Raw genomic sequence first — 141,734 nt, 5'->3', positions numbered from 1 at the left:
AAAATGCTGTTTGCTTCTGAGCACATCCCCTGCAGCAGCACTCATCCTGGCTGGTTTGCAGGGGACAGTCTACAACAGCAGGTGCTGTTGCTCTTTCAAAAGCTGACATGCCTTTGCTTAGAAAGGTCCTGCTCTGCAAGTGTTGGAGCAGAAAGCTCTTCCTCTCAATGGCACTGTGTTCTGCCATTACTCCCCATTCCCCTGGAGAAAGGGAATCTTTTAAATTTTTTGTTTTCTTTCTTGTGTGATGAAATCACATCACTTCTTACTGTCCTCCTGTTTCTTTTTTTTCTCTCAGTGCCTGCAAGGACTGGATTTTCTCCACTCGAACCACGTGATCCACCGAGATGTGAAGAGTGACAACATCCTTCTCAGAACCGACGGCTCTGTCAAGCTGGGTCAGTATATTCTTGGTCAGGTGCAACATTCCAGGGATGTGGGCTTTGGGGCTTCTATGGGTGACTGCCAGCTCCCCAAAAATGGTGCTGGTGGCAGTGCAGGGACCTTTGCTATGAGCTGGTGACACAGGTACAACGTGTACAGATGTATGACAAGGAACAAGCAATCCAGAGTGGTGTTGCTCTGTGTGTGTCCCTTCCAGCAGGAGGGAGCTACAATCTAAAGTTTCCAAAGAACAAAAGCCACTGCTGGAGTCAGTGTAAAAACAAATGGAGAGATTTTTTAAGTCGCCAATGCCAGGAGATTCAACAGCACATTCTCAAACTTCTACTGGGGAATTCTTTTGCTTGGTTTCCTAGTTGCACAGAATTAAAATGAAAGCAGTATTTTGCTTTCTCCTCAGCGGATTTTGGCCTCTCTACTCAGCTCACCCCTGAGCAGAGCAGACGTCGCTTGGCAGTCGGGACTCCCTGGTGGATGGCGCCTGAAGTGGTGACGCGTCAACCATATGGCCCCAAAGTGGACATATGGTCTTTTGGAATTGTGGGCATTGAAATGGTAGAACAAGTACCTCCTTACTACAACCAAAGTCCTGGCACGGTAAGCAGCAAATACTCTCTGATCCCGCTGTCTTTCTCACCTGTGCCATGTTCTGTGTGCCATTGGACAAAATCCCATTGTCATCTGCTGGAACTACTTCCACCAAGGTCCACTCCTAAAATTTCCCTGCAACACATCAGCATCTGCTGTAGTTTTGGTTGCATCAGTGGGGAAACTCAAGTCTTTCCACATGCAAAAAAAACCATTCTCAGGCAACACTTTCCTTTGGGTTCTAAGTGATTCCAGTTTTTTTCTCAGTGGAGATGACCCCAGTACCAGGAAACAAGCATCTTAGAACTGCTGCTATCTTTCCACATATGAAGGAAGCAAACCCAAACCCAACAAAGTTTCTTAAACTGTGGTTTTTAGACAGAAACCTAACCCACTGTGCAGTTTCTTCTCACTGGGAACATGACTGAAACCTGGGCATGAGGGTGGGAAGGCCACAGAGTCTCTTCTGCTTCTTGTGCAGTGCTGCTGAAACATTTAGTGAGCATGTTTCTCTCCTAGCCCAAGCCAAGTTCTCCATGTCACCAAGCCAGAGCCTGGTGAGGGGGAGAGCCTGCCAAAACCTCCCAGTGTTTCCTGGCACTTTCTGGGACGGGCCTACCATTAATGTATTGACTCGAGTAGCCAAATGAGCAGAGGGTGACTATAGGGATGGCACCTCTCCTTCTTTTGACCATGACAATTTTTCTTTTGCTACATAATGGGAAGCAGAAATTTTCAGACTGCTGACAGACAGAGCTGCAGGTGGCTCCTGAGTGTCCAAGCCAGCATTTTCATCCCAATACATTTGTGCAGGCATCTTAACGTGCCTGTGTATGAGAATGTAAATGTTTGTTTCCTTACCCCTGGGGATTACCCGATGGATTTCCTTTCTTTTCTTCCAATTCTCGTTGTTTTCAAGAACAGGACAAAAAGTTTGAGGGGTTTTGTTCTATGGCATGTGTGCTTAAGGGACCAAAAAGCACTGCAGAGATGATTTTCATGTACTAATCCTTGGAATTTGTTAGTATAGCAAAGTCCCTCTTCCAAAAAGCCTCTCAAGCTGGTGTGAATCCTCAGAGAAGCCAAGAAGCTTTTGCTGATGTAGTTCCCACTAACTAGGTCAGTCAGTGAAATCAGCTGTCAAGGCAAGATCTGCAGGATGGTGGAAAAGCTGTGGCTACATGAGGGTTTGGGTTTTTGGTTGGTAAAGGAAAGTCATCTCTGGGTCTCTGCCAGGGCAGAAACTGCCACTGAAGAACAGAGGTTAAACAAAGGGATCTGGGAGAGCACCTAGAGATGTGAAAGCAGCAGGTGGAGCCTCGTGTTTCCTTTTTCTTCAGACTCAACACCTGATAGCCACAGGAGGGACCCCACAGCTGCAGCAGCCCGAGCTCCTCTCAACTTTGCTGCGTGACTTCCTGAGCTGCTGCCTGCAGAGAGACGAGGCGCAGCGCTGGTCTGCCAAGGAGCTCCTGCAGGTAAAATGTGAAGGGGCTGCAGGTGAAACAAGGTCTGAGGGATGGGCTCCTCCTCCACTGAAGTCCAAGGCATCAGAGGAGCCCCTTCCTCCTCACCTCCACTCTTGGTGCTGTTCAGATGAAAAGAGTGAGGAATCCTAGCCTGGGCTGGGCTGGCAGGGCCCTGTAAAGGTCCTCTGGTCTGAGTGTCCTGCAATGAGCAGGGACAGCTTTACAGAGATCAGGTTGTTCAGAGCCCTTTGCTACCTGACCTGGAATGGTTCCAAGCTGTTGGGGCAACCTGTGCCAAGGGTGGCACCATGCTCTGAGTAAACAAATTCTTCCTTAGACCAGCTCTGATTAGATCTCCTTTGTGCTTAAAAATATTCGCCTACATCCTATTCTAACTGGCCTTTTAAAAAACCGTGTCCCTCACTTTCTTCAAAGCCACTCTTAAGTCTTGGAAAGTGGAAAAAAAGTCCCTGGGGCCCATTCCTCACAAAACTGAATAACTCCACCTCTGTCTGCATTTCCTGAGACGAGAGGTGCTCTGTTTTCTGTTTCTGTTGTGCTCTTTTTAAATTTTGTGGGTGTTCAGTTTTTTCTAATGGCAAAAGAATTGAAGTAGAGCAATGCAGGGTACAGAGACATGAAATGGTGGTTCAGGAACCCAAGGAAGCCAGTCCCAGCTGAGGGGTCAGAGATTTGGCTGTGGGCAGGAGGGGCTGTGGGGGGCTCACTGTGAACTTCTGAGGGGCCCTGGTTTGTGCCCCCAGCCCACCCTTAGGGGTTTCTGGCACACAAACAGGGACAGCTGGGAGGGACTTGTCCCAGCCCCATCTGCTGCCTGGCACGCTCAAGCAGACGGGAACTGCCCCAGGGTCCCTGCCAGGTTGTGTGGCAGAGAGGGAACTGCAGGGCCCAGTGCCACTGGGCTGGCCCTGCTGGGAAGGAAGGTGCCACCCAGCACAGGAGGGGCAGGGCATGGAAAGGCAGACACTGCTTTCTGTCCCTGTGGAAATCAGCACAGTGCCTGTCTTTCAAAGACAGGCACTATGTGAGTCATTAGAGTTTCCTGAAAGGAAGAAATCCCAGGGACAGAAAGCACCATTTCTAGAGCACTGGCAGGGCAAAAATGCCAAGGAGATTAAGAAACCAGAAGAAATGGATGAATGGGATCCTTGGCCAGGTTTGCCTGTGATGGCAAGGTCCTGCACATGACATCTAGGGAGCAGATGGTCCCATCGCTCCTCTTTCTGGGTCTTTCTAGGACCCAGAAGAATCCTGATTGAGTGTGTGAAGCACTGAGCTTGGAAAGTCATGGTTCACTGTTCTCTGTTTTTTGTTTTTTCCTGTGGACAGCATCCATTTGTAACTTCAGCCAAGTCACCATCCATCCTTGAAGCACTCATCAACTCAGTCAAGAAGAAGGAGGAGACAAGAATGTAAAAGTCCAGAAGTTATCGAGTAGGATTGTAGAGTAGGACTCTAGAGTAGGATTGTTGAATACTTTTGTAGTATAGGTTTTTAGAGTAGGATTGGTATTAAATAAAGTTTCTTAAACATCAACTAATTTGGAAGATTCCCCTCCTTCTCACTCTCTCAGAAATCTCAGCATTTCCTTCTGAGTTGCCAGTTGTTTTTTATTGGTGCTAAGACACGCTTATGGCTTCTTTGGTATGGCTTATAAGTGGAGAAGGTTCTTCCTCATTCATCCTCTCCAGACCGCGCTGCCTTTGGAATATGGCCCGCTGGCCCGTTTAGACACAGCTGTGGTATTTCTAGTGGAGGCAGAAAAGGCAATGGCAGTTGCAAGAAAAACCAAAGGAGGAGTGGGGCAGCCAAGACTTCCTGTGTGGATTCAGGCCTGCAGCTGTGACTGGAGAGCATTTGGGTTCCTGCCACTTGCATTGGTATCCCTAAATGCAATGTCTTTGATGGAAGGAGAGCCTTGCTAAAGTGAGAGAGCAGAAAGATCAGAGAGGGTGCTCGGGAAGGTCTCCTGTGGCGCGGAGCTGTCAGCGCCTGTGAGGGGAGAGCGGGCCCGGCCTTGGCCGGGGCGGAGCCGCAGCAGAGCCCGGCAGAGGCCGGAGCAGCCCGAGCCCGGGCAGAGGCAGGCTGGAAGGAGGCCCTTGTAGCTGCGAGAGGCAGCAGCCGGGCCCTGGGTGCCTCTTGCTGGGAGCGGGCGAATCCTGCGCTCTCAGAGCCCGGGGGGCAGCTGGCTGCTGCCGAGGGGAAGCGCAGCCGTGCTGGGCACAGCCCGCACTGGAGGCATCGGCCGTCTGGAGCGTGCCCGGGAGCAGAGAAAGGCCAAGGGCAGCCGAGGGCCGTGGGCTGGCTGACGATTCCTCCTCTTCTGCCGGCTGCCCTGTAAGTCCTGGGCAAGGTCAGCAGTGTGTGCTCACTCTGGGCACCGGGGCAGGGAGCCGGGCTGCTCGGCAGGCTGGAGCACAGGGCGGCCTCCTTCAGGCACGGCACTTCTGCCCGGGGAAGCGAGGCCAGCGGGAGGCAGGGACAGCTTGGCCGGTCACATCTGCGGGAGCCAGTGCCTCACGCAGCTCTGGGAGGAAGCGCCTGCAATCCTGCAGTTGTGCACTGAGCCACAGCAAAGGGGGGAGATGCAGAGTGTTTTGCAGAAATATTCAGGGCCACCAGGCCTGCCTGCTTTGTGCTGTCTGTGCACAGCAAGCGCTGTGCAATGCAGCCCTGAGCTGCTGGCAGAGAGGGAATCGGGGATGTGCCTGAGGTGAGTCAAGGGGTTAGCTGAAAATGTAATTAGGATAATTAAAAAATGCAGATGAGTCGAGGGGCCAGCTGGGAATATAATTGGGATAGTAGAAGATTACATATTTTAGTTAAGATTTGTAAATGAGGTAAGAAGCTAATTTAGTAATATAGCTAGCAGAAATCACTTACCTTACTTAAAGAGAACCAAATATGTTAGGAATGTAAAGCTAGGAGTGATGGGGATAGATGAAGCAATTGTGAAGGAGCAGAGATTTTATAAATACCTTGCCTTAAGAATAATCAAACAGTTGGAAGAGGCTTGGACCATGACCAGCAGGTCAAAAGGTCCTGCCAATTGGCCATGAGTGAAGAGTTCCCCATGAGGAAGACAGCTTTCTTGCTCCCACACGACCACTCCCTCATTTCAAAATCCCACCGACCCAGTTCAGGGAGTAAGTACAATTGCTCAGCTATAATAGATATTCAGCTGATAAAAATACGAAGTAGGCAGGTAATAATTATGTGTTATGGGTCCTTAGAAACTTAATGTAAAACCTTTTCTGTAGAAATAGAGAGCAGGAGTCTGCAACTCTTTGCACGTGTCTTTGGAAACTAGTTCATGTGTCCAGTGCTCGAATAAATACTCTTCTTTTTGACTATAATTAGCTGAAGCATCATCTGTCTCTGCTTCAAGGGTTATGCTGGAGTAGTGAACTGATTTGGAAGGGAGCAGAAGAGTTTCACTAGGCAATTTTTGGAAGAGATGGAAGCTTCTTGTGACTGAAGGGAAAGCCATTTGGAATGGAGTCGTGATCCCAAAGTCCATACAATACTGCACCAAAGGATTAGACCCTTCTCTCTTTAGGACCTTCTAACTGATCCTGCCTAAGTTCTGCTTCTACTGAATATCAGCCAGGGCTCACACCTGTGTTGCAGGGCTGTTCTTCCTCTCAGTACTAATGGCTTAGCTGTCTCTCACTGCCATATTTCTTACCCAAGGCTGATCTCTTCCATATCCCTTATAAAAGGACTTTATCTTAGATCCCCAAATTTTGCATGCATGCCTGCATGCAAAAACATCCTACAATTCAAACCTTCAGGAGAATCATGGCATAAAGGCAGATTCCATTGATCAAACCCACGGCAACTGCATAGAAATGTGGGTCTGTGAGCCTTTCTTCAGAATTTTCTCAATCAGGGCTCCCGAGTCATTTCTGGGAGATAACTATGCTGCCCCTAACAAGTCCAGATTACTTAGCAAGCGGTAATTAGACTTGCATCCAGCTTTCCAGCAGTTGCGTGGCATTTTATCCAGATAAGTGGTCCCTGGACATTGCAACCAGCTTGTGATTTGTGTCTGCCCACTTCTTTTTCATGTTCTGCAAAACTAAGAGCAAGTTGAGCCAAGAGCAATAGTATCCTTGTGAGTGCATCTGAACACATTTGACAGTGTGCCATGGTTTGACGCTGGCGCAATCCAGTGCCCCCATGAAAATATATTTACCCTGGTGTCTACTGTGAGATGTGATCAGAAATAGAGCAAAGCAGGCTCCAGCTTAGGAATAAAGGGGAAAAAAAAGTTTATTAACTACAATATATAAAAGAAACACACAGAACTCAGTATGAAAACCTTCCAAAACATTCCTCCTCCCCCCACGAAATTTCCAACACAGCAGTGAGACAAAACCTTAGATTTTAAATCAAGTCACCACCCCTCAGATCACCACTCAGTCCAGCACCACCTTTCAGGTAATCAATTCTCAGTTCATCAAGAAGAGAGGAGTCCCTCTTGTACCATAGGCTTCCCCAGGAAATACAGTTGAAACTTCTTGTGTTTCCATGTCACACGTGGCACTGCCCGGAGAACATTTGCCATTGTGACATCTTCCTTCCAAGCCCAGTGCTCTCACCACTGCACATGGACCAGAGCTGATTCTAGGTTTCCCCTTTTAAGGATACTTTGCCCAGTTCCAAAAACAAAGCACAGTCTCTCACTTTTGGGACCCCTGTCCCCCCCCAAATTCACCCCCTGGGGGGGAGGGGTCTTGAGAACAGAGATCTTCTTCTTCACTGAAGATCGAGGGCACCACCACCCTCCTCACCTGTCGTCTCTGTTCACGCACTCCTTCACATAACATCACTGCACTCTCTTGGCTCCAAGCCATTGCCTCCCCCTAAATGCAGTCTCTGTGCCACAGGAAAAATGGTTCTGGCCATGGCTATTCAAGAAAAGTCCAGCCAAAGGCCACTCCATCATCTCCTCCCACCTAGATTTCGTCTCAACTCTTCTGACATCTTCACATCTTTCACAGTATGGACTTTCATCACGCTTGCCCATTTCCTGCTAGTCCATCTCTATCTCTCTTCTCATGCAGATCCAGGAGGATCAGTATTTGTAAGGTTTCCATCATCCAAGAAAAACTCAGCCTGCCCAGAACTCCCACGACTGCCCTGCTGGGCACAGGCACCTTCTCGACACATTTCCCCCCTTCTCATTCTCGGCCGGGCTGTGCTGCCAGCAAAAGTTACCAAATTTCAAGGCGGCACAAGCACAGGCTCTCTCTCTCTCCCCCTCTCTCTACTGGGGGTGTGGCGGGGGCTGCCCAAATCCTCTCAATGTTCCTCCACCCTTCCATCCTTCAGGGGCCTTCACCTCCATTCTCTGTCCAAGGCCCCGGCCTACCTCACCCGGCCACATGGCTTCCCCCACAGCTGGGCAGGGGAGATCTGACCTCTTTCACCCACCAGAATCAAAAGAGCTTCCCCTGGGAGTTCTCTGCTTTTCACCCGCTCTGTTCTCAGAGGCGTATCCATGTCCTCAGTGGCTACACCAGCTGACAATATTCAAGTATCAGCACTTATTGGCTTGACCACCAAACTCCCAAAAAACTCATTTCCTTTTCACAATAGGACACAGTGACGCCTCATCCTATTGCCTGAACACCTTCCATTTTGTGTAGGGAAACAGGAGCATGGGATCATGTAATTAAAGATATTATCCTGGCATGCATGCACAAGGGGCCTGAATTAAGGTGGTGGCTGCAGCCTTAATGCTGGCCTTTCCTCACTTCCAAGACCTTGACTGTGTAACCTCAATAATGTTGCCTTAATGTATTTCTGTGTGCAGTTTAAACCAGGACTTGAAAGGCACCTTCTGTTTATCAATGCTATTGGTTACAAATGGTTTTGTTCATATAGGCAATATCCTATTGCCTATATTCTCCCATGGAAGATTCCTTGCTCTTTTTTCTCTCCCACCAATGGGGATCTGCAGTCCCTGCCTGGCACTGCTCACTGCGGGTTGTCAAGGCACAGGCGATGCTCTGGTGCACCTGGCGCAGGTGATCCTCGGGCCCGGGCAGGGGCCGATGCTCCGAGCTGCCGCGGAGACGGCGGCGAACCCGAGCGGTGCCACGGCCTCGCTGGGAACCCGAGCGGCGCCCATGGCGCTGCCTCCCCGGGCAGGGCTGTGCTCTCAGCACCGCCGGGGCTGCCGAGCAGCGCTTTCCACGTGCCTCCGGCTCCGGAGCCAGCCCCGCAGCCGCGCTCTCCCGGAACGCACTGACCCGCACCCATTCTCGGCCCGGCTGCAGGACTCCCTGAGCCGGGGATCTCCCCTCTTTCCAAGGCTCACCCCATCCCCGGGTACTCCCCTCTCTCCAAGGGCTGTCTCCTCTCTCCCGGCATGCCCCCTAACCCAGGCTCTCCTCCCTGTGTCCTGGACTCTTGCCCTTCTCCCAGAGCTCTATTCCCGTTCCCGGCATCTCCCCTCTCTTGGTCTCTCCCTCCTCCCAGCCTGTCCCCCCTCTCCCTGGCTCACCCCTTCCCGGGGATCTCCCGGCTCCCGTGCTCTCTCTCTGCCCCCAGGCTCTCCCCGCTCCCAGTCTCTCCTCTCCCGAGCTCTGGCCCATCTCCCTGGGCCCTCCCCTCTCTCCCGAGAGCTGCCCCCTCTCTCTCGGACTCTCCCTCCTTCTTGGGATCTCCCCCTTCTCCCCAGTGGCTTCTCCCTCTTGTAGGATTCCTCTACTCTCCCAGAGTCCTGCCCTCCTGCCAGAATCTCTCCCCTCTCTCTCTCACTTCTCCTGTGGGATGCAGAGGTTCAGGGACATCACACCATAGTTAATATGATCCAGTGAACCCAAATTTATTATCCCTATAAAGATTATATTTATAATAAATCTCTACTGTCCACGCATCTCTAGCTAATACATGATTGGTTAAACCTAGCTGTTCACGTGTCTAAAATAGAATGCTGATTGGATCATCTAATTTTTTCATGCATCTCTGTAGTCATCTTGGCCCACCCATGACTTTTCTTCTTTCTTACTTTCCCAAGCTCACTGACAAACTTGCTGAGTTCTGATGAATCTTCTTCTTGTATCTTTTTCAAGGATATACTGACCCCGTTTCTGAATATGTCCACTATCCATTGTTTTTGAATGTGTCCATTGCCCATTATCAAAAGCAGGCTGGATTGTACATCAGCTGAATATGGCCATTGTCCTACAAAAACTCCTCTATCTGCAAAAAATCCTTGACATTTCCCTGGCTTTGTTTTTGCACAGGCCAGACTGGTTTAAAAGCACTGTCAATTAGTTTCTGCACACAACATAGTAAGCAAGGCACTATAAGCAGACTTGAAAAAAGACTACAAAGTATCATAATGCCAAAGTGTACAAAGTCCTTGAGCCAGCCTGTTATGCCCCAGGATTTTAGCCACTCGTCAAAGGAATTCTCAACAACTGTGAGCTTTCTCATATTCTCCTTAAGCAGTGACAGCTGCTTGTGAATAGATTCAGAGTGTCAGAGAGATTCATGCAACACATCCCTTCAAAATCCTCACACCCATGTCCTTGTGCTAGCAACAAAAATTCTATAGCAGCCCTGTCTTGTTGCACAGCGTGGTGCGCGCTACCTACATCAGTGGTAAGCTCATTCAGTATTGCAGATGTAATGTTAATTTGTTTTCCTGTCCAGCAAGCCAATCGTTTTAATTGTGTAAGGGCCTGTGAAGAAGCTACACCTGGTGTAAAAAGTGATGCCAGTTTAACCAAAGGCCTATTCCACAATTCTACATTACCCTTACAGCCTGAGCCTAATGAATGCACACTATGTTTTTGACATTGGTATTTGTGCCTGCTGTTAAGCATCTGTTGAATGCTTGGGACAAACAGTGATAGTTTCCCAAAATAGCATGGTTTTCCTAATGCTTTCTGAGGAATTGCAGGCCAAGCTTTATCTCCACAAATGTGAAATACTCCAGGAGGCAACATGCTTGCTGATTTTTGTTTTAGGGGCACAGACCATGTCCAGTTGGCACAGTGTGCCATGGTATTGTAATACCACGAAGAAACAGGAGATATCCAAGAGCTATCGTCTCCGGGCTTTCCTGATCTCTCCCTAATCAGCTCCTTGCCCTTGCAGCACTCAAAGAACAAACAATAATTTCCTGGCACTGATCCCAGAATATCCAATTCCTGTGGTTCCTGACTTGTAAGATTTAAATTTTGAGTGATTGTAAATGCCTGAGCTCCCAAAGGATTTCTATGGACTTTTTGTTTTTCACACCAATTTTCTGTAATTATTCCATTTTGATTAGTACACTAATTTGACCAGGCCTTGCTTAAGTTACCATAAATTTGATCTCTGGTCCATGTTCTGAAATCTTCCATTGAGTCTAAGGGAACTCCAATTAAACAGGTGTGAAATGGATCTGAAGGTGTGGCTAGTGATAAGCAAAAGGATTCTTGCCCTGTTCTGTTAGCCCATGTAACCCACATGTTAGCCCACTGCTCTATATTGTATATTCCCTGTTTTTCCTTAATCACTGCACTAAGCAACATTGTTCATATCTGCCAGACTAATGCCATTGTTGCTATTGTCTACGATCACGCCTGCGCTTTGCCCAATCTGCTTTGGCCTGTTCCCACTCCCTATCACTAACGTGATGTATTTGTGGTATTGCTATTCCTACTCCACATTCAGTAGCTATTATCTTGCTCCCTAGTACAATTTGGTTTACTAGAGCAATGAAAGCAAGTCTAAATTGCACCCACAGTAACAATCTCTGCTCGTATGTTTCTATTAAAGATACATCCTGGAGAAAACTCTGATATTCCCCTGAGTTTTACCCTAAAAGTTTAGTTAATGCTATTCTTGGGGTAAGAGTGTAAAGGCAGTTAGAGCATCTATTGCATATTTGGTTAATAGGCCTAAATTTTTGCTTTTTCTCTTGAACCAAGGCTAAATTATGTTCTTGACAAACTTGTCGCCAAGTTTTAAAGTTACGCTTTATACAATGAACATTAAGCCACGGCTTGCATGCATAACCATGTAGATAACAAGCCTTTTCTATCTGATTTTCAGCTTGTGATGGAAGTGAAGGTAAATGGAGTCTGTTGTGTCTATTGAGCCTATCTTGAATTGCCAGTAATCCCCCAGCATACTCCAGCAAACTTGGTAGATATTCTGATTGTTGTTCATCTGTCAGGGTTCAAGTAGTGGATTCAGGGCTGTCTGGAATCGGCGTTTTCACCGACTCTCCACCTCTGCACACAGCATGCGTTGATGACGGTGGTTTCAGATAGGGCTTTACCCACTTGGCTGGGATCCAACGAATGCCTTTATCTGTAAGTAATCACATATAACCTCTGCCTATTAGTTTTACTGTCGCTGGTTCTTCCCACACCCCTGTTTCTGGGCTTTTGAACATGACCTGAATACCATCAGGCAATTCCTCCCTTGGATTACGTGTGAGGGCATGATGCACAAGAATAGGCAGATCTTCCCTGTCTCCTGTTTTCTAAGGTAATTAAGCACAAAGATGGCTTAAGCTTTTTTTTTCCTCAGGGGATAACCCTGTAGTTCCCCCTTTTTGTTTTTGCAGCATGCCCTTGAACGTCTGATGAGCACACTCAGTAATTGCCTGACCAGTAGGATTGTGAGGAATACCAGTGTCATGTTGAATACCCCATAAATTACAGAAACGCTTGAATCTTAAGGAACAGTAAGCAGAACCATTGTCAGACTTAATTGCTAAGGGGACATCTAATATGGCAAAGCAATTGTACAAATGCTTCTCAACAGGACATGCTGCCTCACTTGTTAAGGGAGTAGCCCATATAACGCAAGAATAGGTATCAATGAAACCATGTGCAAATATTTTCTGATCAAATTCTGCTACATGAGTTACATCCATTTTCCATATTTGCAAGGGTTGAGTACCCCTAGGGTTAACACCAGTGCCTAAACCAATGCCATCTTGTTGACAATCAGGACAGGATCGCACAGTACCAGAAGCATCAGTAAAGGGAACACCAAATTGTTTAACTAATATTTTAGCAGATTGGTGAAGAAAGGCATGGGAAGTTTTAGCCTGCTGAAATTTATCAGGGTTTGGCATTGGCCAGACAGTGGCTACCAACTGATCAGCTCCAGCGTTACCTTCAGACAGACCAGGGAGAGCTTGATGAGTTCGAATATGAGTAATAAAGTATTCCCACCATCGTTGATTTAGGGTTTTAAGCAATCGGCTTAAAAGGGAATACAAATGCTTATTACTCACCTCCTTAAGTATTGCTCTTTCAAGGCATTGGACACAGGCAACTACATAAAGCGAATCAGAAACAATGTTAATGGCCTCATTATACCAATTTTCAAAAGCCCAAATCACAGCTTTCAGTTCCAAGATTTGGAATGTATCTTTCACCTCTCCAAAAATGACATGCTTTTTCCATACTTTATCTTGCTGCCAAGTGCAGGAAGCCTTTTTTGACCTTTTACCTGCATCTGTAAATACTGTCTGCCCAGATACCAGTCAGTCAGATCTCCAGGGTCCGTCCTCCAGACACTGTTGCTCCAATGAATTTAACACGAGCTGTTGTGGGTAAGTTTTGTGAACTTTACCATCATAACCAGCCAAAGCTATCTAAAAAGACACAGAATGTCTAATTCCCCTTTCAAGATACCAGTTAGCCAGTGGTACTACAATTGCGTACAGTTCATGTCCTCAGGTTTCCAAAATTCTCCCTCTACCCTTCATAATCAAATAGGCAAAAATTTCCAATTGAGTGGTAATAGTTCTAGGCTGTTTTACAGGTAAAAACACCCATTCTAAAATAACTAAAGGATTAGTCTGAGTTTTAACCCATTGACAAATTAAGGCAAAAGGATGCTGGGCAAAATTGTCATCCCCCTTGCTCTGATTGATGATCATCAATGGAACTGGAGCATCCTCGATCAGACCATGTGCATGTGATGCAGCAACCTTTGTGGCAATGTGATCCAAGGCCCGCTGTTGTCTCTTATCCAGGGTCCGGCGTTCATCTGCCCGAGATTAAGTACTTAGTAACTGTATTAATCGTTCAAGTTCTGCATTAGTTATCCCACAAATAGTTCTAATCCATTGAATATCTCCAGCTATTTTCTGGACATCATGTACAGTTTTTAATTTCAGTGGTAATGGCGAGTTTTGGTGGTTTCACTACCAACTGATCAATCTGCCACCCGAGATATTTCCAAGGAGCAGAATGCTGCACCTTATCAGGAGCAATTTTTAACGCCCTCTCCTCTAGCAAAACTGTCATGATTTTAGAACAGTTACAGAGTCTAATTGTTTTCAGCCACCAATATATCATCCATGTAGTGATAGATGATATACTCAGGAAATTGCTGCCAAACAGGTTCTAATGCCCAAGCGACATAAATTTGTCATATCACAGGGGAATTTCTCATGCCTTGGGGAAGACAGGGCCATTCATACCTTTTGTAGGCTTCTGCCTTATTGAACAGAAAAAGGAAAATGGCTTGTGTCATTGAGATGGAAGGGAATGCTGAAAAAACAATCTTTGAGATCAATGATCAATAGATTCCATGGGTCAGGTATCATAGTAGGAGATGGAAGACCAGGTTGCAAGGTACCTATAACATTACTGCATTAACAGCACGTTAAGCCATGTAGCAACCTCCATTTCCCACTCTTTTTCGGGATGACAAAAATTGGAGTGCTCCACGGGCTAGTGGATGGTTTTATGTGCCCTTCCTCTAGCTGTTCTTGCACTAATTGTTGAACTCTGGGCAGCTTTTCCTTTGACAGCGGCCACTGCTCAATCCACTCAGGCCGATCAGTAGCCCAGCTAATTTTGAGGATTGGCTACCCCCCAGTGGCCACTGCTAAAAAGGCTGTGTGACAATGGTAGCTTTTAACTGGCTTAACAGATGCCTACCAAACAAACCTAGTAAAGTACCAGGGGTGGCATGACATAAGGCCTTGTAGATGCATTTACTCCATCTAGGAAAGTAAAGGTAATTACATCTTTGCTCATTTGAGTTGCGTGTGTTCCCCCAATACCTGCAATGCCTAAGTAGGGTTGACCAATACCCAATCTTTTGGCCATATTGTGTTTGAAATGATGGTTACATCTGCTCCAGTGTCGCATGTGAGTTTTTCAGTAATAGAATTGCCATTAGGATGTGTCAGGGTTCCCTGTTTGTCTGGTTTACCTCTTGTGATGTCCATGGCCCAATACACTTCTGGGTTACCTGCGGAACCAAAGCTTTGTGTTCCCCACTCTTTGTTGCCTGTACAGGGGAGACAAGACTTAAAAGGAACAAGCTGAGCAATTTGTGAACCTTTGGGAATAGACACAGGAGGGAGAAATGTTCTAACCATAATTTTAACAACCCACATCAATACCCCCAGGGATTACATCCAATCCCTTTCTACTGGCAGATGATCTCCCTTACAGAAAAGCACTAAGCCCTCCCCACAAGGGTCCTTTTACATTGGTGTCTATCAGGTGCACAGCAGAGTCCGTGATGGCCACGTCTACTGTGGTTTCCATGTCCACTCTGTCACTTCTAGCTGTTGATGATCTGAGTGAGTAAAGTCCCCCTCCTCCTCCATGGTGGGAGGCTGAGCTATCCAGGCAGCTCTCCTTACTTGTTTTCACACGCGAGGAGAAAACGTGTTGGCAAGGCCATTTCCCTGGAAACGACATTCTTTAGTATTGTGGTTATCTTTTCTGCAGATAGAACAAAATATTTTCATAGCCGCAAAGCAACACTGACTCCTAACATGTCCGATTTTTCCACATACAAAAGTACTTAATGTACTTTCCTTCTGCTCTCTTTTCCAGTTTAGAAAGCAGTGGTTTTACTGCATCCTGTACTGTAGCAGCTACATAGGCTGCTCTTTGCCTTTCTGTAGTCCTAGCCATCAGTTCCAGCATTTCTGTAACATCAGCTCCCTTCTTTAATGTACCCCAAATCTGCCGAGTTTTATCATTAGCATTGTCAAAAGCCAGCATATTAAACATTTTCACCTTTGTGTCTGGATCCAAATCAGGATGATCATTAATGGCTTCATGCAATCTGTCCACAAATTTATCAAAGTCCTCATTCTCTCCTTGGTGAATTTGTGTAAAAGCCTTGGTGTGTAACCCATCTGGAAGTGCAAGGATAGCATTCTAGGCTAGTTGTTGGCTCTTCTGTAAAATTTCGTCAATGCTCCTAGCCTGCCCAGGGCCCTTTGCCAAGTAACTGTCAGCTGTTAAACCATACAGAGGATCACCCTGTGGCCGAGGTTTTGCTGCTTCCTGGACACACTTTTCCTCCCAGCTTTTATGGAACATCACCTGCTGGTCTTAATAAGTCTTATTAGGGTGTACACATCAGCTGGAATAAATGTGTTAGAGGTAAAAATATACTGCAGCAGCTGGTAAAAATATACTGTGCAAGCTGGGATTTTAAACCAAATTGTGAGATTGCATTTCTTACCCTCTCTAAAATCTTCCAATCAAAAGGTTCCCAAACTCTACCTGCAGCATTAGTTACTACAGGAAAAGCCTGTATATAATTTGTGAGAAAAGTCCCTTCTACAATAGCTTCTCTAATAACTCCCTGCCACTTGTGTTTCTGTGCTGCTTCTATTTCTGGGTCACATTCCAATTCTAAGTCCACATTCTTTACAGCATGAGAGGGAAGATTTCGTTTAACCGGCTCGGATGCTGGCTCAAAGACAAAATGAGAGGGTGGTAACCGCTTTCCTGATTGTCTGTCTGAACCCACAATCATCGGTAGATTTTTTCAAAAGAATAGTCTCTGTTGGGGACAAGTGGATCCTTTTGTTGAATTACCAATTTTTGCAAATTGTCCACTAGAGATCTTAAATCCTCTTCAACAGAAATCTTATTCATAACAACATCTACTTCCTTATCCTTTCCAGCATGTTCAGTCTCTAAGTTACTCTTATCAGCAATTTTTTCACTTTGAGTACAACTGTCCTTTGTTCTGCAGACTAACAAGCCCAAAGAGGTTTTTTTCACTGCAAGTACAAGTTTCCTTTGGTCTGCAGGCCAACACCTGTGAAGAGGCAGCACCTTCCTCTTTCTCACTAGGAGCTGGAGGAGCAGATGGTCTAATGCTCGATTCTGAGCTGAGAGGTTGTGGGCTGTGCGAGGGAATATCAAAGGTTGTAGAAAACAGTTGCTGAATTCAGGACACCAGGAATGCCTGAGGCTTATCTGGCTCAGAGGCAAGGGCAGAACAAGCTGCAGCAGCAGCTTTCTTCTCTGCCTTTAAGGCCTGTAAAACTTCCATGATGGTTTTCCACAAAGTAGCATACTTAGATGCCTCTTTTGCCTCATTCCCCCCGGATGCAATGCAGTCCCACAACCTTCGCCCCACAGCTTCCCATGTCGAAATCTCAAAAGCAGCCTGTGCTCCTGCTATGAGATGATGTTCCCAAGCCCAGTGTAACAGTCCCTTCAAATTGGAAGCATCATACTTATGTTCTCTCTTAGAGAGGATATGTTGGAGGAGTTTCTGAACACCTTCCCTTTCATGTTCAGACCCCATCTCCTCCCTGGCCGCTCACCTTGATCAGGGCGAGATTCAAATCATCTACGACTGGAGCTCCAGTAACCTTTTCCTCTCACTGGGGCAGTGAGGATACTTTTGACCGGCTTCTCCGCTCCTCCAACGCTGCCTCAGATCCTCTGCACAGAGGCGAAATTGCCATCCTGGAGTCCCTCTCAGGGTTGCCCGCGATCTCCACCAGAAATGTGTTGGAAAATAGTGGGATGCAGAGATTCAGGGACATCACCCCATAACCAATATGACCCAGTGAAGCCAAATTTATTATCCATAAAAAGACTATATTTATAATAATTCTTCATTTCTTCATCTCTTCATTTTAGAGCAGCTGCGTCTATGTCCTTCCTGTTGCTCCCAGATTTCCTCCTGCAGCAGTTCACTGGTCATTCCAACGCATCTCCCTTGAATTGCTTCATGCTTTGAGCTTTCAGAAATTTAAACAACTCCTTACTAAGCATCCTAGGTGTATTTTTATCTTTTCAATCACCTCTTCTTATGCCTTTGTCTAAAATCTTTCCTGAATGGTAATCCCATGTGGATGGTGGACATGTCAGATGCTGCTGGGATGTCAAAGGAGCTGAGGGAAGGGCTTGGATGACTATTAAATTTTATCATTTTCACATTTTGTATGTTGGCCAAGAATAAAAACCTTTCTGCGCCTCTGAGTCTTAGCAGTTCCTCAAAGGACACAAACCTGATGAGTTTTGGTTCTCACTCCAGTGGCTGCACTTAGACCTCTCACCAGAGCCAGAGCAGAGGTCCCTTGTCCCAGAAAGTCCCTGGCAAAGGAGGGATGAAGGAAACAGGACAGGCTGTGGGGATCAGGGGCAAGGCAGAGCCAGGGAGAAGAATGACTTTTGCATTTGATGGAGCTGTGCCTTCCCTTGGCTTTGTTGGCTGACAAGAAATGAACATCTCTCTGTGCTCAGGCAGCTCCTTCTGCAGGGAAAGCAGGTGGGAGTTGGAGCCAAGGAGCTGAAAGCTGCAGGTGCAGCCTGGGCTGGAGGCAGCTCAGATTTGCACAAAGACTGCTTGGAGTGCCAGGTCTTGGATGGGGGAAATGGTGGGGAGAGGGTTGGGGCAGGGTCTGAATTATTGTCAGCCATGAAGGGTCTTGATTTTCATATCCATTCAAACTGCATGAGGAGGTACTTGGATTCAGTGTCAATTGGAGATTGCACATATCCATGTAATAACAGGAAGAAAAACCTAAGCAGGGCCTAAAAATCTTTTCTCACTGTCTTTTTAAATATGATCTAATCAGTTTGAATGCACCTCAAGCCTCTGCAGCAGTAAAATTCAGCAGCAGCCTCCAAGTTGCTGAGCATGTCAGCAGCCCCCACTGAGGCCATCCCTGCCCAGAGCCCATAGGGGAATGGGCAGACAAGGAGAGCGTCCCTGGGGCTGGGCAAGCAGCACTCAGAGGCACCAGTGGCTCCAGCTGGGAAATGGAGTGTGGAATGTGGCTGGGAAAGCCCTGCCTGGGCTCTGCCAAGCAGGACAGACAAGCCCTGGCTCCCATCCCCCAAACAATTCTCTCAACAAGAGATTTTGAAGGAATTACAGTTGTTTGTGTCCTCTGAGTTGGATGTACTGGAGAAATACCTACAAAAGATTCTCAGGAGCTCAAGACAACCTAACAGCCTTTACTGGGAACTTTAGAAAATCAGAGAAATTTTGGCAGATGGTTTAATATGATAGTCAATCAACAAAAAACACTTTGAAAACCATTAACTTGGCCCATTCAACTTCAGAAACTCTAAGCCCATTCAATTTTAAGCCAGTCAAAATTTGAAAGGAGCCCCAAATAGAAGAAGTAGACACAGAAAGAGAGAAAGACAAATAAGATACAGAGAAGCACCCAGACCTTGATTCCAGTGTTGTTCAGGTGGAAATTCCAAGAAGAGGTAGGGTCAAGATGTGTTCTTGCCTTGTGGTCAGCCTTGTGGTCACCCTTGGTCTTCCTGGGGCCTTCTCCCTAGCTGGGACTTGGGGTCATTTGGTCACTCAGGAGATGGACTGGGGGCTTCAGAGTTGGGTGTGAGGCATTGCCTGGGGTGTGCCAGGGACTGGCAGACACTGCTGGGCTGGGATGGAGGCTCGGGGGGGTTGGGGTTCCAGGGCAGGGCAGTGCTGGGGTCACAGGAGAGGGCAAGGCTGGACTTGCCCCTTCCTCCCCAACACATGAAATGATTTGAGCCAAGATCTCCTCCAGTTTGTCGCAACAGGCAATGTTGGAGATGGAACTCAAATTTGGCCATGGGCACCTGGCCAAGAAGGACAGTTCTTTCCCATAGGAAGGAAAGCACAGAGCCCCAGTGTTTCAGCAGCAGAAGAGAAGAGACCCTCAACATGCCAAGGTCGGCTGGACCAGTCAGGTGGCCCATGGGAGGCCAAACCAGCCAGACCTGTCTGTGTTCCCTTGGTTTTATGGGGCCCTGAGGTGTCACAAGGGTGCCTTGCTTCCATGGGGTCCCACAGTGTCACAGTGGCCCCCAGGTTCCTTAAGGCCATGCAATGTCACAAGGGTCCCAACAATTCCATGAGGCCTTGCAGTGTCACAATGGTCTCTGTAGTTCCACAGGCCCCACAATGTCACGTGGCTCCTCTGTTCCATGAGCCCTGCAATGTCACAATGGACCTTTGGACCATGGGGATTTGAGGTGTCACAATGGTCTCCTTTGGCTCCACAGTGTCACAATGGACCATTGATGACAGGTGGCTTCTCTGTGTCACCCTGGAGCATTGGTTGCATTAAACCCTGCAGTGTCACAGGGGTCCCCCTTGATTTCTTAGTGTCACAATGGACCAGTGATGACAGAAGGTCCCGCAATGTCACAATGGCTCCTTGGTTCCATGCAGCCCTGCAGTGTCACAAAGGCATCTTGGTTTCATTAGGCCCCACAGTGTCACAATGGTCTCCTTGGTTCCATGGTGCTGCACAGTGTCACAATGCTTTACTTATCCCTTGGGGCCTCGTAGTGTCACAATGGTCTCCATGATTCCATGAGTCCCCTCAGTGTCACAATGACTCCCTGGTTCCATGAGGCTGTGAAGAGTCTTAATGGTCTTTCCCTAGTTCCAAGATTGCATGAGGCCTTGCAATGTCACAATGGACCTTTAGTTGCATGGAGTCTCACAGTGTCACAATGGCCCCTTGGTTCCATGACACCCCAAAGTGCCATAATGTTCTCCACAGTTCCATGAAGCCCCACAGTGTCACACTGGACCCTTGGTTTGATGGGGCCTCTCAGTGTCACAGTGATCCCTACATTCCATGGAGTCACACAGCATCAGTACAGTCCCCTTGGTTCCATGAGGCCCAGCAATGTCACAGTGCTCTCCATGATTCCATGGGGCCCCACAGTGTCACAAGGGTCCCTTGGTCTCACAGGGCCCCACAGTGTCACAAGGCTCCCTTGGTTCCATGGCCCTGTGCTGCTGCATTCCCCCCTCCCCTTCTCAGGCCACCCTGCCAGCTGAGAAATGCTCCTTGGGCCTCGGCCTTGGCCAACAGCCCCTGGGCTCAGCTCCTCTGCAGCTCATCACAAACACTGTCTGCCCCAGGCACTGCTGCTGCCCAAACAGCTCCTGGTTTCTATAGAAGCAGCCCTGGGAACTGGTTTTGTTCCCTCAGTGGCACAACATCCCTGTTCTCACACTGCCAAAGAAAGCTGCTGATGCCAAGTGTGGCCAGGATGAGCCATTGCTGGGACTGAAGCCCCTCTCGTGGGGCCCTGCAAACAGCGCTCCAAAAGGAGCCCTTGGAGCTCTCCTGGGCCAGCGACTCCCTCTGAGTGGGGCCTCTCCCAGCCGGGAACTCTCCCGTTTGCTGCACTCCGGGATCCCAAACAACAACAGAGCCTGGGCCGATCCCCCCACTCCTCCAGGCTCAGCCCTTCACCCGCTGGGGACATGCCAAAGCATCAGCAGTGAGCATTCCCTGCCCTCAGGGGAATTTCTCCCAGGTGCCTTGCACTGACTCTTTGTGTCTGTGTGCACACAGGAGTGCCTGTGCTGGGGAAATGTGGCAGAAATGCTGCTCTCAGAGGGGTTTGAGTGCCTTGGATAGCTGAGTCAGTCAGGCCTGTAGGTAAGGTTAAATCACAAGGTCTAAGTGAAGTTAAATGCTGCTAAGAGTTGTTCTTTTTCTAAGTTTTTTAATATATGTTATAAGCGGAGTTAAATACAGGTAAATTATATTCCTCTTTTAAATTGCAAAGTCATAGATTTTAAGTTAGGTTAAATACAGTTAATTGCTATTCTTTGCTAAATTGTGAAGTTGAAGGTATCATTAAAGGTTAAGGTATAAGTTAAGTCCTCTTATGTTTGAGGTCTGTTAAGCTTTTAGGCCATATTCCTTTTATCCTTGCCCTCACTGCCCTTGTGTCACACACACACAGGGACAGTTCTCAGCTCATTTCTGGTTTGATTGCCTGGATTCTGTTTGGTTTTGTTGTTGCTTTGTTTCCTTGGTGTGCCTGAAGTGTCCAGCCAGGAGCAGAGTGACTCTTGCCAAGGAACTTTGTGCTGCTGTCTCTTAATAATAAATCTGGTTTTTGCTGATCCCTTGCTGGGGATTTTTTCAGTGCTCTCAGGCCCTCATTCGTAACAGGGTGAAGGAGCTCTGACCCAGGCTCTGGCCCTGGGGGACACGGGGATGCTGCCGGCGGGTCCCTGTCCCCCTGTCCCACCCCCATGGCCCCGTCCCCCTGTCCCCGTGTCAGGCTCTGGGGTCGATCTCGTGGAACATCCTCTGGGGGAGGCTGCGGCGCCGGGGGCGGGGGGACCCGGGGGGACAGGGGACCCTGCTGTGCACGAGCAGGGTTGGACTGCTCTGGGGGGAACTGTGAGGGGGGACAGGGCAGAGTGACCTCCCCAGTGACCTCACACAGCCTTGAGATGTCACACAGCCCCTGTGATGTCACACAGCCACTGTGATGTCACACTGACCCTGTGATGTCACACTACCCCAATGATGTCACAAAGCCATCTCTGTGACCTCACACAGCCCCTGTGATATCACATTGCCCCTGTGATGTCACAGAGCCTCCTGTTATGTCACAGCCCACTGCGAGACCTCACACAGCACCCTTGTGATGTCACACAGCCAACTCTGGGATTTCACCCTGGAATGTCAGTCATGCAGTTGCAATGTGATGTCACAGAAGACTCTGTGATGTCACATAGTCACCATGTGATATCACTGTCTGTTCTGTGATGTCACAGCCTGCTCTATGATGTTACACAGCCACCCACTGATGTTACCACCCACCCTCTAATTTCACAGGGCCACCCTCTATGGTGGCAGGATCTGCTGTCTGGCCTCACACCCCCCTCAGTGATGTCAGAGACAGCTGTGTGATGTCACAACCCCCTCTGTTATGTCACAAAAACCCTCTCTGTGATGTCATTCTGCCACTCTGTAATGTCACAGCACACAGTTTGACTTAACAGCCTGTTCTGTGATGTCAGAGAATCTCCTTTGTGGTGCTGCAGCTGCTCAGTGTCCTCACACAACAAACTCTGTGAACTCATAACCAAACCAGTGACCTCACACAGCCCACTCTGGGCTGTGACACAGCCACTTGCTGACATCACAGCTGCTCTTTGCCTCCATGACACAACCACACAGGTGCTGCTGTGACACAGCCCCCCTCTGGGACATCCCACAGCCCCTGCCAGTGCTGAGCCCCTGTGAGCTCTGTCTGTGCCCTGCTGCTGTCCCTGAGGTGCCCTGGCAGTGCCCCAGCCCTGCTGGGCTGTGCACAGGAGCTGCTCCTGGCCAGAGCTGTCTCTCTGCAGCGCTGCCCTTGCCAGGAGCTGCCTCTGAGCCAGGAGCCTGGCCCAGCTCAGCAGCACAGACACAGCACAAGAACTGTAATCACCCTCGGGGGCTTTGGTGCTCTTTGCATCAGACTCAGTCCTTCAAAGTGTGCTCAAAGCACCTGGACAAGGCGGACAGTTCTTTTCTACAGGAAGGAAACCACAGAACCCCAGGGTTTAAAGGCAGATGAGAGGCAGTCACCAGAGGCCAAGGCAAGCCACATCTGTCTGACCTTGCAGCTTTTGTCTGAAAGCAACCTTTGGATATATGGGGCGTTTTGGGGGTGGAATTCCATTTCAGCAATGGGTTCCTGGATTGGAATGACAGTTCTCCATAGGAAGAAAAGGGCAGAGCCCCAGTGTTTCAAAGGCTGATTAGAGGCAGTCCCAAGGAGGTCAAGGCCAGCCAGACCTGTTGTCAGGGAAGAATTCTTGGATAGACAGAACTTAGGAGGCCAAACCCCACTTTTGTCTCTGGGCATCTGGACAGGAAGGACAGTTCTTTTCCATAGGAAGGAAAGTGCAGAACCCCAGTGTTTTGAAGGCAGATGAGAGCTGGCCCTGAAGAATCCAAGGGAACCTGGACAATCCTGGCAGCTTTTGTCTGATAGGTGTCCTTGGATATAAGGAATTTTGGAGGCTGATTCTCAATTTTGGCCATGGATGCCTGGACTTGAAACATGATTTTTTTCCATGGGAAGAAAAGCACAGCCCACACTGTTTTGAGGGCAGATGAGAGGTGGCCCCCAAGAGGCCAAGGCCAGCCAGAGCTGTCTGTCCTGGCAGGTTTCATATGGGAATAATCCTTGGATAAAATCAAATTTGGAGGAGGAATCCCAATTTCTGCCATGAACCCCTGGAGGAGGAAGACAGTTCTTTCCCACAGGAAGGAATGCACAGGACTCCAGGGTTTCAAGGGGTGATGAGAAGTGACCCTCAACATGCCAAGGTCAGCTGGACCAGTCAGGCAGCTCCCAGGAGGCCCAGCCCGCCAGACTTGTTCCATGTTCTTGGATCCTTGGGGTCCTGCAGCATCACAATATCCCCTTGGTTCCATGAGGCCCTGCAGGATCACAACAGATCTTTGTTTCCATGAGGCCCAGTGATGTAACAATGGTCTCCTTGGCTCCACAGTAGCACAATGCCCCCTTGCTTCCATGAGACCTTGCAGTATCAAAAGGGTTTCCTTGTTTCCATGGGACAGCACAATGCCACAATGGCCCATTTGTTCCATGAGGTCAGAGTTTCAAAATAGCCCCTTGGTTTGATTGGGTTCCCCTGGATCATAAGGGTCCCTTGGTTCCACCAGGCCTGAATGTTTTACACTAGTCCGTCCCTTGCTTCCATGGGAACTCACAGCGTCACAATGGCCCCTTGCTTCCATGAGACCTCTCAGTGACTGTTCCAGATTGCAAGGCAAGATGTATTCTATTGCCATCTGTATGGGAGTTGTCTGGTGTCAAGTGGGCAATTCTCCTTATCTCTCTTCCTGAGTGATCATAATCAGGGTCGCTCAGCAGGGGACATCTGCTGATAAGGGGCTATTGAATGTCACCACATGACTGATAAGAACTATAGCATCCCATTGTGAGATGCTCCGCCCAGAGGGAGGAGCCAAGCAGTGCCATGCAGATATAACCTGGAAGATTCTGACATGCCAGCCAGTGCTTTCTCCACTGGACTCCCCAGAGGAACAGCAGCTGCTTCTACTTCCACGGATCAGCAGAGGAAGAAGACACCCCTTTCCTACAGGACTCCCTGCTCCAACAGAACTACACCTGACACTCCAGGAGGACTGCAGCCCCTTTTCCAACTGGACTGCTACCAACACACTGACGAACAGGGTATCAGGTAGAGTTCTGATTCTGACAGTGTTGTTCTAGTGTATTGCATTGTTTTATTTTATCCTTTTATTTTTTTTCCTCCTCGATTAAAGAACTGTTTTTTCCTGCTCCCATATTTTTTGCCTGAGAGCCCCTTAATTTAAAATTCATAGCAATTTGGAGGGGTGGGCAGGGTTTGCATTCTCCATTTCAGGGGAGGCTCTTGTCTCCTTTAGCAGGCACCTGTCTTTCCAAACCAACACAAGCCCCTGCAGGCCAGGGCAGAGAATGAGGGGAAAAGGGACCCTGGGAGCCCAAACAGCCCCGGCATCCCAAAATGGGGAGAGCAAAGAGGGGGGAGCTTTTGGGATTGCTGGGACTGCCAGCAGCCTGGAGAGCACAGGCACTGAGGAGAAGAGGGATCCCCAATCCAATGGTGACCCCCAGCAGCTGGGACAGGGGGGAACCCCCCAAACAACAGAGGGGAGGGACCAGGGATGGGGAACTCCTGGGAGGTTTTTTCAGGGCAGAATCTTGGTGTTTGGGAGGTTTTGCCAGAGCCCAGATGGCCGGTGACTTGTAGAGATGGAGTCGGGCAGAGAGACCTTCAAAGTCAACGTGCTCATCCCTTGTTTTCTCCAAACCAGGTTTTCCCATTCCACACCCCTGGGAGGCTGTGAGGAAGATGTCCCGGGACACAGAGACAGGTGAGGAGGAAGTCAGTGCCCTGTTCCCCCCTGTGCTGCTCCATCTCCCAGCCCAGCACAGCCCCCGGCTGCAGGACAGCCCTGGGGGGATCTCCTTCCCCTTGCCTGTGGCACAGAGGCAAATCCCATCCTGTCCTTGTCCTTCCTCCCCCAGAGCAGGAGCTGAGCATGGAGAGCAGGGAGGACAAATCCCCGTGGCAGAACCTGGTGGAAGAGGCCATTTTGAGTGGCTCCACAGCGCAGGAACCCAACAGGGAGGAAAAGCCCCGGAGATCCCGCACGAGGAGGGGCTGCAAACACAGATCACGGGGATCTGAGGGGGAAAGACCCAGCCTGGGCCGGGAAGGCAGCCGGAGATCGAGCCAGAGCTCGGAGCTGGTGCTCCATGAGCAGCTCCATGATGGGAAGAAGCCTCACACGTGCGTGGAGTGTGGGAAGAGCTACAGGTGGAGCTCCCAGCTGATCGTGCACCAGAGGACCCACACTGGGGAACGGCCCTACGAGTGTGATCAGTGCAGGAAGAGGTTTCAGAGAAGCTCCTGTCTCCTGCGGCACCAGCGCACGCACACAGAGGAGAGGCCCTTCCGCTGCCTCGACTGCGGGCAGGGCTTCAGGCAGAACTCCTGTCTTGTCATGCACCGGCGCATCCACACTGGGGAGAGGCCCCACGAGTGTGGGGAGTGTGGGAAGAGCTTCAGCCACAGCTCCGCCCTGATCAGGCACCAAAGGACCCACACTGGGGAACGGCCCTATGAGTGTGGGGAGTGTGGGAAGAGCTTCAGCCAGAGCTCCACCCTGATCAAGCACCAAAGGACCCACACTGGGGAACGCCCCTATGAGTGTGGGGAGTGTGGGAAGAGCTTCAGGCAGCATTCCAACCTGGCCCAGCACCGAAAGATCCACACTGGGGAGAGGCCCTACGAGTGTGATAAATGCAGGAAGAGGTTTAAGACCAGCTCAGATCTCCTCAGGCACTATCAGAGTCACACAGAGGAGAGGCCCTTCCACTGCCCTGACTGCGGGAAGGGATTCAAGGACAACTCCACCCTCATCACCCACCGGCGCATCCACACTGGGGAGAGGCCCTACCAGTGTGACGAGTGTGGGAAGAGCTTCTCCTGCAGCTCTAACTTGACCCGACACCAGCGGAGGCACCAGTGAGGGAAGCCCTGCGAGTGCCCCGAGTGCAGGAAGAGCTTTGTGCCTTCTCCAGCTCCATCCCCCACTGGAGGCCCCACGTTGGCCACAGCCCTGGTGCCCCACATTCCCTGTGATCCATGTTGGGAACACACCTGCCTGGTTCTCCTTTTGGTTTGGCCTTAATTTTCTTGTGCCTCATCTTCATCCCTTAAAAACTGCCAAATCAGAAATGGATTCTGGAGCTTTCTGACACCAAGCACCGTCTCATTTGTCCCTGGCACCGGCAGCTGCCACCTCCCTGGACACCATGAACTCAGCTGCAGCAATTCTGGAAAATTTTTGGGTTCTGGGAGGATTTTGGGCCATCCACTCCATCTCTTTGCACTCCAAAAGCCAAGAGGGATGGATCTGTCACCTCAAAACCACTCAAATCCCACTGTAAACAACAGAATTTTAGCCCAGCAAGATGCCATAGCAGCTCAAATTGCTTGTTCCCTCCTCAAAAATACTCAATCCCAGGCCAAACTCACTCCATTCCACAGCTGCCAGGGTGAGATGGGGTTGGGAAGGGATTGGGAGAAGTGGGATCCTAGTTTGGAGCAGTGGGATGGGGATTGTGTGGGGCTGGCTGGGTGGGATGTATTTGATAGCACATAAAACTTTTAGATTTACTGATTTCTGTCCTTTTTATTTTCAGTCAGTTCTGTTTGCAGAGTGCTGCCTTCTCATCTGAATCAATTCCTTAAAACTCCCATTTTTTGAATAATCTCACCCAAACAATCCAAAAACCAGTATCCAAATAAGACCACTCACGCACAGTTAAATTAAAATAATTTAATAGTTTTAGAGTACTTAAGGATATTTTTAAAGTTCAATTGCTTGGATAAAATGTATGAGAAATTATAGTGGTGTTTGGCTTTGTGTTTAGTACATCCCCCTCCTTCCTGCTCTCCCGCCCCTTTCCCATTGTTCCCCCAATCCCCAATCCCCTCCCCCGTGCTTGGCTTTGGGGGTTCCCGGCCCCTCCTGCTCCCTTTCAGGGTCCCGACCCCCCTTTGGTTGAATTTAGGGCCCCCGCCCCCCTTCTCACCACGCCCCCCGCTCCCCCTGCAGCCGGGGGGGCTCCCAGCACCCCCAGGGCCACCAGTGCGGCCCCAGCTGCCCCCGCATGCCCCATCCCCATCCCCAGGGTAACCTCCCCCCTCCCCAAATTCCGCTCCTGCACACTGATGAGTCATCAGCGACAAACGCTCTGATTGGCTGGAAATGGCCCTGCACAGCCTCTGATTGGCTAGCGCTGTGGGAGGGACTGAGTTCTCCCCGCCAGCTGATGAGTCAGAACAGAGCTGGGCGCTGATTCTCTGAAAATTGCCCAGCGGGGCCAGCGCACTGAGTTTCCACCCGGCGATTGCATCGTCATCAGCGCCACGCGCTCTGATTGGCCAGGATCTGTTTTGGGGTGGGGACGGGAGGAACTGGGCACCCCCAGGAGCCTCTCGGGTTTGGGGCTTTCGATCCCCCCTCGGCCCTCGGGGCGGCCCTGGGGCCACCCCAACACCCCCAAAATGGGGAGGGTCTGCGGGGCCCTTTGGAACCCCCAGGAATGGGCGGGAAGGGGCAGGAGCCGCCTCAAAAAGGGATTGAAGGGTCCAGGACGGGAATGGGGGAGGCTCTGGGGATGGCTCCGGTCTGGATTGGGGTGGGCTGGGATTGAGGAGGGTCCAATCAGTGGCTGGGGAGGGGCTGGGACTGGGAAGGGGTCCGGGATTGTGTGGATGGGTCTGGGATTGTGGGGATGGGTCCATTGCAGGACAGGGGCGGGGTCTCCTCGCTGGGATTGGGTCTGGGACTGCATCAGGGTCTCTCCTCGATCCCATTCCCGATCCCGTTCCCATTCTTGTTTCCAATCCCGATCCCGCCACTCTTTCCAGGGAATGGCTCTGATCCCAAGCCTGACCCCAAATCCTGGGGTCAAACACCCCAAATCCTGGGGTCAGCTCCCTCCAATTCAAATCCTGGGGGTTGAAACACTGGCAGGGGGGAGGGGGGTGTGCAGAGAGGGGGGAGGTTGAAACACCCCGAAAGCCAAACTCTGGGATCTCCACCTCCCCTCCCACCTGCCCCAAACCCTCCAACTCCAAATTTTAGGATCAAACCCCTCCAAATCCAAGATCCTTGGGTGTCAAACACTCCCCAATTTCCAAATGTGTCCTAAAAATCCCCCTGACCCCAAATCCTGGAGTTTGAAACATTTGGGGTGTCCAACACCCCCAATTCCTGAAGTCTGGGGTCAAACACCCCCAAATCCCAAATCCTGAGGTGTCAAACACCCCCAGACCCCAAAGTTTAAGGTTCAAACCCCCAATTCCCAACTCCTGGGGTTTGAAATGTCTGGGGTGCCCAACCCTCCTCATCCCCAAAGTTTGTGGTCAAAGCCCCCCTGATCCCCCAACTTTTGGGTTAAACCCCTCAAAATCTTGGGGTCAATCCCCCCACATCCAAAACTTTGGGGTCAAAACCCCCTGACTGCAAATCCTGGGGTTTGAAACCTCTGGGGTCTCCAGCTGCCCTGATCCTAAAGTTTGGGGGTCAAAAACCCCCAAACCCCGAGGGATGAAACCACCCTAAACCCCAAATCTTAGGGTCAAACCCCACCAGTCCCCAAAGTTTGGGATCAAGACCCCCACCAATCCCCCACCCGCCCCAAACCCACTCCAGGCCTGGGGGGCCCAGTGGGGTTTGTTTGGGGTTATTTGGAGATATTTGGGGTTTATTTGAGGCAGCTCCAGGTGCAAGGTATGCAGAGAGACCCTGGGTACAATGCTGGGAAAAAAAGGGGGATTGGTGTGGGAATTGGGGGATTCAGGATGGGGAAAATTCGATTTTTTGGGACTTTGGGGTATTTCAGGCCCTTTTTGGGGGGGGGGATTGGGGTGTTTTGGAGGGGTTTGGGGTGTTCTGGGTCCCTTTTTGGCGAAGGAGATCTTCCTGGCGCTGCTCTGGGTGATCCTGGAGCCCTGCAGGGCCTCGCGGGCGGCGCCCGCCTGCACCTTGGTGTCCAACCGCACCCAGGCGATGTCACGGCGCCCGGCACCAGGGCAGCTCCTGAAACCCCGGGAACCTGGGATGGGAACGGGGCCAGGAGAGCCCCAGACACCCAGGAATGTTCCCCAAAACGCCCGGGAATTCTCCCCAGATCCTCGGGAATGTTCCCCTAGACACCCGTGAACATTCCCCACGGACCCACGGGAATGTTCCCCAGACACCTGGGAATGTTCCCCCCCAAATTCCGAAATGTTGCCTGTTGAGTAACAGTTCCCTAAAAAAAGTCCAGAAATGCTCTCCAAAAGAAATCCTGAAACATTCCTCCAAAAATCCAGAAATGTTCCCCCCAAAAATTCAGAAATATTTCCCAAAGAAATCCAGAAATGTTCCTGCAAAAATTTCTGGAACATTCCCAAAAAATGAGGAACTTTCCCCAAAAAATCTAGAAATATTCCTCCTCAAAAAATCTAAAACCAATCCTGTTCCCCATCCAGAAACATTCCCCATAACTATAGAAATGATCCCAAAATCAAGAAATTTACCCTCCCCACCAAAAAAAGCATGAAACATTGCTCCAAAAATCCCAACATTCCCCCTCAAAAAAAAAAAAAAAAAACAAACAGAATCCTGCCAAAAATCCAGAACTCTCCACCCCAATTCAGAAATTCCCCTTTAGAAAATCCTGAAATTCATCCTCCCAAAAAATCCAGAAATTTCCCAGCAAAAATCAAGAAATTCCCCCTAAAACCCTGGAAATTCACCCTCAAAAATCCAGACAATCCCCTCCAAAATCCTGATACTTTCCCCAAACCATCCAGCCCCAAGCCCCACAATCCCCCAATGTCCAAAGGCCTCCCGGAATCCCCGGAATCCCCGGGACGCCGGGATTGCCCCAGATCTCCCTGGGGGCAGAGCATGGAGAGCATCAGCTCCTGGGGCTCCTCAGGAGCTGGGGCAGGAACAGGATGTGCTTCGGGGCTTTGCCCACAGCTGGGCAAACTGGAGAAAAACCCCAACATCAGCAACAGATCTGCCCCAAATCTGCCCAAAGTCACTCTGGATACACACCAAACCATCTGTCCAAAATCCCACCAAAATCCTCCATGCTGTGACCCAGTGCTGTCTCATAATTTCTAAGGATTATTCACAGTTCCAAGAAATGATATCTCAGCTCTGGGGGAAGCCTCCTCTAAACTGATGGTGTTGTGCCATCTCCTCAAGGAATCAGCTGCAGTCCCAATTATTATTACAGAACCACTCCAACAGTTTGCTGGGTTTAAAGCATCTCTGTGCTGAGGGAATTTGGGAGGAGACAGCTGTTGGATGGTTCATTAGTCTGTCACCCCCAGACCTTCACTCCTAAGTGCCATTCTCAAGAGCCTTGTTTTAAATTCCATTTAGGGAATTCTCTCCCACTTAGAGCCTGGGTGGTGGCCAGGCCTCAGCTCTGCCTGGACGGGAATTTGCCAACAGACCCAGATGTTTTCTGCACCAAAACTAGATTTGATTTGCTCTGACTGGGCAATCTGACCCTCTAGACATGACAGTTGGACTGTTTTTAAAGGGAGCTTGGGAATTATTATCTGGAAATAATTATCCAAGTCCCCCCTGAATGGAGGTTTGTCAGCTGTTTGCAAATTCTGGGATGATGGCACATTATTTCAGAGATTGCTATTTACCTAATTCCACCTTTGTTGTTAGTTTTGTCTGCTATTTGAAATATTCCTGATTGTTGTATCCAAATTATTCCTAATTGCTTTAAGTTTCTTGTCCATTGCATGTACTATTTTACTATGATGTTGCTTCATACTCATAACAAAAGACATGCATCTCATTCTTAAAAAACAAAACAGAGGAGGAATGAACGCCTTAAGAACGTTCGAATAATGCAAAATGGACATGAGAAATTTGGATGACTAATCATTCTGAATGATGCAATATTTACATGAGAAATTTGGAAAAAAGATCATCACCTCTAAATCCCAACTGAGTGTACCACAGTGAAGCCCAATTGATTCATTTCCTTCAGGAGAAGATGTGCCTGTGTTTTATCATCAGCAGCTCAAAGCAGTCACCTCTTCATTCCATCAGACACTGATCAGCTCTGAAAAAATGAGGCCCAGTGGAAAGAGAAATAACCTCATCACCTTGCAGCGTCTGTGGCCAGAGCAGGAGCAGGAGGAGGACTGCCAAGACATGACTGTGTCTGGAAACTGACAGAGGAAATTTGCCAACAAAAGCCTCAGGGCATCCTCATGGTACAGTGCTCCTACTGCCCTTCCTCAGTTATTCCTTGTTCCAGCCCCCAGGAGGACATTCAGGGATGGCAAAGATCAACATTTCCAGCTAATGGACTTTCTCACACTTCTCAGCTAAATGGAAACAATGGTTATTTCTCTCCATTTCCCTAAGAGACCTTGGGCATTATTCCTTTGTTTTCTCATTCTGCAAAACCTTGTGTCAATGTCTTGATGGAATTTGGTAAGTTTTGTTGATTGTAATTGCTCTTTTATCTATCTTATCCCAAATCTAATAGATTAGCAGTGACAACCCTGATGAGATAATACCCTCTCAAGAGTGAGCAGTTTCAACATCAGAACATTGGAGCCTTTTTTAAATGAACAAAAAGGGGGAGATGCCATAGACAGGTAGAACAATGATAAAAGAAAGGCCTTATGAAATCAGGCCTTGCTCTGCTCTATTAATAGCTGGCCTGTCATCTCCTCTGAGTGCAGCTGAGCAGTTACAAGTTCCCATGTGAAGCTGTTTTGAGAGTGAGTCTTTGTGAACAATCTGTTCTGAGGGTGAGAAACAAATGCACCTGCAACAACAAGGGATTTGTCCCATGAGAATCAGTAAAGAGAACAGGTAAATGATACAATAGAGAGATTTGATGCACAAGTAAAATCTATTTTAGTAACCAATATTAGAAAAACTGGCAGGAAATCTATTAACTAACTAAAATTGCACTAAAAGTCTGTTAAACTGTGTAAAACGAGTTTTGTGAATAAAAATTAAGAGTTCTTCTTCATCCCAGGTGGGTCTTCTGGGATTTCAGTTCCCCCCCTTCTTTCGGACTTTGGTTTCCCCCTTCTGTGGGGCTTTGGCTTCCTTCTTCTCTGGCACTTTGGTTGTTTTCTTCTCTGAGGCTTTCTTGTCCTTCTTCTCAGGAGATCTGGTTTCATTTTTTGAGATTTTGGTTTCATTCTTCTCAGGTGGTTTGTTTTTGCCTTTGTCCGGTTTTGGATGTTGCTTCCACACAGAGACTCCCTTCTGTCCCTTCTTCCACCTCTCTTCCTGGCCAGAGAAGGTGGAGACCTGCTGGCTCTGTCCTGGCTGCAGCACACCTGAGAGTGGCAGGATACTGAAAGCCTGGATGGAAGACAGGAGAGATTGAGGTGTTGAGCATGGAAATGGATGCAGAAGAGCATCTTGGAGCAAAGTGCAGCTGTACCTGCAGGGGCCTATTTCCCAAACACTGCCAGAATCACCCTCACCTCATCCTGCATCCATGCCACTGACCAGTGCAGGAACCATGGCAAAAATCTTCTCCCATACCCACGGGTCAATGCCTTAATTAGCACATTACATGAAAGGGAACTGGGATGTCTCCTGGCAGCAGACATTCTCTCTGATGCACAACTTGCCTTTAAAAAGTTGAAAAACTTCCTGCTTTTAGAGAAGGAGGAGACTCAGAGTGAGAGCTCTTGGAGCTGAGGGAGGGACTCCAGCCCAGCTCATCTGACTCCTGGGGCTCTTCCCTTAAGACTCTGATTTAAATGCTGCTTTCTCAATTTGCTACAGCAAAAGCTCCTGCAAAAATTTCCTGTGGACCACCTGAGGAGTTCCAGGGGGAGCAGTGCCCTCACAGGTGCTGCACAGCGTCCTTGGGCAGCCCCACAACATGTCCTGCACGGCCTCTCCAACAAGCAGCTGCTTCAGCAGCACTTTGGGATGGCCTGGAGGGATGGGAGGCCCCTCTGTGGCCAATGCTGAGGGCCCCCAGTGGCACTGGGAGCTCCAGCCCTGCTGGCCACACTGACAATGGGCAAGTGAGACACATTCCCTCTGGCCTTCTCCGCTTCCAGGGGAGTGTGTGCTACGTCCAGGGAGCACCTGAACCCCTCCAAGCCTCGTGGGAGGTGAGGGTTTTCAGCAGTTTGTGCTGGCACCTGAAAAACAAGCCATTTTCTGTGCTGGCAGGAAGAGACAGCCACTCTGCAAAGCCTCTGTCTGTAAGAGAGCTTCAGGGCCAGCAGTGCAATGGCAGCTCTGGGCTGAAAGCAGAGCCCTGCACACAGGGAGTCTGGCTGGCTTGGCAAGAGACTCCATGGAGATCAGGACTCATCCCAGCTGGCTCTGGGAAGGAAGCTGCAGGTCTGACCATCATGATGCAGATAAAAGCCTCATCTTACATTGGGAAGGAAAGAAGGCAAAAAATCCCACACTCAGCACAGGCCTGTAGGATCTGAGTCAGCTTCTCCAAGGAAAACTCTCCTATTTCTCCCTCCCACTCACCCTATGTCCAGCCACTGGCCCTGCTGCCCAGCCCACTGCCCGGGCACAGGACAGCAGGGCAGCAAAAAGGGAGGTCAGCACGAGCATGACTTCGTGCTGGCAGGCTGGGGAAGCAACACAAGCACTGGATGTACAACAAAATCTACCTCTGCTCCTAAAGAGTGGCTAAAATCCTGTGCTTCTTCCAGGGCTCTGGCTGGCTCCTCCTCCTTTCTGATCTTGAAGCGCCTCCACCGAGTTGCCGAGGAGGAAGCCAAACTGCTCCTCTTCTCTTTTGGTGGATGGGGTATGAATTTAGGTGGACAAAGCTCATCTCTGGAAAATAAGATAACTATGAACAGGGACCTGCAGTGGGAGGGAGGGACACCTGCACCAGCAGCTCCTGGCCAGGATGCAGCCCCTGGCTGGGTGCTGGGCAGGTTGAACTGAGAAATGGTTTGATCCAGCCCTTCCCAATCCAGGCTGGAGCAGCTCTGTTCTAAAGGCAGCCTAGGGATGGCACTGAGGTGGTGCAGCAGCTGCAACTGCTTGCACTGAGCAACTACAGAGGACAGGCATGAACACCTTGTGGGGATGCCAAAAGCACAGTGGGAGAGGAAAAGACAGAGAAGGCAGCAAAAAGGTGAGATCTGAGGCACCCAGGGACAGACCCAGCCAGTGCCCAGCCAGCACAGTCCCCCCAGGGCCCAAGGCCAGAAACTCTGCAGCTCCACCAGGGATTTATCAGCAATGTTCCCCTGACACTGCTGGGGGGTTGGTTGACGTTTTCCAACACTCCCAGCTGACTCAGCTCACATTCCCCATCCATCCATCCATCCATACATACTCAGGCTGTGGTGCTGGGATCCTGCCAAGCTCTGTCATCCTTGGGCTTGGGGAGGTTTCTGCCGGCCGTCCTGAGCTCCGTAATTGTGCTCTCTGTGCCAGGAAGCAAGCAAGAAAGATTTGAAAAAACCCAAAACAAACCACAACAGGGAAACCTAAAATACCTTCAACAGCTCAACCCTGCTCAAGTTATTTCTTTAGGGACACCTACCACTCTCCAGCTGGAATGCTGGGCTTTTGGGGGAAAAGAAAATTACATATTCCCCTCCAAACTGAAAAGGATTAAGGTAAGAGAACCTTTCAATCTACAAATTACCGCCCAAAGGTAAAAGTTTTGCAAGAAATCTTTAGTTAACCAGGCTGACAGTTAAATTATTTGTCCTTCTGGTGGGGAGAAACCCTCCTCTTTAAGGGAAGCAGCCTCAGAGTTGAAAGCAAGTTTTGTCAGACTTCAGGCTCCCTGGCACAGCCTGCACTGCCTGTTTTTCCTGTTCACTGATTTACAACAGTGCCACAATGGCCCAGGTTCACATGTTTGGTGCCATCCAGGGAATTTGGCATCGTCATTTCCATATGTCTTAATATAAGTTTCAATCCTTGCAATCACTCTTCAAATGCCAGCTTTCCTTTCTTTTACAGAAAGCTCAAGGCTCCCAGAAGTCTTCCGACATCCTCTTTTGTGCTCAGAGAGATGACATTTTAAACTAGATGTTTCCAAAGTTAACAGCATTTTAAAGAATAATGAACTAAAATGACCCTGGATTCTAGCTGTGCCCAACTCCATTCTGTGTTAGACACTGAGATTCCCACCTCTAAGGCATGAGCTGTTTGTACCACCCATCCCTCCTGTCCTTCCCACAGCAGCCTGTGCCTGTTTTCCCCGGCAGAATCCCTGTGCCCTGTGCCCCCTGCCAGGAGCAGTTGCACACAGGCACACAGCTCCCCGTGCCCTCACCCGTGGGTTTCTCTCATCCCCGAACACGCCGATGAGAACATTGGTGCGATGCTCGCCCGGCGCCTGCACTTCCACCACAACGGGGATCTCTGCTGTGCTCTGGGGCTGGACAATGCCACAGGGCTTGGGGCTGGAGTAGAACACAGCAGAGTCCTCCTTGCGTTTCTGGAAGGGACAGAATGAAACAAAGCTTCAGAGGCACCTCTGAAGAAACTTTAGACTCCTTAACATCCACCGCAACAGCAACTTACACACACGTTTAAAACTGCCCAGGACAAAGGTAAAAGGCACAAACAAGATGCAAGAATTGGAGGCTCAGCATTCCCAGGGGATCCTGCAAGGAGGCTGCCAGCACAGGCATTGCTGTCTGTGGATGCAGCAGCTTTTCATAACCCTCTAAGATCTCCCACAAGAAAACACCCTGAAGACTAGAACATCAACTGTTTCCTCAGGAGCTTCAACTGCCTCCTCAGGTTTACATTTGGGTAGGATACTGTTCTCAGCAGATCTTTAAGACTTAATAGAAATTCACAAGGTCTTATCCAAAGCCTTTTTTCCCCTAATAATCTCCTCAATAGTATTTGACAGGAGGAGGTGGATGTGATGCCAAACCTGGGGAATAAGCCCGTAGCAGCCAGGAAGGTGGCTGGGATTCCTAATGAGGATCTTCCTCTCATACGGCACCTTCACCTGGCAGTCATCGTACTGGAGCACATGGGTGGACACTTGGAGCTCAGGAACGAGACATCTGGGCAAAGAGATGACCCCAGGGGAATCAGAGATACTGAGAGAATAGAGAACATTTACCCCCAAAGATTGGGAAATGGAGCAGAACACATTGGTCACTGTCAAATGGACATTTAACAGCCCTACAGAGATAAATTGCCTTCTACCTCTTCCAACTCCAACGGGTCTTGTCAAGGAGGGCCAAACCCTGAGAGGCAGCACCCAGAGGCTGCCAAGTGCCCCAAGCAGAGCACTTGGTGCCACAGCTGCCTCAGCCCCTCCTTCACCCAAGGAGCCTTGCAAGGACTCCTGTCACAGTCCCAGTGATCCACGAGCTCTGGGGGAGCCTTCCCAACAAGGATCAGAGCTCACTCAGGCTCAAGGAACACACAGCTCTAGTGGCTCAGTAAAAATGACTCCCTTCTCTCCCATGGTGCTGCTGCCCTGCCTGAGAACTCAGCTCTTTGCCCCAGCCCTGCAGGCCACGAGACACCAGCTGCCCTCCAGAGTGGCTGATCACCCCCTTCCCAGGCCCTGCAGCTCCCTTGCTCCTTCACTGCACAGCTCCAGGCACTGACTGGCCCCAGCTCCACCTGCTGTACACAATGGCAGCCCAGGCACTGACTGCATGGCTCTGCCTGGCACAGGGAACAGCACCAGGGAGCTGCAGCCCTCTGGCCATTCAGCTGGCACCCACAGCAGCACAGCAGGATGCAATTCTGCTGCAGCAACAACCACTTCTGGTCTCAACTCTGAGAACATTCAAGCTCCAAATGGGAAGCAGAGGGAAGGAGAAAAACTGCAGCTGACCTGCCACATCCAGGGCTGCTTTCCCCTCCTAAGAGCTTGCCCTAAGCACTTGCTGGGAGCCACTTGCCCCCTGCCATGTGCCCTCATCAACAGAAGCAGACCCCGACTCTCAGCACGCTGCTTGCTGTGGCCCAAACCAATGCACGCTGGTCACAACCAGCACAACTCCACTATTGCAGCAAGAAGGAGAGGAGGCCCTCGGGAAATTTGTCCCACCTCAAGCACCAAAACCCAGGCCCATAAATGAGATCATTCCTGCTCCCTTTAGAAGAGGGCCCAGGGCCGTGCTGGGCTGTGAGCAGGGCTGCTTTTCACCACAGGCTGCTGTCCAAGCCCTGCTGTTCTCATGTCCAGCTGGCACAACACGAGGCCATTGAGCAGCACTTCTGCTGGGCAGCTGCAGCCAGCAAAGCCTGTGCAAGGCAGTGCCTGGAGGGGCCAGCAAGGGCTGGTACCTGGCTGTGATGATTAGTGTTGCCACTCCCTTGCCAATACCCTCCAGATCCACCAGCATCCTCCTGTAGAACTTCATCACCGTGTTGGAACACAGGGTCACCTGGTGCAAGAGAAGAACAGGAAATTCTTCCTTACAAAAGCTCATTACCCACGTGTGATATCCTCCAGTTTTTGAGGGAGGATTTGGCCATAATTCTTCTGCTGCTCCATGTGTAGAGCACAGTCTCAGAGGAACAAAAGCCTTCTGGCAATACCAGACTTGTTAAATACACCTTGCTATCAGGGCTGAGGTCAGCTACATTAAAACATCAGACTAAAGCTCTCTGCACCACTGCATTCAAATTAAGGGGCCAATTTCTCATCTGAATACAATGACATCCATGCAGAGGAAATCTGACTTGAACACAATGAGTTCAGCTTCACAGCAGGAAGCTGAGGGCAAAGGGTGGCCCAGGAGGTGCTGGGCAGTTCATGGTGCAGAGTATTTTGTCCCCCCTGGAGATTCCTGCAGTGAACACAAATCATTCTGCTCCCCAGGAGGGGGGAAATGAGACCAAGAAGAAAAGATAATTGCTTTATACAATGACATCTCTCTAACAGCCACCTTCTGCCCTAATCCTTGCTCTGCCCACTTGCAATCATATCAATTGCTCTCAAAAACACAAGAATGGCTTCAGGCCTTGACCATAAGGAATGTGACCTCAGCAGATGATTTTGGAAACCAAACAGTGCTCCTGGAGGAACATCCCAAGTAAGGCAGCTAGCAGAGGCCTCCCAGCAGTGCAGATCTCTCACTCCCAGCATGCTCAAAGCTGGCACCAGAGCTGAAGCCCTCCCACACTCCAGTGCAGCTTCAGCCCTGCTGCTGCAGCGTCTGTGGCTGGACTCTTGCCGTACCTCGATGTCCTGGTGTCCCTGGGGGAGGATGGTCCCTTGGCTGGGATTGATGCTGAACTCCCTGGGCTCCACATAGAAATGGATTCCCTTCCTCCAGGCTGGGTCGCTGTCCCTGCGGATCTGATCCACGCTGTCCACAGCCGGCTGCGTGCCATCGTCCGACATGCGGAGCTGGAACCTCAGGGGCACCGGGGAGCTGTTGGTCAGGCGACAGCGCTGGGTGTAGGGAAAGCCTGGCAAAGGACACAAATATCCAGTCAGGAACCCACTATGGCATGATCCTGGGGTGAATATCCTGCCAGGATGAAAGTGGGATTGGAGTTCAGCTCTTTATTATCTGAACTACAGCTCCCCACGAAGCTGCGTGAGGAATTAATCGTCACTTAGTTCCCTCTGACACAGATTTCAGACTGCAGCCCTGAAAATGCCCACTCCTAGCCCTGCTCAACACTGCAAGCTTCTCTCTTTGGCATGGGGAGGAGCTCCCTCACCTGCCCCAAACCAGCACCACTTATCTCTCAGTGATGAGTGTGCACCCAGACCCAGCAGTTACTCTGAGAATTCAAGCTGGAAAATTCCCTGCCAAGCCTGCCAACACTCCCACTGTTTTCAGAGATATATAAACAGTAAGTCATCATTGAGAAGGAGCTACAGCAAAAGAAAGTGAGGATGGAATCAGGAACTAGAACGTGAGGCAAAGCACCCTAATGCAGCTTCTCTCTGCAGGATCCTTAAGGTATCTCTTGGTTTGGGCCAAACAGAGTGAGCACGTGACAGCTCAGAGGCCACTCAACTGGGGGCACACCCGAGCCTTGCTTTGAGATTAGCAATGAGGAACCAGGTCCCACCTCACCCAACAAACGGGGACATCACACCCATGCTGCTCACTGGGATTGCTGCCTGCAAGGGTTGACCCCACTTTAGCTCTGGGATTTGCTTTCCATCCTGCAAAGCCAGAGATACAGCCACTGATGGTGGGCATGTCCTGCAGAGCCCACAGAGCAGCCACAACCTGCTCTGCAGTGCACATCTGGCTGGGCTGGCCAGCTCTGTGGGGAGGAGACTTCTCCCCAGGCCTGCTCACCAAGACTCACTGGAACACACATGGGCAGAAAAAACAACTGCAGCTGCAGCCCAGAGCTGCTCTGTGCCCATCCAAGTGACCACTGCCAGCTCCAGCAGTGACTCCAGCAGGGAGGCAAGAGAGGCACAAAAGGACAAACCCAGATGTCAAAACCTCAAATGAGACTGAGCTCAGCACATGCACACAACAGTCAACAGTTACAAAGAAGCAAAGATACAACAGCTGCCTTCAGCTGGAGAGACCTTACGAATGAAATCAGATTCAGCAGGATCAATCTCCTGGTTCAGAACCATATTTCCATCTGTTGCCTTTCTTGTTTCATTTCCTCAAAAGGCAACTTGACAAGTGCCCCCGTGCTGATGCAGGCTGGGCAAGAAGCAGCTCAGCAAAGGCAATGAGTTTCCTTCAAAAGTTCATCAACTTCACTGTTCTGGGTTTGGGCTTGGCAGTGAATGTTGCCCTTGGTCTGGGAAGGGGCAGAGGGGTTTTGGGGGGTTGTGGCCCCGGGGCTGGGCTTTTCCCTTCGGGGTTTTTGGGAGTTGTGGCGTGATGCCGTGGGCAGCTGTGCAGTTGCCGCTGAGCTTGGGCAGGGAGCGGAGCTTCCCTTCCTCCCACTCGGGGACCGAAGCTCGGCCGCTGCTGCTGCGGGAGGTTGTGTGCTTGGCCCCGGGACTGCCCTGGCTGCAGCTCAGCACTGGCATCGACCCTGCCTGCCCTGCTCCTGCCTGCTGCTGCTCCGCACTGCCGACAGCCCCCTGCCCTTGGGGAGTGTGCAAAAGGAGCATTCCTTCCTTCCCTCCATGCGCTAGGAGGGGATCACTGCCCTGCCAGAGCCCACAGCTCCTCCTGCTGGGACCGGAACTCCACCAAAGGGAAAAACGGGACTTGGCGCTGGGAAATGTCTGTTCTTGCCTTCTTGTCTGTGCTCTCCTGAGACAGTCTAGGAAAGAACTCTTATTCCTTTTCCCATCGTTTTCCCTTTTCTTATACCATTTCAAAGGTATAAGAATTTGGAGGGAGGGGCTCATTGCAGGAAGATTCCCACCTTCCTTGGAAGACATCTGTCTTTTAAAGCAGCACAGAGACACCAGAAAATACTGACTTTCTATTCCTTCCTTCTATTGGATCTCACAATGGCAAAATGCCACCTGAGGTAGCAGCAGCAGCCCTGCAGTTCACAGCCTGGAGAGGCTGATGGGGCAGACCAGGAGTGAGGGATGCTTTTCTGTTGGAAGGCACAGATCCCTGACGCTGTGTCCCAGCCCAGGGAACACTCACCAAAGGAGATGTCCCCGAAGTCGAGCTCAGGGAGGTCGAAGTGCAAACTCGGAGCAATGACGCTGCCTCTGGAGGGCGAGGACAGAGGAGGAAATGGCTTGGTTAAAGAATTGCAAAGGCCTGGCTGTCGTGGCTCGGGGACACAAAACCTGGGCTCAGGGCACCCTGGGTTTCCAACCAACACAGCACCATGTGCTCAGCACAGGGCCCTGTGCACAGGAGGCAGCTAAAGCCAAGTGGCCAGCAGCCAACAGCCACGGATGGGCTTTGGGCACAGGGCAGGCAGGAGAAGGCCCCAGGATGCTGGTGCTCCCATGAAGGACCCTCAACACACACCCAGACATGGCTCTGTGCCTCACTTTCCCCATCTGCAATGGGAGGGACATAAAGGTGTCCCCACAAACTTCTGTCAGCAGCCCTTGCAGCCAAAGGTTCCCTGCTTTGCTTTTTCTTAGCTGGAACTGCTGTTCCCATGGAGGAGCTTTCTCAGGAGAGTTTGACCCACACCATCATTACAGAGTTCTGAGACATGAATCCAGGGCATTCCCAAACATCCTCTGGAAAGAGCAGCAACAGTTCTAGCCAGGGGACAGATGAATCCTAGAGGAAAGGACCGGCTTGTCAGCAGTGTACCAGCTGGCACAGCCAAGAGCAACAGCTTCAACAACCAAACCAGGGTGTCCTGAATCCAGCACAGCACCTCAGCTCTCCTTGAACTCAGCAGACAGACTCCAGAAGTCACCAACATCCACTGAAATCAGCACTTGAAGCTGCACAACACGCACAAGTTGATTTCATGCTTGATGCCAATCAATGCCCACTCTGCCTTTTGGTTCCAAGGAGCAGTGACCTGGGCCTTCTGTGGTGTTCACAGGACTGCCCCTGGCTCTGCTCTGCACATCTCAACAAGAGACACCTGCCCTTGCCCAAGGAGAAAGCTGCTTATGCAGAAACACCCCATGGCCACTTGGGGGCAGGGACACAAGGAGAATCAATGATTTGATGGTGAAAGGTTCCCTCTTGATTTCCAAAATACAAAAGCAGCACTTTTCCTCCAAAAACAAAGCCAGCATCATTGTTTCTCCACTATGGGCACACCTACTCACCACTTTTCTCTTGCTAAGTAATAACTTCCTTGTTCTTTTATATCCAACTCCCTTATCTCATTGGTATAATCCAGTGCAGATTCCTTTCATTTCTTTACTGCCTTGAGCCAGTGCCTGCCCACAGCAACAGCCCAGCTCCAAAGCTGCAGAGCAGCCAGCATCAGCTCTCCTGCTGCCACTACATTATCCTAGCAGCACATGGCTCAGGCTGGCAGGGACAAGGCCTCACGCTGCTCTGCTCCTGAGCACTGAGCTCTGCCTTCCCTGGGATCAGCCCTTCTCCCTTTGGCTGCGCCAGGATTATCTCTTGCCATGGCACCAGCCCACGCGAGGATGCCCAAGTCCTTGGGACACTTCCTGCTGCACACTTCCCTGACTCCCACATCAGCCCTTTCCTGCCTGTGCCAAGGAGGCACCAGAGCACTCTGTGCACAGCAGCTGGCAGCACAGCTTGTCCCCCACAGCAGGGCTGGCAGAGGTGAGCTGAGCCTGCTGCTGCCCATCTGCCATGGGTTGTTAACACAAGTTTTTACAAACACTGCTGCTGCTGCACAATCACCCAGGCTGGCCCATCTACAGAGCCCTGGGGACCTTGCTGGCTGCTCAGGTGGGACATCCCAGAGCAGCTGCTGCCCAAAGCTGATCCATCCCACTGCCTGCCATGGCCCAAGGCACAGGGAGATCCCTGCAGGGAGGAGTCATTCCAGCTCCCAGCTACCACCCAGGGCAGGAGCCATCCTCACACTAAAGCAATGCCAGCACCACAGCAGAGATTCAGACCCCAGGAAACACCTTTTTTCTCTGCTCCAGCCCAACATGAGGTAGGTGGGGGATGTCCCAGACACAGCCACATATGTGCCCACCCAGCTCCCAGGGTCCTTACTTGATGGTCAGGATGGCAGGCACAGGAGATCCAGCCACTTGGAACTGGAACTCTTCCTCAAGGCTCCCCAACACAGTAGCACTGAAGGAGATCTGCACACTCTGGCTCCCACCTGCTGCAATGATGCCCTCCAAGGGTGCAAACTTGAAGCAGGAGCCCATGGTGGTGGCTGAAGGGATAAAGCTGAAGGGAGCAGCCAGAGCTCCTTGGTTCATCAGTTTCACCTGCAGCAGCAAGAAAGCCATATGGAAATACATGTGGAACCTTCCCTTCTTGTGAGTCATTGTCTCATGATGCCATGAACACCCAGAAAAGGCAGAAGATGCTTTGTGCTGTTGAGTGGCAGAAGGCAAAAGATACAACAGGACAAGTTCTGCCTCTGGGTTTTCATGCAGAGCAGAGGTTACTCCACAGAACTGCAGTCACCCTGGGCTGAGCCCATGCACACAGAGCAGTGCACCTCTGCTCAGCATCACCAAGCTCACTGAGAGCTGGCCCTGAGAGCAACGTGGGCTGATTGCAGCTGTGTAGTCAATCACCCCAGAGCTGCTGCTGCCTCACTTAGAACAGCTCCAACAGCACCATCTGCTCATTCACCTTTTCCCATACCATGAAAACAATACACTGGGAATGAGGCATCAGCATCAAAATGTATAGACAGCACCATCTTTTGGTAAGAAAACTCAGGGTGTCTTTCTCTTCCCCAGCCAAGCTTTTGAAAGTGTCTGTCATGATGCAGGGCCTCATTTTCTACCTCTTCACTTGCTCTCTCATGATGTTTTTGTAAAGTTGACACTATTGTGGGGGGGCAAATAGGTAGGAAAATCCTTTGCTTTATTCCCAGGAACACTTTTCTCTTTCTAGAGCCAGAGATGCACCAAGGCTGAAGTGTGGGGAGGGACTGGTCAGCAAGGGAGAGAATCCCAAGGCTTTCCTGTCACTTGCAGCAATTGGCAGGAGACACTTGGCTGGAGGCTGTTTGCAGTGGGCTGAAGTTCAAAGGCAGCCAGTTTGTTGCAGCTGCTTCTGCAGAGCCCAGCCCAAAGGTGCCTTGTGTCTGGCACTGCCCCAAAAGCCTCTGAACATGCAGCTTTTGGAGCCAGTGCTGGTTTCATGTGCCAAGGGGCTGTTGTGCAGGAAGCCTCCCAGCTGATCCCTAAGGAAGGCTGCCCAAAAGCAGGGACTGGGGCTTCAGGAACAACAGACACACCTTTCTGAACCCCCAGATTTGAGCAGGACAGCAAATATTCCCTGCTCACAACTGCCCAGGCTGGCAGCAATTCCACAGCTCCACCAGGCTTGCTGCTGCCTCAGGAGCCATCAGGATCCCTCCCAAGCCCTGCTGCTCACCTCAGAGACATGGGGGGTGTTGACAAAAATGTTCCCAAGGTCCAGAGTCTGAGAGCTGAGTTCAACCAAGGGTCCTTGGCCTTCCCCTCTGAGCTGCAGGGGCAGCCTGCTCTCACGGCCTGGGGAGAGATGTCCATTGCAGTACAATCATTCCCTCTCTTACACTGGATTTTCCAGGCTGCCTCAGTGCCAGTCCCTGACTCTGAGCTGGATGCAAGCAGCTCCTGATGCTGCAGGAGAACATATGGACCCTTCTCGTCCCTCAGGAAATATCCCTTGGGGCTGACTTCTAATTTCTAACCCATTTCTCGGGCTCACTGAGAGGTGATCCAGGTTCTGATCTGAAAAAGCTAGCTGAAGCATTTCCAAACAAATTAAAAAGGGATACAGGAAAGATTAGTAAGTACAGCTTCTATATGAAGACTGAATGGGATTCCTCCTCAGTCTAGAAATGAAATTGGAGATAGATGTGAGAGGTCTGAAACACCATGAACGGCCTGGGAAATGGGGACAGGGAAATATTTGTTTGGATTTGTCACAAAAAAGGAACTTGAGGGTCTGAAAATTTTGTTAGGCAGAAACTACATCTCTGTGTAAGGGCCACATAGAAAAAGGCTCTGTGGCAAGCCAGTGGAGAAGCAGCAGGTAAGACAGAGGTGTGCAAGAAATCCATTGCATTGGAGAGAGGCTGATGGAGACCTCCCCTACAGCACTGCCCAGGAATCAAAGAAAACTTCAGCCAGGCACAGCCACATGGTAGTGGAGAATCAGGGATCCTCCTTCCTCCCCTCACCAACTCCCAGCAAAACAGGAGTCCAAACTCTTTGCCTGTGAGAGGGGATCCACTTTCTCAAGTCCCTAAACACCAAGGAGTTCTCAGTTTGCTCTGGGCTAGAGCTGAGCAGGGAGGTACCTCTGGAGGGAATGCAGGGCACGGGACAGCAGGGAGCCATGGTGCAGAACTGTCCCATGCCCCTGCAGGGCCCAGCACTCACCTGTGCTGCAGCACACTGCCAGGGAGCCGCAGGGGTCACCGCTGGCCCGCGGGTGACATCCCACTGTCCCCTGCACGGTGTCACCAGCGCCCAGAGCTCCTGTGGCCGGCACCACGGAGAAAGGACTGCAACACAGACAGAGGGAGCAGGGCTGGGGGGACACCTGGCCAGGAGATTCCTTCTGCACTGCAGCTCTCTGCAGCTGCCTTGGGCAAGCAGGGAGCAAACCAAGCACAGGCAGCAGAAGACAGCCAGGACAGACAGCATCAGAAACAGCCACGCAGCCACTGCTGAGGAGATCCAGCCCTCACCAGATCCTCTGGGGAAAATGACCTCAGCTCCCCCATACTCTGCATCCAGCTCTCTGCCATGAGCCTCAACGGTCCCACTGCCAGCAATCCCATCACAGAATGCTTTGTGAACAGCACAGAGAGGGTTCAGAGCTATCTGCATGCACAACCTGACACTGACAGCCTTCAGGAATTTCTCCCAGATAATGGCTCTCTTTGGCTGACAGTGCTGAGGAAGCTTTTCAGAAGCTGCTTGTGCTCAGGAGGGTGCAAGCCAGCTCCCAACATGTTCAAGCAGCCTCCAGGAAATCTGGGACAGACAAAGCTCAAAGGCCACTGAAAGCAAGAGCAGATGCCATCCATCCTGCTCCCTTCCAGCCAGGCTGCAGGGCAGCAGCTGCTGTGCTCTGGTTCCTTTTGCTGCTCTTTCCCAACTTGGCTCTCATCCCCCAAAGGTGTTTTGCACAAGGACAGATGAGCTGCCTCACCTCTGGCTGCTCAGCTGGTACCGAGCTGCCCGGGTACCCACACTGGGCACCAGCAGAGCCTGCTGGGTGCTGCACTGGGCTGCACCCTTGGAGATGTCCAGCTGGGCAGGGAAGTCCAGGACAGCTCGGGTATTAATGGCTCGAATTGGCACAACTATCCTTTCCCTGGTAGTCATGCAGACGAGCTCGTGGCAATAATCCTGCAGGAAAAGAAACTGGCTCAGCACAGGGCATTTAGTGCCATCCCCATGGCAGAAGAAAAACCATTTCTATAACCCTCCAAGGACATCAATTTACCTATTGCACCCTAAAATGAACACTAAGTTCTACTCATATGTCACATTTTAAAGGCACCCGTGCACTTTGCAAAACCTATCTCTGTGGCATTCAGCTCTTGTGTCACTTGGGTCATACCCATACCCTAGGCCACCATAATTTTTACTCGAAATTTTAATGATGTTAAAGAATTCTAAGTCCCTTCTAAAGGAGCATGGAGCTAGGGAACACAGGACATTCCTCTCTAGGTTTCTATATTCCCACTGCCTGAGAATAGGACAAATTGTTCAACTGACTCTAAGCAGCAAAAGAAGATGAGAAAACAGCTGCACCCAAAGAGATCCTGCACTTCTGGCCTGGTGTAGCAACATCAGTTGGCTCAGAACTCCCCTCAAACTTTGCCTCTCCAACCAAGTCAGGAGAAGAACAGTGCCAAGAGGCAGCAGGATGCTGTTGGAAAGGGCCTCTCTTTGTTTCCCTGCAAGGCTTCCTCCCCTTCCATGCCATGTCCTAAACCCTGGTCTATGAACAGGCCTCCAGATCAGAACATGAACCCTCCAGATCCCAGCACTGAGATCAGACTTGCCAGGGCCTCAGCACTGCTCTTCAAACCTGCACACAAAAGCACCTTTGGCACGGGATGGCTGCCAGCTGACAGAGCAAGCACAGTGACAGGCATGAAGACAGAGCCCCAGCAGTGTCACTGCCACGGGCTCTGGGCTCACAGCTCTGCCTGCAGCTTGTACCTGCCCTGCACCAGCTCCTACAGGCAGCTGTCCCAGTCCCCTGCAGCTCAGCAACCTCCTGCTGACCAAGGGCACCCAGAGCCCAGTCTGCCTGTGCCAGGCCGGCCTCACGGGCACAGCACATCCTCTGCCCTGGCCCTGCAGCTGCACCATGCTCACTTGTGCTCTGGCACAGCACAGCTGCAAGGCTGGTGAGCAGAGGGGCTGAAAAAGCACCGTCTTTGCTCCAGCCCAGGGGCAGGCAGGGAAGCTGTTGCCAGTCAGGGAGGAGAAAAGCTCTCTGACCTCTTTGTTCCTCAGGTGTTTTCCATCATAAGGAAACCCCTTCCACTGGACCTAGAGATGGCCCAACATCTATCAACAGCCCTCTGTCATTTCCATCCTCTTCCCTCTGCATCTTCCCTTGGCAATGCTCAGGGATGGGCAGGGAGGGGAAGCAGAGCCTGGCAGGCCTGGCTGCAGTGCCTGCCAGCCCGTGGCAAGGTGGGACTACCTGCAGGCTGTCTGCCCACGGCCTGCAGCCAAGCTCACAGCATGCAATGGGCTGGAGCCAGAGTGCAGGGAAAACAATGGCTGTGCAGATCACTCTGTGCTTTGGCTCCTCCACTCTCACCTTGTTCTCGGCGGGGCTGAAGCGGATGCGCACAGGGGCAGAGGCGCCTGCTGGCACCACATGGTACACATCCCTGGGGCACGCCAGCTGGAAATAAGGGCAGCTCTCCATGCACACCTTCACCAGACGAGGAATCTGCAGCAAAGACACCAAATGATCATTCTGACACTTGTGCAAACAGCACCAGAGGAGACCTGTCCCTGCCCTGCTGACATCCCTCCTTGGCCCCTTCTCCAAAGCACTTTCAGCTGTGCAGGCACAGGCACATCATTCACAAGGCTGAACTGGAATCCCTTCTGGCTGCCTCCAGCACTTTGGCCACGACCAGTACTGCAGTGCCTGCTGGCAAGGAAGGGCTGAGCAGGTCAGCACCGGCAGGATGGAGACAGAGCACCTGAACCAAGTCATCTGCATATTCAACAAGGCCAAAAAACCTGCTGCCTTCTGCCTGCACACAGCCATGCAGTTGTCATGTTCCAGAGGGGGAAAGTGCTACCTGAAAGCAAACCAGCACATTATCCTGGGGGAAGGAAGAAATTCCTTTCTAGCACATCAGGTTTGGGCAGGGACCTTGTGGGGATAGAGTCAGGCAAGCAGAGCAGCAAGAGAGGAGAACAAACCCTGTGGCCTTACTGGGAATAAAAGCAAACCTGAAAAGCAAAAGAAGGAAGGAACACAGCAAGACAATCCCTAAAACAAGGAGAGGACAAAGAGAATTTCTATGGGCAGTAAAGCAGCAAGGAAGAATCATAAAACCATGAGAGCAATCAGTTTGCCAAAAGTGACAGAAACACAGACAGGCTGTGCCTATTGACTGTGGGCTTCCAAGGCATTTTCTGCCTAGAGAAACATCACCAGCACTGACTGACACTGTGCTTCCAGGATGAAAAGCCAGTCTTGGCTCTCCAGGCCTTCTTGCTGCCTGTGCAGGCAAGCTGGGCTGCTGGGCATTCCTGCCTGCAGCCAGCAGGCCAGGTTCTGCCCTCGGCCATTCACAGACACAGCAAACATGCATTTTCTAGCACACTGACAGCATCAACCCCTGAGCACCAAGATGCTCTCCAAAAGTCTAAACCAGATGATTTGGACTCCCTCCTGTCTCCTCCCACCAGCCCACTCTTGGCACAAGCCTCACTTGAGAAAATGTTTCCCTGACTGAAATTCTAATGGTCTCAAATTTTCCTCTTTACACTGGAACACAACTGCTGACATTTTTCAACTTTTTCCCCCTCTCAGCTCCCTTGAGAAATTGCAAAACAATCCAAATTTCTTCAAGTGAAGGTGGGAACCTTCCAGGAGCACATGGCTTTGGATGTGCTGTGGTTCTCCAAAGGGAAAGCAGAGCACCGTGCTGCTTTTGGAAAAGCTGAGCAGAGCTGGATGAAGCTGAGCAGGAGCCTGAAGTGGCACCTAAAGGCCTCTCACTGCTTCTGCTCCCTCAGGCTGATTGCAGGGCTCTTTCAGAACACAGCTCCTGCACTGCCAATGCCAGTCATGAGAAGTGATTCCAGCATAAAGTGGAAAGGACTCAGCCCCCTGAGCTTTGACTGTGAGCTGCACAAAGGGAGCCAAACTGGCTGAGAGAGGCAGAGATTCCTACCAGGAGCCAAGATTAACCAAGGAGACACAGGCTGTGCAATAGACTCAAGGCAAAGCACGAGAGCAGGTAAGAACTGTACAGCCCTCAGCATTCCTATCAGTCCAGAGCTTGCAAGAGAGGGAAACTCCTTTGGGATAGACACCATCAAGGCATGGCCAAAATCAGGGGACAATTCCCAGCACAGGAAGATTTCCAGCATCTTGCAGAACAAGGTGCTGAGACATTTTCTTCTGCATGTGCTGCAGCAGATAACTTGCTTTGCTGCACACTGGGGGAATGACAGCACTCTCCTCTTCCAGCACAGTGTTAAAGCCCTGGGTGCCAGCACTTACCTTGCCCTTATTAATGAGACACAGCACCATTTCACAGACCTCCCGAGCAACGAAGTTCTGAAAGACCAGCTCTGGTGGGGAAACCCCAAACCAGCTCTGTTTCGGGGCAGCTGATGGCAGCTGGAGAGGCGAGAGAGAGCAGGGAGAGCTTCAGCTGCTGGGAGGAAGGTTCATGCAGGAGAATCTTACACTGATCCCCAGGGAAGTACAGACTCTGGGGGAGCACGTCTGCCCAGCCCACACTGGGCAAACAGTGGCTCACCCACCTCTGCTCTGAGCTGATCCACAGCTGCTGGGCCACACAGAGCAGCCTCAAGCCAAGCTGCTCTTTTGGCATGTATTTCTCCAGCTTTCTTTCTCCACAATGCCAAGCAGCACTTCCCTTAAGCACAGCCTTTTGCCCAGGTGGTCACAGAGCTCTGGGGCACTGACTGAGCACTCATGGAGTAAGTAAAACCCATGGATTTACAGGAGACTCCATGGGTAACAATTTTGGGATATCCTTTATTCTGAGACAGGGAAACCTAGGCCCACATAACTGCAAATATCTTTTTTGCTCTAGAATTTATACATCAGTAAGAAGAGCACAGGACCAGAGGAGGTGGGAGAGATGAGGTGATATTTGGCTAAAACCAAAAGGTTATGAAGAAAAAGAGTGGAATTTGTTGGTTCTATGTGTTGTTTGTGGTTTGGATTTGTTCAGGTTGGTTTGTTGAGTGTGGCAGTGAGAGGGACGGGGCTGAAGATCTGACCAAAAGGAAGAGGACAAGAGGGGAGGGGACAGAAAAGTTGGGGGTCAGTAGAGAATGGAAGCTCCTGAGTACCCATCAATGGGAATGGGGACAGGGAGTGCCCCAGCCAGGTATAAAGGGCACAGAAAGATTGCCATTTTCTCGGAGGGTGTGTGTTTGTGCTTGGCTCTCGGGGAGGAAGACACGCCTGGCTCAGCTGAATCCTTACTAATAAACAGTTTTCTTCTGCTTGGATGATTTTGTCCCCTTTCATTCTAGTTAAAAGTTAGTGTGTTTCAAACAGAGGGAAAGGCAAAAATAAAAAGACAAATGAGGTGAAAATCAAAAGACAAGTGAGGTGAATGCTGAATGAGGATAAGGTTCAGGTATTTTCTCAGCAACTTGGGTAAAAGTAGAGTTGGTATCTCCTTTTTCCATCAGCTTTAAATGGCTGCTTTCTTGTCATTATTGCTATCTTATTTAGTGACATTCTAGAGGCAGGTCTGAAATGACACCACAACAGCAAATGCTTCTGGAGCAGAGACATTGCTTTGAGAAAACTCTCCCCTGCTGTGTCTGCCTTCTCCAGCCACACTGCTGTCACTGCAGAGACACAAGCAGGTCTCCTATGGGACTTCACAGCAGACACATTCTGCTGAAGGGAGTGGCTGCAGCACACTGTCCCTTAGTTGTGCCCTTCCCTGAGGTGTTCCCAACGCCCCTCTCCAGGGCAATCCTCAACCAGTTTGTTCCATGTCTCCTGCTGCCAATTTCCTGCTCAATAGCCCACCTCGGTCACCTACCCCTTTGGACTGTGCTTTCTACTGAGCCAGTCCTTCCAGAAAAGCAGCTTTAAACACATCTCTCAGTAGGCACTGATCCAGATAAAGCACATCCATTCCCCTCTGCCCATGGCCAGTCCCCTCTACATCTGGCAGCCTGCAAAATCTAACAGCACGTCAGGTTCCAACACATCATTCCAGCCCAGAGCAGGAATGCAATTTGTTTTGTTAAATCTGAAGTAATTCCTGCAGATCCTTGGCCTTCAAAGGCCAACGCTGCCACTCTGGAGGGAATCCTGTGACCCCAAGCATTTGATGGTGAGCACACCAAAGCAAGAGGTGGCTATTTCAGCAGGAGAATGGCAAATGGCAATGTTGTGCCTTTGTGTCCCCACCCTTCCCCCTGCCAGCACTGGCAGCTACACTCCAGCACAGCCCAGCACCTTCAGCAGAGCTCATTTGTGTTGCTTAGTGCACATCAGGACTCCCAGTCCACCACTCCCAGCAGTTTGCAATGACAGCAGCACCTGTACACTGAGGTGTTTTGCTGGAGGCAAGCCTGTCACAAGCACACACCCTCTTCAAACTCCATGGTAAACAGAAAGGAAAAGAGCAGAAAAAGTCTACCTTGGGATGAGTCTCACTCCTGTCTAGAAATGGGCCAGTTCTGGGCAGAATACTCCCCCCAGTGCTGGCCTCCTTCTTCCTGCTGGGAAACATCTCCCTCTGGAACTTAGAGGGAAGCAGCTGAAAGGCAAAAATACACCAGCTAGAGCCGCAGAGATGGGCTTGTTCAGAAAAGCTTCTCTTGAACAAGTGGCACTGGTGAATAACTTGTGATCACAGCCACTAGGACAGTCCTGGGAGCCCTGGAAGGTTCCTGCTGAAATCCTTAGCATCAGTAAATTAATAATACAGAGTGCAATACACATACTCCAGCCACATGGCTCTGTCCCATTGGCTTCTCCAGGATTGGATGGAACATGGTTGGGGATTTCTGCTCCTTGGTCATTTGTTTTCTCTTACGTTCCCTTGGATTGAGGCAGTGACCTTTCCAGAGAATGGGGAGGAGCTCTCAGAACTGCCTGAACTCCATCCCTGCACAACACTCAGAACTCACAGCAAGGAGATATCGCTGCTGCCTGAGTCCAAGAGATGCAAGAAAACAAAGTTGTACCAAGAGGGAGGTGCACAGGAATGTGTCCAGGTTTTGGTGCTCTCTGTTAATTGTTTTCTCTGTCTGGACTGACAGAGCCCTCCTCAGAAGAAAACAGAGGGATCTCCTTGACAGAGCCTCAGCACTGGGGCACCTTCAGCCAAGGGACCTCCAGACAGCAAGGGACCTTTGTGGCCCTGGCTCCAGTGCTGCCTGCAGGGCTGGCTCTGTGCCCACACAGGAGCTGGGAGAGAACAGCTGCTCTGGAAGCTCTTCCAGCTGGGACACCCTGTGGCTCTCAAGGCTTTGGGCAGAATTTGAGCTTTCCCCTCCCACACGCCTAGGTGCCCAAGGGCAGGATGGTCAGAGCAGCACAGGTGAGTGCCCAACCTGACAGAAGGAATTCCTGGGGCAAAGGGAAAGGGACAGAACACATGCTCAGGGCTTCAGCTCTACATTGGTTTCACACGGCTTTGCTGGCACAGCCAGGCAAGGCACAACTGAGGCATCCCACAGTGTTCCCTACTGCTCCAGGACAGCCCCCAGCAACAGGAGCATGGCACAAAGGGCTGGGGAGGGGCTCTGCAGCTTCACAGCGCTGCTGCACAGCAGGGCCAGGGAGAGCAGGGACACCAGGGCACTTGCCAGCCTTAGCACAGCCCCAGGGGCTACTCACAGTATTTGGCTTCAGCCTTTCCCTCAGCAAAAGACGAGGTGTTGGTGTCTTCTGGAACCCAGGTGCCATTTCCAAGGGATGATGTCACAGATGGGCGACAATTCCTCAACACAACTGGAAGGAGCAACAATGGAACTCTGAAAATCCACAACCCAACTCATGGCACATTCAAGGCATACACTGGGGCTAAAAAATTTGATATGATTTGAAAGTAGCTAAGTGCTTGTTTGGCATAAGTAGCTGGTATTGTTAGGCCTCTAGTTGGACTTTATTTGAACTATATGGCTGCCTTGTGCAATTCAAAGATGGATCGTACTGAAACCTGGAGCTCAAAAGCTGAACAATAATAAGAGTTGGAACAGACAAAGCTGTAGCTTCAATATTAATTAAAAATAGCTGGAGTGAGCCTCCTCTTCTTTAGGCTAAACCACACCTGCTCTCTCACCTGCTCCTCACAGGACTTGGGAGAGACTGGGATGTTATGGCTAATGGCTTAAATCTTGGTATGAAGGAATTTTTGCCCATTCTGACAAAACTGAATAAAGAAGCTGCGACCACTGAAGCCCAGCCCTCTCTGAAATGCCTCCTGACATGAACCTGGGACTGGGAGTTAAGCCACCTAAGGGAACTTGAGACAAGATCAATGTGACACCATTGTCCTTTTAGCTCAGGTCTGGGGAGAAGTGAACAAGGCTAATTGAGAAAAATGTATCCACAACAAAGCCAAACCCAGCAGCTCTCCTGAAAATCAGCTTTGTCTGCCTTCAGGCTGGGCAAGGCATAGCCACAGACTCGTCTGCTGAGGCCAGGTTTGCACACAAACCTCCCATCAACAGAGGGGGGAGGAGGGAATTTTGGGGGTGTGGCGCAACCTCTGGTAAGGGGCAGTGGACACCCATCCTCCCTCAGACAAACGGGCTCAGCTCTAAAACCCCCCAGCCCCAGAAGGCCACAGCCAGGGCACATTCCCATGAGGGCCAGCTGAGGGGTGTCATAACTCATCCAAGACATCCAAAGTACCCCCAGACCCATTCCTGAGGCCTTGCACCAGACAACTGCATGGCATGCAAAGGAACACAACAGATCTGAAAATCCACAACCCAACTCATGGCAGGCTCAAAAGGATATACTGGTGCTAAAGATTTCATATTATTTGAAAATAGCAAGAGACAGAGTCCAACTTGCCCCACCCCAAGGAGGTGCCTGTACATGCAAATGAACTGCTGCATGAGGAGAGTGGCATGATCACATCCTCTCTTTCCCTTTGGAATTCCCATTCAGAGCACAGATGTGACAAAACCAAAAAGTACAACTGGAGCCCATCTTTACCTTCAAACGCAATTCAGGACTCCTCGCTGGCAGAGACCAATGCCCTGCGAGTTCAGGGCTGGCTGGCAGAGACAATCTCTGTGCACAAGTCACCTGGCGAATCGCTGGGTGCGGCCGTGGCAGAGCCCAGGCTGCCAACACCCAGCCCGGTGCGCTCTGCGCCAACTGAGGCAGCGGCGCCGTCACAGCCGCTGTGGCCGCGCTCGCGGTTCCCCGGCAACCGCGGCACCCGATTGTCGGGGCCGGGCCGGGCCGGCCACGCCGGGCGGGCCTCGGTCCCCGCTCCTTCTAGCCCTGCTGCCCCCTCGGGCCCCGGGCGCAGGGCGAGGAATCCGCTCCGGGGCCCGCACCGTGACGGCCACAGCGGCAGCGCTCGATATCGCCGGGGCTCGGCCCCAGCCCCGGGCTGCTCCTGCACAAGGAAGGCGGCGCCGGGGGAACCCAGGCTCGGACACTTTGTGTTCAGCGCACAGAACAAGTGGGAATCAGCCACTGCAGGCAGGAACAGGCACCTTCTCCTTCTTCCTAGGGACACACAATGAGCAGAAGGCATTTCCTGCTGCAATGGTTTATCACCTCATCAGCAAACAGGAATTAATGCTCCAGAAGACTGACATGATCACATCCTGGATTTCTCTTTGGCATTCTTTTCAGAACACAGATGTGCCAAAAGGAAAAAAAACCAACAATCTTGATCAACCTCTATCTTCAAATGAAATGCAAGACTGATTTTCAGTTGTATTCCCAGCATTTTAATAAAAACACATACTAGAATCAGAATTGTTGCAAGTTTCCTGCTTGCAGTAAACTCCAGATTTTAATATTCTTGCAGTAAACTCGAGATTTTCATACTTTTTCCTGAGTTGATCTGGAATATATAGGTTTATATATTCTAAATAACTTAGGGCTTTTTAATTACTGCATACAGCTTCATGCTGCTGAGCAATAGCACAGATTGAGTGTGTCTTCAGCAGAACTGGTTTGTTTTAGTGGAAAGACTTAGAAATGAAAAACTTTCTGAGTTAACCAGAACAGAAAAACTTTTGAGTTAACCAGAATTAAGAAAGTACTTTTGAAAAGGAGGGAAAAAAAGACCAACCCCATTAGTTTATGATGTTTCTAAGTCTACTACTCTGTGCAGCCTAAGGAAGCTGTCATGGAATAAGGGAAGAGAGATCTCAGCCAAGAGTGTTATCCAAAAGTGTGTGCAAAACCTTCACACAGAGTGCCTGCACGGCCGCTTTACACAGTTGGTGACAGAAGAGAAACACAGGATTGAACTAAGGCAGACAAACATCCAATTCAAGTCAAATGACAAGTTATTTTCTTGTCAGATGGGGCTGCAGATTGTATGCTGCTCACCATCCTGGGGGTTCAGGATGTCTTGCAGCATGGCTGAGCCATGAGACTTGTGGAGTAGAATTATGAAGAAGTGAAGCACAAACATTTCTTACACACCTTTATTGTGTTACCAACTCCCTTTAAATCTCTGAAGTAGTCATTAGTTTCAAGAGCATTTCCAACCACAAATTTATCTGGATTTCAAAGCCTGTATATACTTCAGTGGTGTAAGTAGCTTTGAAATGCACAGTTGATTTTCAACACATACTTGAGCTGAGATAAACAGGCATCATCTCCTTCAGGGTGCTTTCTTAAGAATCTGAGCTGTACATTGATGACAGTGGCTACACTCTAAACCATTTCCATCCATCAGTAATATAATTCAGGTGTTAAGATGTTGGAATGTTGGAGGACAGAAGACACATGATGGACTTTGGACCTGGTTAACATAAGAGATTTGATAACAGGATCCTTTGGCAAAAACAAACGGAACTTTGAAAAGTAGACCTAGATTGCAAGAATATTAAATCTGACAGCTTTACTGGAAAAAGATAATCCCATTAAACTCTGCAAGTAAGGGATGTTGTTATATGCATAAGTTTGTGTATGTGATTTTAACCTAATCATTGTAGTACACATTACTAGTCTCCATAAAATAGTACATAAGTGCTTGTATTCCACAATAAAAGCAGATTCTGGTCACCGAGTCAGTCTCCCCATCTCTCTCCATCGCTGACACTTCCCTAATAAAGAACTGTTATTCCTGCTCCCATATTTTACTAAGAGCCCCCTTTAATTTCAAATTTTTAACAATTCAGAAGGAAGGGGTTTACATTTTTCCATTTCAAGAAAGGCTCCTGCCTTCCTAAGCAAACACCTGTCTTTCCAAACCAAGACACAGGAGCCACCTGTATTATACATGTAAATACTTAACACGAAAAAAACAAGAGCCTCAAAATGGCAAAAAAGCTTGGTAATTCATTGAATTATTCATTGAATTCCCATCCTTCTGTACACTTCAGCTCTGCTGTAAACGTCAGAGACATTTTTTCACAAGCTTCTAACAAGTTACTCTGGATCCATAATTACTGAGACCAAATGGAGTCCAAATGCCAGGTGGGATTACTCTTTCTCAAAGCCTGGAGTCACAAAGAATGGAGCAGTACTTAAATCATCCTGCGCATCCCATACACATAACAGTCCAGTTACTGACCATCTGCAATAATTTTTTGACTTTTGCTACAAATTACCTTCAAGAATAAAGTACAAATAATATCTTGAACCTGTTTAAATTCAGGGATGGCATTGCAATTACCCTAAAAAATTCTAAGGGTACCTCGTGCTGTTGCAGTGATACAAGAGAACTGTAAGTGTGGATTACTAGTTGTTATTCATATTAGGTAAAAATGGCTCAGCTCAGCTTTGCAAAGCAAGAAACAAGTCATGGAGAGTTGAAATGACGGAGTTGGGACAGTGTAGCCAGTCTGCTTTTTGTGAGAGATGCTCTGAAGCAGTGGCAGTAGTAATGTACTCATCTCCTGTAACTCTGCTCCTTGTGATCTACTATCCACCTCTGCTATTTCTTCTGCTCTTTTTTTTCTGTATTTCTTCAGCTGAGTACCAAAAGGAAACACAGAACTGCAGTGTTAGTACCAAAATAATAGATATTTTTTCAAACTAAAAAATACTCAGAGCTTTTAGAAAACACAACAGAAGTGTTGGAAAATATAAACAATACAAGCTATTGAACAGTACTTATACATTATACTACATCAGCCAAACAAATGGATAGTAGGGCTTGAGGAACAAGCATATCAATGAAGTTTGGTTAAAAGGGCTTATTTTGGTCTCTATGTGGTAACTGTCATCATCCTGATGCAAATACTTCCCGATCTATTTATATTTTCCTAAGCTGTATTATTTTGCGATCAACTGTGATTTTTAAAATTTCTCTTGTACCCATCACTGAATTATCTGAGCACAATCTCCAAACAAGACAAATGGTAAAGTAGGAAAGGGCTGCAATAACTGAGCAGCCAACAGGATAAGCCACATTGGCATCTCTTGGCTTTGCCAAATCCTCTCTGAGTGCTTTCGTTTCTTTTTCCTCTTTGGTTTAAAATGGAACGCATTTTCATTACTTCTGATGACTCACCTCTGAAAGAAAAAGGCAGTAGCTGTTTTTGGCAGGGTAAGTTGCATTTGCAAATTGTCTCACCTCGTTGGTAGCAGATCTGCATTTTTTCTTATCAAAGCTGCTCCTCAGCTTGAGTGGGGAGAAGGCACAAAAGGATGAGAGGCTGGTGGAGCTCTGATGGTCTGAGGATCCAAAGGTGCAAAGAGCTGGAAGGTGAAATACCTTTTCTTGAGTTCAGGGTCATTAGGGAAAGGGAGTGTGTGCCTGAAAGCTCAGTTCTGTCAGCCAGATTCACTGAGTAAAAGGTTTTTTTCCTGCACCTGTGTGTGTCGCCAGTGCCAAGGGATGGCAGCTCTTTCTGTTGTGGGGACAGTACTCCAACTGCAGAATATGCAAACTGAGCTGCACTGAAATGTGTTCTCCAGGGCCCAGTTTTGGGGCTGGTCCTGGTTAACATCTTTATTGATGATCTGGAGGTGGGGATTGAGAGCACCCTCAGTAAATTTGCAGATGTCCAGTTGGGGGGGAGCATGGATCTGCTGGAGGATGGGAAGGTTCTGCAGTGAGACTTGGACAGACTCGATCAATGGGCCAAGGGCAAGGGCGTGAGGCTCCACAAGGCCAAGTGCCACATCCTGCAGGTCACCAGCCGCCCCAGTGTGAGCCCAGGTGTGCCCAAGGGGGCAAGAGGCCAATGGCACCTGGCCTGGATCAGCAGCAGTGTGGGCAGCGGGACCAGGGCAGCGCCTGCCCCTCTGCGCTGGGCACTGCTGAGGCCACAGCTCGAGCGCTGTGTCAGCTCTGGGCCCCTCAGAAAAAGGACATTGAGGGGCTGAGTGTGTCCAGAGAAGGGCAGCAAGGCTCACGAAGGCTCTAGAAAACATGCCCCATGAGGAGTAGCTGGGGGAGCTGGGTTTGTTCAGTGTGGAGAAGAGGCTCCGGAGGGACCTCACCGCTCTCTCCAACTCCCTGACAGGAGCGAGCACTGAGGGGGGGCTGCTCTCTTCTGCTGGGCCTGCACTGAGAGCCAGAGGAAGTGGCCTCACGTTGAGAGGAAATTCAGGTTAGACTTTAGAAAAAAAATTTCACTGTTCAGGAGTTCAGGCCTGGGAAGAGGTTTGCCAGAGAGGGGGTGCAGTTGCCATCCCTGGAGGTGTTAAAGAGGCCTCTGGATCTGACACTGGCAAATGGTTTAGTGGTTTAGGGCTTGCAGTGTCAGTGCCGAGCTGACGTTGAACTGATGGTCTTCAAGATCTCTTTCACCCCTGGCGGTTCTACAATTCCAAGCGCTTCCCGCCTGGCCGAGGGGAAGGCTCAGGGCTGTCCCGACTCCGAGGGCGGCCGCGCCCTGAGGCGCTGCGGCTGCGGCTGCGGCGTCTCCTGAGGGGACGGGCCGGGCTCTGCCCTCAGCTCCGCGAGATCCCGGCCCTCAGTCCGGCGGGGCCTCCGCTGTCCTTCAGCCCGCAGATCCCACCCCTCAGCCCGCAGATCCCACCCCTCAGCCCACAGATCCCACCCCTCAGCCCGCAGATCCCACCCCTCAGCCGGACAGCGCTGGCCGTGGGCACCCGCCTCGCCTCGGCGTCTGCCCGGAGCCACCCGCGCCGCTGGATCACAGGTACCCGAGCCGTGCCCCATTTCCCCCTCGGGACTCCCCAGCCTTCCCACAGAAGAATGCAGCTGCTGTTTCATCTTTAGACTGTTGCCTTCCAATCCCCTCCTCCCCCCCGCCTTTATTTTAGATTTTGGCATGTTCTTTCCCTTTTATATTTGGGCTTATCTGGGGTGCTTGCTAAGACTTCAGAGTGGAGCTCTGATAATGAGCTGTAAATCACACACGGCCCATCTGAGGGAGGAGGGTGCGGGGGAGCTGGAATAGGCCAGGACAGCCCCGAGTCCTGTTCCACAGCTCAGCGTCCTCACGGCCTCAGCTGCTGCTGTGGGGTTTGGTTTGCACAGGACGCCAACAACCCGCACTTCTCCCCTCTGGGCTTTGCTCCCTGAGTTTTGAAGGGTAAATCCTGCCCAGGCTGGCTGGTCTCCTGACCGTGCCAGCCATGTGCTCTAGTGCTGCTGAGCACACACGTTGGCAGATCTGCACTTCTCCAGGAGAGGTTTGAAGCAATGTTACTGGGTTATTTTCCATAACTGATGGAGAAGAGTTTGATATGCAACATTTGGCAGCTGTTTGTTGAAGCAAATCTAGTTGTTTGCCTTTCCACCTTGCTCTGTGATGCAACAACCGAGATGAGCTATTTGCATCTAATTAATGTAGGCTGGCTTATAAATACTATTTTGTGTAATTCCTGTAGGTTGCAAAAGTCAAAAAGATGCAGGTAAAGGTCAAGATATGTCCTTGTATACATCCAGTTTTAAACCCCTTGTGCTTCCTATATTGCATAATTGTATAAACATGTATGAAATGAAACTCTTCTGAAAAGCAATTAGCTCCAGAGCAAAGTCATTTTTACAGCCTTCCTTTTGTTTGGATGAGTTGTGTTTTTTCTTAGGCTGGCGGGGTGGTGGCAGTAGGACAAAAAGAGGTGAGGAAGGCTGGCAAGCTATTCCTTGTTGTGGCAGAGTTGGATTTGCAGGAAAATGAAATGCATGTCTGTTATCTCTTCTGAAAGGCTTCAGGGAGATGGACTCTCAATTCTCGCTCTCTAAGGGAAGCAGCAAAGGAATGGGGGCAATCAGTAACTCCCTAGAGAAAGCAGGGCTGGCTGTCTTCATTAAGATGACAATGATTCTGCTTTGAGCCTTTGCTCCACTTGGAGAAGGAAAAGGAATCCATTCTTTAGCTGCATTTGCCACTGATATAAAGTTTCTACCTGGAGCAAAGTAATTTTTGGAGAAATTGTAAGAGGTTGCTGTGATGCTTGCATCAACCTTCTCTGTTTGGGACTTGGGGCATGTTTGAGGGAGCATCTTTCTGCCTCCAAAGCTGAATGTCACTCTGCTGCTCTCCTCTCAGAGGCTGCCCCATGGGGTTTGTGAAGAAGCAATGCTGTGGGGTTTTGTGGGTTACATGGTCCATGGAATGTGGCATGTCTCTGGTGAATTTCAGTGAGTTCTCACTGTAAGGAACATGTCTCTGTGCTCACTGCCCTTGGTTTGATCAGTGCTGCCAGAACAATGCTGATGCTTTAGTGGCTCCTTGAGCAGCAGGAGGCCGAGTGTTTTAGAGTGTTCACCCCCTAAGTAACATGACTTGGTCTTAGTGCCAGTTGTTGGCTGATGGCAAAGTTGGCCACTCTTGTAGGGAAAGTTGGATCAGCTTTGTTGTGATCAGTTACACGGAGCAGGGGATATTCTTTACTGACAGTGCCCCTCAGGGGTAACATGGAACAACCTGATTTCTGCAGAATGTCCACTCTCAAAAGATGATCACCTGGTAGTTACAAATGCAGGGCTATCATAAAATGCTGTATTTCCAAAGGAAAACTTTGCCATACAAGAATACATTCAACTGTATGTGTGAGATGACAAAGTAAAAGCAGAAAACTGGGAAAAGTGCATTTTAGAAAAATGATGTCATTTATACTGCATGTATTATAAACACCACCAATCTGAACAGAACTGAAAGAACTTTTTCCTTGCTGTTGTAGAACAAGAACAGAGATAAACCAAAAAAAAATACTCAAAGTTGGAGATAAATCAGTGTGGTAAGATATCTAATATAATTTGTCATTATAATCTGCATCAATTTTAAAAAGTTTTAGTAGACCACTGTGATAGGCCTGTTGTGGGGTGGTGTGCAGTTGGGAAAACATGCTTTTTCCTAGTTGCCAAATTTTGGATACTGTATTGGATATGCAAAGGGTAAATCCAATGCCAAACCTACACACACAGTAAAACACACAACCACAAAGTCACTTTTTTTTTAAATTTGCTAATATTTTTCCACATTTTTATTATATTTTATCTTCTTTAAGAACCCTCAAACCTTGTAAGGGTTTGCAGTAAACAATACCTTCTTACTGTAAGAAATAATTATCAACTAAGTCTTTTAATGATAGCCCAAAGACTAAGAAGCAGATTTTCCAAGTCTGCTTATCCACCCAGGGTTGTATGTAGGTGCCCAGAGAATATTTTGTGTTACATCTCCAACCACCTGACTGAGGGCTCTGCTGCTGTGCTGCTGGTTTATGTCTCCTGTACCTCAGTACCACGGAGAAGCCTCGTGCTCTTGGACTCTTTCCTTACTACTCCACAGATTTTCAGCTGCACTCTGAATTTTATTTGCACTCTGAATACTTAAGTGGCTGTGTATTATTTACACTTAATGCACCTTGCAACTGTGAATTTAATATTTAGTAGTTTACATCAGACTTCCTAAGAATTGCTAGTAATTAAAGGCCAGAAATATTAAAAGGAGGCTGTTAGTCTGTAAATGAAATCATGCTCAAATAACAAACTCTGGACAGAAATATTTCTGGGTTTGTTGTTTGTGGCTGAATAGAAGTGGTGTCGCTCCATTTTGGCTCACTTCCCCTCCTTTTTAAAAATACACATACATACTACATTTTGACATGTTTATTCTACTACTGACCAGATGAATAGATTGAAAAGATAACAATTTTAATGAAGTTTTTTGTGTTTGCTCCTAGATATGAAAAGAGATCTGAACTTACTGCTTGAATGCCTTAAATCTCAGATGGACTGCGCTCGGTCTGAGCAGGAGGCTTTGGTCACTATCCATTCCATTTGCCAACAAAACAGTAAGAAAGGCTTTTCCTTAGAAACAATGCAGTCATTTCTGTTCACCATATATGCCAAGAAACTGGTGGGCACTGTAAAAGTGTCTAAAGGACATAAGGCTTGAGAGGTTGGAAAATCTTAGAAGCCTTTCATTTTGCAGAGAAACAGAAGCAAAAGTTTCTGTTCTTTTTTCCTCTTGTAGGTGAAGCGAGCGAATACTTTGGAGAAATTGGTGGTTTGATGTTTATAAATGACCTTGCCAAGTTGAGTGCTCATTGCATGGTAAAGGAAGCAGCTTTATTTACATTGGGGATTATTCTAGAGAGTAATGGTAATAAAAATAACATTGTTTCTATTTCTGAGTGCGCTATGGCCCCCTGCCATTACTTGTGCTCCTGCTTTGTCTCCATTTGCTTTTGGTCTCACCAAATGAGATGACAAGATTGTCAGTTGGAGCAAGGGCAGTGTGGGTGCCCCAGTTGCCCTGTCCATGCCCAGATTTGATCAGTGCCTTGCTGACTTGTGCACACAGCATGTCTTTAAGTTACCAGACACCTGCACTCCCCCTCTCCCTCAGCAGCAAGTGTTCAATGACTCCTGGGTTGTTCCAAAGCTTGCCAGGGTCCTGCTTGGTGTAGAACTCACTGCAGGGGGAAGCCCTCAGGCACTTCATAGTCCTGCCCTGTCTCTGCTCCCCACATACTAGCCACGACTGAGACTTAATAATTTAGGATGATGAGTAGCTTACTTAGGACTTAATGGTTGTCACTTTTTGTTTTCAGTGTCTTGTCAACAGACTTTGTGTACTTCTGCATTGTTTGAAGACCTCATTTGATTTTTAATTATAAAGAATTCTGGTGTGAATTTGAAAAGAATGTCTGTTTCTGTCATCTTAGTACTGGTGTCAAATAATGGTAAGTTGGGGTTTTTTCTGTGTTACAACACTCCTTTTCTATTTGCCAATCTGCAGTCCAAAATTTGGAACATTCATTAGGCAGTGTTTTGGTGAAGTGAATTTATGAAGATGAATGTTTGCATGGAACTGAACCTGAATTGTCAAAGTAGGTCATTGCTCACTGGGATTTCCTTAAACAGCAGAACGTGGTTTAGTTCTAAAAAGATCGTTTGCAAATGCAAACCCATCATTTCTGAGAGTGTCTAGAAAGAGAGAGACATAGAAAGGTTATTTACCAATATGTTGATCTGATTTTGCATTTCCTTCTGGGGAGGATATGTGCTTAGGAAAGGGAATGTATGTATGTAAATTCAGCTTGCTGTTAAGATTTTGTCTGCAGTTGCATTTGTCTCTGGAGTCTTGTGTGTGTTCTCTTTTAGAAAATGGGCAAAGCTATGTCAGAGACACAGGCTGCATCAGCCTGCTGCTGCAGTTGTTCAGGTGAACAGGGTTGCAATTCAAACAGACAAATAGTAGGCTGGTTAGCAGCTATGTTTCCTTGACTATTTGGGACTTGTTTGTGTTTTCCCTAAGAGAACAACTCTCTCCAGGTCTGAGAAGAATCTGTCAGCTGAAAACACTGATCCCTGCTATCAGCTCTGGTCCTCAGTGTGCAGCACTCTCTGTGCCTGTGTCAACAACCCCCAGAACGGGACGTGTTGCTCTGAAAATTGTGGAAGGAGTTCAAAGATATTCTCCAAATCGGTAACACTTTGGTTTCATTTTTACTGTTCAGCTGAAGCTGATTTCATTGCGTTTTGATTTGGGGTAATTTGTTTTTCCTTTTCCAGAAGAGAATCAAAACATTTCCTGTTGGGTTTTTCCCTATGCCAAAGAGTGGCTGGAGAGTTGCACAGAACCTGAGATAGTTCTTCCCATCTGTTCATTTCTTGGTTTCACAGTTGCAAACAACTGTAAGTGCAGCTCAAGCTTTACACAGCTTTGCATTTGATAAAAGCAAGCTTAATCCAAGAGCTCAATGGGTTTTTCTTTCTTGTCCATCCCTACAAAGTCATTTGCTGTTCTTCCCACTTTTACTGTGACCACTGTATTCCACCATCTTTACTTACACTACGCTGTGCTCAAGTCCACAAATAGCCACAGTCTGCTTACATTTCATAGGGCCAGTAAAACTGTTCAGAGCTGTTCTGATTCAAAGTGTGTCTAAATTAAAGTCCTTATGATGTGACTGAAAACAATGACTTGGGTAGAACTCAGGCATGATGTTTGCCATTTGTGTGCACCTAGGGTCATGTTTTCCTGTAACTATTTTATATGCAGTTACTGCATTTCTTGAGATCAGTGTATATCTAGCCTCTGATGTATAAATGTAATGACTAACACATGCACAGAAAATACTTGGTGAAATGCTAAAATACTTAGCAAACTCTGTTGCTTAAATCACATTTTTTTCTTTTTTCCACTGAACAGATGTGCAGAAATCTTTTGTTTCTATTGGAGGATTGGATACATTAGCCAAAGTTCTCCTTGAGCTTTTGCATGATTCCTGTTTGTGTCACTCCAGCATGAAACTTGCAGTGGTAGTAACAAAGACTCTGGATGCCTGTATTGCTACTAACTGTGAGTGGAAAGAAATTTTTGATCTGTGGTAATTTTAAAATGCAATTTTTAAAGTCTTGTGCTGGTGGAAAAGTTGCAGAAATGAATGCTGAAAGGCAGTCAAGTTCTACACATCCCAGTGGATGCAGCAGTGCTTTTTAGAACTCAGAAGTGTAAGTGGGGAATGATTCAGTTAATCTGAGGTGGATCACTGTCCCATTGTTGCTCAAATAAATGCAGTGAAATTTAAACCCCACTGAACATTAAAAGTGAGATGCTCCAGCCCGTGCTGGGTAAGTAAAGCTGAGCTCTGGGCCTGGATTTGACCAGTCAGTTTGGATCCTGGAGTTAGGCCTATGGCTGAATAATAAATTGTGTAGCTTTAGGAAGCTTTAGTCATTTAGAGGTGGAGCTGAACAAATGTGTTGTTTCTGCACAGCACACTCTGCTGTGGTTTGCTGGCTGGGCACTGCTCTCCTGATGAGGTTTTGTGTTTTGCACAGGAGGTTTGCAGAAGCCTGTGATCCTGACGAGCCTGTGCTGTGGCCATGGTTGCTGTATCTCACACTTCTGCCATAAGAGCTTCAAATGGAAGTTCCCAAAGGTTGAAAAGCATCAACCTGCACTAGTTGTGAGGGTAGTTTCAGATCAGCTGGGTGTGACAGGACTGGGCCTCAGCGTGGATGGTCCAGCAGTGGTGTGGCCAGTGCCAGGAAGGGCTTGCCCCCTGCTCTTTTCATGGCAGATACTCTGCGTGTCAGAGCTTATTCAGCTCTCTCTGGCTCTATGCTGGAGCTGATCAAGGACATGGAGAAACTCAGCAGGGATCTCCAGAAGCTGCACAGTGCAAAGCCCTCCTCATTCATCAGATCTTCTGCCTCCTCTCCGTGGAGCACGGGCTGGGAGGATGGACAGGGCTGGATTTGGGAGCAGCACAGGAGGGGTGGGGTAATCTGAGCTGTTCAAGGTGGAGCAGGGCAGAGCTGAGCAGGCCCAAGGCTCTGAGGGCTCTGCACAGTTCCCTCCAAACCCAGCATTTGATCCTTGGATAATTCCTGTACACTCATGATTGACTTTCTTTTCCTTCCAATTATTTTAACAAACAGCTGCCATGAGTGTTGTCTTGGCAGAGTATCCCCCTGTGTCAGAGCTGCTGAAGCTGCTGTCCAATGAGACACTGAGCACAGGTGAAAAAAATCAGTATTATTCTAACAATTGGACACTGTACTGAAGTTTGTGCTAAGATTTGTTTTTTCTCCTTGCTGTCTGTCAGCTTCTCCTAAATTCTCATCCACTGACTCCTCCAGTGGTATCACTTCATCAAGACTGGAACATGAGAGAGAGTTCTATTAAATAATACAATGTCAGTATTTGGACAAAAAGTTTTCTAGAATGTTACATCTTTACATTTTAAAGCTTGTTAGCAGGAAGTGTCTTTAGGAGCTTGGAAACCTAGACTAAATATGCAAGAATTCTGAGCGGGGCTTAGGTGTCCCAGGGAATAATTAATCCAGACCTGAAAGCTACTACAGTCCAGACCTAGCAGATGGGTTGTCTTGAGTGCCCTTTTCATGGTCCTGGGCACATACAGCTTCTATCCACTGCTTACAAGGCCAGGAATATTTGTAAAAGCTATGTAAGAGCATTGCTTTCAAGACACAGAAACAGTTGGTAGCCCTGAAATGTTTTTGTCATGTTCCTCAGGGCTTGCCCAAGCATGTCTGGTACAAATACAGCACTTCAGTTGGTATTTTGTGGTAGTGCAAGCAAAGAGAAAGGGAAATTTATTTGTACTTCTGGTTTTTCTCATGTATGTTTAGAGAAACAAGAAAAAGGCCTTATGTTCAAAAATCCTGGTTGATTTTCATCCTCTGAGTGCCAATAACATGCTCAATAATTAGCTCAAGAGGTCATAAATTTATTTTAACAGACATTTTTCCATGAAGAATTAGTGAAACAAGACTTAATGGAAAATGTATTTTGAAAAGAAAAAACAATAAAAAATTATTAAATTATTGAAAAATTATTTGAAAAGGAAAAAGTTTCTCTTAAAATGTCAACACTGTCAAAATAAAAATGTTAATTTTTTTATTTCCTTTTTTAATTAAGTTTAAAGAAGAAAGAACTATGTTTAGCAAGTTACCAGTTCTATGATTCCATATGTGAATGAGAGCACAATAAAAATTCAGCTAATGACATAAGAAATGAGGAGGAACAGATTGGCTAGACCAGGCTTAAGCTACTAATTTTATTTTGCTAATTATAAGCCTTGAGAGTTTGATATTTCTGCATCCCAGGCCTCACAGAAATGTTGCATATCTACTCCAAGAGCAGGTGATGGAAGAGAAGAAATACAGGAGTCATTATTCAAATGTTTCAGGCCACAATTAAATGAGCTTGGAACTCCATCGAACAAGTGGTCTCAATCCTTCAGTTTTCTTACAGCAATCTGAGTTCTGGTCACATCATCCTGTGGGATGTAAAGCTCTCCTGCTGTCACTGCAGCAGGCTCGGGTCTGGAATGAAAATCTCTCTTTCTACAGAAACTTGCAGCCCCTAAAATGACTGTAAGGTGAAGGTGTGTGGGGCTGAAACCAAAGCTTTCCTTTACCATGTCCTGTTCTAGAAGAGAACCAGTGTGAGCTGCTTCAGAACAATGGTCTGGCACTCATGGTTCAGGTATTGACAGAATCTCAGGACGAGGAACTCATCAAAGCTGCTCCTTTTGTGCTGCAGAACTGCAAACAAATGAGTAAGCTTGCTGTTACTGCTTTAAAAAGGAGAGGGATTGTTTCCATCTCAGTGTTCTGCTGATTCCCCAAGTGATTTTAGCTGTGGCAGCTTTTTTTGTAATTCTGTATAGTCCAAAAGATGTTTGTTTTCTGCACAGAAAGTTGCCTATTTCTCATCAAGAACTGACTTAGGCAAAAAAAGAGAAGTAATAATTCCAACAGTGTTGCAAAAATGCATTTGTGAAACCTCTCCATGTAGGGCCAGTTCTTCAAGCTTTCCCATCTCTAAATGGTGTGCAAAATATCAATATTGTCATTTGACACCCAGGGGATACTTTCTTCCTGGGGATGTACCACTAGAGGGAGAAAACAAACCAGGAGATCAGCAAGCCTGAAATCACTGTGTCTGCATTAATTTCCAATCTTAGGAAACCTTGATCTTTTTTCTTCTGAAGTAGGATGTATTTTTAGGCCCCCTGTTTCAGTTTTTTTGTTAATTATCTGTACAATCCCTCCCATGAAACAGAGAGACCTTGTCCTCTAATCTCTAGAGCATGGAGGGTGTGCAGTTGCTAATTAGGAAAAAACAAACGTGTACCTCCATTTCTGTGCTGCAGGCACAACTGAGATGTTTGTGTAAGACTGAGGAGATGTGGAGATTTGTAGTGTCCATTAATATGGAGTTGTTTTTTTAAAAAAGCAGAGACTCGTACTGGTGAAGAGCCCAGAGTAAATTCAATGAAAAAGCTTTTCTTTTTCTTTTCACAGCATCATTGTGAAAACAGTTTATAGGAACTATAATTGCAAGTTCACCTCTTGTAACTGCAGCTTATATTTCAAGTGTGCTTACATTTACATATAGATCTAAGTTTTATAAAAATTGTTATTTTGTATTAAATTATTGGGGCTGTCCCTCAGCCTACTAAAATATAATAAATACCTTTTAAATGTTGTGTTTACTTGATAAAATTTTAAATATTAATGTTGTTTTATATTTTATAAAGCTGAACAGTTGTCTGTGAAATGATATGATAACTCATTAAATGTGAACAATGCAGAAGAATTGGATGTGCAAGTCAGAAAAGGATGTATGCAAGACTGCTGGAAGAAAGCAAAAGTGATTTTACACAGAATAAACTCAATTGAAAAACAGCACGATGAGGTTGGCCTACTTACCAAAATAAGATAAAACTAATCGTATCTTTCCAGAGTTTAAGGAGAAAGCAAAAGTAAATCCTTAAGATAAGTTCAATGTGAGCAGAAAACTTAGGAAAAAACGTTGAATTTGTGTGAAACTACAACCTGCAATTTTTATCAGTATTGTAGATCAGCCTGAGTTACAGGTGTGCAGAGAATGGAGGCATCTGTATTGTAGGAAGTATTCTAGTTTGTTCTAAACCCAGATTTTCCATGAGCTAGAAAAAGAAGTTGAATAAAGTTTTAATTGCTGGACATTCAAACCTGTAATTTTAATATTTGGATGCATGAAATGCTCAGGGTTGTACAGCTGTAGGAGCTGATTTACTGATCTACCCCTAAGGGTGGAAATTATACATTCACTGGAATAAACATCCAGCAGAACACTCAACATGCCAAAGCCATGGGCAGAGCTCCAACTCCCTCCTCTTGCAAAAGCAAGAGCAGCACACCTTTCAAATAAATACAGGATAACCCTTTGAGGCATGCTTTATATGACTTCCATGTCTTTTTTCTCCTTCTAGAATGATACTCCTAAAAAAAAAAAAAAAAAAAAAATTTCTTGGAGAGGAACTGTCTGCACTAAATGGGAAGGTATGAATTAGCATCTTCAGCTTTTAAAGGGAAGCAACTGTTCTTGTGTATTTCCCAGGAAATCCCTCTTTATTAAGATTTTGATACTGCATACATCCAGCCACTTAACACTGATTTAAATTGCTGGGCTTTGAAACAGTGAATAATTCCCACCCAGCTTAATGGAAACTTGGAGTGATCAGTGATGACTGCTGCCAAAGATCCTATTCCCCATTTTATCCCAGAGTGCCCAGAAATGAACCATACTAAACTGACTCGTTCAGTGTGGCTCTAGAATACCAGTGCTATACATAGAGCAATGAATAGACCTGACATAGGTGCCTTTATTACCATCTTTTAAGCTTTCCTAAATACTTGCAGAAAGACTCTTCAGAAACCACTAAAGTCAAGTCAGCAGTTCAGGCAACAGTCTCCTTTGAAAATCAGTGCAAATTCCTTTAACTGAGGGTTTTAGTGTGTTTTTCTTGCCTAATTTGCTGCAATTTGCTGTTTGCCTTCCCTTCCCCTTCCCCTCCACTCCCCCACTTATGGGAAGGCGTGGCAGAATGGAAGTCTAGAGCTTAGGGCAAGGCATTTTAGAAACCAACCTTCTCTGCTCTGCCTTACAGCCTGCTCGTTACAAGGACACATCAGGGTCCAGGAAACAGAGCAGACTGTAAGTATCATCTTTTTCTGGCATTTTTTTTTTCCTGTCCTTTCCAAAACAGTCCTGCAATTTCACTTCAAGCAGCACATCTGACAGCTGGCACATAAGTTTCATGAAGGCCGAGAGCAATGAGGAGAAGCTACACAAAAAGCCAGTGACCAGCTAGGCTATCCTGAGACTTCATGAGCACCTTGTTTTTTTCCCCTGGTTGGCCTGAGTGCAGGTTTAACTATTTGATAAACAAATTCAACTCTTTAGATAGCAGAAACAGCTCAAACCTTAACTGTGTTTGCTTTGCTTTGACCCTGGAGGGCATTTGTTTTGACTCCACATTATTAAACTTGCCTGGTTTCCAAACTGAAAAGTCCTACTGAATAACAGTTCATCTACATTCACTCAAGTAAAATCTCACTTCTTGTCTCCTCTCTGAGAACAACCTCATAACTAGGTTTGAAACAAATATTTTTTTCATAACAATCATTCTCTTAACACCTTAATTATATTACTGACTTAGGGGAATGGTTTAGATTATAACCACTGTCATCAATGTACAGCTCAGATTCTTAAGAAAGCACCCTGAAGGAGATGACGCCTATTTATCTAAGCTCAAGTATGTGTGCAAAACCAACTGTGCATTTCAAAGCTACTTACACCACTAAAGTATAAAAAGAACTGCATTTTCTTACAGATACAGGCTTTGAAATTCAGATAAATTTGTGATTGGATATGCTCTTCACACTAATGACTACTTCAGAGATTTAAACTGAGTTGGTAATGCAATAAAGGTGCATAGGAAATGTTTGTGCTTCACTTTCATAAATCTACTCCACGAGTCTCATGTCTCAGCCATGCTGCAGGACATCCTGAACCCCCAGGATGGTGAGCAGCGTACAATCTGCGGCCCCATCTGACAAGAAAATAACTTGTCATTTGACTTGAATTGGATGTTTGTCTGTGTTAGTTCAATCCTGTGTTGCTCTTCTGTCACCAAGTCTGTAAAGCGGCCGTGCAGGCACTCTGAAGGTTTTCCACACACTTACGGATAACATGGCTGTGAGATCTCTCTTCCCTTAATCCATGACAGCTTCCTTAGGCTGCACAGAGTAGTAGACTTAGAAACATCTTAAACTAATGGGGTTGGTCTTTTTTTCCTTCCTTTTCAAAATTACTTTCTTAATTCTGGTTAACTCAGAAAGTTTTTCATTTCTAAGTCTTTCCACTAAGACAAACCAGTTCTGCTGAAGACACACTCAATCTGTGCTACTGCTCAGCAGCATGAAGCTGTATGCAGTAATTAAAAAACCCTAAGTTCTTTAGAATATATAAACCTATATATTCCAGATCAACTCAGAAAAAGTTTTAAAATCTCGAGTTTACTGCAAGAATATTGAAATTGCAAGTTTACTGCCAGCAGGAAATTGCAACAATTCTGATTGTAGTAGGTGTTTTTATTAAAATGCTGGGAATACAACTGAAAATCAGTCTTGCATTTCATTTGAAGATAGAGGTTGATCAATATTGTCGGGGTTTTTTTTTCTTTTTAGCACATCTGTGTTCTGAAAGAGAATGCCAAAGAGAAATCCAGGATGTGATCATGTCAGTCTTCTGGACCACTGATTCCTGGCTGCTGATGAGGTGATAACCCGTTCGAGCAGGAAATGCCTTCTGCTCCTTGTGTGTCCCTAGGAAGAAGGAGAAGGTGCCTGTTCCTGCCTGCAGTGGCTGATTCCCACTTGTTCTGTGCGCTGAACACAAAGTGTCAGAGCCTGGGTTCCCCCGGCGCCGCCTTCCTTGTGCAGGAGCAGCCCGGGGCTGGGGCCGAGCCCCGGCGATATCGAGCGCTGCCGCTGTGCCCGTCACGGTGCGGGCCCCGGAGCGGATTCCTCGCCCTGCGCCCGGGGCCCGAGGGGGCAGCAGGGCTGGAAGGAGCGGGGACCGAGGCCCACCCGGCGTCCCCGGCCCGGCCCGGCCCCGACAATCGGGTGCCGCGGTTGCCGGGGAACCGCGAGCGCGGCCACAGCGGCTGTGACGGCGCCGCCGCCTCAGTTGGCGCAGAGCGCTCCGGGCTGGGTGTTGGCAGCCTGGGCTCTGCCACGGCCGCAGCCAGCGATTCGCCAGGTGACTTGTGCACAGAGATTGTCTCTGCCAGCCAGCCCTGAACTCGCAGGGCATTGGTCTCTGCCAGCGAGGAGTCCTGAATTTCGTTGGAAGGTAAAGATGGGCTCCAGTTGTACTTTTTAGTTTTGTCACATCTGTGCTCTGAAGGAGAATTCCAAAGGGAAAGAGAGGATGTGATCATGCCACTCTCCTCATGCAGCAGTTCATTTGCATGTACAGGCACCTCCTTGGGGTGGGGCAAGTTGGACTCTGTCTCTTGCTACTTTCAAATAATATGAAATCTTTAGCACCAGTATATCCTTTTGAGCCTGCCATGAATTGGGTTGTGGATTTTCAGATCTGTTGTGTTCCTTTGCATGCCATGCAGTTGTGTGGTGCAAGGCCTCAGCAATGGGTCTGGGGGCACTTTGGATGTCTTGGATGAGTTATGACACCCCTCAGCTGGCCCTCATGGGAATGTGCCCTGGCTGTGGCCTTCTGGGGCTGGGGGGTTTTAGAGCTGAGCCCGTTTGTCTGAGGGAGGATGGGTGTCCACTGCCCCTTACCAGAGGTTGCACCACACCCCCAAAATTTCCCCCTCCCCCCTCTGTTGATGGGAGGTTTGTGTGCAAACCTGGCCTCAACAGACGAGTCTTTTGCAATGACTTCTCCAGCCTGAAGGCAGACAGAGCTGATTTTCAGGACAGCTGCTGGGTTTGGCTTTGTGTGGATACATTTTTCTCAATGAGCCTTGTTCACTTCTCCCCAGACGTGAGCTAAAAGGACAATGGTGTCACATTGATCTTGTCTCAAGTTCCCTTAGGTGGCTTAACTCCCAGTCCCAAGTTCCAGTCAGGAGGCATTTTCAGGGAGGGCTGGGCTTCAGTGGTCACAGCTTCTTTATTCAGTTTTGTCAGAATGGGGAAAAATTCCTTCATACCAAGATTTAAGCCATTAGCCATAACATTCCAGTCTCTGTCCCAAGTCCTGTGAGGAGCAGCTGAGAGAGCAGGGGTGGTTTAGCCTAAAGAAGAGGAGGCCCACTCTAGCTATTTTTAAATAATATTGAAGCTACAGCTTTATCTGTTCCAACTCTTATTATTATTCAGCTTTTGAGCTCCAGGTTTCAGTACGATCCATCTTTGAATTGCACAAGGCAGCCATATAGTTCAAATCAAGTCCAACTAGAGGCCTAACAATACCAGCTACTTATGCCAAACAAGCACTTAGCTACTTTCAAATCATATCAAATTTTTTAGCCCCCATATATGCCTTGAATTGGGTTGTGGATTTTCAGAGTTCCATTGTTGGTCCTTCCTGTTGTGTTGAGGAATTGTCACCCATTGTGACATCATCCCTTGGAAATGGCGTCTGGATTCCAGAATAAGACACCAACACCTCGTCTTTTGCTGAGGGAAAGGCTGAAGCCGAATACTGTGAGTAGCCCTTGGGGCTGTGCTAAGGTTGTCAAGTGCCCTGGTGTCCCTGCTCTCCCTGGCCCTGCTGTCCAGCAGCGCTGTGACGCTGCAGAGCCCCTCCCCAGCCCTTTGTGCTGTGCTCCTGTTGCTGGGGGCTGTCCTGGTGCAGTAGGGAACACTGTGGGATGCTTCAGTTGTGCCTTGCCTGGCTCTGCCAGTGGAGCCAAGTGAAACCAATGTACAGCTGAAGGCCTGAGCATGTGTTCTGTCCCTTTCCCTTTGCCCCAGGAATTCCTTCTGTCAGGCTGGGCACTCACCTGTGCTGCTCTGACCATCCTGCCCTTGGGCACCTGTGCATGTGGGTGGGGAAAGCTCAAACTCTGCCCAAAGCCTTGAGAGCCACGGGGTGTCCCAGCTGGAAGAGCTTCCAGAGCAGCTGTTCTCTCCCAGCTCCTGTGTGGGCACAGAGCCAGCCCTGCAGGCAGCACTGGAGCCAGGGCCACAAAGGTCCCTTGCTGTCTGGTGATCACTTGGCTGAATGTGCCCCAGTTCTGAGGCTCTGTCAAGGAGATCCCTCTGTTTTCTTCTGAGGAGGGCTCTGTCAGCCCTGACAGAGAAAACAGGGAGAACCAAAACCTGGACACATTCCTGTGTACCTCCCTCTTGGTACAGCTTTGTTTTCTTGCATCTCTTGGACTCAGGCAGCAGCGATATCTCCTTGCTGTGAGTTCTGAGTGTTGTGCAGGGATGGAGTTCAGGCAGTTCTGAGAGCTCCTCCCCATTCTCTGGAAAGGTCACTGCCTCAATCCAAGGGAACGTAAGAGGAAACAAATGACCAAAGAGCAGAAATCCCCAACCATGTCCCGTCCAATCCTGGAGAAGCCAATGGGACAGAGCCATGTGGCTGGAGTATGTGTATTACACTCTGTATTATTAATTTACTGATGCTAAGGATTTCAGCAGGAAACTTCCAGGTCTCCCAGGACTGTCGTAGTGGCTTTGATCACAAGTTATTCACCAGTGCCACTTGTTCAAGAGAAGCCTTTCTGAACAAGCCCATCTCTGCGGCTCTAGCTGGTGTATTTTTGCCTTTCAGCTGCTTCCCTCTAAGTTCCAGAGGGAGATGTTTCCCAGCAGGAAGAAGGAGGCCAGCACTGGGGGGAGTATTCTGCCCAGAACTGGCCCATTTCTAGACAGGAGTGAGACTCATCCCAAGGTAGCCTTTTCCTGCTCTTTTCCTTTTTGTTTATCATGGAGTTTGCAGAGGGTGTGTGCTTGTGACAGGCTTGCCTCCAGCAAAACACCTCAGTGTGCAGGTGCTGTTGTCATTGCAAACTGCTGGGAGTGGTGGACTGGGAGTGCTGATGTGCACTAAGCAACACAAATGAGCTCTGCTGAAGGTGCTGGGCTGTGCTGGAGTGTAGCTGCTATTGCTGACAGGGGGAAGGGTGGGGACACAACGGCAGAACATTGCCATTTGCCATTCTCCTGCTGAAATAGCCACCTCTTGCTTTGGTGTGCTCACCATCAAATGCTTGGGGTCACAGGATTCCCTCCAGAGAGGCAGCGTTGGCCTTTGAAGGCCAAGGATCTGCAGGAATTACTTCAGATTTAACAAAACAAATTGCATTCCTGCTTTGGGCTGGAACAATGTGTTGGACCCTGACGGGGTGTTGGATTTTGCAGGCTGCCAGATGTAGAGGGGACTGGCCCGGGGCAGAGGGGAATGGATGTGCTTTATGTGGATCAGTGCCTACTGAGAGGTGTGTTTAAAGCTGCTTTTCTGGCAGGACTGGCTCAGTAGAAAGCACAGTCCAAAGGGGTAGGTGACCGAGGTGGGCTGTCGAGCAGGAAATTGGCAGCAGGAGACATGGAACAAACTGGTTGAGGATTGCCCTGGAGAGGGGCGTTGGGAACAGCTCAGGGAAGGGCACAGCTAAGGGACAGTGTGCTGCAGCCACTCCCTTCAGCAGAATGTGTCTGCTGTGAAGTCCCACGGGAGACCTGCTTGTGTCTCTGCAGTGACAGCAGTGTGGCTGGAGAAGGCAGACTCAGCAGGGGAGAGTTTTCTCAAAGCAATGTCTCTGCTCCAGAAGCATTTGCTGCTGTTGTCATTCCAGACATGCCTCTAGAATGCCATTAAATAAGATAGCAATAATGACAAGAAAGCAGCCATTTAAAGCTGATGGAAAAAGGAGATACCAACTCTACTTTTACCCAAGTTGCTGAGAAAATAACTGAACCTTATCCTCATTCAGCATTCACCTCACTTGTCTTTTGTTTTTCACCTCATTTGTCTTGTTATTTTTGCCTTTCCCTTTGTGTGAAACACACTAACTTTTAAGTAGAATGAAAGGGGACAAAGTCATCCAAGCAAAAGAAAACTGTTTATTAGTAAGGATTCAGCTGAGCTGGGCGTGTCTCCCTCCCCGAGAGCCAAGCACACACACACACCCTCCAAGAAAATGGCAATCTTTCTGTGCCTTTGTACCCGGGGCAGTCCCTGTCCCCTTCCCCACTGATGGGTACTCAGGAGCTTCCATTCTCTACTGACCCCCAACTTTTCTGTCCCCTCCCCTCTTGTCCTCTTCCTTTTGGTCAGATCTTCAAACCCGTTCCTCTCACTACGACACTCAACAAACCAACCTGAACAAATCCAAACCAAAACAACACATAGAACCAACAAATTCCACTCTTTTTCTTCATAACCTTTTGGCTTTAGCCAAATATCACCTCATCTCTGCCACCTCCTCTGGTCCTGTGCTCTTCTTACTGATGTATAAATTCTAGAGCAAAAAAGATATTTGCAGTTAAGTGGGCCTGGGTTTCCCTGTCTCCGAATAAAGGATATCCCAAAATTGTTATCCATGGAGTCTCCTGTGAATCCATGGGTTTTACTTACTCCATGAGTGCACAGTCAGTGCCCCAGAGCTCTGTGACCACCTGGGCACAGGGCTTTGCTTAAGGGAAGTGCTGCCTGACATTGTGGAGAAAGAAAGCTGGAGAAATACATGCCAAAAGAGCAGCTTGGCTTGAGGCTGCTCTGTGTGGGCCAGCAGCTGTGGGTCAGCTCAGAGCAGAGGTGGGTGAGCCACTGTTTGCCCAGTGTGGGCTGGGCAGACGTGCTCCCTCAGAGTCTGTACTTCCCTGGGGATCAGTGGAAGATTCTCCTGCATGAACCTTCCTCCCAGCAGCTGAAGCTCTCCCTGCTGTCTCTCCCCTCTCCAGCTACCGTCAGCTGCCCCGAAACAGAGCTGGTTTGGGGTTTCCCCACCAGAGCTGGTATTTCAGAACTTCGTGGCTCGGGAGGTCTCTGAAATGGTGCTGTGTCTCATTAATAAGGGCAAGGTAAGTGCTGGCACCCGGGGCTTTAACACTGTGCTGGAAGAGGAGAGTGCTGTCATTGTCCCAGTGTGCAGCAAAGCAAGTTATCTGCTGCAGCACATGCAGAAAAAAATGTCTCAGCACCTTGTTCTGCAAGATGCTGGAAATCTTCCTGTGCTGGGAATTGTCCCCTAATTTTGGCCATGCCTTGATGGTGTCTATCCCAAAGGAGTTTCCCTCTCTTGCAAGCTCTGGACTGATAGGAATGCTGAGGGCTGTACAGTTCTTACCTGCTCTCATGCTTTGCCTTGAGTCTATTGCACAGCCTGTGTCTCCTTGGTTAATCTTGGCTCCTGGTAGGAATCTGTGCCTCTCCCAGCCAGTTTGGCTCCCTTTGTGCAGCTCCCAGTCAAAGCTCAGGGGCTGAGTCCTTTCCACTTGATGCAGGAATCCCTTCTCATGAATGGCATTGGCAGTGCAAGAGCTGTGTTCTGAGAGAGCCCTGCAATCAGCCTGAGGGAGCAGAAGCAGTGAGAGGCCTTTAGGTGCCACTTCAGGCTCCTGCTCAGCTTCATCCAGCTCTGCTCAGCTTTTCCAAAAGCAGCACGGTGCTCTGCTTTCCCTTTGGAGAACCACAGCACATCCAAAGCCATGTGCTCCTGGAAGTTCCCACTTTCACTTGTAGAAATTGGGATTGTTTTGCAATTTCCCAAGGGAGCTGTGAGGGGAAAAAGTTGAAAAATGTCAGCAGTTGTGTTCCAGTGTAAAGAGGAAAACTTGAGACCATTTGAATTTCAGTCAGAGAAACATTTTCTCAAGTGAGGCTTGTGCCAAGAGTGGGCTGGTAGGAGGAAACAGGAGGGAGTCCAAACCATCTGGTTGAGACTTTTGGAGAGCATTTTGGTGCTCAGCTGTCAGTGTGCTAGAAAATGCATGTTTGCTGTGTCTGTGAATCCAGAGGGCAGAACCTGGCCTGCTGGCTTCAGGCAGGAATGCCCAGCAGCCCAGCTTGCCTGCAGAGGCAGCAAGAAGGCCTGGAGAGCCAAGACTGGCTTTTGATCCTGGAAGCACAGTGTCAGTCAGTGCTGGTCATGTTTCTCCAGGCAGAAAATGCCTTTGAAGCCCACGGTCAATAGGCACAGCCTGTCTGTGTTTCTGTCACTTTTGGCAAGCTGATTGCTCTCATGGTTTTATGATTCTTCCTTGCTGCTTTACTGCCCATTGAAATTCTCTTTGCCCTCTCCTTGTTTTAGGGATTGTCTTGCTGTGTTCCTTCCTTCTTTTGCTTTTCATGTTTGCTTTTATTCCCAGTAAGGCCACAGGGCTTTTTCTCCTCTCTTGCTGCTCTGCTTGCCTGATGCTATCCCCACAAGGTCCCTGCCCAAAGCTGATATGCTAGAAGGGAATTTCTTCCTTCCCCCAGGATAATGTGCTGGTTTGCTTTCAGGTAGCACTTTCCCCCTCTGGAACATGACAACTGCATGGCTGTGTGCAGGCAGAAGCCAACAGGTTTTTTGGCCTTGTTGAATATGCAGATGACTTGGTTCAGGTGCTCATTCTCCATCCTGCTGGTGCTGACCTGCTTGGCCCTTCCTTGCCAGCAGGCACTGCCCTACTGGTCGTGGCCAAAATGCTGGAGCCAGACAGAGGGGATTCCAGTTCAGCCTTGTGAATGATGTGCCTGTGGCTGCACAGCTGAAAGTTCTTTGGACAAGGGCCAAGGAGGGATGTCAGCAGGGCAGGGACAGGTCTCCTCTGGTGCTGTTTGCATAAGTGTCAGAATGATCATTTGGTGTCTTTGCTGCAGATTCCTCGTCTGGTGCAGGTGTGCATGGAGAGCTGCCCTTATTTCCAGCTGGCATGCCCCAGGGATGTGTACCATGTGGTGCCAGCAGGCGCCTCTGCCCCTGTGCGCATCCGCTTCAGCCCCGCCGAGAACAAGGTGAGACTGGAGGAGCCAAAGCACAGAGTGATCTGCACAGCCATTGTTTTCCCTGCACTCTGGCTCCAGCCCATTGCATGCTGTGAGCTTGGCTCCAGGCCGTGGGCAGGCAGCCTGCAGGTAGTCCCACCTTGGCACGGGCTGGCAGGCGCTGCAGGCAGGCCTGACAGGCTCTGCTTCCCCTCCCTGCCCATCCCTGAGCATTGCCAAGGGAAGATGCACAGGGAAGAGGATGGAAATGACAGAGGGCTGTTGATAGATGTTGGGCCATCTCTAGGTCCAGTGGAAGGGGTTTCATTATGATGGAAAACACCAGAGGAAGAAAGAGGTCAGAGAGCTTTCCTCCTTCCTGACTGGCAACAGTTTCCCCACCTGCTCCTGGGCTGGAGCAAAGACGGTGCTTTTTCAGCCCCTCTGCTCTCCAGCCTTGCAGCTGTGCTGTGCCAGAGCACAAGTGAGCATGGTGCAGCTGCAGGGCCAGGGCAGAGGATGTGCTGTGCCCGTGAGGCCGGCCTGGCACAGGCAGACTGGGCTCTGGGTGCCCTTGGTCAGCAGGAGGTTGCTGAGCTGCAGGGGACTGGGACAGCTGCCTGAAGGAGCTGGTGCAGGGCAGGTACAAGCTGCAGGCAGAGCTGTGAGCCCAGAGCCCGTGGCAGTGACACTGCTGGAGCTCTGTCTTCATGCCTGGCACTGTGCTTGCTCTGTCAGCTGGCACCCATCCTGTGCCAAAGGTGCTTTTGTGTGCAGGTTTGAAGAGCAGTGCTGAGGCCCTGGCAAGTCTGATCTCAGTGCTGGGATCTGGAGGGTTCATGTTCTGATCTGGAGGCGTGTTCATACGCAAGGGTTTAGGACATGGCATAGAAAGAAGGAAGCCTTGCAGGGAAACAAAGAGAGGCCCTTTCCAACAGCATCCTGCTGCCTCTTGGCACTGTTCTTCTCCTGACTTGGTTGGAGAGGCAAAGTTCAAGGGGAGTTCTGAGCCAGCTGATGTTTCTACACCAGGCCAGAGATGCAGGATCTCCTTGGGTGCAGCTGTTTTCTCATCCTCTTTTGCTGCTTAGAGTCAGTTGAACCCTTTGTCCTATTCTCAGACAGTGATAACACAGAAACCTAAAGAGGAATGTCTTGTGTTCCCTAGCTCCCAGCTCCTTAGAAGGGACTTAGGAATTCTTTAACATCATTAAAATTTAGAGTCAAAATTATGGTGGCCGTGGGTATGGGTATGACCCAAGTGACACAAGACCTGAATGCCACAGAGACAGGTTTTGCAAAGTGCACGGGTGCCTTTAAATTGTGACATATTAGTAGAACTTAGTGTTCATTTTAGGATGCAATAGGTAAATTGATGCCCTTGGAGGGTTATAGAAATGGTTTTTCTTCTGCCATGGGGATGGCACTAAATGCCCTGTGCTGAGCCAGTTTCTTTTCCTGCAGGATTATTGCCACGAGCTCGTCTGCATGACTACCAGGGAAAGGATAGTTGTGCCAATTCGGGCCATTGGTGCCCGAGCTGTCCTGGACTCCCCTGCCCAGCTGGACATCTCCAAGGGTGCAGCCCAGTGCAGCACCCAGCAGGCTCTGCTGGTGCCCAGTGTGGGTACCCGGGCAGCTCGGTACCAGCTGAGCAGCCAGAGGTGAGGCAGCTCATCTGTCCTTGTGCAAAACACCTTTGGGTGATGATGGCAGAGTTGGGAAAGAGCAGCACAAGGAACCAGAGCACAGCAGCTGCTGCCCTGCAGCCTGGCTGGAAGGAAGCGGGATGGATGGCATCTGCTCTTGCTTTCAGTGGCCTTGGAGCTTTGTCTGTCCCAGATTTCCTGGAGGCTGCTGGAACATGTTGGGAGCTGGCTTGCACCCTCCTGAGCACAAGCAGCTTCTGAAAAGCTTCCTCAGCCCTGTCAGCCAAATAGAGCCATTCTCTGGGAGAAATTCCCGAGGCAGTCAGTGTCAGGTTGTGCATGCAGATAGCTCTGAGCCCTCTCTGTGCTCTTCACAAAGCATTTTGTGATGGGATTGCTGACAGTGCGACCCTTGAGGCTCATGGCAGAGAGCTGGATGCAGAGTATGGGGGAGCAGAGGTCATTTTCCCCAGAGGATCTGGTGAGGGCTGGATCTCCTCAGCAGTGGCTGCGTGGCTGTTTCTGATGCTGTCTGTCCTGGCTGTCTTCTGCTGCCTGTGCTTGGTTTGCTCCCTGCTTGCCCAAGGCAGCTGCAGAGAGCTGCAGTGCAGAAGGAATCTCCTGGCCAGGTGTCCCCCCAGCCCTGCTCCCTCTGTCTGTGTTGCAGTCCTTTCTCCGTGGTGCCGGCCACAGGAGCTCTGGGCGCTGGTGACACCGTGCAGGGGACAGTGGGATGTCACCCGCGGGCCAGCGGTGACCCCTGCGGCTCCCTGGCAGTGTGCTGCAGCACAGGTGAGTGCTGGGCCCTGCAGGGGCACAGGACAGTTCTGCACCATGGCTCCCTGCTGTCCATGCCCTGCATTCCCTCCAGAGGTACCTCCCTGCTCAGCTCTACCCCAAAGCAAACTGAGAACTCCTTGGTGTTTAGGGCCTTGAGAAAGTGGATCCCCTCTCACAGGCAAAGAGTTTGGGCTCCTGTTTTGTTGGGAGTTGGTGAGGGGAGGAAGGAGGATCCCTGATTCTCCACTACCATGTGGCTGTGCCTGGCTGAAGTTTTCTTTGATTCCTGGGCAGTGCTGTAGGGGAGGTCTCCATCAGCCTCTCTCCAATGCAATGGATTTCTTGTACACCTCTGTCCCATCTGCTGCTTCTCCACTGGCTTGCCACAGACCCTTTTTCTAGGTGGGCCTTACACAGAGATGTAGTTTCTGCCTAACAACATTTTCAGACCCTCAAGTTCCTTTTTGGGACAAACGCAAACAAATTTTTCCCTGTCCCCAGTTCCCAGGCCGTTCATGCTGTTTCAAACCTCTCACATCTATCTCCCATTTCATTTCTAGAGTGAGGAATCCCATTCAGTCTTCATATAGAAGCTGCTCTGTACTTACTAATCTTTCCTGTATCCCTTTTTAATTTGTTTGGAAATGCTTCAGCTAGCTTTTTCAGATCAGAACCTGGATCACCTCTCAGTGAGCCCAAGGAATGGGTTAGAAATTAGAAGTCAGCCCCAAGGGATATCTTGTGAGGGAAGAGAAGGGTCCTTATGTTCTCCTGCAGTATCAGGAGCTGCTTGCATCCAGCTCAGAGTCAGGGACTGGCACTGAGGCAGCCTGGAAAATGCAGTGTAAGAGAGGGAATGATTGTACTGCAATGGACATCTCTCCCCAGGCCGTGAGAGCAGGCTGCCCCTGCAGCTCAGAGGGGAAGGCCAAGGACCCTTGGTTGAACTCAGCTTGCAGACTCTGGACCTTGGGAACATCTTTGTCAACACCCCCCATGTCTATGAGGTGAGCAGCAGGGCTTGGGAGGGAATCTGATGGCTCCTGAGGCAGCAGCAAGCCTGGTGGAGCTGTGGAATTGCTGCCAGCCTGGGCAGTTGTGAGCAGGGAATATTTGCTGTCCTGCTCAAATCTGGGGGGTCAGAAAGGTGTGTCTGTTGTTCCTAAAGGCCCAGTCCCTGCTTTTGGGCAGCCTTCCATAGGGCTCAGCTGGGAGGCTCCCTGCACAAGAAACCCTTGGCACATGAAACCAGCACTGGCTCCAAAAGCTGCATGTTCAGAGGCTTTTGTGGCAGTGCCAGACACAAGGCACCTTTGGGCTGGGCTCTGCAGAAGCAGCTGCAACAAACTGGCTGCCTTTGAGCTTCAGCCCACTGCAAGGAGCCTCCAGCCAAGTGTCTCCTGCTTATTGCTGCAAGTGATAGGAAAGCCTTGGGATTCTCTCCCTTGCTGACCAGTCCCTCAGCACACTTCAGCCTTGGTGCATCTCTGGCTCTAGAAAGAGAAAAGTGTTCCTGGGAATAAAGCAAAGGATTTTCCTACCTATTTGCCTCCCCCACAATAGTGTCAAGTTTGCAAAAAAATCATGAAAGAGCAAGTGAAGAGGTAGAAAATGAGGCCCTGCATCATGGCAGACACTTTCAAAAGCTTGGCTGGAGAAGAGAAAGACACCCTGAGTTTTCTTACCAAAAGATGGTGCTGTCTATACCTTTTGAAGCTGATGCCTCATTCCCAGTGTATTGTTTTCATGGTATCTGAAAAGGTGAATGAGCAGATGGTGCTGTTGGAGCTGTGCTAAGAGGGGCAGCAGCAGCTCTGGGGTGATTGACTACGAAGCTGCAATCAGCCCACGTTGCTCTCAGGGCCAGCTCTCAGTGAGCTTGGTGATGCTGATCAGAGGTGCACTGCTCTGTGTGCATGGGCTCACCCCAGGGTGACTGCAGTTCTGTGGAGTTCTCTCTGCTCTGCATGAAAACCCAAAGGCAGAACTTGTCCTGTTGTATCTTTTGCCTTCTGCCACTCAGCAGCACAAAGCATCTTCTGCCTTTTCTGGGTGTTCATGGCATCATGAGACAATAACCCACAAGAAGGGAAGGTTCCACATGTATTTCTACTTGGCTTTCTTGCTGCTGCAGGTGAAACTGATGAACCAAGGAGCTCTGGCTGCTCCCTTCAGCTGTATCCCTTCAGCCACCAGTGTGGGCTCCTGCTTCAAGTTTGCACCCTTGGAGGGCATCATTGCAGCAGGTGGGAGCCAGAGTGTGCAGATCTCCTTCAGTGCCACCGTGTTGGGGAGCTTTGAGGAAGAGTTCCAGTTCCGAGTGGCTGGATCTGCTAAGCCTGCCATCCTGACCATCAAGTAAGGACCCTGGGAGCTGGGTGGGCACATCTGTAGCTGTGTCTGGGACATCCCCCACCTACCTCATGTTGGGCTGGAGCAGAGAAAAAAGGTGTTTCCTGAGGTCTGAATGTCTGCTCTGATGCTGGCATTGCTTTAGTGTGAGGATGCTTCCTGCCCTGGGTGGTAGCTGGGAGCTGGAATGACTCCTCCCTGCAGGGATCTCCCTGTGCCTTGGGCCATGGCAGGCAGTGGGATGGATCAGCTTTGGGCAGCAGCTGCTCTGGGATGTCCCACCTGAGCAGCCAGCAAGGTCCCCAGGGCTTTGGAGATGGGCCAGCCTGGGTGATTGTGTAGCAGCAGCAGTGTTTGTAAAAACTTGTGTTAACAATCCATGGCAGATGGGCAGCAGCAGGCTCAGCTCACCTCTGCCAGCCCTGCTGTGGGGGACAAGCTGTGCTCCCAGCTGCTGTGCACAGAGTGCTCTGGTGCCTCCTTGGCACAGGCAGGAAAGGGCTGATGTGGGAGTCAGGGAAGTGTGCAGCAGGAAGTGTCCCAAGGACTTGGGCATCCTTGCGTGGGCTGGTGCCATAGCAAGAGATAATCCTGGCCCAGCCAAAGGGAGAAGGGCTGATCCCAGGGGAGGCAGAGCTCAGTGCTCAGGAGCAGAGCAGCGTGAGGCCTTGTCCCTGCCAGCCTGAGCCATGTGCTGCTAGGATAATGTAGTGGGAGCAGGAGAGCTGATGCTGGCTGCTCTGCAGCTTTGGAGCTGGGCTGCTGCTGTGGGTAGGCACTGGCTGAAGGCAGTAAAGAAATGAAAGCAATCTGCACTGGATTATGCCAATGAGATAAGGGAGATGGATAAAAGAGAACAAGGAAGGTATTACTTAGCAAGAGAAAAGTGGTGAGTAGGTGTGCCCATAGTGGAGAAACAATGATGCTGGCTTTGTTTTTGGAGGAAAAGTGCTGCTTTTGTATTTTGGAAATCAAGAGTGAACCTTTCACCATCAAATCATTGATTCTCCTTTGTCCCTGCCCCCAAGTGGCCATGGGGTGTTTCTGCATAAGCAGCTTTCTCCTTGGGCAAGGGCAGGTGTCTCTTGTTGAGATGTGCAGAGCAGAGCAGTCCTGGCGCAGTCCTGTGAACACAAGAGAAGGCCCAGGTCACTGCTCCTTGATTTGGAACCAAAAGGCAGAGTGGACATTGATTGGCATCAAGCATGAAATCAACTTGTGAGTGTTGTGCAGCTTCAAGTGCTGATTTCAGTGGATGTTGGTGACTTTTGGAGTCTGTCTGCTGTGTTGAAGGAGAGCTGGGGTGCTGTGCTGGATTCAGGACACCCTGGTTTGGTTGTTGAAGCTCTTGCTCTTGGCTGTGCCAGCTGGTGCGCTGCTGACAAGCTGGTCCTTTCCTCAAGGATTCATCTGTCCCCTGGCTAGAACTGTTGCTGCTCTTTCCAGAGGATATTTGGCGCTCACCTGGATTCATGTCTCAGAACTCTATCTGTAATGATTGTGTGGGTCAAACTCTCCTGAGAAAGCTCCTCCATGGGAACAGCGGTTCCAGCTAAGAAGGAGCAAAGCAGGGAACCTGTGGCTGCAAGGGCTGCTTACAGAAGATCCTGGGGACACCTTTATGTCCCTCCCATATTGCAGATGGGGAAAGTGAGGCACAGAGCCAATGTCTGGGTGTGTGTTCAGGGTCCTTCATGGGAGCACCAGCATCCTGGGGCCTTCTCCTGCCTGCCCTGTGCCCAAAGCCCATCCGTGGCTGTTGGCTGCTGGCCACTTGGCTTTAGCTGCCTCCTGTGCACAGGGCCGTGTGCTGAGCACATGGTGCTGTGTTGGTTGCAAACCCAGGGTGCCCTGAGCCCAGGTTTTGTGCCCCCGAGCCACGACAGCCAGGCCTTTGCAATTCCTTTAACCAAGCCATTTCGTCCTCTGTCCTCGCCCTCCAGAGGCAGCGTCATTGCTCCGAGTTTGCACTTCGACCTCCCTGAGCTCGACTTCGGGGACATCTCCTTTGGTGAGTGTTCCCTGGGCTGGGACACAGCGTCAGGGATCTGTGCCTTCCCACAGAAAAGCATCCCTCACTCACAGTCTGCCCAGCAGCCTCTCCAGGCTGTGAACTGCAGGGCTGCTGCTGCTGCCTCGGGTGGCATTTTGCCCTTGTGAGATGCAATAGAAGCAAGGAATAGAAAGTCAGTATTTTCTGGTGTCTCTGTGCTGGTTTAAAAGACAGATGTCTGGCAAGGAAGGTGGGAATCTTCCTGCAAAGGAAAGATGAGCCCCTCCCTCCAAATTCTTATACCTTTGAAATGACAGGGCTGCCAGGGAAAATGATGGGAAAAGGAATAACAGTTCTTTGCTAGACTGTCTCAGGAGAGCACAGACAAGAAGGCAAGAACAGAAGTTTCCCAGGCGTCAAGTCCCGTTTTTCCCCTTTGGTGGAGTTGTGGTCCCAGCAGGAGGAGCTTTGGGCTCTGGCAGGGCAGTGATCCCCTCCCAGCCGGGGGAGGGAAGGAAGGGAAGGGAGGAAGGAAATGCTCCTTTTGCACACTCCCCAAGGGCAGGGGTCTGTCGGCAGTGCGGAGCAGCAGCAGGCAGGAGCGGGGCAGGTAGGCAGGGTCGATGCCAGCGTTGAGCTGCAGCCAGGGCAGTCCCGGGGCCAAGCACACAACCTCCCGCAGCAGCAGCGGCCGAGCTTTGGTCCCCGAGCGGGAGGAAGGGAAGCTCCGCTCCCTGCCCAAGCTCAGCTCCGACTGCACAGCCGCCCACGGCATCACGCCACAACTCCCAAAAACCCCGAAGGGAAAAGCCCAGCTCCAGCGCCAAAACCCCCCAAAACCCCTCTGCCCCTTCCCAGACCAAGGACAACATTCACTGCCAAGCCCAAACCCAGAACAATGAAGTTGATGAGCTTTTGAAGGAAACTCATTGCCTTTGCTGAGCTGCTTCTTCCCCAGCCTGCATCAGCACGGGGGCACTTGTCAAGTTGCCTTTTGAGGAAATGAAATAAGAAAGGCAATAGATGGAAATATGGTTCTCTACCAGGAGATTGATCCTGCCGAATCCGATTTCATTCCTAAGGTCTCTCCAGCTGAAGGCAGCTGTTGTATCTTTGCTTCTTTGTAACTGTTGGCTGTTGTGTGCATGTGCTGAGCTCAGTCTCATTTGAGGTTTTGACATCTGGGTTTGTCCTTTTGTGCCTCTCTTGCCTCCCTGCTGGAGTCAGTGCTGGAGCTGGCAGTGGTCACTTGGATGGGCACAGAACAGCTCTGGGCTGCAGCTGCAGTTGTTTTTTCTGCCCATGTGTGTTCCAGTGAGTCTTGGTGAGCAGGCCTGGGGAGAAGTCTCCTCCCCTCAGAGCTGGCCAGCCCAGCCAGATGTGCACTGCAGAGCAGGTTGTGGCTGCTCTGCGGGCTCTGCAGGACATGCCCACCATCAGTGGCTGTATCTCTGGCTTTGCAGGATGGAAAGCAAATCCCAGAGCTAAAGTGGGGTCAACCCTTGCAGGCAGCAATCCCAGTGAGCAGCATGGGTGTGATGTCCCCGTTTGTTGGGTGAGGTGGGACCTGGTTCCTCATTGCTAATCTCAAAGCAAGGCTTGAGTGTGCCCCCAGTTGAGTGGGCTCTGAGCTGTCATGTGCTCAGTCTGTTTGGCCCAAACTAAGAGATGCCTTAAAGGTCCTGCAGAGAGAAGTTGCTTTAGGGTGCTTTGCCTCACGTTCTAGTTCCTGATTCCACCCTCACTTTCTTTTCTGTGCCTTCTTCTCAATGACAACTCACTGTTTATATATCTTGAAAAGGTTGGGAAAGTTGGCAGGCTTCCCAGGGAATTTTCCAGCTTGAATTCTCAGAGTAACTGCTGGGTCTGGGTGCACACTCATCACTGAAGAGATAAGTGGTGCTGGTTTGGGGCAGGTGAGGGAGCTCCTCCCCATGCCAAAGAGAGAAGCTTGCAGTGTTGTGCAGGGCTAGGAGTGGGCATTTTCAGGGCTGCAGTCTGGAATCTGTGTCAGAGGGAACTAAGTGACGATTAATTCCTCACGCAGCTTCTTGGTGAGCTGTAGTTCAGATAATAAAGAGCTGAACTCCAATCCCACTTTCATCCTGGCAGGATATTCACCCCAGGATCATGCCATAGTGGGTGCCTGACAGGATATTTGTGTCCTTTGCCAGGCTTTCCCTACACCCAGCGCTGTCGCCTCACCAACAGCTCCCCGGTGCCCCTGAGGTTCCAGCTCCGCATGTCGGACGATGGCACGCAGCCGGCTGTGGACAGCGTGGATCAGATCCGCAGGGACAGCGACCCAGCCTGGAGGAAGGGAATCCATTTCTATGTGGAGCCCAGGGAGTTCAGCATCAATCCCAGCCAAGGGACCATCCTCCCCCAGGGACACCAGGACATCGAGGTACGGCAAGAGTCCAGCCACAGACGCTGCAGCAGCAGGGCTGAAGCTGCACTGGAGTGTGGGAGGGCTTCAGCTCTGGTGCCAGCTTTGAGCATGCTGGGAGTGAGAGATCTGCACTGCTGGGAGGCCTCTGCTAGCTGCCTTACTCGGGATGTTCGTCTAGGAGCACTGTTTAGTTTCCAAAATCATCTGCTGAGGTCACATACCTTATGGTCAAGGCCTGAAGCCATTCTTGTGTTTTTGAGAGCAATTGATTTGATTGCAAGTGGGCAGAGCAAGGATTAGGGCAGAAGGTGGCTGTTAGAGAGATGTCATTGTATAAAGCAGTTATCTTTTCTTCTTGGTCTCATTTCCCCCTCCTGGGGAGCGGAATGATTTGTGTTCCCTGCAGGAATCTCTAGGGGGGACAAAATACTCTGCAGCCATGAAGTGCCCAGCACCTGCTGAGCCACCCTTTGCCCTCAGCTTCCTGCTGTGAAGCTGGAATCATTGTGTTCAAGTCAGATTTCCTCTGCATGGATGTCATTGTAGTCAGATGAGAAATTGGCCCCTTCATTTGAATGCAGTGGTGCAGAGAGCTTTAGTCTGATGTTTTAATGTAGCATACGTGTGTCCTGATAGCAAGGTGTGTTTAACAAATCTGGTATTGGCAGAAGGCTTTTGTTCCTCTGAGACTGTGCTCTACACATGGAGCAGCAAAAGAATTGTGGCCAAATCCTCCCTCAAGAACTGGAGGATATCACACATGGGTAATGAGCTCTGGTAAAGAAGAATTTCCTGTTCTTCTCTTGCACCAGGTGACCCTGTGTTCCAACACAGTGATGGAGTTCTACAGGAGGATGCTGGTGGATCTGGAGGGTATTGGCAAGGGAGTGGCCACACTGATCATCACAGCCAGGTACCAGCCCTTGCTGGCCTCCCCAGGCACTGCCTTGCACAGGCTTTGCTGGCTGCAGCTGCCCAGCAGAAGTGCTGCTCAATGGCCTCATGTTGTGCCAGCTGGACATGAGAACAGCAGGGCTTGGACAGCAGCCTGTGGTGAAAAGCAGCCCTGCTCACAGCCCAGCACGGCCCTGGGCCCTCATCTAAAGGGAGCAGGGATGATATCATTGATGGGCCTGGGTTTTGGTGTTTGAGGTGGGACAAATTTCCCGAGGGCCTCCTCTCCTTCTTGCTGCAGGAGGTGGAGTTGTGCTGGTTGTGAGCAGCGTGCATTGTTTTGGGCCACAGCAAGCAGCCTGCTGAGAGTCAGGGTCTGCTTCTGTTCATGAGGGCACATGGCAGGGGGCAAGTGGCTCCCAGCAAGTGGTGAGGGTAAGGTCTTAGGAGGGGAAAGCAGCCCTGGATGTGGCAGGTCAGCTGCAGTTTTTCTACTTCCCTCTGCTTGCCATTTGGAGCTTGAATGTTCTCAGAGTTGAGACCAAAAGTGGTTGTTGCTGCAGCAGAATTGCATCCTGCTGTGCTGCTGTGGGTGCCAGCTGAATGCCCAGAGGGCTGCAGCTCCCTGGTGCTGTTCCCTGTGCCAGGCAGAGCCATGCAGTCAGTGCCTGGGCTGCCATTGTGTACAGCAGGTGGAGCTGGGGCCAGTCAGTGCCTGGAGCTGGGCAGTGAAGGAGCGAGGGAGCTGCAGGGCTGGGAGGGGGTGATCAGCCACTCTGGAGGGCAGCTGGTGTCTGTGCCCTGCAGGGCTGGGGCAAAGAGCTGAGTTCTCAGGCAGGGCAGCAGCACCATGGGAGAGAAGGGAGTCATTTGTACTGAGCCACTGGAGCTGTGTGTTCCTTGAGCCTTAGTGAGCCCTGATCCTTGTTGGGAAGGCTCCCCAAGAGCTCATGGATCACTGGGACTGTGACAGGAGTCCTTGCAAGCCTCCTTGGGTGAAGGAGGGGCTGAGGCAGCTGTGGCACCAAGTGCTCTGTCTGGGGCACTTGGCAGCCTCTGGGTGCTGCCTCTCAGGGTTTGGCCCTCCTTGACAAGACCCGTTGGAGTGGGAAGAGGTAGAAGGCAATTTATCCCTGTAGGGCTGTTAAATGTCCATTTGACAGTGACCAATGTGTTCTGCTCCATTTCCCAATCTTTGGGGGTAAATGTTCTCTATTCTCTCAGTACCTCTGATTCCCCTGGGGTCATCTCTTTGCCCAGATGTCTCGTTCCTGAGCTCCAAGTGTCCACCCATGTGCTCCAGTACGATGAGTGCCAGCTGAATGTGCCGTATGAGAAAATGCTCTTGATTAGGAATCCCAGCCACCTTCCAGGCTGCTACGGGCTTATTCCCCAGGTTTGGCATCACATCCACCTCCTCCTGAAAAATATAGTTGAGGAGATTATTAGGGGAAAAAAGGCTTTGGATAAAACCTTGTTAATTTCTATTCATCTTAAAGATCTGCTGAGAACAGGATCCTGCCTGAATGTAAACTTGAGGAGGCAGTTGAAGCTCCTGAGGAAACAGTTGATGTTCTAGTCTTCAGGGTGTTTTCTTGTGGGAGATCATAGAGGGTTGTGAAAAGCTGCTGCATCCACAGACAGCAATGCCTGTGCTGGCAGCCTCCTTGCAGGATCCCCTGGGAGTGCTGAGCCTCCAATTCTTGCATCTTGTTTGTGCCTTTTACCTTTGTCCTGGGCAGTTTTAAACGTGTGTGTAAGTTGCTGGTGCGGTGGATGTTAAGGAGTCTGAAGTTTCTTCCGAGGTGCCTCTGAAGCTGCATTTCATTCTGTCCCTTCCAGAAACGCAAGGAGGACTCTGCTGTGTTCTACTCCAGCCCCAAGCCCTGTGGGATTGTCCAGCCCCAGAGCACAGCAGAGATCCCCGTTGTGGTGGAAGTGCAGGCGCCGGGCGAGCATCGCACCAATGTTCTCATCGGCGTGTTCGGGGATGAGAGAAACCCACGGGTGAGGGCACGGGGAGCTGTGTGCCTGTGTGCAACTGCTCCTGGCAGGGGGCACAGGGCACAGGGATTCTGCCAGGGAAAACAGGCACAGGCTGCTGTGGGAAGGACAGGAGAGATGGGTGGCACAAACAGCTCGTGCCTTCGAGGTGGGAATCTCAGTGTCTGACACAGAATGGAGTTGGGCACAGCTGGAATCCAGGGTCAGTTTAATTCATTATTCTTTAAAATGCTGTTAACTTTGGAAACATCTGGATTAAAATGTGATCTCTCTGAGTACAAAAGAGGATGTCAGAAGACTTCTGGGAATCTTGAGCTTTCTGTAAAAGAAAGGAAAGCTGTCATTTGAAGAGTGGTTGCAAGGATTGAAACTTATATTAAGACATATGGAAATGACGATGCCAAATTCCCTGGATGGCACCAAACATCTGAACCTGGGCCATTGTGGCACTGCCTGTAAATCAGTGAACAGGAAGAACAGGCAATGCAGGCTGTGCCAGGGAGCCTGAAGTTTGACAAAACAGTTGCTTTCAACTCTGAGGCTGCTTCTCTTAAAGAGGAGGGTTTCTCTCTACCAGAAGAACCAGTTGTTGAACTGTTAGCCTGGTCTTAACTAGAGATTTCTTGCAAAGCTTTTACCTTTGGGCCAGTAATTTGTAGTTTGAGAGGTTCTCTTACCTTAATCCTTTTCCATTTGGAGGTGAACATGTAATTTTCTTTTTCCCCAAAAGCCCAGCATTTCAGCTGGAGAGTGGTAGGTGTCCCTAAAGAAATGACTTGAGCAGGTTGAGCTGTTGAAGGTTTTTTAGGTTTCCCTGTTGTGGTTTGTTTTGGTTTTTTTAACATCTTTCTTTCTTGCTTCCTGGCACAGAGAGCACAATTACGGAGCTCAGGATGGCCGGCAGAAACCTCCCCAAGGCCAAGTGTGACGGAGCTTGGCAGGATCCCAGCACCACAACCTGAGTATGTGTGGATGGATGGATGGATGGATGGGGAATGTGAGCTGAGTCAGCTGGGAGTGTTGGAAAATGTCAACCAACCCCCCAGCAGTGTCAGGGGAACATTGCTGATAAATCCCTGGTGGAGCTGCAGAGTTTCTGGCCTTGGGCTCTGGGGGGGCTGTGCTGGCTGGGCACTGGCTGGGTCTGCCCCTGGGTGCCTCAGATGTCACCTTTTTGCTGCCTTCTCTGTCTTTTCCTCTCCCCCTGTGCTTTTGGCATCCCCACAAGGTGTTCATGCCTGTCTTCTGTAGTTCCTCAGTGCAAGCAGTTGCAGCTGCTGCAGCACCTCAGTGCCACCCCCGGGCTGCCTTTAGAACAGAGCTGCTCCAGCCTGGACTGGGAAGGGCTGGATCAAACCATTTCTCAGTTCAACCTGCCCAGCACCCACCCAGGGGCTGCATCCTGGCCAGGAGCTGCTGGTGCAGGTGTCCCTCCCTCCCACTGCAGGTCCCTGTTCATAGTTATCTTATTTTCCAGAGATGAGCTTTACCAACCTAAATTTAAACCCCAACCACCAAAAGAAAAAAGGAGCAGTGCTTCCTCCTCAGGAACTCAATGGAGGCACTTCAGGATCAGCAAGGAGGAGGAGCCAGCCAGAGCCCTGAAAGAGGTGCAGGATTTTAGCCACTCTTCAGGAGCAGAGGTAGATTTTGTTGTACATCCAGTGCTTGTGTTGCCTCCCCAGCCTGCCAGCACCAAGTCATGCTCGTGCTGACCTCCCTTTTTGCTGGCCTGCTGTCCTGTGCCCTGGCAGTGGGCTGGGCAGCAGGGCCAGTGGCTGGACATGGGGTGAGTGGAGGGAGAAATAGGAGAGTTTTCCGTGGAGAAGCTGACTCAGATCCTACAGGCCTGTGCTGAGTGTGGGATTTTTTGCCTTCTTTCCTTCCCAATGTAAGATGAGGCTTTTATCTGCATCATGATGGTCAGACCTGCAGCTTCCTTCCCAGAGCCATCTAGGATGAGTCCTGATCTCCATGGAGCCTCTTGCCAAGCCAGCCAGACTCCCTGTGTGCAGGGCTCTGCTTTCAGCCCAGAGCTGCCATTGCACTGCTGGCCCTGAAGCTCTCTTACAGACAGAGACTTTGCAGAGTGGCTGTCTCTTCCTCCCAGCACAGAAAATGGCTTGTTTTTCAGGTGCCAGCACAAACTCCTGCAAACCCTCACCTCCCACGAGGCTTGGAGGGGTTCAGGTGCTCCCTGGACGTTGTGCACACTCCCCTGGAAGCGGAGAAGGCAAGAGGGAATCTGTCTCACTTGCCCATTGTCAGTGTGGCCAGCAGGGCTGGAGCTCCCAGTGCCACTGGGGGCCTTCAGCATTGGCCACAGAGGGGCCTCCCATCCCTGCCGGCCATCCCAAAGTGCTGCTGAAGCAGCTGCTTGTTGGAGAGGCCGTGCAGGACACGTTGTGGGGCTGCCCAAGGACGCTGTGCAGCACCTGTGGAGGGCAGTGCTCCCCCTGGAACTCCTCAGGTGGTCCACAGGAAATTTTTGCAGGAGCTTTTGCTATAGCACCTTGAGAAAGCAGCATTTAAATCATAGTGTTAAGGGAAGAGCCTCAGGAGTACGATGAGCTGGGCTGGAGTCCTTCCCTCAGCTCCAAGAGCTCTCACTCTGAGTCTCCTCCTTCTCTAAAAGCAGGAAGTTTTTAAACTTTTTAAGAGCAAGTTGTGCATCAGAGAGAATGTCTACTGCCAGGAGACATCCCAGTTCACTTTCATGTAATGTACTAATTAATGCATTGACCCGTGGGTATGGGAGAAGATTTTGGCCATGGTCCCTGCACTGGTCAGTGGCATGGATGCAGGATGAGGTGAGGGTGATTCTGGCAGTGTTTGGGGAATAGGCCCCTCCAGGTACAGCTGCACTTTGCTCCAAGATGCTCTTCTGCATCCATTTCCATGCTCAGCACCTCAATCTCTGCTGTCTTCCATCCAGGCTTTCAGTATCCTGCCACTCTCAGGTGTGCTGCAGCCAGGACAGAGCCAGCAGGTCTCCTCCACCTTCTCTGGCCACCTCAGCAGCCCCTCCAATGTCAGGGAGCTGTGCCACGTGGAGGGAGGCCCCACCTCCGAGGTGCTGGTGAGCGGGGAGGCCTCAGGTGTCAGCTCCTCCCTGAGCCCCCAGGAGATCAACTGTGGCTCTCAGGCCCCTCTCAGAGAAAGGTGAGTGAGCTTTCCATGGGTTACTGCTCTGCCAGGGGTTATTGTCCCTGCAGGGCTTCCCTGCTCCAAGGACTCTGAGCCCAGAGGTGCTGCATAGCAAGGGCCAGAAGCAGCCCAGGGATGGCCACTCTGAGCTCCCTGGCCCCCAAGAGAGGAAGTACCTTCTTCTGTTGACACAGAACATCTTCTTCTCTATTGGAGTGCTGAGCCTTCCTGGCTTAGCTGCTGCCTGCAGGGAGCTGGGCTCTGGGCTGGCCTTGGCACTGCCTCTAGAGGTGTCTTGAAGTCCATGGTGTTGAGTGGCATCTTCTTCATCATCTCCCTTCTTCACCAAAGCAGTGGGATTGTGGTGTGGGCAGGTGTGGGGCACAGACCAAACCTTGCTTTGGCTCCTGCTCCTGCCCCAGATGAAGTCCTTGCAGTGCTGATCTGCCAGGGTTCTCCTTGTGGTGGGACAGCACCCAGAAAAGCTCATGTCCTTTGGGCTCCCCTTCAGCTGCAGCAGTAGGCAAGCCCAGGAGGAGCTCAGCTGCAGCAGGGCAGCCCAGCTCAGGACACACAGGCAAAGTGTGGAGCTGGGAGTGGAGGCTGCTTAAAGCAAGCCTGTGCATCAGGACTTCTCCAGGCCAGGCTGGAGTTGGTTTCACAGGGAGGAGGGGGACGAGGCTGCTTCAAATGGTTTCCATGGCAGCCCTGGTTTGCTTGGTCCCAGCTGGGCTCCAGCAGGAAATCTGGCTGCCAAGAGCCTGTCTGGCAGGAGAGGAGTTGCTGCAGCCTTTGCTTTCTGACTGATAGGATTGTTCTCATTAAGGAGCAGGCTAGGAGTCATTAAACCCGAAGATGATGGGCAGAGACTCTCTAACTAATTAAAGTTAGACAGTGGTGTGTTTATTAACACCGGCGGGCGGCACCAGAGCCGTCCCTAACAGGTGTGACCATGCTGCCCAAGGTTCTTTGCCCTCTCTTTATTTCCCAAGATCTTACATACAATACATCTGCACAGCCCCAGCACCTCCCATCCCTGCTCTGTATTCAAATGAGGTCATTGGTCCTTCACACCTGTGCAATTCTTCCCTTGAATTGGGTCAGTGGTCTCAAATTGGGTCCGTGGTCTCAAGGGATGAAGTCAGGAATGTCTTCATCAGGTCTCTGTGACCCTCTGGCAGGATCCAAGGTCCCCTGCTTAGTGACTGATTGACATCAAGCCCAGGTGCTAACCATTGTTCTCCAGGTTTCAATTTGTTCTTATACCAGTTCACTTCCTCCACTTCCTTCTAGAAAGAAGCTCCTAATGGTAAATAATAGAACAATCAGCTCCAGCTTCAGCATCTCATAATCATTAACCTATGGTCTGCCTATCTACCTTACATCCTGATCCATGTGAATTGCTTCTAACCCTCAGCTCAAATCTTAACTCTTTAAAATCATGCTTAAGCCATGCCCAGGGAGAAGGGGGCTGATTGAGCTGAGTAAGAATTGTAGGAGAGATGAGCAGATGTTGGCAATCTGTGCTCTGCTTTCACCTGGGAAGCCAAGAGACAAAGGGCATTTTCAGCATCAGCACAGAGAGCCTTTGGCACTGGGCTGGAGGGCTCTGGCTGTGCCTTGAGAGGGAGCTTGCACAGCCAAGAGCTTATGATGGCAAAGCTCAGGTTTGGCTGGTCCTGGAGGTCCCCTTCCAGCAATGCCCTCACTTGGGACGTTCCCAACCTCTGTGGGCTGAGGAGAATTCACAGAAATGGCCTCAGGGTCAAGGAATGAAGTGCAGGGCCAGCCAGGACTGGTGAGCCCAAGTTTCTGCTGGGGACTCTCAGCCATGTTTTCTATTTTGTCTGCAGAAGGGAGCTGAAGCAGCCAGCTCAAAAGATTCAGGAGGAGGCAAAATGGTTAGAGGAGGAAGAGAGGCGGAAGGAGCAAGAGAGATGGAAGAAGGAAAAGAAGGGAGTCTCTGTGGGGAAGAAACCTCCAAAACCAGAGAAGGAGAAATGCAAAGCACCAGAGAAGAATGAAACCAAAATCCCAAAAAAGGAAACCAGATCTTCTGAGATGAAGGAAAAGAAAGCCACAGAGAAGAACAGCAAGGCCCCAGAAAAGAATGAGACCAAAGGAAATGAGAGGAAGGAAACCAAAATCCCAGGGAAGAAAACCAAAGCACCAGAAAATAAGGGAGCCAAAGCCCCACAGAAGGGGGAAGCAAAAGTCCAAAAGAAGGGGAGGAAGTGAAATCCCAGAGGACCCACTTGGGATGGAGAAGAACTCTTTATTCTTTATCTGCACGGCTCATTTTAAACAGTTTGATAGACCTCATGTCCAACTTTAGTTAGTTAAGAAATTTCTTAGTACTTACTCTGTTATTGGTTAATAAAATAGATTTTAGTTGTGCATCAAATCTCTCTATTGTATCATTTACCTGTTCTCTTCACTGATTCTCATGGGACAAATCCCTTGTTGTTGCAGGTGCATTTGTTTCTCACCCTCAGAACAGATTGTTCACAAAGTCTCACTCTCAAAACAGCTTCACATGGGAACTTGTAACTGCTCAGCTGCACTCAGGAGAGATGACAGGCCAGCTATTAATAGAGCAGAGCAAGGCCTGATTTCATAAGGCCTTTCTTTTATCATTGTTCTACCTGTCTATGGCATCTCCCCCTTTTTGTTAATTTAAAAAAGGCTCCTATGTTCTGATGTTGAAACTGCTCACTCTTGTGAGGGTATTTTCTCATCAAGGTTCTCACTGGTTATCTATTAGATATGGGATAAGATAGATAAAAGGTCAATTACAATCAACAAAACTTACCAAATTCTATCAAGTCATTGACGCAGGGTTTTGCAGCATGAGAAAACAAAGGAATAATATCCAGTGTCTCTTGGGGAAATGGAAAGAAATGACCATTGTTTCCAATTAGTTTAGAAGTGCGAGAAAGTCCATTAGCTGGAAATGTTGATCTTTGCCATCCCTGAATGTCCTCCTGGGAGCTGGAACAGGGAATAACTGAGGAAGGGCAGTAGGAGCACTGTGCCATGAGGATGCCCTGAGGCTTTTGTTGGCAAATGGCCTCTGTCAGTTTCCAGACACAGCCATGTCTTGGCAGTCCTCCTCCTGCTCCTGCTCTGGCCACAGAGGCTGCAAGGTGATGAGGTTATTTCTCTTTCCACTGGGCCTCATATTTTCAGAGCTGATCAGTGTCTGATGGAATGAAGAGGTGACTGCTTGGAGCTGCTGATGATAAAACACAGGCACATCTTCTCCTGAAGGTAATGAATCAACTGTGGTACACTCAGTTGGGATTTAGAGGTGATGATCTTTTTTCAAATTTCTCATGCAAATACTGCATCATTCAGAATGATTAGTCATCCAAATTTCTCATGTACATTTTGAATTATTTGAACGTTCTTAAGGCGTTCATTCCTCCTCTTTTTTGTTTTTTAAGAATGAGATGCATGTCTTTTGTTATGAGTATGAAGCAACATCATAGTAAAATAATACATGCAGTGGACAAGAAACTTACAGCAATTAGGAATAATTTGGATACAACAATCAGGACTATTTCAAAACACAGACAAAGCTAACAACATAGGCGGAATTAGGTAAATAGCAATCTCTGAAATAATGTGCCATCATCCCAGAGTCTGCACACAGCTGACAAACCTCCATTCAGGGGGGACTTGGATAATTATTTCCAGATAATAATTCCCAAGCTCCCTTTAAAAATAGTCCAACTGTCATGTCTAGAGGGTCAGATAGCCAAGTCAAAGCAACTCAAATCTAGTTTTGATGCAGAAAACATCTGGGTCTGTTGGCAAATTCCCGTCCAGGCAGAGCTGAGGCCTGGCCACCACCCAGGCTCTAAGTGGGAGAGAATTCCCTAAATGTAATTTAAAACAAGGCTCTTGAGAATGGCACTTAGGAGTGAAGGTCTGGGGGTGACAGACGAATGAACCATCCAACAGCTGTCTCCTCCAAAATTCCCTCAGCACAGAGATGCTTTAAACCCAGCAAACTGTTGGAGTGGTTCTGTAATAATAATTGGGACTGCAGCTGATTCCTTGAGGAGATGGCACAACACCATAAGTTTAGAGGAGGCTTCCCCCAGAGCTGAGATGTCATTTCTTGGAACTGTGAAAAATCCTTAGAAATGATGAGACAGCACTGGGTCACAGCATGGAGGAATTTGGTGGGATTTTGGGCAGATGGTTTGGTGTATATCCAGAGTGACTTTGGGCAGATTTGGGGCCTGCTTGGGGCAGATCTGTTGCTGATGTTGGGGTTTTTCTTCCGTTTGCCTAGCTGTGGGCAAAGCCCCAAAGCACATCCTGTTCCTGCCCCAGCTCCTGAGGAGCCCCAGGAGCTGATGCTCTCCATGCTCTGCCCCCAGGAAGATCTGGGGCAATCCCGGGGATTCCGGGGATTCCGGGCGGCCTTTGGGCATTGGGGGATTGTGGAGTTTGGGGGGTGAGAGGGGTGAGGGGGGCTTGGGGCTGGATTGTTTGGGGAAAGTATCGGGATTTTGGGGGAATATGTGGATTTTGAGAGTGAATTTCTGGATTTTTAGAGGAAATTTCTAGATTTTTGGTGGGGAAATTCTGGATTTTTTTGGGGGGGGGTGTATTTCAGGATATTCTAAAGGGGAATTTCTGAATTGGGGTGGAGATTTCTGGATTTTTTGGGGAGGTTCTGGATTTTTCTGAAGGGGAATTTCAGGATTTTTGGAGGAATCTGTATTTGGGGGGGTGGGGATTTCTGGATTTTTGGGAATGTTTCTGTAGTTTTTGGGAATGTTTCTGTAGTTTTTGGGAATATTTCTGGATGGGGAACCAGGTTGGTTTTGGAATTTTTTGGAGGAACATTTCTGGGTTTCTTTGGAGAACATTTCTAAATTTTGCAGGGAATGTTTCAGGCATTCTTTTAAGAACATTTCTGGATTCTTTTGGGGAACATTTCTTCATTTTGGGGGGAATATTTCTGGACTTTTTGGGGGGAACATTCCCTGGTGTCTGGGGAACGTTCCCAGGTGTTTTGGGGAACATTTCCAGGTGTCTGGGGAACATTCCCGGGTGTCTGGGGATCGTTCACGGGTGTCTGGGGCTCTCCCGGCCCCGTTCCCATACCAGGTTCCCGGGGTTCCAGGAGCTGCCCTGATGCCGGGCGCCGTGACATCGCCTGGGTGCGGTTGGACACCGAGGTGCAGGCGGGCGCCGCCCACAAGGCCCTGCAGGGCTCCAGGATCACCCAGAGCAGCGCCAGGAAGATCTCCTTCGCCAGAAAGGGACCCACAACACCCCAAACCCCTCCAAAACACCCTCAACACCCCCCAAAAAAGGGTGTGATATACCCCAAAATCAAAAAAAAACCCGCCTCAAACCCTTAATACCCCAAACTGCCCCAAAACACCCCAAACCTTTCCAAACCTCCCCAAAATCCCATAGAAACACCCTGAAGTCCCTCCAAACATCCCCAAGATCATTCAAAACTGCCCCTGAATACCCTAAATCACCTCCAATGCCTTCAAGCTGCCAAAAATCCCATCGAAACACCCCAAAATCCCATAGAAACACCCCAGAAAAATTCTAGAAAACCCGCCAAAAAACAGCCCTTACCCTACCCCAAACCCCCATGCACCCCCACTCTCCCAGGTAAGCTCAACTCAACCCAAATCCTCCTTTTTTTATTCCAAATCCTCATTTTCCCCCAAATCCTCCTTTTTTCATCCCCCAAATCTCTTTTCATTCCAAATCTTTTTATTTCACCCCACATCCTTCTTTGTGTGCCCCAAATTTCCTTTCCCCACCCCAAATCCTTTGTGTGTCCCAAATCCCTTTTCCCATCCCAAAATCTGTTTTCCACCCCAATTTCCTACCCCAAATCCTGTTTTTCCACCCCAAATCCTTCTTTGTGCAACCCAAATCCTTTTCCTTTCACCCCAAACCCTTTTTTCCCACTCCAGATCCCTTTTTCCCACCCCCAAATATTCCTTCTTTCACCCCAAAATCTCCTTTATCCATCCTAAATCCCTCTTTTTCCACCCCAAATCTCCTCACCCCAAGTCATTCTCCTTTCACCCCAAATCCCCTTCTGCCACTCCAGATCCCCATCCTAAATCCCCTTTCCCAGCCCCCAGGGGTTTTGGGGTTCCTGAGGGGTTTTTGGGGTTTTTCCCAGCATTGTACCCAGGGTCTCAGCAAACATTGCACCTGGAGCTGCCCCAAATAAACCCCAAATAAACCACAAATAACCCAAACTTAACCCCAAATAACCCCAAATTTTGGGGACTGGGGGGGGGGGGGGTGTTTTATACTAAAATCTGGGGATTGACAGGGGTGTTGATCCTAAAATGTGGGGTTTAGGGGAGTTTGACATCTCAGGGTTTGGGATCGGGGGGCCTTTGACCCCAAAGTTTGGGGATTGGGGGGTTTTACCCCAGAGTTTGGGGATGAGAAGGGTTGGACACCCCAGATATTTCAAACCCCAGGAGTTGGAATTGGGGGTTTGAACCCCATATTTTGGGGGTTGGGGATTTTTGACACCTTAGGATTTGGGATTTGGGGGTGTTTTACCCCAGACTTTGGGAACAGAGGGTGTTGGACACCCCAAATGTTTCAAACCCCAGGATTTGGGTTCAGGGGTAGTTGACCCCAGGATTTGGGGTGTTTGACCCTAGCGTTTGGCCCCCCACCCTGGCTTTTTGGTCGGGGTTGGGATCGGAGCCATTCCCTGGAAAAAACGGCGGGATCGGGATTCGGAACAGGAACACAGGCAGGAATGGGATCGGGAACGGGATTGCGAACAGGAATAGGAACAGGATCAGGATTGGGAATGGCATCGGGAACAGGATCGGAATCAGGAATTGGGATTGGGATCGGGAATGGGAACAGCATCGGGATCGGGAACCGGAACAGGGAAGGACCCTGACCCAATCCCGGACCCCAGTCGCAGGGAGAGACCCTGCCCCAGTCCCGCAATGGACCCATCCCCACAATCCCGTACCCCTCCCCAGTCCCAGGCCCTCCCCCGCCACAGATTGGACCCTCCTCAATCCCAGCCCGCCCCAATCCGGACCAGAGCCATCCCCAGAGCCTCCCCCATTCCCGGCCCGGACCCTTCAATCCCTTTTTGGGGCGGCTCCTGCCGCTTCCCGCCCATTCTTGGGGGTTCCAAAGGGCCCCGGGGACCCTCCCCATCTTGGGGGTGTTGGGGTGGCCGCGGGGCCGCCCTGAGGGCCGAGGGGGGATCATCGAAAGCCCCAAACCCGAGGGGCTCCCGGGGGTGCCCAGTTCCTCCCGTCCCTACCCCAAAAGAGATCCTGGCCAATCAGAGCGTGTGATGCTGATGACGATCAAATTGCTGGGCAGAGAGTCTGCACTCTGACCCCGCCCAGCGACCTTCAGCAAATCAGCGCCCAGCTCTGCTCTGACTCATCAGCTGGCAGGGAGAACCCAGCCCCTCTCACAGCACTAGCCAATCAGAGACTGCGGGGGGCCATTTCCAGCCAATCAGAGCGCTTGTCGCTGATGTCTCATCACTGTGCAGGAGTGGAATTTGGGGAGGGGGGAGGTGACCCTGGGGATGGGGCGTGTGGGGGCAGCTGGGGCCGCACTGGTGGCCCTGGGGGTGCTGGGAGCCCCCCCCCGGCCGCAGGGGGAGCGGGGGGCGTGGTGAGAAGGGGGGCGGGGGCCCCAAATTCAACCAAAGGGGGGTCGGGACCCCCAAAGGGAGCAGGAGGGGCCGGGAACCCCCAAAGCCAAGCACGGGGGAGGGGATTGGGGATTGGGGGAACCATGGGAAAGGGGCGGGAGGGCAGGAAGGAGGGGGATGTACTAAACACAAAGCCAAACACCACTATAATTTCTCATACATTTTATCCAAACAATTGAACTTTAAAAATATCCTTAAGTACTCTAAAACTATTAAAATTATTTTAATTTAACTGTGTGTGAGTGGTCTTAATTGGATATTGGTTTTTGGATTGTTTGGGTTAGATTATTCAGAAAATGGGATTTTTAAGGAATTCATTCAGATGAGAAGGCAGCACTCTACAAACAGAACTGACTGAAAATAAAAAGGACAGAAATCAGTAAATCTGAAAGTTTTATGTGCTATCAAATACATCCCACCCAGCCAGCCCCACACAATCCCCATCCCACCGCTCCAAATTGGGATCCCACTTCTCCTAATCCCTTCCCAACCCCATCTCACCCTGGCAGCTGTGGAATGGAGTGAGTTTGGCCTGGGATTGAGTATTTTTGTGGAGGGAACAAGCAATTTAAGCTGCTATGGCATCTTGCTGGGCTAAAATTCAGTTGTTTACAGTGGGATTTGAGTGGTTTTGAGGTGACAGATGCATCCCTCTTGGCTTTTGGAGTGCAAAGAGATGGAGTGGATGGCCCAAAATCCTCCCAGAACCCAAAAATCCTCCAGAATTGCTGCAGCTGAGTTCATGGTGTCCAGGGAGGTGGCAGCTGCCGGTGCCGGGGACAAATGAGACGGTGCTTGGTGTCAGAAAGCTCCAGAATCCATTTCTGATTTGGCAGATTTTAAGGGATGAAGATGGGGCACAAGAAAATTAAGGCCAAACCAAAAGGAGAAGCAAGCAGGTGTGTTCCCAACCTGGATCACAGGGAATGTGGGGCACCAGGGCTGTGGCCAACGTGGGGCCTCCAGTGGGGGATGGAGCTGGAGCAGCGCACAAAGCTCTTCCTGCACTCGGGGCACTGGCAGGGCTTCCCTCACCGGTGCCTCCGTTGGTGTCGGGTCAAGGTAGAGCTGCTGGAGAAGGTCTTCCCACACTCGTCACACTCGTAGGGCCTCTCCCCAGTGTGGATGCGCCGGTGGGTGATGAGGGTGGAGTTGTCCTTGAATCCCTTCCCGCAGTTGGGGCAGCGGAAGGGCCTCTCCTCTGTGTGAATCTGATAGTGCCTGAGGAGATCTGAGCTGGTCTTAAACCTCTTCCTGCATTTATCACACTCATAGGGCCTCTCCCCAGTGTGGATCTTTCGGTGCTGGGCCAGGTTGGAATGCTGCCTGAAGCTCTTCCCACACTCCCCACACTCATAGGGGCGTTCCCCAGTGTGGGTCCTTTGGTGCTTGATCAGGGTGGAGCTCTAGCTGAAGCTCTTCCCACACTCCCCACACTCATAGGGCCGTTCCCCAGTGTGGGTCCTTTGGTGCCTGATCAGGGCAGAGCTGTGGCTGAAGCTCTTCCCACACTCCCCACACTCGTGCGGCCTCTCCCCAGTGTGGATGCGCCGGTGCATGACAAGACAGGAGTTCTGCCTGAAGCCCTGCCCGCAGTCGGGGCAGCGGAAGGGCCTCTCCTCTGTGTGCGTGCGCTGGTGCCGCAGGAGATTGGAGCTGCTCGGAAACCTCTTCCTGCACTGATCACACTCGTAGGGCCGTTCCCCAGTGTGGGTCCTCTGGTGCACAATCAGCTCGGAGCTCCACCTGAAGCTCTTCCCACACTCCACGCACGTGTGGCGCTTCTCCCCATCATGGAGCTGCTCATGGAGCACCAGCTCCGAGCTCTGGCTCGATCTCCGGCCGCCTTTCCTGCCCAGGCTGGGTCTTTCCCCCTCAGATCCCCGTGAACTGCGTTTGCAGCCCCTCCTCGTGCGGGATCTCCAGGGCTTTTCCTCCCTGTTGGGTTCCTGCACTGTGGAGCCACTCAAAACGGCCTCTTCCACCAGGTTCTGCCGCGGGGATTTGTCCTCCCTGCTCTCCATGCTCAGCTCCTGCTCTGGGGGAGGAAGGACAAGGACAGGATGGGATTTGCCTCTGTGCCACAGGCAAGGGGAAGGAGATCCCCCCAGGGCTGTCCTGCAGCTGGGGGCTGTGCTGGGCTGGGAGATGGAGCAGCATAGGGGAGAACAGCGCACTGACTTTCTCCTCACCTGTCTCAGTGTCCCGGGGCATCTTCCTCTTCCTCACAGCCTCCCAGGGGTGTGGAATGGGAAAACCTGGTTTGGAGAAAACAAGGGATGAGCACGTTGACTTTGAAGGTCTCTCTGCCTGACTCCATCTCTACAAGTCAGGGGCCATCTGGGCTCCGGAAAAACCTCCCAAACACCAAGTATCTGCCCTGAAAAAGCCTCCCAGGAGTTCCCCATCCCTGTTCCCTCCCCTCTGTTGTTTGAAGGGTTCCCCTCTGTCCCAGCTGCTGGGGGTCACCATTGGATTGGGGATCCCTCTTCTCCTCAGTGCCTGTGCTCTCCAGGCTGCTGGCAGTCCCAGCAATCCCAAAAGCTCCCCCCTCTTTGCTCTCCCCATTTTGGGATGCCAGGGCTGTTTGGGCTCCCGGGGTCCCTTTTCCCCTCATTCTCTGCCCTGGCCTGCAGGGGCTTGTGTTGGTTTGGAAAGACAGGTGCCTGCTAAAGGAGACAAGAGCCTCCCCTGAAATGGAGAATGCAAACCCTGCCCACCCCTCCAAATTACTATGAATTTTAAATTAAGGGGCTCTCAGGCAAAAAATATGGGAGCAGGAAAAAACAGTTCTTCAATAGGGGAAGAAAAAAAATAAAAGGATAAAATAAAACAATGCAATACACTAGAACAACGCTGTCAGAGTCAGAACTCAACCTGACACCCTGTGGGTCAGGGTGTTGGTAGCAGTCCAGTTGGAAAAGGGGCTGCAGTCCTCCTGGAGTGTCAGGCGTGGTTCTGTTGGAGCAGGGGGTTACTGTAGGAAACTTCTTCCTCCGCAGATCCGTGGAAGTAGAAGCAGCTGCTGTTCTTCTGGGAAGTCCAGTGGAGAAAGAGCTGTCTGGCGTGTCAGAATGTTGCAGGTTATATCTGCATGGCACTGCTTGGCTCCTCCCTCTGGGCGGAGCATCTCACAATGGGATGCTATAGTTCTTATCAGTCGTGTGGTGATATTCAATAGCCTCTTATCAGCAGATGTTCCCTACTGAGGGGCCTTGATTATGATCACTCAGGAAGAGAGATAAGGAGAATTGCCCACTTGACACCAGACAACTCCCATACAGATGGCAATAGAATACATCTTGCCTTGCAATCTGGAACAGACACTGAGAGGTCTCATGGAAGCAAGGGGCCATTGTGACACTGTGAGTTCCCATGGAAGCAAGGGACTAGTGTAAAACATCCAGGCCTTGTGGAACCAAGGGACCATTATGATCCTGGGGAACCCAATCGAACCAAGGAGCTATTTTGAAACTCTGACCTCATGGAACCAATGGGCCATTGTGGCATTGTGCAGTCCAATGGAAACAAGGAAACCGTTTTGATACTGCAAGGTCTCATGGAAGCAAGGGGCCATTGTGCCACTGTGGGGCTAAAGAGACCATTGTTACATCACTGGGCCTCATGGAAACAAAGATCTGTTGTGATCCTGCAGGGCCTCATGGAACCAAGGGGAATTGTGATGCTTCAGGGCCCCAAGGATCCAAGAACATGGAACAGGTCTGGTTAGCTGGGCCTCCTGGGAGCTGCCTGACTGGTCCAGGTGATCTTGGCATGTTGAGGGTCACTTCTCATCACCCCCTGAAACCCTGGAGTTCTGTGCTTTCCTTCCTGTGGGAAAGAACTGTCTTCCTCCTCCAGGGGTTCATGGCAGAAATTTGGATTCCTCCTCCAAATATGATGATATCCAAGGATTATTCCCATATGAAACCTGCCAAGACAGACAGCTCTGGCTGGTCTTGGCCTCTTGGGGGCCACCTCTCATCTGCCTTCAAAACAGTGTGGGCTGTGCTTTTCTTCCCATGGAAAAAAATCATGTTTCAAGTCCAAGCATCCATGGCCAAAATTGAGAATGAGCCTCCAAAATTCCTTATATCCAAGGATACCTCTCAGACAAAAGCTGCCAGGATTGTCCAGGTTCCCTTGGATTCCTCAGGGCCAGCTCTCACCTGCCTTCAAAACACTGGGGTTCCGCACTTTCCTTCCTATGGAAAAGAACTGTCCTTCCTGTCCAGATGCCCATAGACAAAAGTGGGGTTTGGCCTCCCAAGTTCTGTCTATCCAAGGATTCTTCCCTCACAACAGGTCTGGCTGGCTTTGAACTCCTTGGGGCTGCCTCCAATCAGCCTTTGAAACACTGGGGCTCTGCCCTTTTCTTCCTATGGAGAACTGTCATTACAGTCCAGGAACCCATGGCTGAAATGGAATTCCACCCCCAAAACGCCCCATATATCCAAAGGTTGCTTTCAGACAATAGCTGCAAGGACAGACAGATCAGGCTTGCCTTGGCCTCTGGTGACTGCCTCTCATCTGCCTTTAAACTATGGGGTTCTTTGGTTTCCTTCCTGTAGAAAAGAACTGTCCGCCTTGTCCAGGTGCTTTGAGCACACTTTGAAGGACTGAGTCTGATGCAAACAGCACCAAAGCCCCAGAGGGTCATTACAGTCCCTGTGCTGTGTCTGTGCTGCTGAGCTGGGCCAGGCTTCTGGCCCAGAGGCAGCTCCTGGCAAGGGCAGCGCTGCAGAGAGACAGCTCTGGCCAGGAGCAGCTCCTGTGCACAGCCCAGCACGGCTGGGGCACTGCCAGGGCACCTCAGGGACACCAGCAGGGCACAGACAGAGCTCACAGGGGCTAAGCATTGGCAGGGGCTATGGGATGTCCCAGAGGGGGCTGTGTCACAGCAGCACCTCTGTGGCTGTGTCAGAGAGGCACAGAGCAGCTGTGATGTCAGCAAGGGGCTGTGTCACAGCCCAGAGTGGGCTGTGTGAGGTCACTGGTTTGGTTATGACTTCACAGAGTTTGTTGTGTTAGGACACTGAGCAACTGCAGCATCACAAAGGAGATTCTGTGACATCACAGAACAGGCTGTTAGGTCAAACCATGTGCTGTGACATAAAAGAGTGGCAGTATGACATCACAGAGAGGGTTTTTGTGACATAACAGAGGGGGTTGTGACATCACACAGCTGTCTCTGATATCATAGAGTGGGGTGTGAGGCCAGAGAGCAAATCCTGCCACCATAGAGGGTGGCCCTGTGAAATTAGAGGGTGGGTTGTGACATCAGTGGGTGGCTGTGTAACATCATAGAGTGGCTGTGACATCACAGAACAGACAGTGATATCACATGGTGACTTCGTGACATCACAGAGTCTTCTGTGATATCACATTGCAGGTGCATGACTGACATTCCAGGGTGAAATCTCAGAGTTGGCTCTGTGACATCACAAGGGTGCTGTGTGAGGTCTCGCAGTGGGCTGTTACATAACAGAAGGATCTGTGACCTCACAGGGGCAATGTGATATCACAGGGGGCTGTGTGAGGTCACAGAAATGGCTGTGTGACATCATTGGGGTAGTGTGACATCACAGTGGCTGTGTGACATCACAGGGGCTGTGTGAGGTCGCTGGGGAGGTCACTCTGCCCTGTCCCCCCTCACAGTTCCCCCCAGAGCAGTCCAACCCTGCTCGTTCACAGCAGGGTCCCCTGTCCCCCCGGGTTCCCCCGCCCCCGGTGCCGCAACCTACCCCAGAGGATGTTCCACGAGATCGACCCCAGAGCCTGACACGGGGACGGCGGGCCGGGGCCATGGGGGTGGGACAGGGGACAGGGACCCCCTGGAAGCGTCACCATGTCCCCCAGGGCCAGAGCCTGGGCCAGGGCTCCTTCACCCTGTTACAAACGAGGCCTTGAAAGCACTGAGAATATCCCTGGCAAGGGATCAGCAAAAATGAGATTTAATATTAGGGGACAGCAGCACAAAGTTCCTTGGCAAGAGTCACTCTGCTCCTGACTGGACACTTCAGGCACACCAAGGAAACAAAGCAACAACAAAACCAAACAGAATCCAGGCAATAAACCAGAAATGAACCAAGAACTGTCCCTGTGTATATGTGTGACAAAAGGACTGTGATGGCAAGGATGAAAGGAATATGTCCTAAAACATTTACAGAGGTCAAACTTAACAGGACTTAACGCATACCTTAATCTTAACTGAGATCTTCAACTTCACAATTTAGCAAAAGAAGAGCACTTAACATTATTTAACCTTACTTAAAAACTATCACGTAGCAATTTAACAGAGGAATAACATTTAACAGTATCTTAATCACCTTATAACTTATATTAAACATAACAACAAAGAGCAATATATAATACCAATAATAATATTTATTAGCCAAAGAACAAGACTTAGCAGCATTTAACTTAGCTCGGACCTCATGACTTAACATCTCTTGGAGGCCTGACTGACTCAGCTATCCAAGGCACTCAAACCCCTCAGAGAGCAGCATTTCTGCCACATTTCCCCAGCACAGGCACTCTTGTGTGCACACAGACACCAAGAGTCAGTGCAAGGCACCTGGGAGAAATTCCCCTGAGGGCAGGGAATGCTCCCTGCTGATGCTTTGGCATCTCCCCAGCAGATGAAGGGTTGAGCCTGGAGGAGTGGGGGGATCAGCCCAGGCTCTGTGGTTGTTTCGGATCCCCGAGTGCAGCAAACGGGAGAGTTCCCGGCTGGAAGAGGCCCCACTCAGAGGGAGTCGCTGGCCCAGGAGAGCTCCAAGGGCTCCTTTTGGAGCGCTGTTTGCAGGGCCCCACCAGAGGGGCTTCAGTCCCAGCAATGGCTCATCCTGGCCAAACTTGGCATCAGCAGCTTTCTTTGGCAGTGTGAGAACAGGGATGTTGTGCCACTGAGGGAACAATACCAGTCCCCAGGGCTGCTCCTAAAGGAGGCAGGAGCTGTTTGGGCAGCAGCAGTGCCTGGAGCAGACAGTGTTTGTGATGAGCTGCAGAGGAGCTGAGCCCAGGGGCTGTTGGCCAAGGCCGAGGCCCAAGGAGCATTTCTCAGCTGGCAGGGCAGCCTGAGAAGGGGAGGGGGGAATGCAGCAGCACAGGGCCATGGAACCAAGGGAGCCTTGTGACACTGTGGGACCCTGTGAGACCAAGAGACCCTTGTGACACTGTGGGGCATCATGGAATCATGGAGAGCACTGTGACATTGCTGGGCCTCATGGAGCCAAGGGGACTGTACTGACACTTTGTGGCTCCATGGAATGTAGGGATCACTGTGACACTGAGAGGCTCCATCAAACCAATGGTTCATTGTGACACCGCGGGGCCTCATGGAACCATGGAGACCATTGTGACACCTTGGAGTGTCATGGAACCAAGGGACCAATTTGACATGCGAGACCCCATGGAGCCAAAAGTCCATTGTGACATTGCAGGGCTTCATGGAACCATGGAGACACCATAAGGACACTTCACAGCCTCATGGAACCACGGGGCCATTGTGACACTGAGGGGCACCTTAGAATCACAGAGACCATTGTGACATGGAGGGGACTCATGGAATCGTGGAGACCATTGTGACACTATAAGGGCCCATGGAATAAGCAAAGCATTGTGGCACTGGGAGGCCTCATGGAACCAGTGAGACCATTGTGACTCTGGGGGGTCCCCACAGAACCAAGAGGATCATTGTGATATTGTGGGGTCTGGTAAAACCAAGAGGCCTTTGTGACACTGCAGGGCTGCACGGAACCAAAGGTCCATTGTGACATTGCAGGGCCTCATGTCATCAGTGATCCATTGTGACACTGGGGAACTAAAGGAGAGACCATTGTGACACTGCAGGGCTCCATGGAACCAAAGACACAGAGGGGCCTCCTGTCATCAATGGTCCATTGTGACACTCTGGAGACAAAGGAGACCATTGTGACACAGCAAACCCCCAGAGTCCAAAGGTCCATTGTGACACTGCAAGGCCTCATGGAATCCTTGGGACCATTGTGACACTGCAACACCCCATAGAACCAAGGGGCCAGTCCTGCTCCTCAGAGACTCCTGGAATGAAGGAAACATGTTTGACACCGTGGTGGCCCTTGGGACAAAGAGGCCATTGTGACACGGTGGAACCAAGGAGAGCATTGCTGCACTGCCAGACTTCATAGAACCAAGGATCCACTGTGACACTGCAGGGCCTTGGGGAACCAAGGATCCATGGTGACACTGCTGGGCCAAAGGATCCAAGGGACTTTGTGACATGAATGGGTCCCAGGGAACCAAAGGGACATTGTGACCCTGGGAAGCCTCATGGAATCATGGAGAGCATTGGGACACTCTGGGGCATCATGGAATCGTGGTGACACCAAATTGGCTGGGAGTGTTGATCTGCTGGAGGGTAGGAGGGCTCTGCACAGGGCCCAGGACAGGCTGGATCCAGTACCCAAATCCAACAAGGTGAGGTTTAAGAAGTCCAAGTGCCAGATCCTGCACTTTGGCCACAACAACCCCTGCAGCACTACAGGCTGGGGACCGAATGGCTGGAGAGCAGACAGGCAGAAAGGGACCAGCAGGGACTGATGGACAGCAGGCTGGACATGAGCGAGCAAGAAGGTGGCCAGGAAGGCCAGTGGCTCCTGGCCTGGATCAGGATATGTGTTGCCAGCAGGAGCAAGGCAGTGATTATTCCTGTGTGCTCAGCACTGGTTGGGCAGCACCTTGAGTGCTGTGTCCCCCAATTTAGGAAGGACATGGAGGGGCTAGAGCTTGTCCAGAGAAAGGCAACAAGGCTGGGGAGGGGTCTGGAGCACTAGTTCTGTGAGGAGCAGCTGAGGGAGCTGGGGTTGTTTATCCCAGAGAAGAGGAGGCTAAAGGGAGACAAGGCAGTGTCAGGGCACAGGTTGGACTTAATGATTTCCATGGCCTGTTCCAACCTTGCTGGTTCTGTGATTCTCTGAAAGCACCCTTGCAGCAGTTGCAGGATGAGCCCTGGGTCTCCTCTTCAGAAGCTCCAGCAGTCCAGGTCCCTCAGCTTCTCCTGCCAGCCCCAAAGCCCATCCTGACAGTCCTGCAGAGCCTCTGCAGCTCCTCCTCATTGCCCAGGACAGGGAGCCCCAGAGCCAGACACAGCAGCCCAGATGTGTCCCCATGGCCTGTGGTGCCTCTGGCAAGGGAGCAGCACCAGGCACTGCAGGAGCCTCCAGACAATTCCTGCAGCACATGTAGGATGATCCTGCTCCCCGAAGGGATGTTCCCATGGTGCCAAGTCAGGAACTGCAAGGGGGAGTGGGGTGAGAGAGGAAAGGGCAAACAATGATAGGCTGTTTGCAGGGGAGGGAACAGGGGTGGGCAAGAGGAAGAAATTTGCAGCAGGAAGAGTAAAGAAAGCAAAGGTGAAGCAAAGGAAATGCTCAGGGCAGTTTGGGGGTGGCTGCCAGGCAGCCCTGCCTCTGAGCAACAGCATCTGCAGTGGGACAGGAAACTCCCAGCTGATGGGAACAAACTTTCTGGCTGAGTGCAGAGGCCAGGACAAAGCTGAGTGGTTTCCCTGGTGTTCCCCCAGCCCTTGCTGGCCCCAGGGGCTGAAGGCATTTGTGGTCCCTCAGGTTCATGTCCCCACAGCAACAGCATGGGGGTGCTCCCCCCGGCTCTGTGCAATGCAAACAGGGGCTCCTGAGCCACTGCTGCCATGTCTGTGCCTGCAAGGATGGGGCACCTGTGTGAGCTGGGGGAGAAGCCAGGGCTGCAGAGGGGGGATGTTGTTGGCAGCTCCATGAGGACGCTCTGCTGCCCTGGGCTGTCCAGCACACTGGGGATGGATCAGTCCCTGCTCTGCTGCTCCTTCCTGTCTCCCCCAGGGCCCTTGCAGAGCACCAGCCATGCTGTTTGTCCCCAGCCTGCCCAGGGCAAGCAAGGGGCTGCTCATGGGGGTTTTCTGTGCTGAGCATTGGCCTGGGTGAGTTCTTGAGGGAGCCTGGGCAAGGAGCCTGGAGAAGACAATATTAAAAAACTTAAAGAAAGAAAAAGACCCTCCAAAATGAAGCCAACAAGACGTATCAAAGATTATTTTATTACAAGTGATTTGCAGAAATGGAACAGCAGTTTAATGTTTCTGAAACCATCCAGTGATCAGTCTCCACACTGCAGCCTTGAGTTCCTGGTTCCTCAGGCTGTAGATGACGGGGTTCAGGACTGGAGGCACCACCGAGTACAGAACTGACAGGGTCAGATCCAGGGATTGGGAGGACATGGAGGGGGGCTTCAAGTAGTAAAATATACCAGTGCTGAGGAACAGAGAGACCACAGCCAGGTGAGGGAGGCTGGTGGAAAAGGCTTTGTGCTGTCCCTGCTCAGAGGGGATCCTCAGCACAGCCCTGAAGATCTGCACATAGGAGAAAACAATGAACACAAAACAGCCAAATACCAAGGAGGCACTAACTGCAAGAAGCCTGAGTTCCCTGAGGTAGGATTTGGAGCAGGAGAGTTTGATGATCTGGGGAATTTCACAGAAGAACTGGCCCAGGGCATTGCCATGGCACAGGGGCAGGGAAAATGTATTGGCCGTGTGCAGCAGTGAATAGAGGAATGCACTGGCCCAGGCAGCTGCTGCCATGTGGGCACAAGCTCTGCTGCCCAGGAGGGTCCCGTAGTGCAGGGGTTTGCAGATGGACACATAGCGGTCGTAACACATGATGGTCAGGAGGAAAAACTCTACTGAAATGAAATATCCAAAAAAAAAAGAGCTGTGCAGCACATCCTGTGTAGGAGATGATCCTGGTGTCCCAGAGGGAATTGTGCATGGCTTTGGGGACAATGGTACAGATTGAGCCCAGATCAGTGAGGGCCAGGTTGAGCAGGAAGAAGTACATGGGGTTGTGCAGGTGGTGGCCGCAGGCTATGGCGCTGATGATGAGGCCATTGCCCAGGAGGGCAGCCAGGGAGATGCCCAGCAAGAGGCAGAAGTGCAGGAGCTGCAGCTGCCATGTGTCTGCCAATGTCAGCAGGAGGAAGTGGCCGATGGAGCTGCTGTTGGACAGCTGCAGTGCCTTGGCATGGGGATATGTAAAAAAAGTAACCATTAAATACTTTGGTTAGGAGAGAACTTTAAATATCCCAGCACAGCCTGAGGCCACTTTTCCCCCCACTGCCTGCCCAGGGCACTGTTCCCTGGAGCTGTCTCTTCCAGCAGCTGCTTCCCTGTGTCCAGGGCTGAGCCTTGCCAGTGCTGCCAGGGCCCAGCCCAGCCCTGGGGCCTCAGCTCTGCCCTCAGACCCCTCCCAGGTCAGGCACTGCCCAGGGGCAGCTCTGGCTCTGCAGGCTCTGATGGCAACATGAGAGTAATCCTGGGAAGGCTGGAAAAGTGACTCTAATGCTGCCTGTAAGGGGCCCTTTGCTGATTTCTGTAACTGCCTGCTTTATTCAGATCTTAGAATTTATTTTTTTTTTTCAGCCTGAACTGAGGGATGAACAACTCTGTGCAATTTCCCATCCCATCAAACCAGAGCAGTAGATTAAAAAGCAGGATTTGCTCTTTTATGCAGCCCCTGTCTCACTGTGTTCCCTATATAATCTACTTGGAAATCTTCTGGAGTTAAATGTCATGCTAGGAGCGGTCCTGAAGAATGCAGCATCCTCCCCACACAAGGAGAACAATTCCAAGCCTTACCAGCTGTCTTCACCTACACAGATCTTGTCCCCCAGTTCTGGAAGCAGCTCCCAGGGCTGGCTGAGAGCTGTCCCTGGCAGGCAGCTGAGTCACTGCCCCAGCACAGCACCCTGGGCTGCAGGACCCTGCTCTGCGGGACAGCCCTGGGCACCCCTGGCTGCTCTGCACAAGAGAGAATCAGAGAATGTACTCACAGAGTCTGCAGGCATTGGGATGTTTCAGCTTTAGGAGATGGCTCCAGGAGCTGCAGCTGCATTGTCCTGCAGCCAGAGGTTCCTGTGCCAAGGGTTGGTAGTGATTCAGCCCCAGGCACTTCTCAGCACCTTCCCAGCCCTGACTGATTGAAGCTCTCTGTGCCTCTGTGCTGTGCCCAGGGTGGCTGCAGGTAGTGCCCCAGCCCTGCTGGGCTGGGAGAGGAGCTGCTCATTAAGAGAAATGTGCTTTCGAAGCTTTTCTTGGTTACCAGGAGCTGCCTCTGTGCCAGGAGCCCAGCCCAGCTCAGCAGCACAGACACAGCACAAGGACTTTAATGACCCTCTGGGGCTTTGGTGCTCAGGCCCTGAACATCAGTCCCTGAGAGGGAGCAGAAGAAAACTCTCCAGAACTCCCAGTCAGAATCCAACTCCAAAGTTTCTTTCACTTTTAATGGGTCCCACTGAGGGACATGACTGAGAAAGTGTCCCCAGGCCCCAGGCAGAGCAGAGAACTGGAGGCAGTGATGACAGGTGGGGACAAAGAGAAGCCAAGTCTTGGTGCCCTGGGGCACAGGAGGGTCTGTGCCACCAAGGGCTGTGAGGAGACACCTTGTCCTGAGGCACTGGGGCCTCCTGGCACAGCCCCAGCCAGGCTGGGCACTGTCAGTCCCTTGTCCTGCCCTCTGCATGCCCCGCTAGCCCACATCCCAGTGGCCTCAAGGATCTGCAGGAAGGAGTCCCTGGGGAGCCTTGCTCAGGAATGGCCCTGGGGGCTCCTCAATGCTTCCAGGGACTGCAGGTTTTTCGATGGACTTTGGGGTTTGGCTTTTGCCTTGGAGTCTCTATGAGGTTTGTGCAATCATGGCCTCCAGTTTTCTGCTGTAATTAGTCCCTGGAGGGGCTTTGTCAGTAACAACACTCAGTGGGGCTCATTAATGCTTCAAGGTACTTCTCTTATTTTAAGGTACTTGGTGTTTTCCTTTTGATACAGACTGTGTGAGAGCTTTGTGCAATCATGGCCCCAATTATCTGCTTTAACGAGTCCCTTGAGAGCTTTGTACTGACACTCAGTGGGGCTCATTAATGCTCTGAGATACTAAAAGTTTTTAAGGTACTTTGGATTTTCCTTTCTACTCTGAATCGCCGAGAGATTTTTGTGCCATCCTGGCCACCAATTCTCTCCTCCAAGGAGTCCATGAGGAGCCTGTGTTGGGGATGGACCTCAGTGGACCCCATTCATGCTTTAAGACACTCCAGGATTTACCTCTGACTTTGACTCTGGAAAGGTTTGTTGTGCAATCTCCTCTCAGGCCCTGAGGTTCCAGAGTTCAGCTCCAAATGTACCACGGGGCTCATTAGGATCAAAGAAGTCCTGACAAACCATGGCTTTGCCTTGATTTCCCTCTGCTCCAGTGTAGTTCATCAGGAAGTTCTTTTTCTATGGTATGGGAAAATATTTCAAAGAGCTTCTAATAAAAATAATAATTCCTATTTTACTGTGTGTCTTTTTCTTGTTAGAGCAGATTGCAGCATTCTGGGAGTGATACTGACCCAGGGACTCTCCTGAGGAGGTCTGGCCTGGTCAGAGAAGCTGTGCCTTGAGGTCTGACCCAGTGTGGACAATCTTGGCCCACGTTCCCCAACCCCATCCTGTCTCTTCTCTGTCACCTGGGACCAGCTTTGCTCTCTTTGCCTTACTGCTGGCTGCAGTAAGGCAAAGAGAGCTTTTTCTTCTTTTATGTTAGCAGTCTAAAACTCTTAAGTTCCCTACTGAAAACAGATACCCTCCTCGATTTTGTGCCAAGCCCTAGATGCCACCAAGAGCACTCCAGACCTGCCCTGGGCCAGCTGTGAGGGTGTGTGGAGGCCCAGGGGCCTACCATTGTAGTCTCAGTCCCCCAGGCATTTAGGGCTGGTCCCAAGTAAGAGGAATAGGCTTTCATGCTAACATGAGAAGCTTGCTTCTCTCATAGATCTTTACACGCACATGCTGATTTATGTAAAGTTATGATACCCGATTGGCCCGCAGCCCAATTACCCTAGCTCAACCCCTATTGTCCATGTTTGGTTAGTCCTTAGAATGTTTTCCTCTCTCTGTCCCTTCATTGGCTCTCGTTTGCTGCATTCCTCCACCCCTGATTCCCTACTGGCAGACCTGACCTCGGACCACTTGTCTGCCCCATTTTCCCCTGCACCAGGGGCTCCCTGACCCTCAACTCCACCCTCAGTATCCCATATAAGACCCTGTGCCCTCAGCTTACACTGTGTGTTCGTCCCTGGACCCTTTTTTTCTCTGTACCCTGTTCCTGTACCAATAAACCCATTGTGCTGGAGATCATACAAAAACCCATCCTGCCTCTTCTGGCAGGTTTCTGAGGTAGCAGTGAGCTTTGGGCTCAAGAGTGCTGGACGCTCCAGGGGCCTCAGTAGCACCACAACAGTTCACATGGCACCCAAACAAGGACATGATTTTTTGAGTTCCCTGTGAGCTTCTCCAGCAGTGATCCTCCCAGCCAGACGTCACTGGAAGCTGTACGCCTTCGGGTCATCAGCAACACTGAAGTGAGAGTCAAGTTTTATCGAGTCTCAGTGAAGTGGAAGTCGACAATCCCTTCAACATCTGTGGGACCAACTTCACTGACAGCCCCACAAAACCACTTTGGTTGAAGATTGTGCCTGTGAGACTGAGAGTGAGTGACTGAGTGGCAGAGAGCTGCCAATGGCTCGGGCTTTTGATTTTCTGTTCCTGTGAGTGGGCACTCCCTCTTCCACTGGGGGCAGCTATGGGAAATAATCAGTCCCAAGCTGAAAAGGATGTTTTTTAAAGTTTCAGGGAGTTTTGAATTTAGAGGGGAGTTTGTGCTCTGAGAGGAGTTTAAAGCATTTTGTTCACTGGTTGTTTAAGGAGTTTCCTGATATCTCTGTTGATACTATCTATCAGTTATCGTTTTGGGATGCTGTTGGGGAAAAGCTTTACATTTTACAAACACAAGGGATGCTAAAAGTTGGGAGATTTTATCCATTGTTTCATTCAATTTATGTCAGTTGGGATCAATTTATGTCAATTTATGGGATCGTTTCATGAGTTCATGGTTCCAACCCTTTGTCCTGGTTTATCCAATCCTCTCCCCAGGTTCCCAAACCCAAGTTCCCAAAGAACAGGACGGGAGATGGAGCCCATGCTTTGGCACAGAATAGCCATTTGCCACCTGCCATCTCCCCTCCTTTTCTGTCCTTTCCTCAGGGTGGTAAGTGGCCATGTTGCCCTGAGATCTTCCCTCGCCCACATTCTCACATCCTCTAGTCCAAATCCTCCTTCCTATAAATCACAAGATGGCAATACTCCTGTGAGAGAGACTGCCATTTCAGATTCCCTCCTGCCTTCCTCCCCATTTCCCGGCGATGGGTCCCACCTTAACATAGAGTTCTGCCCCCATGTCGGGTCCATCCCCTGTCACTGGAAAGCTCCTCACCAACACAGGCTTCACCTCTCCACTCCTGGGTCCCTCCTCCAGTCCAGCCACTGCCGGTTCCCACATCATGGAACTGGATGTGGGGCCGACTGGAAGGAAGCCATTTTGGCTACCAAAGGCCTTTGACACCGGGCATTGCCATTCGGCAGAAAGGCCCATGCCTCTGCCAGCACACCCGCTTCCTCTGCGAGGAAGAGAGCAATAGCTTACCCAAGAGTGAGGATGAGCCCAAGGATTCTTGGCAGGGAATGTGGAGAAAAGCTGCAAAGGAGGGGGACTGGGAGATGGTATCCAAGATTCAGGTGGCATCAGTGCAGTATAAACAGGGGCCAAAACCTTAGTGGGAATCTATTCCCCACAGGGAAATGAAGGATTTAGGAAAGGATGCAAAGGATTATGGGAGGGGTTCTCCCTATTTTAACAATTTGCTGGATGCGACATTTACAACCCACACAATGGTGCCATACAATTCAAAACAGTGTATGAAAATTATATTGTCACCTGCTGAGTTTATTTTGTGGAAAATACTTTAGATAAATAAACTTAATGAGTTACCATAAGGTTATGTTAGGGAAAAAGGGCGACAACACCTCACAATGGACTGCATTACCAGGGGAGAAGACTATACTAGAATGCAATGTCAGGCTGAAGTCCTCCCCTGGTCAATACTGGAAGATCTCAAAGGTGCTGCATGGTCTGCCCTCCTCCAAACACCTGATGCTTCTACATCCCACATTGACTTCACTGACATTCAGCAGGGCCTGGACAAGAACTATATCAAGTTTGCAGATCAGCTTATGAAAGCGCTGGAAAAACAGGTAAGCAATCAAAAGGTCCAGGATTATCTTATTAGCAAATTAGCTTTCTCTAATGCCAGTATTGACTGCAAAAAGGTTCTGCACGCCCTCTCCCTGACCCTGAGCTGACCATCGCTCAGATGGTTGACCCTTGCATTTGCCAAGCAGTCTCAGACTGTGACTCCAGCCTAGCCAAGGCCACTGGCCAGGGTGCAATGGAAGCGCTGGTTGCAGCAACCGTGCTTCCCCACAATACAGAATGTAATAAAGGCAGTGGAAGCTGTTATAGCTGCGGGAAACCTGGACATGCAGCAAAAGACTGTAAATACAAGAATTTTAACCGGTCCCGTTTTTTACCCTCAGTCCCACAGCTATTGCCCAAACTGTTCCTGAAGCCAACACAACCAGCCCTGGGGAAACTCCCAGCAGAGCATGGAACGACCCTGAGTGATGACACAAAATGTAAGGTTGTTCCATCCCACCCTTCCATCGGTGATAGATGTCCTAGGCTACAATATAAAGATGCATTCTCTTCCCATCCTCAAGAGCCATTGAAAGCAGGAGGGGCATTGTTTTTCCTTATCTCCTGTTAATGGGCCCATCAATGCCTTGCCACATGACTCAGAGATAACTTCCTCCGGGAGCCATTTCTGTTTCATGGACACACCTCATGACTCATAAAATGATATAGGCTCATTGTGAGATGCTCCACCCAGGGGGGAGGAGGTAAGCATCCCATCTGGATATAATCTGGGATTTGGGACAGACCAAGCTGCTTTTGCGCTGGATTTCCCAGAGGAACAGCCGCCTTTTCCACTGGATCTTCAGACGAAGACTATACCCTTCTACAGAATCACTGCTCCAACAGAACCGCATCTGCCACTCCAGGAGTTCTGCAGCCATCATTCCAACTGGACTGCTACCAACACCCTGACCAACAGGGTGTCAGGTTGTATTCTGACTTTGTCAGTGGCTTTTCTTTTATATTATTGCATGAATTTTGTTTAGGGTTTTTTTTTCTTTTCCAAATGAATTGTATTTCTGATTTATAGTCTCTCACTGGTTTTACTTTCAAACCAGAACAAATGGAAAAGCCTGAGTCGACTTCCTGAAGAAAAACCCTACTCAGGAACCACCTGCTCAGTCCAGGCTGCCTGGAATGGTGTCACCTTTCTGCAAGGGACAGTGTGAGCAGAAATGATCTCTGGAAGCAGAATTCTCTGAGTCTTGCAGCTGAATTCTTCTGTCCCTGTCATTTCCCCGGATCTCTGTTGCAGATGGAAGCTGCTGGTGCCAGGCTCACCTTTAAGCTCTCTCTTGAATGCAAACAGATGTTCCCAGATGTGTCAAGTAGGATTTGCTCAATGTTTCTACAATTTTCCATGTTTCTACAAGTTTCCATGTTTCTCATGGAACAAAGGGGCCTTTTTGGGCACTGAGGGGGTGACGTGGAAGGAAGGAATCAATTGTGACCCTGGGGTGCCATGGAACCAAGGGGCCATGGTGACACAGCAGGGCCACGTGGATCCAGTGGTCCATTGTGACACTGTGGATCCAAGGAGACCATGGAGACACCCCCAGAACCTCATGGAACAAAGGAGCGCATGGTGACACAGCGGGACTGCATGGAGCCAATGGTCCATGGTGACACTGCCCATCCAAGGAGGCCACTGGGACACTGCAGAAGCTCATAGAGCGAGAGAGGTCATTGTGACACTGAAGAACATCATGGCACCAAATATCCATGGTGACACAGCAGGGCATCATGGGAACCAAGGAACCTCTGTTGGCAGTAGGGAAACTCATGGAACCAGGGGCCCTTGTGGCACTGCAGAACCAACAGAGCTGCTGGACCTTGTCCCCTGGCCCTGCACAGCTCCTTGGGAGGCACAGAAGGAGCAGCACCCTGGGAGTCTCAGGAATGCCCCTCTGGGATCCATGGCACACACTCCCAGGGGCTGGAATTCTAGTTCTCAGCCAGGAAAAGATGGTCCTGCCCTTGAAGGCAAAGCTCTGAAGAAGGAGCCAAAAGCCAAGTGGAGCAAGATCTTACAGTTACATTTTACTTCCAGCCTTCATAACTTCACCCATGGTTGCTGTAGCTCGTGGATTGGGAATTAAACCAGGGCGGGGTCATTGGTGGGAGCTGCCCTGGCTCAAGAGAGACACTGAGAGGGAAACAGAGCAGGCAAAGAGAGATGGGAGAGAAAGGAGGACACAAACACAATCAGCTGAGAAGGGGACATTCTGAAAAAGAAATTGGAACTGACTGAAAATGAATGGGACAGAAATCAATAATTCTGGAAGTTTTATATACCATCAAAACAGATCACACCCACCCAGCCCCATACAATCCGGATCCCAATACCCACAAATTTGGATGCCACTTCTCCCAATCTCCTTCCGACCCCATCTTGCCCTGTAGGCTGCTGAACTGAGCAATTTTGGCACGGGACTGAGTTTTTCTGAGGTAGGAATAAGGCATTTTTACATGGGATAGAGCCCTTTTGGGGTAAGATTGAGGTGTTTTCCGTGGTATTGAATAATTTTGAGGTGACAGACCAGTCCATCTTGAATTCTGGAGTGCAAAGAGATGGAGAGCACTTCCTGAAATCCCCCAAGAGCCCACAAGTCCTACAGAGCATGTCCCAAAACCAAAAATTCCACCTCAAATGCCTGTTAAAAGTGGGACTTTAGACATCCTTGATCAATTAATTTCTTTTTAGTCCTATTTCAAGTGTTTTAAAGTGATAAAGACAAATCAGAAAAATATTAGGGCCCAACCAAAAGAATACCCAGCTAGGTGTCTTCCCAGCATGGATCACAGGGAATGCGGGTCACCAGGGCTCTGACCAATGTGGGTCCTCCAATGGAGGATGAAGCTGGAGCAGTGCACAAAGCTCTTCCAGCAGTTGGGGCACTCACAGGCCTTCCCTTACTGGTGCCTCCATTGGTGTCTGGTCAAGTGAGAGCTTCTGGAGAAGCTCTTCCCACACTGGGGACACTCATAGGGCCTCTCCCCGGTGTGGATTTGCCTGTGGATGCTGAGGGTGGAGCCTTGCTTGAAGCCCTTCCTGCAGTCGGGGCCGCAGAAGGGCCTCTCCTCTCTGTGAATCTGCTGGTGCAGGAGGAGATTGGAGCTGGTCTGAAACCTCTTCTGACACTCAGGACACTCATAGGGCCTCTCTCCAGTGTGGATGCACTGGTGGATGACAAGGGCAGAGCTGCAGCTGAAGCCCTTCCCACACTCCTCCCACTGCTAGGGCCATTCCCCAGTGTGGATCATCTGGTGGCTGATCAGGTTGCTGCTCTGCCTGAAGCTCTTCCCACACTCCAAGCCCTTGTGGGGCTTCTCCCCTTCATGAAACTGCTCATGGGCCACCAGCTCCGAGCTCTGGCTGAAGCTCTGTCCACCTTCCTGGCCCAGGGTGGGTCTTTCCTCCTCAGAGCACCCTGGGCTGGCTTTGCAGCCCCTCCTCCTGTGGGATCTCCATGACTTTTCCTCCTTGTTGGAATTCTGCATCATGGCACCACTCAAAACAGCCTCTTACATGAGGTTCTGCCTTGGGGATTTGTTCTCCCTGGTCTCCATCCTCAGCTCCTTCCTTGGGGGAGGAAGGACAAAAAGAGGATGGGATTTACCTCCGTGCCAGAGGGAAGGGGAAGGAGATCCCCCAGTGCATCCCCAGAAGGACGGTGTTGGCAGCAGGGCTGTCCTGCAGCCGAGGGCCATGCTGGGCTGGGAAATGGAGCAGGAGAGAGAGTCAAAGGGGCACTGACTTCCTCCTCACCTGCCTGGGTGTCTCCAGGTACTGGGAAGGATGAAAGTTTGACAAGGACATCTCACAGATATGTATGCTTAGCAGAAAGATTTTTTAATGTAGAATCTGAAGAAGGAATAGAAATGAAAGCAAGTTTTGATATAGAAGAAAAGAATTGCTGAGCCAGTTTTACTGGATAACCAAGGAGGCAAAGGGTATGTTAGTTAGAAGGGGTTTTTTATGACTTAGAGGAAAAATAAACCCACCTCAAACAGAAGATGTTTTTACCAAGCAGAAAGATAGCACAGGCAAACAAGTCAGCAAATGTGACAAGTAGAAAAAAGGTCTCAGAATTTTCCACTGCAAGAAAACTGAAAAACAACTTCTAGCTTAAACTGTAATGTACTAACTTTTAGTGATTGGAGAATAGTAACATGAATATGGTAACTCTAGTAGTTATGATAGGCTATAGATAATAGTTAAGGTATAGATTGGTTCTACTGTATTAAGATGCTGAGCAAAGAAAAGATATAATGTGTTGTAACCTAAACTAAGGGGTCTCCAGGCCTGCCTGCAGCTGAGCTGACACCTTTAGGCACAGGCTCTGTTGCCCATGACCCTGGACAGCTGTAACACTGTGGATACAAAAAACTGCATTTTGAAGAGCCCCTGGAGTCCCACATCTCTCATTTAGACTCTTACACCTGGTGCCAGCACCACCCAGATCTGGTGTTTGCTGGCACTGCCACTACTCAGATCCAGCAATTTCCTGGTGCTGGCACAGCCCAAGTGCAGCAATTTGCTGGCACAGAAAGCCAAAACCAGGCAAATTGCTGGTACCTACAGCAACCCGATCTCATGTTTGCTGACACCACCAGCGCCCAGATCCGGAATTTTTCAAATAATTGCTGGCACAGAAAGTTAACATTTCTCAATTTCCCAGTGGCAGCACATTCCCCGCCAAGACCTGGAGTACACTGGCACTGCCAGTGCCTACATCTGGCAAATTCTCTTTTCTGGCACCACCCATGTCCAGCAATTTGCTGGCAAAGAAAGCTAAAACCTGGCAATTTCCTGTGGTCAAAAGCACCCAAACTGCTGTTTGCTGGCAGCAGAACCCCAGGAAGGAAGGAAGTGAAGAATGAAGGAAAAGAGGAAGGGGTCCCAATGCAGTCCTGCCTGGAGCCTGAAATGGGCTGTTTGCTGGCACTGCCAGTGCCCAGATCTGGAAATTTCCCTATTCTGGCACAGCCCAAGTGCAGCAATTTGTTGGCACAGAAACCTAAAACCCGGCAACTTCCTGCTACCGGGTGTGGTACCTCCCACATCTTGTGTTTGCTACACCAGTGCCCAGATTTGGAAATTTCCTGGTACCAGCAGAGCCCAAATCCAGCAGATTTCTGTTGCTGGCAACGAAACGACCCAGATCTGGTGTTTGCTGGCAGTGCCAGTGCTCAGATCTGAAAACTTTCTGCTGCCAGCACAGCCCAAGTCCAGTGATTTGCTGGCACAGAAAGGCAAAATTTGGAAATTTCCAGGTTCTGGCTCCAGCACATCCAGATCTGGTGTTTGCTGGGACCGCCAGTGCCCAGATTTGGAAATTTCCCGGTGCCTTCACTTCCCAGGTCTAGAATTTGGTTTTAGCTAGCTTAGGCAAAGAAGTTCCTTTAGACTGTGATTTTGCTTTTTCTTGGAACTGTTTAAACCTGCCCTGGACTGAAACCCCAGAAAAACACCGGCAGCTCACAGCTGTGGCCCACCGAGCACTGGCACGCTGCATTCCAGCGCCAGAAGGACGTAGAAGAGACCGAGTGAGCCAACTACAACCCACAAAGGACTTTCTGAATTTGCCATATTTCTGAATTTGCCATCTCTTCAGATCTGTGAGAGGTTTTATTTAATACTGTTCCTTTTTCATGCTTGTTAATACTTTACTTGTCAAATAAACTGGGGTTTTTTCCACTTTTCTCGAGGGAAGATTTTTCCTGAACTAGTAGGGGGAGGGGTCGCTTGAACTTGCTTTCTAGACTGACCCCTTTTGGAGGTTTCCTCCCTAAATTTGCCCTAAAGCAGCACAAACAGTCACAATGAAAACTTCACCAGTGGCACAACTCCCCAGCCAGCCAGGAAAAGAAAGGACATGTAAAGTTCTCCAAACATTTGTCCTGCTTTGCTGCAAAAGTCCTGCTGCACACACAGTGCAGTGTGGAAAGCCAAGAGAAGCTGCAGCTGGTGGCAAATCTTGTGACAGAAGCTCGACCTTGTTCTCCACGAGAGGTTCTTCAGAAGAGCAGAGAGGAGAAGATTCCTGGAAAACTGAAACAGCTTTCCAGAAGTGAAATGAAAATGAGACAATCCTAGATGTTTTCCTCTATTTATTTCTATGCTTCCCGTTTCTATATTGCACTACTTCTCAATCCCATTTATTCCAAATGCACCTCACCTCTAAGTCCGGTGACTTAGTGAGTTTTAGACACCCTAAAATACCATGGGCCACACACCGTTTTCCTTCCCCTGTTTTTACTGGAAAGCAACACTGGAGATGTAAGTGCAGTGCTGGGGTCAGGTAGGAATCCTACACCAAGGGAAGGTGCCCCGGCAGTGTTTGACCCTCAGCAAGGACAATGCACAGCAGCAAGCGAGGGGATTGCTTTGCCAGCGTGCAGGAGTCAGGGCTCTGGATCTGGGCTCAACGCTGCAAAGTTCCCGTGTTTGGACAGACTCAGGGGCTGTCCCCGGGGCGCGCGGGGCTCGGCCGTGGGGCTCGTGGGGCGAGCGGGGAACGGACACGGGGACGAACGGCCCCGGTGCTTCAGTTGCAGCAGCGGCAGCGGCGGCGGCAGCAGCAGCAACAGCGGCGGCAGCGGCGGCGGCGGCAGCAGCGGCGACAGCGGCAGCAAAAAGAGATTATCTCTCTTTTCTTTCTCTTTCTCTTTCCCTTTCTCTTTCTCTCCCTTTCCCACTGTCGGGCGCCCCTCCCTCGGGCTCTGTTCCCCGGACTCCCTCTCCTCTCGCCGCCTCCCTCTCCCCGTGCTGGGCCGGGCCATGCCCCCGGCCCGCCCCCGGCCCCGGGCGGGGCTGCCCCGTGCCCGGCCCCGGGCGTCCCGCCGCGGTCTCGCCTCCGCCCGGCTCTGGCCGTGCTGGCGGTGGCGCTGCTGGGCGGGCATCCATGCTTGGGGCTGGGGCGGCATTGCCGCCCTTTACCTCCGCCTGGCCCGAGCCCGGCCCCGGCCCCGAACCCGGCCTCAGCCCCGGGCCCGACCCCGACCCCGACCCCGACCCCGGCCCCGGCTCCTCCCGGGGCCCGCGGAGGACCCACGCGGCGCGGCCGCTCCCGCCGCCTCGGCTGCGGCTTCCCCGCCCCGAGCTCCGCCGCTCGGCAGCGCGGCCGCCGGCCCCGAGCCTCCCGTGCCGCGTTCCAAGGACCGAACGCCTGGGCATGGCCGGCCCGGGGCGGGTGAGGGGCGCTCGGGGGCCGTTGCTGGCCCCGGGCCGAGCGCTGACAGCCGCGTCCCGCCCGCAGGGAAGGCGCAGGAGGCCCTGCAGGAGCGGTACCGGCTGGGTTCGCTGCTGGGGCGCGGCGGCTTCGGCAGCGTCTTCGCGGCCACGCGGCTCTCGGATGGCGCCAAGGTGAGCGGCGGGGCCGGCGGCGGGCAGAGGAGGAGGATGGGGCTGGGGCTGTGCAGGGCGGGCGGCGAGCTCATCCCGCTGCTGCCCTTGGCTTGCAGGTGGCCATCAAAAAGGTGCCACGGAACCGCGTCCGGCACTGGGGCGAACTGGTGAGTGAGCGGGGCCAGCGGCAGAAGCCGGGGCTGCCGGGCAGGGATGAGCCGAGGCCCGGCAGGGTGGAAGCCACCAGGACGGCTGGAGGGGGAGTGGGAGTGGGGCCAGCGCAGGGCGCAGAGCAGCCTGGGCTGGGTGAGGGCTTCCCCAGGCCTGGCACGGCATCGGCCCCCACTGACGGCATCGTGCTCCTCCCGCAGCCCGACGGCACCAGTGCACCGCTGGAGGTGGTGCTGCTGGCCAAGGTGTCCACCGGCTTCCCTGGTGTGGTCCAGCTGCTGGAATGGCTGGAGCTCCCCAACTACATCGTTATGGTGCTGGAGCGGCCAGAGCGGTGTCAGGACCTGCGGGATTTCATTCAGTCACGAGGGTTCCTGCCCGAGGAGGAGGCGCGGGAGCTGTTCCGCCAGGTGCTGGAGGCCGTGCGGCACTGCACCAGCTGCGGGGTCCTGCACCGCGACATCAAACCAGGGAACATCCTGGTTGACCTGGCCACCAGGCAGGCCAAATTGATTGACTTTGGCTGTGGCACCTACCTGCAAGACACAGCCTACACTCACTTTGAAGGTGAGCCTCCACAGGCGTGTGCTCCAGGTGCTGGCATCTCATGGCCCAGCACCTCCCAGCCCTGCTGGCTGTGGCAGCAGGGATTCTCCTTTTTGCTGCCAGTCAGGGGCCAGAGTCTTCAGCTGAGTTGCTTTAGAGCGGGGCTGGGTGTGGCGCCATCATCCAGCCTTGCTGGCAGCCTTTGCCAGCCCCTCTGCACAGGACTGGGGCTGGGCTGGGGAAGCCAGCCCGATAAAAACCCCCGTGGGTGGGGGTGGCAGAGAGGGGGGCTGGAACCTGTGCCCCAGCCAGTTTAGTGTGCAGGCGAGTGCAGGAGTGCTCCACTCACCCTGTTTGCCTTGGCTTCATAATATTTTTGGGGCAATGCAGGCAGGGAGGATAAGGGCATGTTTTTTCCCCAGCACAGAGGGGGTTTTTCCTTTGCATTTCATGGTCAGGCCTAGACAGGGCTGCCCTCAGTGGCTTCTTTTCCAACCCCAAGTTTGTGCACAAGTCCCAAATGCTGGCAAGAGGGCAGTGGTCACCCTGTGTGCCACTGGGGCAGCCCCTGCACGCCCAGGGATGCTGGGGCAGGGCTCTGGGAGCAGCAGCATCCCTCTGCTGAACTCCATCTGTATTCCATAGGAACACCGTCATACAGCCCCCCGGAATGGAATAACTTTGGCTGGTACCACGGCGAGCCAGCAACGATCTGGTCCCTGGGCATCCTGCTGCACCAGATGGTCTGCGGGGAGCACCCTTTCAGGAGGGGCTGGAACATCTGCTGGGGCCAGCTCTCGCTGCCAGAAGGGCTCTCTCAAGGTGGATCCTCTTCTCCGGGCACAGGGAGAATACCAGTGCTGGGAGCCAGCAGCAGGCTCGTGAGCATCCTGCTCTGGCAGCTGCTGAGGAGGTGGCACATGTCCTGCTCTCCTCCAGAACAGGGAATGGATGGGAAAGTTCAGGCCCAGTTCTGAGCGCCTCCAGAATGGCCTGGGCATGGGAATAGTGGGGCAAAGCAGACAGGAGCCTTCTCTAGCTGATGGCAGTTTCTCCTTTTTCTCCGCAGAGTGCAAAGATCTGATCAGGTGGTGTTTATCCGTGCACTTCTTGGACAGACCCACATTAGAAGACCTTTTCTGTGATCCTTGGGTGCAGGATATTCCTCTACCATAGCAGAAGGGAGAGAGCCCCAGGCACACTTTGATCCATGGCCCTGGTAAGTTCCAGCTCCACACATGCCTGGGCAATCAGAAGCAAAGGAACCCAGACCTTTTTGTCCTGCCTGTGTCACTGCCCCGGGCTCATGGGATGGGAACACGCAGCCCTTGTGCTGGAGCTGAGCTGCTCTGCCCAGCCCTGGTGGCCGCCATCCAAGCTGGTTTTGCTTGTCCTGGTTCCCTGACAGCTGGGGCCCTGGGCAGAGCCCTGAGAGCCTGGTCTTACCAGGCTCTGGGGAGATTGGCTGGGGTGGGTAGGAAATGGGAGTGGGCTCCTGGCCCTGCCAACAGCCTTCAGCACCCACCGTGGCCTGGGCTGGGGCTGGGGCAGCCAGCCCGACACAAAGAAAGGCCCATGGTGGGAGCAGAGGTGGGACTCCAGAAGCTGTGCACAGCTGCTTTGCTTTGCAGGCAAGGAAGGGCTTGGGCTGCTCCACTGCCCTTGTTTGCTTTGGGATCACCATGATTTTGGTGGGCAGAGATTAGGGCAAGAGAGAAAGTGTGGGCTTCCCTCCCCCATGGCTGGGTTTTTCTCTAGCATGTAGGGGTTAGGCCTTCCTCAATGCCCTGACAGAGAGAAGAATTTTTACCTTGTTTCTTGTTTTCCCTTTTTGTCTCTAATCTGTTTTCAATAATGTGTTGTTTGTTTTTCCAAAAGAAGCATTCTAGGTGGTCCAGTGTGGATGGGGAAGTGCTTGGGAGCAGCTGTGGAGTGGATGGGCCGTGCCCTTGGAGAAGGCTGAGGCCATGGTTTGGGAGCAGCTTTTCTTCCAGCTGTGGATGGCGTGAGGTGGGTCCCTGTGTGCTTGGCAGGGTGGGATCAGAGCTTTTGGGAGATGGCAGCGAGCACAGGAGCATCCCACTCTGGGCAGCTGCTGAGGGCTGGATGTGCCGTGGCTGGCTGCAGGCTGGGCACATGTCCTGCCCTCCTGCTCTGCTGCCAAAGGCAGCAGGGATGGGCAGCTCTGGGCACAGCTCTGGGCACAGCCAGCATGGCCTGGGCACCGCAGGCCTTGGCACAAGGGGACAGGAGCCCTCAGCTGACGGGCAGTTTCTGCTTTCTCTCCTTGCAGCCAGGCTCTGTGGGTGCTGAGGCTGCTCTGGGCCCTGCCAGGGCTCTGCTGGGCTCAGCCCTGGGCCCAGCTGGGCTGGCTCTGCCCTCACATTGCTCTGACAGCTTTGCATCAGACGAGCCCCTTCCGAGCACAGCGCCTGAGCTTTCTGCTTTGGCAGGTGAGTGAGACTCTGCTGCAGGCCCAGAGATTGCAGCTGGGGACACACATCCAATTGGCAAGGACCCAGACTCTGCACAGTCCCAGCTGAATGCCTGGATCTGCACAGGGTGTTTTGTGTGTCCCATTCTTCCTTCTTTATTGGCTGGAATTGTGCAGTTGCACTTTCTTCCTCCTCCAGAAGTGCCACGAGTGGGCCAAAGCTGGCGAGTGGGCCGTGTTCCTGAGGCAGTGCAGGCTGGAGCTGATGGATGGAGAATTGCCCTTCTGCACTTCCCAACCAGAACAAAAAGCCGTAAGTGGGACTTGGTATCTTTAGAGAAATCCCTTACAGTTTCAAAGGGAATGTGCAGCTCATTACCAGGGTGAGAAGGCAGGGCATCTTCTAAAGGATTTGGGGTTTGACAGAGTTTCCATTCGTAGTCCTGCTTGGAGCTGTAAGGGCAAAAAGCAATTTCCTCTTGCTTTCACCACAATTTCAAATGCCAGTGTTGGAAATAAAGGCCAAAATGTTTTAAAAGGATGCTGAGGTCAATAAGATGGATCCATACCATCAGAACATTTACAATGTAAATAACTGAGTTCTTTTTCTAAAAAGATCATTTACCTCTTAATGCAAAGTTACAGAAGTTTTTTCACTAACACTTGGGTTTTGTTTTTATCTTTCCCATGTTATACAGTTTTTTTTTTTCTTTTCCCTTTTTTTCCTTTAGATAGAAAACATTTTCTACAAGAGGAATGTCCTTTGCTCCTGGTTCCCGTGTGGAGCAGCTCCCTTCCTGCTGGATGAGCTGCTCAGGCAGAGCCCGGCAGCTCCTGGCCCTGCAGGGCTGAGGCTTTTCCCCGTTGCTGGGCACAGACTGATGGAGCAGCACTGCTGAACACGGGCACACCCAGAGGGACCAGCAGCAGCTGCCTTTGGCCACCTGAGGCTCCAAGGCCCAAACTCTGAGCAGACAGGGCTGGAAGAGACTGGCAGGCTCCCTGTTGGCTGTGCTGCCCCACTTGTGCCCGGCCCAGCTTTGCTTGGGGCAGAGGGAGAACAAGGGGCAGCTCCCTGCCAGCCCCAGCCCAGGGACCCCTCCAGCCCCGGGGCTTGGGGCACTGTCAGCACCTGCTGCTCCAGCCAGGGCTTCTGCTGGCCCTGACAGCAACACCCAAAGTGGGGCTGATCCCGAGGGAGCAGCAGCAGGGCCTGGATCTGATCCCTGACTCTGGGCCAGGGCTGCACAAATGACCCCACAGCAGCAGCAGCAGCAGCAGCAGATGGAGCTGACTTTGAGCACAGCCCCTGCCCCTCTTCCCTGCCGTGTGCAGCAGTGTCACAGCAGCCTGAGGCACCTGGGAGCCCCCAGTGCCAGCAGGGACTTGAGATGGCAGCCCTGGGCTCCTGGAGGTTGTGCAGGGAGCGGAGCTGGGGACTCCCTGTGCATGTGGAGCTTCCAGATGGAAAAGGCTGCTGTGCCCAGGCAGCTCCAAGGGCACAGAAAGGAGGGTCTGGAGCACTGGATCTGTGCCAGTCCCACAGTCCTGGGCAGCAGGCAGTGAGCCCTGGGGGAACAGAGGGCACAGCAAGAGGGACAGAAGCAGGCAAGGTCAGAGACTGGAGAGAGCCAGGCCCGGGAGCAGGAACAGCTGCTCCATTGCACTCTTGGAGAAAGCTCTTGGCTGGTTCAAAGCGCTGAAAGGCGTGAGGGGCAGAGAGGAGGCCACAGCAAACAATGCTCCTGTTTGCACAGCCTCCCCTCTCCGTGTCCCAGCAGGAATTGGATGGACTGTATTCATCTCTGCGAGTCGTCTCGTTCAGCATGAGCAGCTCAGCACCAGGAGCTGAAGGAGCTGAAGCCTCAGGCCACAGGAGCTGGGCAAGAGGGAACTTTGTGAGCAAAGTCATGCTGCTAAAACAGACCCAGCTGAATGCAGTGGATATAATCATGGAATCACAGAATCCTTTCAGTTGGAAAAGACCTCTGAGCTCCCCCAGTGCAGCCGGTCAGCCAGCAGTGCCAAGGCCAGCACTAAACCACGTCCCTGAAGTGCCAAGGCCTGGACAAGAGCCCTGAGTGAGACCTGGACAGCAGCCCTGAGCCAAAGGTGCCTCTGGATGAACCTTCCAGCCAAAGGTTATCTTTGTATCTGCTCCCTAATGAAATGTGCATGATCATTAGCACTGTGATAGATGTAGGCACTCCTTAGGGAAACATGTATTGACCTTTCTGTATTTAGGAGCCAGACAAGGCCATGGAATCTGACATCTGGCCTTGTTTGGGGCTGAAGGATCAAAGTCAGCTGCCTTGGTTCCTCCTGGAGCCCTGGCCAGACTTTGGGAGGGATCCAAGAGGAGGATGAACCCAGATGTTCCCGCACTGGAAGTGCTGTCAGTTTGTTCATTCAGCCCTGTCAGAGCTGGGCCCTCTCCCAGCGGGGTTGGAGCCTCACCTGTGGCTGGAGGCACCTGCAGGAATTCCCAGTGCCCAGGAGTGGCTCTGCAGCCCTGGGCTGTGACAGCTTCCCCCAGCTGCTGGGTGGATCTGGGGGATGGGAAAGGCTGAGGGTAAATGCTGCTGGATCTGTGTTAATCACTGCAGGCAATATTTGGTGGGGATGATTGGGTGCATTGCTGAGCTGCTCCTTTTGTGATTCTTTGCTGCTCTGAGCTGCAGTAAATGACACTGATTCCTTCAGCTGGAGTCTGTGTCTTTGGTGCTGACCCTGCCCACTTGTAAAACAAAAGTGGCACAGTCTGGCCAGATGACAACAAAATGTCACTTGTTCAGTGTAAATGTGAGGAATCAGTCCCATCAGGAATTCCCAAATGGGAAGCCCTTCCCTGGAGTTCCCTGGCTCTGGAGTGGGCTGAGGTTGGAGCACCGTGTGAGCAGTGGGGCAGTCGGTTAAAAGAGGCTGCACCCCTGGATGTCTTCAAATGCATCCAGAAAGTGCATATGGGAAAGGAAATGAACTTGTGCGTTTGGGCAGACAAAGATGAATTCGTTAAGAGTACATTGGAAACAGCACCTCCAGAAGGAACAATTATTGTTGGAATGCTCCCACATGGAGCAACAGAAAATGGTCTTAATCTTGAGCACAGATGCATTTTGCAAGTGAAATATCAATATAATATATAACTATATACGTATTTATAGTATAATAAGGCCTTAAAAATGTATTTTATATGTATTTGTATATTTATATATATTTTATATATGTATATGTCTATATCTATCTATATCTTTATTTCTAAAACAATATGTACATGTAAACTAATAACAATGTGAAATAGTGTTGACAATACTAATTTGGTAGCTTTGGCTGCTCAGGGATGTAACACTAAATACCCTACAGAACAGGATTGGCCAGGACCCTAATGTCAGTGGTCAACTTTGGGAGATTGTATACAATGAGAAAAAGAGGAAGGGATGAAATTGGCTATTTTTACAGGGTTTGCTGATACTGTGCTGCAGAGTGCTTTGTCTGTTCCTGTGAAAAATACAGTGATGAAGCCTGCAGGGTTTTTCATGTAGCAGACTATCCACAAGCTGCAGGATTGGTTGAAGGGGTGAAGGGGTTGTTAAAAGAGCAGTTGAAAGAATGAAGAGATGGGAACCTGTGCCCATGGAGAACCCATCTCCCAAATGTGCTCCATGCCCTTAACAATGGCCCACTGGGGAAATGGAAACCCCCTGGCTGTGCACGGCTGCACCCAATTTGCAAATGCAGCCATGGGCAGTGAGACTTGGACTGCCTGGGAAATTGTTGTGGCTGTGATGGCCCCTGGCAGGGCCAGCCCAGAGGCTGCAGGGCTGGGCCTTCCTGCGCTGGAATGAATTAGGATAAATTCAAAGCAAATGAGAGCTGTCAATACTGAAACAGGAATTCAGATTCCTCCAGGACACTTTGCTTTGGACACTGCTGGCTTGGAGCTTGGCCTTGCAAAGGAGGAATTGATGCAGAATATCCAGGAGAAATGACAGTAATTCTGTTAAACAATAGTGAACAAGATTAGATTATTCAACCCTGTGACAGGGTAGCACAATTATTGATATTGCAATTTTAAGAACCATTGTGAAAAAAGGAGCTTCACCTCCAATCCCCACCATTTGTGGAGATAAAGGGTTTGGATCCAGCAGTCCTAATAATGGAGCCAGAGTGTGGGTCCCGAGGCCAAAAGGCCCTCCCGAGGCAGCTGAAGGAGCAGCTCCTAGGAAAGACAACTCTGAGTCCTGAAACCTGGGCAGGAACAATGGGAATGTGTCCCTGCAGCCAAGTGTTCTGTGTGAGAACAAGTAGATCTGAGAGGATATTGTTTTACACATCCTGCCAGACCAAATCTCCCTGTTTGCCCCAAGGGCCCCTTTGGAAAATGCTCTGATCCATGGGGCTCCATGTGAAGGCTGCTGTGACCCTGAGGGACTTGCACAGGAATTCCATCCAGGAGCCTGGGTGCCCCTCAGGGACTGGGACCCGGCCCCCTTCCAGCCAGAGGGGAAAGGGCCCCCAAGCCTTGTTAGGCACAGACAACATGGTAAAGCTGAACAGCAAAGGGCCTGGGGGCATTATTCTGGAATTAAAAAGGCACCAATTCCATGGACAGCAGAATTATTGTTCCTATCTCGAATGAGATTGAGAAAAAAGAATGAAGAACGGTGTCACTAAAGTACTGCTGATATCTCTAAGTTGTTCCTTGGCTTTCAAAATTCAAAAGATTGTGGTTCATCCTGTGCCCCATGTGTCCTGCCCCGTCCTATGGAGTTTCCATGAATCAGCTGAATGGATTATCAGCAGAAGCAGCAAATGATGCTGTTAAAATGTGCAATAGCACATCCTGTGAGCTCCAACAAACACAAATGGGGACTGCACAGAACCGCATGGCCTTGGATTATCTGCTTGCTGGCCAAGGAGGAGCCTGGGCTGGCATGGGACAGGAATGTTGCACTGCTCTCAGCGATGGGTTTGAAGGCCAACAGTCAGGAATCCCCTTGACACAAAGAGCAGCAGAAGAGTGGCAGAAAGAAGGAAATTCTTCTTGGTGGGATTGGCTTCATGGCTGCCAAACTGGAGGCTGCTGTGAAATGCATTTGTGGCAGTGCCTGTCATCATTGCAGCGTGTACGCTCAGTGTGCACTCTGACATTCCATGTTAGAGTTGTTGTGATGCTTTGTTCTGGGAAGTGGAGTATTGAGACTTGTCTAAGGAGGGACAGTCTCAAGAAAAGAAAGGCATTTGATAAATAACAGAGAATAACAGCAGCTATTTAGGCTTGTTTTAAAAGGAAGGTGAATAGCTCAGAGTAATGAAATTAAACAGCACTTAATTGAAGCACAAGAGGAGATGCCTTTATGCCTAATATGTAAATCTAAACTGTGTTATTGAAAGAATTGTTATGATGGTTGTAGTTCATTGTAGGTCTGAGGACCGATCAAAGTCCCAAGGCCTGAACAGGCCCTGAGGCAAAGTTCACCTCTGCATGAACCTTCCAACCAAATGTTATATTTGTATCCACTCCTTAAGGAAGCATTATTAACAACATGATCAGTGTATGTGTTCCTTGATAAAACATGGATTTATGTTTCTGTATTTGGAAACCAGACCAGGCCACATCTGGCCTTGTTTGGGGCTGAAGGATCAAAGTCTCCTCCCTTGGTTCCTCCTTGAGCCCTGGCCAGGCTTTGGGAGGAAGCAATGAGGAGAATGAAACCAGATGTTCCCACAGTAGCAGTGATGTCAGCTTGTTTGTTTAGCAGTGTAAAAGCTGTGTCCTTTCCCAACGGGCTTGGAGCCTCCTTGGCTGCAAAGGTGGAGGCACCTGCAGGAATTCCAGTGTCTGGGAGTAGCTCTGCAGTCCTTGGCTTCCCCAGCTGATGGGTGGATCTGGGTGATGGTAAAGTCTGAGGGGAACTGCTGATGGATCTTTCTTTAATCACTGCATGCAATCTTTGTTAGCAATGACTGGATGGATTGCTGAGCTTCTTTTGTAATTCTTTGATAACGATGATGTGCTTTGCTGAGCTTATCCTTCTGTGCAGCTGTGCAATGATATAAATAGCAGAATTCCTGAAGTTGGTGTCTGTGTCTTTGGTAGTGACCCTGCCCACTGGTGAAACAGGGCCCCCTCTTGCCTGAGTGTTACCTGGGAAGGCAAAATCCCTCGCTCCAAAATTCCCTTTTCCTCCTTGTTCCCCCCCTCACACACTGACCATGATGTCCCATGGTCTGGGGTATCCCCGGGCTCAGCTGGGGTCACCTGTCCTGGCTGTGTCCCTGCCAAGCTGCCCCGCAGCCCCAGCCCCTCCCCAGCGTGGCTGGACGAGGGGCAGGACAGGCCTTGGCTCTGCTGCAGCTCAGCAAGAACAAAACCATCTCTGCGTGCTCAGCCCTGTGCTCAGCACCGGCCCAGCAGTGTCTCAGTGCCAGTGTCTGTGCCCTCAGTGCCTGCCAGGGGTTTCCATGGCAACTGCCAGCACAGGTGACCCAGGTGTCACCCCCAGTGCCGGTTGCCATGGAAACAGTGCCCAGCACTGCCCCTTTCTGTCTGGCTGACCTGGCCTTTGGCCCTGGCAGTGGCGTTGGCTGCTGGTTCCTGGTGCCTGCCCGGCCAGCGCGGCACAGGGCAGGTGGCCATGGCACGAGCCCCCAGCAAGGGATCCCTTCTGGCTCTGGGCACTGACACCAGCCCTGAGCAAGGGGCCCAGGGCAGGTTTCCATGGCCACCAACCACCACAGCGGGTCTGGGCATTGGTTGCCATGGCACCAAACCAAGGAACGGGTCCCCGTGGCCGTTGCCATGGCACCTGGTGGCACCAAGGAGTGTCACTGCAATTGTACCTGGAACAGCCCTGGCACCGCTTTGTCCTGAGGGTTGCCATGGCAGCCCAGGGCAGCAACAGGTCTGCAGGCAAGTGGCCATGGAACCTGGCTGCAGAAATGGCTCCTTGGGCTGGTTTCCAAGGAAACCTGAACTGATGGGGGTTGCCATGGCACCCAAACCCAGCAGTGGGGTCACTGCAGTGTCCATGGCAACAGTCCCTTGCAATGGCCCACTGCAGGCTGGAATGATGATCCACCCTCACAGCTGGCCCAGGGCAGGTCTGGAGTGCCCTTGGTGGCACCTTGGGCTTGGCACACAGTTGAGGAGGATGTCTGTTTGCAATGGGGAAACTCAGGAGTTTTAGATGGCTTCAAAAATAAAAGAAGGAAAATTCCTCTTTGTCTGTGTGCAGCTAGTTCTCTAAGCAAAGCCGGTCCCAGGTGAGTGAGGAGAGACACCATGGGCTTGTGGAATGTGGAGCAAAGTTGTCCACACTGGGTGAGACCTCAAGGCACAGCTGCTCTGAGCAGGCCAGACCTCCTTAGGAGAGTCCCTGCATCAATATCAGTCACTGAATGCTGCAATCACCTCTTGTGTAATAAGAACAGCAATAAAAAACACCATTTAAAATAGGATTCCATATTTCCCAGAAGCTCTTTGAACTCTTTCTCCTTAACTGCAAAAGCAAACCCTCCTAATTAACTGCAATAGAGCAGAGGGAAATCAAGGCAGACCCGTGGTTTGTCAGGATTTGCTTGATCCTAATGAGCCTCACTGTGCATTTGGAGCTGAGCCCTTGAACCTCAGGGCCTGGGAGGAGATTGCACAAACCTTTCCAGGAGTCAGAGTCAGAGGAAACCCCCAAAGTGTCTCAAGGCATTCATGGGTCCCACTGAGGTTCCTCTCCAACACAGGCTCCTCATGGACTACTTGGAGGAGAGAATTGGTGGCCAGAATGGCACAAAAACCTCTGAGACACTCAGTGTGGAAAGGAAAATCCTTAGAGTATCCTAAACCCCTTGATGGTCTCAAAGCATTAATGAGCCTCAGGTGGGACTTGGGCTCATTTGGTCCCTCAGGAGCTGGGCTGGGGGCTCCAGAGGTGGCTGTGGAGCATTGCCTGTGCTGTGCCAGGGACTGGCAGGCACTCTGGACTGGGATAGAGGCTCTGGGGGAATTTGGGTTCCAGGGCAGCGCAGTGCTGAACCTGCCCCTTCCTCTCCCCCACACACAAAATGTTTCTAGCTAAGTCTCCTCCAGTCTCCCACAGTAAGGCAGTGCTGGAGGTGAAATCCCAGTTCTGGCCATGGGCATCTGGAGGAGAAGGACAGTTCTTTTCCATAAGAAGGAAAGCACAAACACCAATGTTTGGAAGGCAGGTGAGTGTCTCACTAGTCCAAGGCCAGCCAGACTTATCAGTAAAGGAAGATTCTATTTGGGAGCAGCCTTTGAATTTAGGAAATTTCAAAGTTGAACCCAGTTTTTGCCATGGGCACCTGGAGAAGCAGGACAGTTCTTTCCCATAGGACAGAGAGCATGGAGCCTTTCCCAGTGTTTTGGGGACAGATGAGAGGTGACCCTCATGAAACCATTGCAAGTCAGACTTGTCCTGGCAATATTGCTATGGGAACAATCCCTGGATGTAAGGAAATCTGGAGGTGAAATCCCAGTTCCGGTCATTGGTGCCTGGAGCAGGAGAGTTCTTTTCCATTAGGAATGAAAGCACAGAGCCCCAGTGTTTCAGCAGCAGATGAGAAGTGACCCTCAACATGCCAGGGTCAGCTGGACCACTCAGGCAGTCCATAGGACCCAAACCAGCCAGACCTGTTCTGTGTTCCCTTGGCTTTATGGGGCTCCAGAGTGTCACAATGGTGCCTTGGATCCATGGGGCACCACAGTGTCATAATGCTGACTTGATTCCATGGGTTCCAGCAGTGTCACAATGGCCCCTTAATTACAAGAAGACCTGCAGTGTCCCACCGGCCCCTAGGTTTGATGAGGTCCCACAATGTCACAGTGGCCCCCAGGTGTCATAAGGCCCCACAATGTCACGTGACTCCTCTGCTCCATGAGGTCTGCAATGTCACAATGGACCTTTGGACCCTGGGGGATTGCTGTGTCACAATGGTCTCCTTTGGCTCCACAGTGTCACAATGGACCTTTGGTTCCATGCAGCCCTGCAGTGGCACAAAGCCATCTTGGTTTCACCAGGCCCCACAATATCACAATTGTCCTCTTGGTTCTGTGGGGACCCCCAGGGTCACAATGGTCTCACTGGTTCCATGAGGCCTCACAGTGTCACAATGCTTTGCTTATTCCATGGGGCCTCATAGTGTCACAATGGTCTCCATGAGCCCATGAGTCTCCTGAGTGTCACAATGGTCTCTGTGATTCTATGGTGCCCTTCAGCGTCACAATGGCCCCTTGCTTCCATGAGGCTGTGAAGTGTCCTAATGGGCTCTTCACGGTTCCATGAGGCTTTGCAATGTCACCATGAACCTTTGGTTCCATGGAGTCTTGCAGTGTCACAATGGCCCCTTGGTTCCATGACACCCCAAAGTGTCACAATGGTTCCATGAGGCCCCGTGGTGTCACAATGGACCCTTGGTTTGATGGGGCCTCTCAGTGTCCCAATGATCCCTACATTCCATGGAGCCACACAGCGTCAGTACAGTCCCCTTGGTTCCATGAGGCCCAGCAATGTCACAGTGCTCTCCATGATTCCATGGGACCCCACAGTGTCACAAGGGTCCCTTGGTCTCACAGGGCCCCACAGTGTCACAAGGCTCCCTTGGTTCCATGGCCCTGTGCTGCTGCATTCCCCCCTCCCCTTCTCAGGCCGCCCTGCCAGCTGAGAAATGCTCCTTGGGCCTCGGCCTTGGCCAACAGCCCCTGGGCTCAGCTCCTCTGCAGCTCATCACAAACACTGTCTGCTCCAGGCACTGCTGCTGCCCAAACAGCTCCTGGCTCCTTTAGGAGCAGCCCTGGGAACTGTTTCTGTTCCCTCAGTGGCACAACATCCCTGTTCTCACGCTGCCAAAGAAAGCTGCTGATGCCAAGTGTGGCCAGGATGAACCATTGCTGGGACTGAAGCCCCTCTCGTGGGGCCCTGCACACAGCGCTCCAAAAGGAGCCCTTGGAGCTCTCCTGGGCCAGCGACTCCCTCTGAGTGGGGCCTCTCCCAGCCGGGAACTCTCCCGTTTGCTGCACTCGGGGATCCCAAACAACCACAGAGCCTGGGCTGATCCCCCCACTCCTCCTGGCTCAGCCCTTTGCCCGCTGGGGAGATGCCAAAGCATCATCAGTGAGCATTCCCTGCCCTCAGGGGAATTTCTCACAGGTGCCTTGCACTGACTCTTTGTGTCTGTGTGCACACAGGAGTGCCTGTGCTGGGGAAATGTGGCAGAAATGCTGCTCTGTGAGGGGTTTGAGTGCCTTGGATAGCTGAGTCGGTCAGAGCTGTAAGTGAGGTTAGGTTATGAGGTCTAAACAAAGTTAAATGCTGCTAAGAGCTATTCTTTTGCTAAGTTGTTACCTTTAATATAATTTATTAGTGGAGTTAAATATTATTAAGTGTTATTCCTCTGTTAAAATACAAAGTTATAGGTTATAAGTTAGGTTAAATACTTTTAAGTGCTGTTGTTTTGATAAAGTTTGATGTTTAAGGTATCAGTCAAGATAGTCAAGGTTAAGGTATAAGTCCTCTTATGTTTGAGTTCTGTTGAGCTTGTAAGCTGTATTCCTTTTATCCTTGCCCTCACTGCCCTTGTGTCACACACACACACACACACAGAGACAGTTCTCAGTTCATTTCTGGTTTGATTACCTGGATTTTGCTTGGTTTTGTTGTTGCTCTGGTTCCCTGGAGTGCCTGTAGTGTCCAGTCAGGAGCAGAGTGACTCTTGCCAAAGAACTTTGTGCTCCTGTCCCTTAATATTAAATCTGCTTTTTGCTGTTCCCTTGCCAGGGATTTTTTCAGCACTCTCAAGCCCTTGTTCGTAACAGGGTGAAGGAGCCCTGGCCCAGGCTCTGGCCCTGGGGGACACGGGGACGCTGCTGGGGGGTCCCTGTCCCCCTGTCCCACCCCCCAGGGCCCCGGCTCCCGTCTCCATGTCAGGCTCTGGGGTCGATCTCGTGGAACATCCTCTGGGGGAGGCTGCAGCGCCAGGGGTGGGGGAACCTGGGGGGACAGGGGACCCCGCTGTGCACGAGCAGGGTTGGACTGCTCTGGGGGGAACTGTGAGGGGGGACAGGGCAGAGTGACCTCCTCAGTGACCTCACACTGCCCCTGGGATGTCACACAGCCCTCCTGTGATGTCACAGCCCACTCTGGGATGTCGCACAGCACCCTTGTGATGTCTCAGAGCCAACTCGGGGATGTCACCCCGGAATGTCATACAGCTGCTATGTGATGTCACAGAAGAATCTGTGATGTCACAAAGTGGCCCTGTCATGTCACTGTCTTTTCCATGATGTCATAGCGTTCTCTATGATGTTACACAGCCACACAGTGATGTAACAACCCACTCTGTGATGTCACAGAACGACCCTTAATGATGGCAGGATCTGCCTTATTGCCTCACACCCTACTCTATGATATCACAGACAGCTCTGTGATGTCACAACCCCCTCTGTGATGTCACCAAACCCTCTCTGTTATGTCATACTGCCACTCTGTAATGTCACAGCACACACTTACACCTCACACCCTGCTCTGTGATGCCACACAGCCATGCCATGATGTCACAGCCTGCTCTGGGATGTCACAGAATCTCCTCTGTGATGCTGTGGCTGTTCAGTGACATCTCACAACAAACTCTGTGATATCATAGACCAATCTGTGACCTCACACAATCCACTCTGTTCTGTCACACAGGCCCTTGCTGACATCACAGCTGCTCTGTGTCTCTCTGACACAGCCACAGAGGTGCTGTTGTGACACAGCCCCCTCTGGGATATCCCACAGACCCTGCTAGTGCTGAGCCCCAGTGAGCTAAGGTTCAATTCCACCTGTCCAATCTTTTATACATAAATCTTTGAGAATTTCTGGGGCTGGGATTGAAACCAGCCACTCCCAGTCTCCTCTCTTAGAAGGAATTTTAGAAGTCCAGGGGCCTTGTAGGGGTTTGAGGATCCATGGTGGCTGTTGGATGTCATTTCTCCACCTCATGTCTCAGCAGGAGTTTCTCCAATAAAGAAATAAAGCTTTTGCCTGAATCTCCCACTGTGCCCATGACAAGAACCGCTGTGAGTGTCTGAGACATCCCGGCTCTTGGGCAGCCTGGGGACTCCTGGGATGTCACTGTGGAGTCCCCATAAGTGCCTGTGACAGATCGGTGCTTTTGCAGTCCAAGGTCCCCTGGGATGTCACCATGGAATGGCTGTGACTGCCTCTGACCAAACGGCTCTTGACCATCCCCAGAAAGCCCTGGGAGGTCTCCATGGAGTTCCTGACTCTGCCTGTGACATTCCAGCTCCTGAACAGTCTGGAGACTCTTGGAAAGTCCCCATGGAGCCCCTCTGAGGGCCTGTGAGAAATCTGATCCTTAGCAGGAAACCATCACAAGCCCCCTGTTGCTATGGTAAGTTTCTATGCCAACCATTACCAGGCCCTTGTTGCTATGCTCAGTTCCCAGGGCAACCATCACCAGGTTGCCAGGATCCATTTCCATGGCAACCATTACCAGACCCTTGTTGCTATGTTCTGTTTCCATGGCAACCATCACCCCCCCCACCTCCCACCATCCCCCCCACCCCCTGTTGCTATGCTCAGTCCCTTGGCAACTCCATGGAGACCCCATGCCAGGGGTGGTTGCCATGGACACCAGCTCAGGCCTGCAGCCAGAGCACGTTGCCATGGCAACCACTGGCAGTTCCCATCCCCAGGGTCACAGGATCCCAGAACCACAGAATTGGCTGAGCTGGGAGGGACCCATCAGGATCCTCGAGTCCAACTGCTGGCCCTGCACAGGACATCCCAACAATGCCAGCCTGGGCCTGGCAGCGCTGTCCAAACGCTGCTGGAGCTCAGAGCGCCCTGGAGCTGGGACCCTTCCCTGGGGAGCCTGGGCAGGGCCCCAGCAGCCTCTGGGCAAAAACCTTTCCCTGAGATCCAACCTAAGCCTGCCCCGACTCAGCTGCAGCCGTTCCCTCCACTCCTGTCCCTGGGCTCCAGAGTGAAGAGGTTCCCACAGCCCCAGCCAGGGACCCGCTCCCAAGGCTGTTGCC

At 50.6% G+C, this 141,734-nt stretch overlaps 1 protein-coding gene, 1 long non-coding RNA gene and 2 pseudogenes across 4 annotated transcripts; 3 read left to right on the top strand and 1 right to left on the bottom strand.

The window, feature by feature from the left end:
- Positions 1 to 58,663: 58,663 nt before the first annotated feature.
- On the top strand, positions 58,664 to 86,056 carry LOC311165744 (annotated as a pseudogene). Its single transcript has 22 exons — positions 58,664 to 58,763; positions 59,222 to 59,587; positions 60,480 to 60,512; positions 62,580 to 62,690; positions 62,873 to 63,001; positions 63,453 to 63,584; positions 64,006 to 64,066; positions 64,162 to 64,298; positions 64,417 to 64,539; positions 65,057 to 65,206; positions 66,292 to 66,421; positions 67,812 to 67,937; positions 68,922 to 69,079; positions 70,317 to 70,363; positions 72,154 to 72,565; positions 79,001 to 79,135; positions 80,570 to 80,769; positions 81,422 to 81,546; positions 82,423 to 82,541; positions 83,669 to 83,892; positions 85,830 to 85,897; positions 86,007 to 86,056. The product of its transcript is annotated as an uncharacterized misc_RNA (transcript).
- An 854-nt stretch (positions 86,057 to 86,910) lies between these two features.
- LOC311165743 (hydrocephalus-inducing protein-like) lies at positions 86,911 to 92,652 on the top strand (the record flags this gene model as incomplete). Its single annotated transcript, XM_084227254.1, has 7 exons — positions 86,911 to 86,986; positions 88,054 to 88,286; positions 89,084 to 89,184; positions 90,426 to 90,561; positions 91,008 to 91,172; positions 92,040 to 92,219; positions 92,647 to 92,652. The coding sequence occupies 7 exons, from the start codon at positions 86,911 to 86,913 to the stop codon at positions 92,650 to 92,652; spliced, it is 897 nt and encodes a 298-aa protein (XP_084083380.1).
- Positions 92,653 to 92,720: 68 nt separating this feature from the next.
- Positions 92,721 to 96,389, top strand: LOC311165761. The gene is made up of 3 exons (XR_014616957.1): positions 92,721 to 92,812; positions 94,105 to 94,331; positions 96,170 to 96,389. It is a non-coding gene; the product is annotated as an uncharacterized lncRNA (long non-coding RNA).
- Positions 96,390 to 112,129: 15,740 nt separating this feature from the next.
- Positions 112,130 to 117,323, bottom strand: LOC311165742 (olfactory receptor 14I1-like; annotated as a pseudogene). The gene is made up of 2 exons: positions 117,300 to 117,323; positions 112,130 to 113,072 (listed from the first exon to the last, which is right to left on the bottom strand). The product of its transcript is annotated as an olfactory receptor 14I1-like (transcript).
- Between the last annotated feature and the right edge of the window lie 24,411 nt (positions 117,324 to 141,734).

Source organism: Fringilla coelebs (assembly GCF_963513975.1).
Source record: "Fringilla coelebs genome assembly, contig: SCAFFOLD_38, whole genome shotgun sequence".
Taxonomy (NCBI): domain Eukaryota; kingdom Metazoa; phylum Chordata; class Aves; order Passeriformes; family Fringillidae; genus Fringilla; species Fringilla coelebs.
The sequence above is the reverse complement of the archived record's forward strand: the minus strand, read 5'-3'. Positions and strand labels throughout refer to the sequence as shown.